Below are 144,179 nucleotides of genomic sequence, written 5' to 3' on the forward strand. Positions count from 1 at the left end.
ATCTGCAATACCTTAATTGCCTGCTGATAAAAGTTAAACACTCTTTAAAGTAACATCAAAATATAGCATCCAACAAGATAAAATTCACAATTTCTAGCCTCTACTCTAATATTGCTAATATACAAAGCAACAGATTTACCTACAACTAGGACAAAAGTCAGAAACAGACCAAGAGAAAAACAGTACTGATGGAATTAGCAGCAAAGACTTTAAAACTATTATAAATACGCTCCTGAATTTGTAACTGACTGAATTGTGTCACCACTCAAAATCCATATGTTGACATCTTAATCCCCAATGTAACTGTACTTAGAGATAGGGCCTATAAGAAGTTAATTAAGATTAAGTGAGGTCATAAGGGTGGGGCCCTGATAAAACAGGATCAGTGTCCTTACAAGAAGAGACACCAGTGCTTTCTCTGTCTCTGCCTCTCTATCTTTCTCTGTTTCTGTTTTTCTCACTCTCTCCTCTACCCATGTGAGGACACAGTGAGAAGATTGCTATCTGCAAGCCAAGAAGAGAGTTCTAACCAGGTACCAAACAGACAAGCATCTTGGACTTGCGAACTTCCAGAACCGTGAGAAATAAATTTCTGTTTAAGCCACCAGATCTGGGGTATTCTAATATGGCATCTCAAGCAGAACAATACACTTCTTCTGCTCAAGAATGTAAAAGAAAACATCATCATGATGAGGAGAAGATAAAGACTCAGAAAATTTTAAGTAAAAAATACAATAACTGAAATGAAAAATAAATTGGTTGACATTGAGAAAATACTACAGAAGTAAGCATCACTGAAGTTGAACACATAACAATAGATGCTATCAAAAATGAAGTGCAGAGAGAAAAAAAGAATGAGAAAAAGTGAGCAGAGATTCACTGACCCATGGGACAATATCAGTGATCTAACATATTGAATATATATTCAATTTACAAATGGAGTCCCAGAAGAACAGGAAAGAAAAAGCAGATAATATATTTGAAGAAATAATGACCATTGTTTTTCCAAATTTGATGAAAAGTGTGAGTCTACAGATTAAGAAACCCAACAAATCTCAAGCAGAATAAACATATAGAAATCACACTATGGTATGTAATAATCAGATTTCTGAGAACCAGAGATAAAGAGAAAATACTAAAACAAGCCAGAGGGGAATAAATAATTATACAGAGAAACCAATATTTGAATGATGGTAGACTTCTCATCAAAGAGAGTAGGACAGAATACAATGGACTGACATCCTTAAAAATTTAAGTATTTAATGCCACTGAACCACACACGTTAAAAATATAAATTAAAATGGTAACTTTTATATTATGCTCATTTTACCATAATAAAAAAGAAATATCAAAAAATTCAATCTAGAATCCTATATTCAGCAAAAATATCTTTCAAAACTGAGCATGAAATAATGCTAAAAAATCTCTGAAATGTTATCAGATGTTAACAGATTATCATGCCATATTATAACCAAAAATGTTTAAAGTTCTTCAGATAAAATAAAACTAATAATAGGAATTTGAATTTGACTTAGGACTAATGATCATCAGAATACAAAAATAATTTTTTTATTAAAAAAATCTTTTAAAAAGATGATTAGATGGCTTAAAGTAAAATTAATCATGTTGTTGCTATTGTTCAGTCACTAACTCGTGTCCAACTCTTTGTAAACCCATGGATTGCAGCACACCAGGCTACCCTGTCCTTCACTATCTCAGTTTGCTCAGATTCATGTTTATTGAATTGGTGATGCTATCAAACCATCTCATTCTCTGCCACCCCCTTCTCCTTTTGTCTTCAATCTTTCCCAGCATCAGGGTCTTTTCCAATGAGCTGGTTCTCATCAGGACTTTAGTGTTTATAAGATAATGAAGAAATAAACAGATGACAACATAGCATAAAGGAAAAGAGGTGAAAGGGAAGTTAATGATGGTGAGATCTTTATAATGTCAATGAAGAGGTATAGTGCTATCTCAAGGTGGACTGTAAAAAGTCAAAGATGCTTATTGTAAGCACAAGAGTAACCACTAAAATAATGAAATGAAGAAGTATAGCTAGTAAGTCAAGAGGAAGTACACTTGAATTAGTAAAACTACTGGATTAATTTTTTTAAAAGTAAGAAATAAAGGAGATCCAACCAGTCCATTCTGAAGGAGATCAGCCCTGGGATTTCTTTGGAAGGAATGATGCTAAAGCTGAAACTCCAGTACTTAGGCCACTTCATGAGAAGAGTTGACTCATTGGAAAAGACTGATGCTGGAAGGGATTGGGGGCAGGAGGAGAAGGGGACAACAGAGGATGAGATGGCTGGATGGCATCAGTGACTCGATGGACGTGAGTCTGAGTGAACTCTGGGATTTGGGGATGGACAGGGAGGCCTAGCATGCTGAGATTCATGGGGTCGCAAAGAGTCGGACACGACTGAGCGACTGAACTGAACTGAACGGAAGAAATAAAGAATAAAGAATTGGTAGACAAAATAGAAAACAATATCAAAGTGGTATTTAACTTAAGTAATTAAATGTTTAACAGGTAAAATATTTAATGTTTAATTAAATGTTTAACTTAAATAATTAAATGTTATGGTCAAAGCACTCCAATTAAAATGCAGAGGGAGTTCCATGGTGGTCCAGTGGCTAAGACTCTGCACTCTCAATACAGGGGGCCTAGTTTCGATATCTGGTCAGAAAACTAGATTCCATATGCCACAACTAAGAGTTTATATGCCACAACTAAAGATCCTATGTGCTGGGAGACATTGTCCAACCAAATAAATAAATAGATATTTTAAAAATAATAATAAATAAAATACAGACATCATAAGATTTGATTTAAAAAAGACCCCAAACAAAAATAAAACAAAAGCCACAACTGAATCCAGATACATGTTACCTACAAATACGCACTTGACATATAAAGACACTGATAGGAAAAATATACTATGCAAACATCAAACAAAAGAAAGTTGAAGTGGACTTAATATCAGAAATGGGATTCAGGAAAAGAAATAATATCAAGTATAAAGATGGATATTTTATAATGATAATGGTTTTGATTTATCAAGGAGACATATTGACAATAGCAATCATTTCACTATATACAGTTAACTCCTGAACAATATAGATTTGAACTGTGCAGTCCGTCTATACACAGATTTTTTTCAATAAACATAGTACCTAGATTTTCATTTTCTAGATTTCTAAATTAACTAAGGGTGGGGGAAATTTTGTGTTCAATTAGAGCTCACAACATTGTGAAATCAAAAGAACAAGGGTTTGAGTTCTAATTCTATCCAAACTGTTTCATCTTCCTGCCCTTGGTTGCATCGTTTATCAATTCCTTTGTTTTTTCTTTTTTTAAATGCTACTTATTTATTTATTTTTGGCTGTGCTGAGTTGTGGCAAGCAGGGGCTACTCTCTAGTTGCAGTGCTCGGGATCTAGAATGGGTGGGCTGAGTAGCTGTGGCTTCCAGGCTCCAGAGCACGGGCTCAGTAATTGTGGAGCATGAGCTTAGTTACTCTGTGGCATGTGGGATCTTCCCAGAGCAGAGATTGAACCTGTGTCTCCTATATTGGTAGGGTGATTTTTTCTTTTTACCATTGAACCACCAGTGAAGCCCAGTTCGTTTGTTTGTTTTTAATTTTATTTTATTTTTAAACTTTACAATATTGTATTAGTTTTGCCAAATATCGAAATGAATCCACCACAGGTATACATGTGTTCCCCATCCTGAACCCTCCTCCCTCCTCCCTCCCCATACCATCCCTCTGGGTCGTCCCAGTGCACCAGCCCCAAGCATCCAGTATCGTGCATCAAACCTGGACTGGCAACTCGTTTCATACATGATATTATACATGTTTCAATGCCATTCTCCCAAATCTTCCCACCCTCTCCCTCTCCAACAGAGTCCATAAGACTGTTCTATACATCAGTGTCTCTTTTGCTGTCTCGTACACAGGGTTATTGTTACCATCTTTCTCAATTCCATATATATGCGTTAGTATACTGTATTGGTGTTTTTCTTTCTGGCTTACTTCACTCTGTACAATAGGCTCCAGTTTCATCCACCTCATTAGACCTGATTCAAATGTATTCTTTTTAACGGCTGAGTAATACTCCATTGTGTATATGTACCACAGCTTTCTTATCCATTCATCTGCTGATGGACATCTAGGTTGCTTCCATGTCCTGGCTATTATAAAGAGAGCTGTGATGAACACTGGGGTACACGTGTCACTTTCCCTTCTGGTTTCCTCAGTGTGTATGCCCAGCAGTGGGATTGCTGGGTCATAAGGCAGTTCTATTTCCAGTTTTTTAAGGAATCTCCACACTGTTCTCCATAGTGGCTGTACTAGTTTGCATTCCCACCAATTTTTGAAGCAATGAAAGTAGTACCTGGGCTCCGCCTGTGCCGCCGCCACCTCTGCCGCTGCTTAGGGCCCGGCTCCACTCCTCCTCCTTCTCCGCCTTCTTTCCTGAGCGCTGCCCGGCCGGCCGCCATGGCGAACGTGGCCGACATGAAACTGTAGGACATCCTGGGCGTCCTGCCTGGCGCCAGCGAGAACGAGCTGAAGAAGGCATACAGAAATTTAGCCGAAGACTACCATCCTGATAAGAATCCAAATGCTGGTGACAAATTCAAAGAAATAAGTTTTGCATATGAAGTACTATCAAATCCTGAGAAGTGCAAACTATATGACAGATATGGAGAACAAGGTCTTCGGGAAGGTACCGGTGGAGGTGGTGGCATGGACGATATTTCCTCTTACATCTTTGGTAGAGGATTATTTAGCTTCATGGGTAATCAGAGCAGAAGTCGAAATGGCAGAAGAGAAGACATGATGCACCCACTCAAAGTATCTTTAGAAGACCTGTATAATGGCAGGACAACCAAACTACAACTTAGCAAGAATGTACTCTGTAGAACATGCAGTGGCCAAGGTGGGAAGTCTAGAGCTGTTCAGAAGTGTAGTGCTTGTCAGTGTCGAGGTTTACGCATCATGATCAGACAGCTGGCTCCAGGGATGGTACAGCAGATGCAGTCTGTGTGTTCTGACTGTGATGGAGAAGGAGAGGTAATTAATGAAAAGGACCGCTGTAAAAAATATGAAGGGAGGAAAGTGATGAAAGAAGTCAAGATTCTTGAGTCCACTTAGACAAAGGCATGAAACATGGACAGAGAATTACATTTACTGGGGAAGCAGACCAGTCCCCAGGAGTGGAACCAGGAGACATTGTTCTTTTGCTACAAGAAAAAGAGCATGAGGTGTTCCAGAGAGATGGGAATGATTTGCACATGACATATAAGATAGGACTTGCTGAAGCTCTTTGAGGATTTCAGTTCCCATTTAAGCACCTTGATGGACGTCAGATTGTGGTAAAATACCCCCCGGCAAAGTAATTGAACCAGGATGTGTTCGTGTAGTTCGAGGTGAAGGAATGCCACAATATCGTAATCCCTTTGAAAAAGGTGATCTTTACATAAAGTTTGATGTGCAGTTTCCTGAAAACAACTAGATCAACCCAGATAAACTTTCTGAATTAGAAGATCTTCTGCCATTTAGACCAGAAGTTCCAAATGTTATTGGAGACACTGAGGAGGTAGAGCTTCAAGAATTTGATAGCACTCGGGGCTCAGGAGGCAGCCAGGGGCATGAAGCCTATAATGATAGCTCTGATGAAGAAAGCAGTAGCCATCATGGACCAGGAGTGCAATGTGCCCGTCAGTAAACTCTGCAAACAAATTGCACAGGTGGATTTTCTTTCCACATTGGCCTGGTTTGTTTTCCGCAATCCAGCTGGAGCGTCTGGTCAACCCAGATGAACTGATGGACATCTGTTGGTCTATGTGTAACTTTTAAAATTGGTATAGTATCTACAGAGTGTATAATTTAAACTAACCACAAAGCTTTCCATCTTCATTTCGACTGTTCTATAGCAGAATAAAGCACTTGAAAGGAAACAAGACTCCCTTTCACACATGGGTTATAAGTTTCAGTCCTGATATCTGTGCTTGATTTTTATCAGTTTTGTGTAGATTTTATGTTTCATATTTTAAATTCAATTCCCACATTGTAAAGTTTGTGTACAGTTCGTCCTGAAGCTTTGTGTTTGGCTGCACCTGCATAAGCTGCTACAAATAGAATAAAGAATTTCATAGCCTGTGTCTATCATTTAGATGCATGGGAAAATGGGCTTTGCACACAATAGGTTTGGAGCTGACTGGGAACAATGGAAAAAATATCATTAGGTGAGCTGTGGTTGTAAAGTTTTGGGCGGGGTGGGGGGTATTTCTTTTTCTTTCTTTCTTTCTCCCCCGCCCCCACGTGTTTTTTTTTTTTCTTTTTTCTTTTTTTTACCATCTTGTGAAAGGCTTCTGGAACTGAACAATAAAAAGCAGTTGGTGTAAATTAAAAAAAAAAAAGTAGTACTTGGATTTTTGACTGCTTGGGGTTAGCTCCCCCAACATCCAAATTGTTCAAGGGTCAACTGTATATGTTTATTAAATCGTCATGTTGTACACCTTAAGCATATAATTTTTATTAAAAATCAATCCAGAAAAAGAAGACAGACAATATTAAATATATGCATATCTAATAACAAAGGTTTTTAAATAATTAAATAAAAATGGATAAAACTGAAAGTACAGGTAGATTATGAGTATAGTTACAGATTTTAATATTCCTCAGTAATCATACAACAGGTAGACAAACCATCTTAATTGATGTTTATAGAACATAGCACCCAACTACAGTAGAATAAACATTTTTAAGTGAACATAAAACATTCACCTAGATCATACTCTGGGCCCTAAAATAGGTCTCAATAAATTCAAGAGGCTTGAAATCATATGAAGAATATTCTTTCACTGCAACAGAAACAAACCAGAATTAATAACAGAAAGTTAGCTGGGAAATCCCCAAATATTGGGAAATTAAACCACACAGTTAAAAATACACTATGGGTCAAAAAAGAAATCACAAGGGAAATTAGAAAATATTTTGAACTGAAATAAAAATGAAAACACAACATAAAATTCATGGGATGAGGCTAAAACAATGCTTAGAGGGAAATTTATAGCATTAAATGATTATATGAGTAAAAAGTTCTTAAATCAATTATCTAAACTTCTGCCTTTTGAAGCAAGAAAAATAAAAGTAAATTAAACTTGAAGTAAATTGAAAACAAATAATAAAGATGTAAGGAAACCAAAAAGTTTAAAATGGACAAATAAAGAAAAAGCTATGAAGCCAATAGCTGGTTCTCTGAATACATCAATAAAATTGATAAGCCTGAAGTTTATTCGCCTGGAACTTCCCCAGTGTTAATGCTGAATGTTCCAGATTTCAGGATCCATTCAGGTTTGAATGAACTGGCACAGTTGGTCACTCTGCGGTACACAGATTGATCAGGAAGTAGAAAAAGAAGGTGCAAATTAACAACATCAAGAATGAGACATATTTAATCTGTGTAATTCTTTTTGGGACACTTACTTGGCCTTTTCAGAATGATCAGCAGCACCCCTGGTCTCTACCCACTAGATTCCAGCAACATCCTAAATTTGTGACAAATGATGACATCTCTAGTCATTCGTACATGTCCCCTGGATGGGCAAAATGACCCTCACTTGAGAACCACTGATCTGATCCACATGGGTCAACTGATTAGCAACAGCAGTACCAATGTAATTCAATGGGGAAAAATACACTGTTGAATAAAGTGTGCTGCAACAATCATATCCTTACAGAGAGAAATGAATCTTTCACTATATAAAAAATTGCCTTTAGATGGATTATCTACCTAAACATAAGAGCTAAAATTATGACACTATCTGTAAGAAAACACAAGAGAAAATCTTTGTGGTTTTGGGTGAGCCAAAGCTTTTTTGGATCACTTAATAATACATTGAGCATCATCAAAATAAAAGGTCTGCTTTTCAAAGAAATTGTTAAGAAAATGAAAAACAAGCCATAGTCTGAGAGAAAATACCTGCAAAAAATAACTTGTTTTGGAACATACAAAGAAATTTTTGCTGTTTTTGTTACCACTGAACCACTAGGGAAGCCTATAAAGAAAGTTTACAACTCAATAAAAGAAAAACAACCCAGTGAAATTTAGCAAAAGATTTCAACAATCACTTTACCAAAGTAAATATGTAAATGCTAAATGAAAGCCCATAAAAAGAGTCTCAACATCATTAGTCATCAGAGAAATTAAAACCAAAATGAAGTATAGGTATATAGATACTCATCAAAATGGCTACATTATTTTTAGATGAAATAAACTAAAAATATCTGACAGTGCCAAGTGTTGACAGGTTTGTAGAGCAGCTGCAACTCTCATAAAATGCTGATAGGTATACAAAATGGTACAGCCTCTTTGGGAAACATTTGACAGTTTCCTATGACATTAAATACCACTTACCATATAACCCAGCAGTTCTAGTCCTGGCTATCTTCACAAGAGAAATGAAAACATGCTCACACAATGGCTTACAGGCAAATATTTACAGCAGCATTATCATAACTGCCAAAAGGTGGAAACAGCCTTAAAGTCCACCACTGGTGAGTGAATAAACAGACTGTGGTAGATCCATACAACAGAGTACCACTCAGCAATAGAAGGAAACAAACTGCTAATACCTAGAGTAACATAGATGAATCTCAGAAACATTTTGTTGAACGTAAAAGTCGGACACAGTAGACTCCATCTGACGTAGTCTTCTACCTGCATTCTAGACTTACATGGATTCTAGATTTCTGTCATTAAGGGGACAGAAATCAGGTAAATGTTTCTAGATGCTAACAGTGGAGGAGGGAGTTGATTGCAAAGGGGTGTAAGGGAACTTCGGGGGACGATGGAACTGCTGAGGACGATGCGACTGTCAGCAACCAGGCAGCAGCACACGGTGACAAGAGGAATAACAGTCCTTGTGCTTAGAGGGGCACTCAGGTGGCAACTCCACATGGTGGCGGCAGCAGCAGCAGCCGCAACAGCTCTTCATGGAGGGCTTACACTAGGCCTGGCAGTGTGATAAGCCCTTTAGATGCACTATCCCATTCAATCTTCAAAATAAACATCTGGGATGAATTCTACAGCTTCCCATTTTTACGCATAAGGGAACTGAGCCCTGGAGAGTTTGTGACATGTCCAAAGTCACTCCACTGGTCAGCGGGTATGACTGATCCCCAAATATGAGCTGTAAATCATGGATTGTCCTGCCTCCTGCATGGAGTGCTGTTTTAACTCTTACTTCTCTGTGACTGTGTTGCACAATGATATAATACCTATATTTTTCATCCCAACATGACCTTTTGCAATATAAGCCTGTGTGGTTATGCCACATGAACGATTAAAGCATTTCAGCCTAAATCGAGAGTCCCCGAATTAACCCTTTCTTGGCCAATAAGGAAGAAACACTTGGGAGTCTTTCTGTGTGTTGCAGGCTGTATTTTCTGCAAGCAGTTACTAAGACAGAATTTGGGGTGATATCTAGAAAACAAAGGGTAAGAAAGCAGGATTGGGCGAAGGGACCAGTCAAACCATAATGTCGACCCAACAAAATCCTGGCAAACTCAGTGGGGCTCCCTGATGTGAGTGTTGCCCAGCGGACTGGCCCACATTGAGCCAGAATGGCCATGCTTTTTGTCTCCCTGCCTCATTCAGTCACTGATTTAGGGTTGTCCCAAGAAGGATGTGACCTTGGGCAAGGCTACTCTCTACAGCAGAGGCAGTCCTGAGATGCTGACTGCTCAAGTTTGCCTCTATCCTGCAGCTGGTGAGCATCCTTGGGTTTGCACCTGGGCATGTACCGCTGAGCCCATGGTCTGGTGCTGCTTTCAGAATGCTTCCCCATGGCACTGCCATGTTACTGAGTTATCCCAAGTCCTCCCAAGAGTTTTTCTTTTTCAATGCACATACTAATACTTGAAAAAATAAAATCCAGAAAGCATTGTCTTAGCAAACTTGATTGGCTGGTTTAAAACAAAAACCTGTGGCTAATTCATGTTAATGTATGGCAAAAACCACCACAATATTGTAAACTAATTAGCCTCCAATTAAAACAAATTACTTTTTAAAATCGCTTAACATAATGTTGATCTTTTGCTTGTAATTAAGTGTTTCTTTTGGAGAAGGCAATGGCACCCCCACTCCAGTACTCTTGCCTGGAAAATCCCATGGACGGAGGAGCCTGGTGGGCTGCAGTCTATGGGCTTGCTAAGAGTCGGACACGACTGAGCGACTTCACTTTTTCACTTTTCACTTTCATGCATTGGAGAAGGAAATGGCAACCCACTCCAGTGTTCTTGCCTGGAGAATCCCAGGGACAACAGAGCCTGGTGGGCTGCCGTCTGTGGGGTTGCACAGAGTCGGACACTACGGAAGCAACTTAGCAGCAGTAGCAGCATCAGCAAGTGTTTCTTTTATCAGATCAGATCAGATCAGTGGCTCAGTCGTGTCCAACTCTTTGCAACCCCATGAACCGCAGCACACCAGGCCTCCTTGTCCATCACCAACTCCCGGAGTTCACTGAGACTCACATCCATCGAGTCAGTGATGCCATCCAGCCATCTCATCCTCTGTCATCCCCTTCTCCTCTTGCCACCAATCCCTCCCAGCATCAAGTCTTTTCCAATGAGTCAACTCTTTGCATGAGGTGGCCAAAGTACTGGAGTTTCAGCTTTAGCATCATTTCTTCCAAAGAAATTCCAGGGCTGATCTCCTTCAGAATGGACTGCTTGGATCTCCTTGCAGTCCAAGGGACTCTCAAGAGTCTTCTCCAACACCACACTTCAAAAGCATCAATTCTTTGTGCTCAGCCTTCTTCACAGTCCAACTCTCACATCCATACATGACCACAGGAAAAACCATAGCCTTGACTAGACGAACCTTTGTTGGCAAAGTAATGTCTCTGCTTTTGAATATGCTATCTAGGTTGGTCATAACTTTCCTTTCAAGGAGTAAGCGTCTTTTAATTTCATGGCTGCAGTCACCATCTGCAGTGATTTGGAGCCCAGAAAAATAAAGTCTGACACTGTTTCCACTGTTTCCCCATCTATTTCCCACGAAGTGATGGGACCAGATGCCATGATCTTCGTTTTCTGAATGTTGAGCTTTAAGCCAAGTTTTTCACTCTCCACTTTCACTTTCATCAAGAGGCTTTTGAGTTCCTCTTCACTTTCTGCCATAAGGGTGGTGTCATCTGCATATCTGAGGTTATTGATATTTCTCCCGGCAATCTTGATTCCAGCTTGTGTTTCTTCCAGTCCAGCATTTCTCATGATGTACTCTGCATAGAAGTTAAATAAGCAGGGTGACAATATACATCCTTGACGAACTCCTTTTCCTATTTTGAACCAGTCTGTTGTTCCATGTCCAGTTCTCACTGTTGCTTCCTGACCTGCATACAAGTTTCTCAAGAGGCAGATCAGGTGGTCTGGTATTCCCATCTCTTTCAGAATTTTTCAGTTTATTGTGATCCACACAGTCAAAGGCTTTGGCATAGTCAATAAAGCAGAAATAGATGCTTTTCTGGAACTCTCTTGCTTTTTCCATGATCCAGCGGATGTTGGCAATTTGATCTCTGGTTCCTCTGCCTTTTCTAAAACCAGCTTGAACATCAGGAAGTTCACAGTTCACATATTGCTGAAGCCTGGCTTGGAGAATTTTGAGCATTACTTTACTAGCATGTGAGATGAGTGCAATTGTGCGGTAGTTTGAGCATTCTTTGGCATTGTCTTTCTTTGGGATTGGAATGAAAACTGACCTTTTCCAGTCCTGTGACCACTGCTGAGTTTTCCAAATTTGCTGGCATATTGAGTGCAGCACTTTCACAATATCATCTTTCAGGATTTGGAATAGCTCAACTGGAATTCCATCACCTCCACTAGCTTTGTTCATAGTGATGCTTTCTAAGGCCCACTTGACTTCACATTCCAGGATGTCTGGCTCTAGGTGAGTGATCACACCATCATGATTATCTGGGTCATGAAGATCTTTTTTGTACAGTTCTTCTGTGTATTCTTGCCATCTCTTCTTAATATCTTCTGCTTCTGTTAGGTCCATACCATTTCTGTCCTTTATTGAACCCATCTTTGCATGAAATGTTCCTTTGGTATCTCTGATTTTCTTGAAGAGATCCCTAGTCTTTCCCATTCTGTTGTTTTCCTCTATTTCTTTGCACTGATTGCTGAAGAAGGCTTTCTTATCTCTTCTTGCTATTCTTTGGAACTCTGCATTCAGATGTTTATATCTTTCCTTTTCTCCTTTGCTTTTCACTTCTCTTCTTTTCACGGCTATTTGTAAGGCCTCCCCAGACAGCCATTTTGCTTTTTTGCATTTCTATTCCATGGGGATGGTCTTGATCCCTGTCTCCTGTACAATGTCACGAACCTCATTCCATAGTTCATCAGGTACTCTATCTATCAGATCTAGTCCCTTAAATCTATTTCTCACTTCCACTGTATAATCATAAGGGATTTGATTTAGGTCATACCTGAATGGTCTAGTGGTTTTCCCTACTTTCTTCAATTTAAGTCTGAATTTGGCAATAAGGAGTTCATGGTCTGAGCCACAGTCAGCTCCTGCTCTTGTTTTTGCTGACTGTAGAGAGCTTCTCCATCTTTGGTTGCAAAGAATATAATCAAGCTGATTTCAGTGTTGACCATCTAGTGATGTCCATGTATAGAGTCTTCTCTTGTGTTGTTGGAAGAGGGTGTTTGTTATGACCAGTGCATTTTCCTGGCAAAACTCTATTAGCCTTTGCCCTGCTTCATTCCGTTTTCCAAGGCCAAATTTGCCTGTTACTCCAGGTGTTTCTTGACTTCCTACTTTTGCATTCCAGCCCCCTATAATGAAAAGGACATCTTTTTTTGGTGTTCGTTCTAAAAGGTCTTGGAGGTCTTCATAGAACCGTTCATCTTCAGCTTCTTCAGCGTTACTGGTTGGGGCACAGACTTGGATTACTGTGATATTGAATGGTTTGCCTTGGAAACAGAGATCATTCTGTCATTTTTGAGATTGCATCCAAGTACTGCATTTCGGACTCTTTTGTTGACCATGATGGCCACTCCATTTCTTCTGAGGGATTCCTGTCCACAGAAGTAGATATAATGGTCATCTGAGTTAAATTCACCCATTTCAGTCCCTTTCAGTTTGCTGATTCCTAGAATGTCGACATTCACTCTTGCCATCTCTTGTTTGACCACTTCCAATTTGCCTTGATTCATGGACCTGACATTCCAGGTTCCTATGCAATATTGCTCTTTACAGCATCGGACCTTGCTTCTATCACCAGTCACATCCACAGCTGGGTATTGTTTTTGCTTTGGCTCCATCCCTTCATTCTTTCTGGAGTTATTTCTCCACTGATCTCCAGTAGCATATTGGGCACCTACTAACCTGGGGAGTTTCTCTTTCAGTATCCTATCATTTTGCCTTTTCATACTGTTCATGGAGTTCTCAAGGCAAGAATACTGAAGTGGTTTGCCATTCCCTTCTCCAGTGGGCCACATTCTGTCAAATCTCTCCACCATGACCCACCTGTCTTGGGTTTCCCCACAGGCATGGCTTAGTTTCATTGAGTTAGACAAGGCTGTGGTCCTAGTGTGATTAGATTGACTAGTTTTCTGTGAGTATGGTTTCAGTGTGTTTGCCCTCTGATGCCCTCTTGCAACACTTACCTTCTTACTTGGGTTTCTCTTACCTTGAGCGTGGGGTATCTCTTCACGGCTGCTCCAGCAAAGCGCAGCCATTGCTCCTTACCTTGGACGAGGGGTATCTCCTCACTGCCGCCCTTCCTGACCTTCAACGTGGGATAGCTCCTCTAGGCCCTGCTGCGTCCGTGCAGCCACGGCTCCTTGGACGTGGGGTTGGTCTTCCCGGCCACCGCCCCTGGCCTCGGATGTGGGGTTGCTCCTCCTAGCTGCCGCCCTTGGCCTCCGGCTTGGGGCATGGGGTATCTCCTCCCTGCCGCCGCCCCTGACCTCGGACGCGGGGTAACTCCTCTCGTCGCAGCCCCTGACCTCAGACGCTGGGTATCTCCTCTCGGCCGCCCCCCCTGACCTCGGACGCGGGGTAGCTCCTCTCGGCCGTTCCTGCACCACTGCAGTCTGGTACTGTCGGCTGCTGCCCCTAACCTCGGACGTGGGGTAACTCCTCTTGGCCGCCACCCTTCGGGCATGGGGTCCTCCCGGCTTATGCCCCTGACCTCGGACGTGGGGTGGCTCCTCTTGCCTGCGCTTTAGCGCGCCCGTCGCAGCCGCCTGCACTATACCTTTTATCAGTATCATTCATTTATTCATTTAAAGTGGAGCAACATATATACACTGCCATATGTAAAATAGATAGCTAGTGGGAGCCTGCTGTGTAGTATAGGGAGCTCAGCTTGGTGCTCTGGGATGACTTAGATGGGTGGGATGGGGGAGGATGGAAGGAGGTCCAAGAGGAAGAGGATATATGCATACATAATAACTGATTCACTTTGTTGTACAGCAAAAACCAACACAACATTGTAAAACAGTTACACTCCAATAAAAATGTAAAATGTATGGTCACACTTACGTACTAGGCACTCTCTTGGTTATTGAAGATACGAAAACATACACAATATGCTAAGAATAAATAAATAATGGAAAAGACAAGCTTCTTATTCTTCAGGAGCCTAAAATTTACCACATGAGGACAGCAGGGAATCAAGTAACAGTAGAACAGTGTGCTGCCTGCTTTATGGAGAAAAGGTGGAGAAGATTTTCAGTATCTGAGCTGGGCCTTGAAGATGAACGACTGGAGCTGAATGGTCAGGGATGGAAAGACATCCTTGGTGAAACTGGGAACAGAAATGAAGTCAGAAGTGGGAGTAGTCCAGTGAGGACTGTGTAGCATAGGATTGGCAGGCTGAGGGGAAGGGAGCCTCAAACGCTGGTTGGGATGAACTGTGAGCTTCTTTGAACACCATGCCAACAAGGCTGGAGGAATCATACGAAAGCCCAGGACCCACCAAGGCAAATCCACTCTTGTGACTGGACAATTCAGTGTGTCTTTCTTTCCAGATGCATGGGGCTTCTTTTTTTTTGTCTTTGGTTTGAGCCTTGTCTCCATGTAGGTTTCAGGATTTTCGATTTACTTTCAAGCTCATTGTGGGCTCCCCTAATAGCTCAGCTGGTAAAAAATCCACCTGCAATGTAGGAGACCCTGGTTCAATTCCTGGGTTGGGAAGATCTTCCAGAGAAGGGGTAGGCTATCCACTCCAGTGTTCTTGGGCTTCCCCGGTGGCTCAGCTGGTAAAGAATCTGCCCACAATGCAGGAAACCTGCGTTCAGTCCCTGGGTTGGGAAGATCCCCTGGAGAAGGGAAAGGCTACCTACCTACTCCAGTATTCTGACCTGGAGTATTTTCCCAACTGTATTCTCCATGGTCTTAAAGAGTCAGATACGACTGAACGACTTTCACTTTTAACCTCATTGTATTCTTATTCGCCCATGTTATTTCTGACCATAGCTTCTAAAAACATGTTCTCCTATCCCTTTAGTCAAGCAAGTTGGGGAGATCAGGACATATTAGTAACAGCGAGACCTTGAACTGATGTCAGTACCACAACGGAAACACCATTCCCCTGCGGACGGCAAGTGAGCACACCCACACCTCGGGCACCTCCTCTGCTGTTGAAAGAAAAATAAAAGGAAAACATTGTTGTTTAGTGTTTTACATCTTTGGTTTCTTTTGAAGTTTCTGCTCCATCTTTGTGGCCACTTTCAATAGGACTAGATTCAGATACTTTATTTTCACACGATCCCCTAGAATTCAAAGAGAAATGTAACAGATTCACTTAATTGCTTGAAAACCCAACTCTGAATCACAAAGCTGATTTACATATAAAACAGGAATTAGCAAATGTTTTCTGAGCCAGTAAATGTTTTAAAGACATTCTGATGAGTCAGTGTTTAACCTTTTCTCACATAAATAGGACAAAAGATCTTTGTCATGTTTTCTCTTAAGTAAATATATTTTAAAACTGTGCCTCCATGGTGTTTCAATTTTCTTTTCAGTTGTCACTATGAAGGGACAAGGCAGCTGGAATGAAGGATAACACATTACACCCCTACTCTGAATTTCCTGCCTTTTGTTTTCTTGGATCATAGCCTTAATGTTGTTTAAATAGTGCTGTGTATATTTAATTTCCTTTTTCTCTCCACAAAAACCAAACAATTTTTAAAAAAATCACCCCATCTTTCACGGTGGGTTATAAAAGTGTTCTTGAGCTAAAATTGAACTGGTCTCTTATTTAAACATATAAATATATACTTAGGTACTTTAATCCACTGTAATTTATTTTATTGATTGAGTGCTTGGGTAGAAATGTATTTGTACACATTTTATCCATGTCATGTGCTTTGCATTTAAAGATAACGCTGCTGATAGTGACTGCTAATTGGGCAAAGAACATGTATCTTCCAAGGTACATGTACACAAAGTCTGTTCTTGCTGTTCTGCAGACTATGTTATTTGTGACTCTCCCTCTTCAACTCACATCCTCCCCAAAGAGTGAAAGATACACGGAGTTAGAAGGATATTTAGATATTATTTAGCCCAACTACCCAAATGAAGCAGGTACCCACTATGCTCTGGCCTCATCTTATAACTTTCAGAGAGAAGACATTCACCTGTATAGAAAGGTAGCCCATTTCATTGTCATTCATTTCTAAGTATTAAAAAATTATTCCTAAGTCAAAATTTTCTTTCCTCTAACTTCCTGTCATTTATAGTGCCCTTTCAGTTCAGTTCAGTTGCTCAGTCGTGTCCAACTCTTTGCGACCCCATGAATCACAGCACGCCAGGCCTCCCTGTCCATCACCAACTCCTGGAGTTTACCCAAACCCATGTCCATTGAGTCAGTGATGCCATCCAACCATCTTATCCTCTGTCGTGACCTTCTCCTCCTGCCCTCAATCTTTCCCAGCATCAGAGTCTTTTCAAATGAGTCAGTTCTTCACATCAGGTGGCCAAAGTATTGGAGTTTCAGCTTCAACATCAGTCCTTCCAATGAACACCCAGACTGATCTCCTTTAGGATGGACTGGTTGGATCTCCTTGCAGTCCAAGGGAGTCTCAAGACTCTTCTCCAACACCACAGTTCAAAAGCATCAATTCTTCAGTGCTCAGCTTTCTTTACAGTCCAACTCTCACATCCATACATGACCACTGGAAAAACCATAGCTTTGACTAGGTGGACCTTTGTTGACAAAGGTCTCTGCTTTTCAATATGCTGTCTAGGTTGGTCATAACTTTCCTTCCAAGGAGCAAGCGTCTTTTAATTTCATGGCTGCAGTCACCATCTGCAGTGACTTGGGAGCCCAAAAAAATAAAGTCTGACACTGTTTCCACTGTTTCCCCATCTATTTGCCATGAAGTGATGGGACCAGATGCCATGGTCTTCGTTTTCTGAATGTTGAGCTTTAAGCCAACTTTTTCACTCTCCTCTTTCACTTTCATCAAGAAGCTCTTTAGTGCCCCTTAGACCCAAACAAAATATGCACAGGGAAGTTTTCAGAAGACGATTCTTACATCTCCTCTTTTCTTCAGATGAAAATTTCTCATTTCCTTCAGCAGTTTCCTACTATCTTGACAACTGACTCTCAACACACATCAATTTGTCAACTTTTTTCTTTTGAGTAGTTCTCTTTTTAAATGAAGTAGAGTTGATTTACATTATTATGTTAGTACCTGAATATATATATATATTAATGATTCAATATTTTATACATCAGGAAAACTAGACAGCTATATGTAAAATCATGAACTTAGAATATTTCCTCACATCATATACAAAAATAAACCCAAATGGGCTAAAGACATAAATGTAAGACCTGAAACCATAAAACTCCTAGAAAAGAACATGGGCAGAATGCACTTTGACATAAATCATAGCAATATATTGTGTTGCCTCTGAAGGCAAAGGAAACAAAAGCAAATATAATCAAACCGGAGCTAATTAAACTTAAAAGCTTTTGCACAGCAAAGGAAACCATCAACAAAATTAAAAGGCAACCTACTGAATGGGAAAAATTATTTGCAAATGATATGACTGATAAGAGGTTAATATCCAACATATATGAACAGCTCATACAACTCAACATCAATAAAACAAACAACCCATTTAAAAAATGAACAGAAGAATTGAATAGACATTTTCCCAAAGAAGACAAATGGCCAATAGGCACATGAAAATATATGCAACATCACTAATTATTAGATAAATGCAGATCAAAGCTACAATGAGATATTATATCACCTCACATCTGTCAGAATGGCTATCAATAGAATTTTACAAACAGGGCTCTCCTGGGGGCTCAGTGGTAAAGAATCTGCCTGCCAATGCAGGAGACACAGGCTCAATCCCTGATTCAGGAAGATCCCACATGCCTTGGAGAAACTAAGGCCATGGGCTCACAACTATTGAGCCCAGGAGCCTGAACTACTGAGCCCACAGTGATGTTACTGAAGCCAGCATGCCCTAGAGCCTGTGCTTCACAAGAGAAGCCACTGCAATGAGAAGCCCAAGCACCACAGCTAGAGAGTAGATCCCACTCGCTGCACATAGAGAAAAAGTCTGCACAGCAACAGAGACCCAGCACAGCCAAAAATAAATAAATACAGAAAATTACTTTTAAAAAGTCTACAGATAATAAATGCAAGCTTATGCAGAAAAGAGAATTCTTGTACACTGTTGGTGGGAATGTACATTGGTGCAACCACTATGGAAAACAGCATGGGAGTGCCTCAAAAAAACTAAAAAATGAACTACCACATGATCCAGCAATTCCACTCCAGGGTATCTATCTGAAAAAAAAAAAAAAAATGGAAACACTGCTTTGAAAAGATACAAGCACCCCAATGTTCATAGCAGCATTATTTATCATAGCCAAGATATAGAAGCAACCTAAGTGTTCACCAACAGACAAATGGATAAAGAAAATGTGGTACATACATATACATGATAGAATATTATTCAGCCATAAAAAGAATTCAGTTCTGCCATTTGCAACAACATAGGTGAACCTAGAGAATATTCGGTCTAGAGAATGAAATAAGTAAGATGAGAAAGACAAATACTGTATGTTATCACTTATATGTTAAAACTCCTCATGTGGCCTGAGGAGTGATATGGACAGATAGAGAGGAATCTACATGTCCCCCTTTTTTCTTCCTTCCTGTAATATGGCCTTACTATTGACTTGCCAATTCTTGCCTTATACTTTCAAAGGTTTTTTTTTTCCCCCCATAAAAGTTAAGTCATATCTATTTATAGATTTAGTATTTGTTCATTTGACTTTTGGAACTAAAATGTAGGATTTTGCATTTAAATCTTATCTTGTTTTTTTTTTTTTCTTTTCTTTTCATTATACTGGAGGGTTTTTTATTTCATTTTGTTTTTGCTAATTCTGTCAACAAACATAGTTTTCTCTTCAAGCTTATTTTCAGTTGAAAACCTACCGAACATATAATCTAGATCTTTATTTAAGCTTTTGATGAAAACATTGTGTAGTATAGGTCTCAATATGGAACACGTTGACAAGCCATTAAAAACTCTTTCCCCTTCCCAAGTTTGTATCAGTTCATTAATTAACACCCTGATCCTTCAACCAGCTGTCACTGGTCTAATTTCTGCTTTGTTCAAAAGATATGAGAAACTTGTTAAATGCCTTACTCAAACTATGCTATGTCTAAGCAGCACTTTCTTGACATACAATTTAATAACCCAATCAAGAGTGGATTAGATGCCCTTCTATGGCTTCAACAGCAGACTATACTTACTAGTGCAGCCTGGAAGGTATAGTAAGTCCCCTACATATGAGCAAGTTCCATTCCAAGCATGGAATCCAATTTGTAAATCCAATTTGTTCTTAAGCCCAACAAAGTTAGACACAATTGGTTATATAATACTGTACCACAATAGGTTTATAATACTTTTCACACAAATAGTACATTAAAAAACACAAAAAAATAAAGGAAACATTTTTAATCTTACAGTACAGTACCTTGAAAAGTACGGTAGTACCAGCTACATCATCATTGCTTTTATGCTCACTTCCGGACATCCTCGGCTTGAGATGAAGACATTGTACTACTGTTCTCTGTATAGTACTGTACGATAAGGTACACAAAAGCATAACCACTGGTAAAGGATGCACGCAAGTGACAATGTAAGCCAGATACATGAACCAACTTACGTGACTGGACATGCAAACACATGCGTACATCTTTGAAAGTCCACAGCTTGAAGGTTCATACTATAATGGGGTATAAAATAGATACTGGTTAAATTAGTGAGTAAATGAAGAGTGGCATAATGGAATACAACAGAAGAATCAGTTTCCTCGTGTGTGTGTGTGCTTAGTCGCTTCAGTCATGTCAGACTCTTTGCACCCCTATGGACTGTAGCCTGCCAGGCTCCTCTGTCCGTGGGATTCTCCAGGCAAGAATACTGGAGAGGGTTGCCATGCCCTCCTCCAGGTGATCTTCCAGACACAGGGGGTCAAACCTGAGTCATGTCTCCTGCATAGGCAGGCAGGTTCTTTACCACTAGTGCCGCCTGGGAAGCCCCCTGTTCCTCACCAGTCTGACCTATTCTTGATGACAAGGGAAGTATGGAACCTACCTTTGCCCAGTAGGTGGCTAATAAATGTGGAGACCATTTCCTAGTGTGGGAAGAAAGGAAGAACATGGTGTGAATAGCAACTGGTTGCTGAGGGGCCGCAAATGATGAGCTCCATATTTTCTGTGACACAGGCAATGATGGTAACTTCTAAGAGGGTTAAATAAGGAGCTTGAGTGGAGTAGTTGAGGGGATATCCAGGGGAAGCATACCAGGATCAGTGTGAAGATGATTGGTGGATGCAAGACAGGAGCTTATTATTCAGTTTTCAACGTGTATTCATCAAGTACCTACGTGCCAGGTACTACCATTTGAGGATAGAGCAAAAAACACACCAGATATTTTTCCGCTTTACCAAAGCTAACATTTTAGTGGGAGAGACAATTAAGTCAACCAATATGCACCACGTTGATAGGTTAAGTGCTATGAATGAAGTTAGCAGGGTGATAATACTATATACAGAATAGACTATTTGGATAAGAGTGGTCAGGAAACCATCACTTAAGTAATATTTGATGTTATGTGGCAGCCTGGATGGGAAGGGAGTTCGGGGGTGAATGGATACATGTATATGTATAGCTGAGTCCCTTTGCTGTTCACCTGAAACAATCACAACATTGTTAATGGGCAATAAAATGTTTTTTAAAAAGTAACATTCAAGTTAAATCCTGGAGCTGGGGAAGGGCAGTGGTGTTCTGATAAACTGGCTCTCAAAAAGAGAAGAAAAAGAGGAAAGAAAGCTCTAACAACAACAAAAAATCCCTCTGATTTGTAGTTTTGCTGTTTTTCATAGTGTAACTACACCACCACCAGTTTCCAGATACCAGCATGACATCACTAAATGCAGAGCAGGGAAGAAAGGTACACTTTTGACTCTGGCAAGCCTGTAGAAGCCCTTTCCAGCACACCACCAGAAGAATGTTCCAATGAAAGAAGAGCATTTGAAAAAGGAACTGCAGCAGGAAGGAGTTCAGGGTGACTAGGGACAGGAAGTGGGGAGGGAGAGGAGTGTGGAAAGCCAGAGGTTGGCAAATGCCAGCTTTCCCATGTAAGGAGTTGGATCTCATTCTAAATGAAATGGAACAAGATCTGATTTACATTTTAAAAGGACTGTTCGCATTGTTATGTGGAGAATGAGTTAGAATAGGAACAAAAATAGAAGTAGGTAGCCAGTTAAGAGTTATTGAAGTTGTCCAAGCAAGAATTCGGATGAGGGCAGTGGAAATAAAAGAAGCGGATATGGTTGGGACATATTTTGGAAAGAGAAGGTAGTAGAACTTACTGGTAGATTAGATGTGACAGTTCAGAGAAGGGAACATTCAAAATAATTCCTAGGTAATCTTGACCAACTGGGAGGTTTCTATTGCCACTTATTGAGCTGTGGAAGATTGGAGGGAAAAATGGATTTCAGTTCAGGAAATTAGTTTGAGATACAGAATAGGTATCCAGGTGAAAATGTCAAGTAAGCATTTGGACATAGAGATCTGGAACTAAGGAGAAAGACTGGGGATGGAGATATAAATTTGCCTGTCACCTCATCAGATAGCAGTTGAACCATGTGACTGGTGGGGATTACATAGACAGAGTATATTAACAGAGAAAAGATCAACCCCTGAGAAACTTAACCAACTAGTGGCCAGCTAGAAAAAGAGAATTCAGCAAAGGAGATCAGATGAAGTGATCAAGAGAGAAATAGGTCATTATGCTGTCAGAGAAGTCTGGAGGAGAAAGTATTTCAAGGAGGAAGTAGTCAACTCTGTTGAAGTCTGTTGAAAGTTCATGTAACATGATGACAGTGACGTGCCCACAGGATGAAGCAACATGGAGGTCCTGGGTGGCCTTGATGAGAGATATTTCAGGGTCAGATGATGCAGAATGAATCAGGGCAACACCACCAACTCTGACATGGCAAAGCAGAATTTGGCTCAGTCTGCCCCATCCCAGAGTTAGTCACTCCTTTGAACAAGTTGGTACAGCTGTCTGGAGAAGAAAGCAAGAGGCTGACAATCAGTCTCAGTATTACCCACTAAATAGCTGCATGATTCCAATAAGCCAAGTAACCTCTCTAGACCTTCATGTTCTCATCAGTAAAATTAAATGCTCTGAAATTCTACTTATTCATTTATCATTCAGCAAATATGTATAAAGCAATGATTCTATGCCAGTCCTGAATAAGAAAAGACCAGTTCCTGCCCTTGAACAATTGTCTCTAATTTACTGACTTGTACTTTATACAATTCTTGTGTCTGTTACGTGGCTTACCTCCCCTACAAGATGGTAGGGTCCTTGAGGCTGTATTTTTCTCAACTTGGTGTCCTCCACAGGGCCTAATACAATGCTTGGCACATACTGTGCACTTAAGGTCAAGGTCATTAATATGTTATACTCTTAAAAAGAATTTTTATGATTTTCCAATTCATGTACAAATTCTTGCCATTTATTAGTTGGCCAAATTACTTAATCTCTCTGGGCGCTGATTTCTTTAACTGTAAAATGGGATAATAACAATATCTCTATCATAATAGACTATAAAAATGTGATATGTGTTCATGGTGGAAAGTTCAGAAAAATCAGAATTTATTAAAAGGTGAACTAAATTACTCATGACTTCACAACTAGATGTAACTAACGCAAGTATCTTGATGTATGCCTTCACACTCTTCTCTTGACATGGTGCAAAGATTATATCCTGAACTCAAGTGGCTCAAAGAGCCATTACGCATGATGGTGCTTGTATTGGAAATATTGTGTAGAGCTCTTTTATTAAATTAATAAAATTAATTAATTAACTAAACTTTTTTTTCCCTTCATGCAAAATAGAGTGAAATTACTTTCACTGTTTCCCAAAATGTATATATTAAAAGCTACCAGTTATTGAGTCTTTGCAGTTTGAATGTTAAGCATTTTGTATGCATTATCCTACTGACTTATACTGAGGAGGAAAATGAGAGTCAGAGAACATGGCATTACTATTGATCATCAGTATCCAATTCTACTCTCTTTCTGGACACATGTGAGTAGCTATTCTCTGCCATGCCGATATTAGTTGTGGCCATATCTACTTTGGTCAGTGAAGCACCAACAGCAGTGATGTGAGTTACTGCTGGATAGGAACACTTCATTCCTGATGCTTAACTCACCACCAGTCTTTCCTCTGTCATGGTCATCGTGGAAACCAGCGTGGATGTGGAGAGTTAATGTTGAGCCATCCTAAGCAGAACAGCTGTGCCAGAGAGTTGCCAGACCTGTGTCAGTCTTTGCTTGAGCAAGAATTAAAGCTTTCTTGTTTGAAGCCATTGAAATGCTGAGATTGTTTGTTACCACAGCATAGCTTGGCCAATCCTGACTAAGGCAGAGAGCTTAAAAAACTCCCCAAGGTCTCAGAGCTTGTAAGTAGAACGGCCAGGATTTGAGCTCAGATCTGTATGAAGCCCATGTTCAACAGTTTATGTAAGAATAGTTAGGCAAAGATTTTGTGAGAAATAGAGAGTGAGCAGCAGAGAGTGAAGCTACTATAATAGTTACTGTCATCAGCTTTCTTGTTTCACCTTGAATATGGTCATGATAGTGTCATCTTTGAAGTTGTATGGCGTTTCTCCAGATCTGCACATGTTTGGAAACAAGTAAGCAAAACAGAATAACTTTACCAGTTATGGTAAAATGTATGTTTTCAACATCATGAGAGGATCAGGAAAAGTCATGTTAAATTTGTGAAGCAAAGAGAGTTGGTGAAGCAAAGTTTGAAGACAGGAAACATTTAAATTAAATCATATTCATTAAAATCCTTTACCCAGCAAGCAGTTTCAACGATACACCCTTCACTGGAACCTCTGGGAAGCCACTCTAAGCCTCTTTGGGATACAAAGATGATAAAATTGATAAGTAGAGCAATTAATAAAAGTTTTAAAGACAGAAATTGCTGAGTACTCAGCCAAGTTGAGTGGGAAAAAGAGGGTGAAACAAGAAGGATACAAAAGCACTCATACTTTTCAGACCATACAAATTGTTAAGATGGTATAAAGCCCTATATGTTATGAAGAACTAAGATAGGGACTCCCGAACTTGCGGAGAGCGTCCTGCGCCAACTGCCAGAATCGGATTGCTGGGGCATTCCTAAAACTGTGGCAAAAACCACATGGTTAGCTTTTGTCAATTTCATCCTTCATAGTGGAAGACATTACATTTGAATATGGCTCCTAATTTATTCAAAGAAAATAAAGATAGTATCTTCTTAGTGCCTCTAACCCATCAGCACAACCCAACCAAAGTAGCCAATTCTTAAAGTCAGAACATTAATAAAAAGGAAAAGCAATCTCTTTCTTGGGTCAGTAGACAAAGAAGAAAATAGCTCCAACTGCCTATTTTCTTACTCTTCCAGCCCTGATCCCAAGACAGGATGTTATCATGGTCCTTAGGGGTGGGTGACAAATGAGGTGCTAATGGATCCTTTGGACTGAAATTCAGATGCATGTGGGTCTTTGCCAAAGCTCTCGTCCAGGGAGAACCAAAGGAACGGGATTGGGTCTTGGTGCATCATTTAAACAGAATGAATGTAGCATCAACTGCAGTAACCTGGGCTGAGACCAGGTTCTGGCATCTTCTAGGGCTCCTCATCAGCTCCTTTGATGAGAAACAGGCTTACTTTTCATGAGGCTGTGTCCACCGTGGCTATTACATCAGAATCTGAGGTTTCATCAGTGCTGGCTTGATTGCCTTATCTAATATGAGATATTTATATTTAAGATTCACCATTAAAGCATTTGTATGGTCAAATTGTACAGAGCATTATAAAGCTGTCTGCAATTCTTGGCATCCTAAACTAGCACATACTCAAATATGTGCCTAACATACTCAAATAAACCTAACATATTCAAAATAATGCTCACTCCACCTTTTCTCAATGGAACATAATCACAATGTTTCATAAGAAATTCCTCACCAAAAAAAAAAAAAAAAGAAAAGAAATTCCTCACAGTGAAAAGGTGTTTTTGCCATCTTGATGGAGTTTCCTTCTGTGCAAGTAAAAATATTTCACTCCTTCACCAGCCCTTCATGTGTGCGTGTGTGCTGAGTCGCTTCCATTGTGTCCGACTCTTTGAGGCCCCACGGAGGGGAGGCTGACCTTAGGTAACAGGCACCCCTCCTCCAGTATAACAAGACAAGGAGAAGCAAATGGGTCACTGGTTAGGCAGGTAACTCACCACTGTTCTGTCTGCAATCTGAATGGGGCCACCATTGCACACTTTCAGCCTCTTTCACTTCCACAGGGACAAATTCTCTGCCATCCAGGCTGCTGCCAAGCCCTGAATGAAAAAACTACCAAAAAGTGTGTCCTTACCCAGAGTGTCAGCATTCCTAGTTAGGCTTTTCCTGTCTGGATTTGCCATGGTAAAACATGCTTAAGAAGCATGTTTGGTTTCCTCTTCAGAAAATGCCTTCTCCATCATTGCCACTTCATGACAAGCTCTAGCTCTGCTTTGAGCCATGTGTTCAAGGGGTTTAGGTACAGACTTGCAGGATAAGTTAAAGAAAGAAAGCTGGGAATGCACTCTCCATACTTACCAAAGTTCTTTTAAGGAGAGCTATCTCTCCCAAGATATGTATTAATTACAAAGGAAAATACAAAATTTTTGAAAATTTTTGAAAAATTTTATAAAATTTTGCAGTAGAAAAATGTGGTAGACACCTCTTAACCCATTGATCAAAGTTAACAATTACCAGTAATGAGATATATTGACTTCATGTACTTCCTGATATGATGAACCCAGAAGTGTACATCATTCTTAAGATATTCATGCCAAAAATTGCCTACCACAGTCTAATCATGAGAAGGCATCAAACCAACTCAAATGAAGAGCCATTCTGCATAAACCTGGCCAATAGCCTTCAAAAGAGTTGAGGCTGTTCAAATGTCCTTCAATGGACGAACGCTTAAATAAACTAGGGGACATTGTACAATGGAGCACGCAGTAAGGCAAATGAACAAACAATTGATAAATGAAACAACTTGGATGGACCTCAAGGGAATTTTGCTGAGTGAAAAAAAGCAATTTTGAGAGGTCACATTCTATAAGAGTCTATTTATATGGCATTCTTGAAATGACAGAACTATAGATATAGAGAACAGATTCATGTTTGCTAGGGGTTAGGGGGTGGGAAAGGAAGGGAGTAAAGGCAACTCCCTCCTTGGGTACCATGAGGGATCCTTATGACAGAACTGTTTTTGATGGCCACACAAAACCACCCATGATAAAACTGAATAGAATTAAACATACATGCATATATATACACACATATATACACAAGTCCGTGTAAAACTGATGAAACCTGAATAAAGCCCATGGATTGTACAATGTCTATTTCCTGGTCATGTTTTTGTGCTCTAATTATGCAAAGTGCTACTACTGAGGGAAATCAGGTCAAGTGTTACAGGGATCTCTCTGTATTGTTAATATTTCTTACAATTGTATGTGAATCTATAGTTACCTCAAGAAGTTTTTAAAAGTATATTAAGGTTGTAAAAGTCAAGGAAAGACTTATTAGAGGTTCCAGATTAGAGGAACCTAAGGAGTCATGATAATTAAATGCAATATGGGAGCCTGGATTTGATGCTGAACCAGAGAAAGTACTAGTGTGGGATGAAGTCTGTAGTTTGGTTCATTGTACTATGCCGATGTTCATTTCTTAGCTTATGTCAACGTATGATTATTATATAAGATACAAGAGTAGGGGATGCTAGATGAAGAAAACTCTCCACTATTTTTGCAACATTTTCTCTAAGTTTAAAATAATTTCAAAATTTTTAAAAAAGTTTAAAAGGTTTGTAAAGAAAAGTTTCTTTTATCCTAATCAGAAATCTAACAGCCTTTTAAACATAAATTGGAAAGTTAGCAAACTAGAGGACAGAAAATAATAAAGGGAAAACAAAATACGCATGTAATTTCTTAATAGTCTTACAGTAAGTTTCTTCACATTTAAGACCATTTATAGCGGCTGCTAATATAATTTAAAAATCCTACAGTTTAACTATCACATCGATATTACTTTTCTATTATATGAACCTCTACAGTCCACTCTGTTACATTTGCCTGATCTGATAATCTTTGTTTTTTAGAGCAACTTTCTCCACTGATGATTGTTCTGTGAGCAAGCCATCTCCTGCTCCCCTCACTTGCCATTCGTGGTGGAGACCATAGCTGGGTGGAGACCCCAAGGCCACTTTGGTTCCAAAGAACCCATCCGGGCTGCCTCAAACATAGAGGAGTGACCCACCATGACTCAACACACTTCTCAATACAACTGGTTGGAATAAGATAGATTTCTTCACATCCATGATCTCAGTATCACACTTTCAAGGCCAAGGAACTCAGAAGACAGAACAACCCACCAGCAGTGTGCACTCTGCAGACTTATTCTCCAGGCTCAGCTTCTGCCATGTTCTTAGGCTGAACCATCCAAAGAGCCAGGTTTTGCTATGTGTAGACTTTTTTTGCCTTCCTCTAAATAAGTATTTTTCCAAGCATGGAATTCAGAGGAGAGGTCAATTTTTCTGCATGGGAATCTGCCTGGTTTCTTTTTATGGTCATTTCTATATCTAGAAGGTCCCAGGTCTAGGATGGCATGGAACATTCTGGTGACGCTCCTCTGAGCAAGTATCCCTGTATACACTTGTTATCTTGTCACTTCAAATCTCATGCAGTAGCCACTCCCAGTTCCTACAGTCCCTGGTTTTTCTGCTCAAGTGGAAAAAATACACTCCTTTAGTTTCTTCTTTGAGTTCTTATCTGTATAGCTCTGGTCCAAGGCCGGACTGGTCTGGTTTTCATCCATCTGACCACAGAGGTTACAGCAGGATGGACAGAAGTTTGGACATAGCAGTCTGGGAAAACTTCTCCTATAAACCTGACTTGATACATCTGTCCTGCTGGCAACCAGAGGCCCATCAAGCAGCCAGCTGGCTCCTCGCCTCTTCCCAGAGGCCTAATCCAATGAGGAGCTCCCTAATATGTTTCACTCTGGCGGAAGCAAGTGTCCTGCCCAAGACAGCCCAGTGGGCTGGGCGTACCAGGAGCCCCAGGGTAGCAGAAGCAGTGTCCCACCCTAGGCAGGAGCACAAGGAAGATGTAGACATCCAGCAAGGAGAGTGAGACTGGTGGACCAAGCTGTGTCCGTCCTTGCTGTTTTCTCAGCAACCGCGTCCCCAAACGCAAAAGATAAAGCCCCTGCTCTCATCTATCTGGTTCTGCTAGATGAACCAACAGAGTATAAAGCTAACTTCCTGATATTCAGACCCCAGAGTCAATGGTTATTATTATACAAGAGGTCCAGCCTAGAACTTCAGGTACTTCCTTTTTAAGCCAAAGTTGTCTGGCACAAACAACTTTAAGGAAAAATCTGCTGCTCCACCCAAACCTTGCTGGTATGAAATCCTCCCCTTCTATTGGGTTGGCCAAAAAGTTCATTTGGGATTTTCCATAACATCTTATGGAAAAAAAGCAATTGAACTTTTTGGCCAACCCAATTGAATGTTAAGGAAATCTACTGTGCTGACACTTCAAGGTGTGTGACTGGCCTGGGCTTCAACCAGGGGGAGAAGGGGAAATACTCCAGGCCAGGGTAGGAACTGGGTGCTATTTGAGGCCTCCATCGAGGTGTCTGTCACTGTGTACTGCAGCTCAGCTAGGCTCCTGCAGCGAGTGAGCAGGCTGGACTCACCCTGCTGGCAGGCAGGGAGCACTTGGTGAGGGTTGGCTGATGGTGATCACGTGGCTGGACTGAGATTCCCCCTCTAAGGGACATGTGCTCACAGCACCCTTCAGCCACAGCCTCAGGTGCAAGGCACCAGCAGGAGGGGCCAACCATTGCCCTTCTCACCCACTCCTTGACACTGTACTAGAATGTCCTTGGAAGGGCCCTGACTGCCACGGGCACTGTAGATGGGGGCAATCATCCGTGGAACTCTGTGACATTTTCTTTCTGTTTATTCTTTAAGTTTTAGTGGAATTCTGTGGTCCAGACTTGGTTTCAGACTCTGTGCTCTCAGAGTCAGCTAAAGTACAAAGGGGGGAAAAAAGAGAAAGTAGTGGGAAAAATTAGATTCTTGATTTGTGTCCAGATGGTTCTGGACGAAAATAGACTCAGAGATTCTCACTGCAAACTTGCCTCTGGTATGAAGCTCCCCTCCCCTCTTCATTTAAGGTCTTCTTGGTAGAAGAGGGAATGGGGATGGGAAAATACTGGGAACATTCATTTTTCTTTTTCCCAGCTATATATTAAAAGGCAGTACAGGTTCTAGTTGAGGACTTTTGGGAACACAAGGAGTCACCCTTTACCTGGGGCCCTAGGATGATAGGGTTTTTCACCAACTTGGAAGAGTCCGTTGGAGGTAGGCCTGCAGGATGGGCTGATGTGCCCTGCAGGTGGCGATACTGTGTGCTGGACACGAGGAAGGGCCACATGGCCCTCACCAGACTCTGCTTTCGAGGAGCTTGAGGGAAAGGAGAAAGGCAGCACACAGACCCCGGGGTCTGGGTCCCCTGCCTCAGAGAGCAGCAAGGTTTCATCCCAGCCCAGTCTCCTTCCCTTCAAGGAGATGCTCATGAGAGGGTACCCAGTCCTCTTTGAGGAACGCATGAGAGCCTTGGGGCTTCCCTGGTGACTTGGCAGTAAAGAATCTGCCTGCAACGCAGGTGCTGCAGGAGACACAGGTTCAATCCCTGGGTTGGGAAGATCCCCTGGAGAAGGAAATGGCAACTCTCTCCAGTTGCCTGGGATATCCCATGGACAGAGGAGTCTGGCGGGCTACAGTCCATAGTCTCAAAGAGTTGGACACGACTGAAGGGATTTAGCACACACGCAGGCATGGGGACCTTGAGGAGACACCTGTCAGCAACAGGAAGCCTGACAGATGGAACGGCCCCATCTCAGGACCTCCAGGGCATGAGCTTGACAACAAAACCAAGTGACCCCAGGGCCCCACCCTGACCGGACAGAGGCCATGCCCTGTGCTTCTCTCATTCCCCAAATTATTCCCAGTCATTCCTTTGAGGCTCACTGATGCTAAAGCTGAAACTCCAGTACTTCGGCCACCTCATGCAAAGAGTTGACTCATTGGAAAAGACTCTGATGCTGGCAGGGATTGGGGGCAGGAGGAGAAGGGGACGACAGAGGATGAGATGGCTGGACGGCATCACTGACTCAATGGACGTGAGTCTGAGTGAACTCCGGGAATTGGTGATGGACAGGGAGGCCTGGCGTGCTGTGATTCATGGGGTCGCAAAGAGTCGGACACGACTGAGTGACTGATCTGATCTGATCTGATCTGAGAGCCCAGTGTTCGTAAGTCACCACACAAGGCGGGTGTCCTAAAGTCCAGGACCTCCTCCAGTGGTAGTCAGTCAGATGCTGATGAATGAATAGTGGCCAAATGGAAGGTACTTTTTTAAAAATATGTTTTTCTACAATTGGGTTTCCTTCCTAATGTTCCTAATGTTAAAACTACCTTACAGGATAAGCAGAGTGCCAGTGAGTCCGGTCCGTCCTTGGATCTGGGTGCCAGGGACAGGCAAGGGAGGAGAGACAAAGGGATGTCAGATGCAGGGCCCAGGCAGATGCCAGAAGCAAGAAACAGCAGATAGTCTAAAGAAAGCATCCGTGTGAAGGTCAGGTGGCAAGGAGAGAGTCAGATCGCAGACACTGCTGCCGCCAGACTTAAGGCAGATGCTATGGGAGAAGCACAGCCCAGAATATTTCCTCAGGCGCTGAGACTCAGATGCGGGGACCTCTGTATAGTTTGCCTAGGGCCACGTCTGGGTTCAGCCCTGAGGTCTTTTTTCAGAGCTTGAGGACTTGAAATAAGATCTTTCAATTTTCCTAACCCCCTTCACCTGTCTGTTGGGATTCCCTTGTGGCTCACCTGGTAAAAAATCTGCCTGCAATGTGGGAGACCTGTGTTCAATCCCTGGGTTGGGAAGATCCCCCGGAGAAGGGAAAGGCTACCCACTGCAGTATTCTGGCCTGGAGAATTCCATGGACTATACACTCCCTCCCTAGGGCCACAAAGAGTTAGACACAACTGAGAGACTTTCACTTTCGCCTGTTAGGTATTTTCTCAGCTTCAAATCATCATTAGGGGAAATCTTATTGTATAAGCAATATGTTTGAACACAGAATAATAATATTTTACATTTTACTGTGCTTTATACTTAACAAATCACTTTCACATCTCTTCTCTTGAGTGAGTTTCAAAACTACCCTATGAGGCAGAAAGGAAATGACTGGATTCCACACACCATTAGATTTCTTGAAGGCAGGGACCATTTTGTTCTGTGTTATAACCTAAGCATGATATGTTGCCTGGTGCAGGGTAGATACTCAACTAAATATTTGTTTAATAAATGGATGAATGGATGGATGGTTGGATGGGTAGATGGATGGATGGATGGATGGATGAGAGGGTGGACAGATGGATGGATGGATGGAATCTGCCTTGATTTTCAAGCTGGATTCAATTCCCAATTCTATTTACTACCTTTTGGCTTTGTCCAAGTCTCTAAACCTTATTTTCCTAACCTGTAAAATAGCAATAATGATATCATTTCTGCTACCACAGTGTCATAGTGATTGGGAATAGAGCCAGGGCTTGAACTAGGATTTCCTGATTTTTGGTTCATTGTTTGTTTCATTATGGTGGAGGGAAGGAAAGAGGAAATTATTGTGTGTTTGTCTGTCAGGCTGTGTTTTAGAAACTTTAAAATCCCCATAGCAGCTCCATGGGGTAAGTATTATGATTATTCCCAATTTACAGGTGAAGAAACTAAGAGAAGTGAAGTGACTTCTCTGTGGAAGTTAAGTTCCACAATGGAGTTAGGATTCAAACCCAGGTCTACCTGACTTCAAAAGCCAGCTTTTCCACCACCTGCCATATTTTATTTTTAGAAAATGGTTAGACATCTCTCAGATTCCCCATCCATCCTGGAAACAAGATTGACAATGACTGCCAAAGACTCCAGTACTGCAGGGGAAGCAGCCACTTGTGCATTTGCCCCTGTTTTAACTATTGACCAATGTTTATAAACAACGTTCCAAGTTGGAATGTTTTGGCCAGAAACACGGTTGTCCACCACTACATTCTAGATCATCAAATAGCTCTCTGGTTGCCCAGTTTTTTTATTCTAGACACTCTGAAAAATAGCAGGTAATGTAATCTTCACGAGACTAGATCTATTGAACCATTTATGGCTCAAAACAAACTCAAAGTATATGAAGATTTATCGTGGAAGTCACAGAAGAGGAAAACCTGGTGGAAAATGAAAACAGAGCTTAGCCTAAATCTTTTCACAGCCTTTCTATCAGAGTAATTAGTCGCATTAACTTTTGGCCAGGAAGCAGGTATACAAAGCAATTTAGGACCCAAAACTCTGATACAGGATGTTCCAATATGGGGCACACCTGGGCTTGGGAGGAGGGGAAGGAAAGTGGGGTGGAGGAGAAAGAAGTAGCTTTAATCCTGGAGCAAATGGAAACTCTTAATGGGTGAGGCTTGAATATGTCTGTCTCCAAGATGTATTTCTTTATCAGTGAAGGCTCAGCAGCAAGTGACTAAGAGCCTAGCCTAAGTTAGTCTAAAGCAAAATGTTCATTTATAGGTCCACACAACTTACAAGTCTAGAGGCTGGCTGTCACAGACTTAATGTTTGTGTTCTCCCCAAATTCTTACGTTGAATCTCTAGCCCTCATTGTAGTGGTATTTGGAGGTAGGGCCCTTGGGGCTAATTAGGTTTAGATGAGGTCATGAGGGTGGGGTCCTAGGGATGAGAACAGTGCCTTTATAAGAGATCAGAGAGCCTTCTCTCTCTCTTCTTCTTTCTCTCTCTCTCTCTTTGCCATGTGAGGAGTCAGCAAGAAGGCAGCCATATGCAAGCCCGGAAGAGAGCTTTCACCAGAACCTGATCAAACCGGCACCCTGACCTTGGGCTTCTAGTCTTCAGAACTGTGAGAAACAAAATTTTGTTCTTTAAGCCACCTGGTTTATGGTATTTTGTTATTGCAGCCTGAGCTGGCAAAAACACGGATATGGCTTCAGTATGGCTGGCTACGGGAGTTCAGAGCTGGTCATTAGAATCTTGTTTCTCTCACCCAGTATTTGAGCTCTCCTTACTCTTTCAAGGCTTCATTCTCAGAAAAGCTTATGCCCCAGTGAAGCTACATTGCCTACCAGATTCAAGTTGGAAGGGCAGCCTAGATGGAGGCATCTCCTTCTATTCCAGAAATTCCAGCAAGATCCCATTACATCTCATTGGCTCTGATAGGGAAACATGCCTATTCCTTAACCAATCTCTGTGGCCAGAGAATATGATATGCTGACTGCCTTTGGCCTTGGCCATGTGCTTCACTCTGATTCTGTGGGCCTAGCCCCACCCAAAGAACACAAAATGAGGTGGGAGTGTGGGGGCTGAAGACACAAAGAGCACGGCAGGTTAGTGGAGCCTGGGTGGAAGCCAGGTTAGATCTCAAAATCAAACCCCCCAGGACCAAGAAAAGAGTGATTCGGCAAGGGAGCAGATGAATGCCCACAAATAAACCACCGTGATGTGTCTCCATAACCTTGCACACTGAGTTTACTATTAAGCTGTGAAATGTTTTATCCCAAATAAGTTAAATGGTAGAGTTTGTTAGGAAGAAAATTCATACCGTTTGTGTCTTAAGTTCTGAAACTCAGTTCATGGGGTTTGGTAATAGGGTTGGTTTATCAAAATCTGTCTAATTAAATCATTACAGATGTGCCTCACTTTTCACCATATGCTTATTCCTTTTAGTGTGTATTAAACTGAATTTGCGGAGAAGGTGATGGCACCCCACTCCAGTACTCTTGCCTGGAAAATCCCATGGATGGAGGAGCCTGGTAGGCTGCAGTCCATGGGGTCGCTAGGAGTCGGACACGACTGAGCGACTTCACTTTCACTCTTCACTTTCATGCACTGGAGAAGGCAATGGCAACCCACTCCAGTGTTCTTGCCTGGAGAATCCCAGAGACGGGGGAACCTGGTGGGCTGCCATCTATGGGGTCACACAGAGTCGAACACGACTTTAGCATCAAAATGAATTTGAGACCAGTGGATTGTATTTTCAAATGTGGGGACACTTAAAGGAGCATTGTGAAATGCATCTATGAAAAAAAAAAAAAAAAAAACACTCCCTTAATTTCTCTATAAATTTAGGTTGTGGCCCATTGGCCTTTTGTAAAGTGAGGCCTCAGCAGCATCGTTAAATGTGTGTGAGCATGACCGTACACACAGCCCCGACTTGAAAATCTATAGCAGTAACTGCAAAAGAATCCTAAAAAACAAAACAATAACAACAACAAAACTTTTCCCAATGATGTTTTTCCATATGAGTCTATCCTTATAAGACTAAATCTCTTTAAATTCATTTCCCCAGACTATGTTTCTCCCTGAACAATGAATTCCATAAAACAAATAGCCCTGCAGAGATATGACAGGAGAAAGACTCCAGGAGCCAATGGTCCTGGAGCCAACAAACAAAACTCTGGTTCAATATGGTTGCCATCAGATCAAGGGTCAGGCCTCCATGCATCTCCACACTACCAATTAGCATGACGTTCCAGCTAAGTTACATGGTTCTCATTGGCAGCTTCCACCCCACGGGGGAGGCCATCAGGACAGATGCCAAAGTAGGCATATATTGTGCGTGAATTGTTCTGATTTGTTGATTTGGAGATTTTATTTGAGTTGTTGATAAAAACTGATACTCAATTAGTACTAGAACTAAAATTGTGCTTATTAGGAATTTTCTCTTCAACAGGCTGGGAACTCAGAGGTTTCCTTCAGCCAGGGACACTCATGGTAATCTTTTAGAACATTCTCTTCCAGCTGAAAACATTAGGATGTATGAATACGATCATGACATAAACATCTCAAAGTAGGGCAACTAGGGCAAGGAGGACATAATTTCTGCCTTTAAATAATAAGAGACTCTTTTCCATCATAAAAGATGGGAGACAGGCAGATTGCAAAGGACTTACAAGTGCTCGTTGGTCCTATTTCACCCTCTCAGGAAGGAAGCAGAGAGCATCTTTTCTGGAAATAATAGGTAATCCTCTCCCTTGTGTGTTTCTAGGGGGCACTTGAACCTCATTCCCAGAAGCATCTCCCACAAGTGCTTTTAAGGTGCCAAAACTCTTTTCACAAATCACACTGCTCAGTTCTTCAAGTTCAAAGGCAAACATCTGGGAGATTCTAGCTTAAATCTGTGAACATGCACTTTAGAGATGCCAGAGCCTTTCCGGAGAGGTGGTATTGGTGACATCAGACATCCATTATGGGAATTATCTCACTGAATCCTCCCAGAAACTGTATGGGCAGGTGTACTATTACTAACATCCTTTTACAGAGGAGGAAACTAACATTTAAAAACAAAATAAGGGGGACTTCCCTGGTGGTCCAGTGGTTAAAAATCCACCTTCCATTGCAGGGGATGCAGGTTTGATCCTGAGTCCAGAAACTAAGACCTCACATGTTGTGGGTAATCAAGCCCACACGCCATAACTAAGACTCAACACAGCCAAATAAATAGATAAAAATGAAAAAAATCCCCCAAAACAAAATAAGGAACTGGCCTAGGTCCTGCAATCTTTTGAGAAACAAAAGGTTGGGAAGGGAATAAAAAAGTATGAGGACAGGTGAGCTTCACAGTTGTTGCCAGGGCCAAGCCCCCAAACAATTCACAGCACAGTTCTCTCTGTTTCCCAATCAGATCAGATCAGATCAGTTGCTCAGTCGTGTCCGACTCTTTGTGATCCCATGAATTGCAGCATGCCAGGCCTCCCTGTCCATCACCAACTCCCGGAGTTCACCCAGACTCACGTCTATCGAGTCAGTGATGCCATCCAGCCATCTCATCCTCTGTCGTCCCCTTCTCCTCCTGCCCCCAATCCCTCCCAGCATCAGAGTCTTTTCCAATGAGTCAACTCTTTGCATGAGGTGGCCAAAGTACTGGAGTTTCAGCTTTAGCATCATTCCTTCCAAAGAAATCCCAGGGCTGATCTCCTTCAGAATGGACTGGTTGGATCTCCTTGCAGTCCAAGGGACTCAGGAGGAGTCAAAACAGGCATGGTGTAGGGTAAGGGGGGTACCCAGCAAGTAAAACACAACCATGTACCCGTCTGAGCAAACACATTCACCATCATTTCCCCGTGGCAGATTCCAAGGTGAAAAAGGAAGGTGCTGTGTGAGTCTCCCCTCTTAGCTCCCGTCAACCATGGACACACTCCATCCCACTGACTTCTTACCCTTGGGGCCTGGAGGTTGCAAGTAGTGAGCAGTAGTAGCAGCAAACAGGAAGGAGATTCCCCTCCCCACTCCCACCCCCTCATCAACCTCACTCAGAATCAGATGCTGGCAAACAGAATGGAGCCCAGAATGAAGAATGATGGTGGTACCTGATACTCCCCCTGGGCCTCCCCTCACCACTACACTCCTCAAAGACTGCCATATGTAACATATTTAAGAACATAAACCACCCTCACATATCCCCACAGCCAAGAATTTTCCCTCAGTATCTACACTTTGCTTTGTAATTCTAAGCCAGTCCCACCGCAGCAAGCTCCAGTGTATCCAAGATGGGACAGATCAGGAAATTGCTGACTTTGCCCTGAGTACCCTGCAGGCAGCTGATCCACCTGGGAAGGTCTGATATGCTGGACTGCAGAGAGCTACCACGTCCCAGGAATCCAGATGCTCCTTATTAAGACATTTTGAGTTTGTGTTGTTAAGTTAATTTGTCTAATTATAAGGGAAGAAGGAGGTCCTGATAGCTCTCTCTGTAATTTCCCACACTTTGGGGATCAAAATTCCCTGCCATATACTGGAGACGAGCTGAAAAGTTTGACTTCTACTCAATGCAGTTCCGAATCTGGTGGGTCATTCCTTGAACGACCTTATATTAAACTTCTACTTGTGTATCTGGACTAGTGATGGCTGCTGGGCTTTCTTCAGAGGTCCCCATAGCAACACACCAGAGACAAACCAACATGATGGCAAGTGGCCAGTTTGCTGAGGGGCAGGCATGACCCGCACCATGGGAGCAGAATGCAGGGTTCAAGGCCTCAGTTGCGGCCGATGGCCAGAGAAGTGTTTGCCTTTATAGGGCAGCTCAGTCTTCTTCTGTACTCTGGGGTCCATTTTTAGATTCAGATTCAAAGAGCATCAGGTTCAGTTCAGTTCAGTTGTTCAGTTGTGTCCAACACTTTACAACCCCATGGACTACAGCATGCCAGGCCTCCCTGTCCATCACCAACTCCCAGAGTTTACTCAAACTCATGTCCATTGAGTTGGTGATGCCATCCAACCATCTCATCCTCTGTCGTCCCCTTCTCTTCCCGCCTTCAATCTTTCCCAGCATCAGGGTCTTTTCCAAAGAGTCAGTTCTTTGCATCAGGTGGCCAAAGTATTGGAATTTTAGCTTTAGCATCAGTCCTTCCAATGAATATTCTGGACTGATTTCCTTTAGGAGGAACTGGTTGGATCTTCTTGCAGTCCAAGGGACTCGCAAGAGTCTTCTCCAATACCACAGTTCACAAGCATCAATTCTTTGGTACTCTGCTTTCTTTATAGTCCAATGCTTACATCCATACATGACTACTGGAAAAACCATAGCCTTGACTAGATGGATCCTTGTTGGCAAAGTAATGTCTCTGCTTTTTAATATGCTTTCTAGGTTGGTCATAACTTTTCTTCCAAGGAGTAAGCATCTTTTAATTTCATGACTGCAGTCACCATCTGCAGTGATTTGGGAGCCCAAAAAAATAAAGTCTGATGCTGTTTCCACTGCTTCCCCATCTACTTGCCATGAATTGATGGGACAAGATGCCATGATCTTAGTTTTCTGAATGTTGAGCTATAAGCCAACATTTTCACTCTCCTCTTTCACTTTCATCAAGAGGCTCTTTAGTTCTTCTTCACTTTCTGCCATAAGGGTGGTGTCATCTGCATATCAGAGATTATTGATATTTCTCCTGGCAAACTTGATTCCAGCTTGTGCTTCTTCCAGCCCAGCATTCCTCATGATGTACTCTGCATATAAGTTAAATAAGCAGGGTGACAATATACAGCCTTGATGTACTCCTTTCCCAATTTGGAACCAGTCTGTTGTTCCATGTCTGGTTCTAACTGTTGTTTCCTGACCTGCATACAGATTTCTCAAGAGGCAGGTCAGGTGGTCTGGTATTCCCATCTCTTTCAGAATTTTCCACAGTTTGTTGTGATCCACAGAGTCAAAGGCTTTGGCATAGTCAATAAAACAGAAGTAGATGTTTTTCTGGAACTCTCTTGCTATTTTGATGATCCAATGGATGTTGGCAATTTGATCTCTGGTTCCTCTGCCTTTTCTAAATCCAGCTTGAACATCTGGAAGTTCATGGTTCATGTACTGTTGAAGCCTGGCTTGGGGAATTTTGAGCATTACTTTACTAGTGAGATGAATGCAATTGTGTGGTAGTTTGAGCATTCTTTGGCATTGCCTTTATTTGCGACTGGAATGAAAACTGACCTTTTCCAGTCCTGTGGCCACTGCTGAGTTTTCCAAATTTGCTGGCATATTGAGTGCAGCACTGTAGCAGCAGCATCTTTTAGGATTGAAATAGCTCAACTGGAATTCCATCAGCTCCACTAGCTTTATTTGTGGTGATGCTTCCTAAGGCCCACTTGACTTCACACTCCAGGATGTCTGGCTCTGGCTGCATGGCACTGAAGTGGCTGTGAGGAAATACCCCATGTCCAGGGGCAAAGGAGAAGCCCTGGCAAGACGGTAGGCGCTGGAGTGACAGCTGTGCAGCACCGGAGAAACTTTGAGGAGATACACCACGTCCAAAGGCAAAAGAGAAGCCCCAGCAAGATGGCAGAAGGGGCAAATTTGAGTTTAGAATCAAACCCCATTCCCGCCAGAGACGCTCAAACCAACCTTGTGCGCACCAGGACCCAGAAACCCCACAGAGACTGAGACAGAACTGTGTTTGAGTCTCTCCTGTGGAGGCACAGGTCAGCAGTGGACTGCCGCAGGGGCAGGGGCTCTGGGTGCAGCAGACTTGGGTGTGGCATAAGCCCTCTTGGAGGAGGTCGCCATTAACCCCACCATAGAGCATCAGGATAATTCCAATAAAATGAACCCAGCCATCCATCACACACTGTTACATTCAGGGCAGTCCTGAGCAGGGGTGGAGGCAAGTGTTTCAGGGACCCCGAGCCTGTGCAGTCTGGCCTGGCAGGGGGTGCTGGACCCTCTGCAGGCCTCCTCATGCCAAGGCCTGGGGACTTAGGGGCCAGAGTGCTGGCCAGCTTGCCCAGTGCTCCACTTGTTTGAATAGTCACTCACTCACTCATGCAACCAGTATCTGTGCTGTGCCTCTTGTTACCCAATGCTGCCCTGGGGCCAGGGCTGAAAAAGGACAAAAATCACTACCCAGTGGAGCCGGCAGCCTAAGGCAGCAAGTGAGACAACAAATAAGAATAACAAACGCTCTTGCTGTGTGCCAGCCACTGATCTCAGTGCTTTCATATTTCATTTTCACCACTCTGTGTTATTTGTTGTCTTAGTCAAGTCATGTCCAACTCTTTGCAACGCCATGGACTATAGCCCACCAGACTCCTCTCTTCATGGAATTTCCCAGGCAATAAAACGAGTGGGTTGCCATTTCCTTCTCCAGGGGATCTTCCCAACCCAGGAATTGAACCCACGTCTCCTTCATCAGGTAAACAGCCACCAGGGCAGCCTGCCCACCTATGAAGTAGGCACTATTGTTAAGTACAATTTACAGACAAGGAAAGTGAGGCACAGAGAGGTCAAGTAACCCCCTCAAGATCAGCAGCCAGGAAGTGGAGGAGTCCTGGATTTGAACAGAGCTCATACTTTCAGTGATCACACTCCACAAAATAAATGTCAGTTATACGTCACCGTAGGAAGTGATAAGTTCAGTAGGAAAGAAAAAACAGGGAAGCAGGATGGGAAGTGCTAGGGGGTATGTGTGGGAGAGAGTGGTTTGCGGTTTTAATTATAGGGGTCAGGAAAATCCTCATTATGAAGTGCCACTAGCAAAGACTTGAAGGAAGTGAGGAAGTGAGTTATACAGACATCTGGTGGTGGGGAGAACATTCTAAGGAGCAGATAACGAGTGCAAAGGCTGTGACGGGGAGTAAAAATTCTGCACCCAATTTCAGCATGGGAGGGTGAGGGCTTTCCACACCACCCAGCAATTCCCTGACACCAGCTCAGGCTCGTAAAATTCAACTCAAACCTGACACTATCTCTGCAGAGATAGCCACAGAATCCATAGGCTAAAGGTTCAGTTCTATAAGACTCCTCTCCCCCACAACCTCAGACCCCACTCATAAACCCAGCTTGTCTCCTATGCTTCTTCTGACTTATAGACAGGTGATTCCAGTGACTCCTTCATTGGGTTTGATTAAATTGCTAAAGCAACTCACAAAACTCTGAGAAACATTTTTAGTTCCTGGAGTATTGGTTTATTATAAAAGCCTGTAACTCAGGAACAGCCAGTTGGAAGAGATGCACACGGCAAGATGTAAAGAAAGGTTGCCAAGCTTCCATGCCTTCTCCTAGGGTACCATCCCCCTGAACTCCACGTGTTCACAATCAGAAGCTCTCAAGTGGGTTTTCATGGAGGCTTCATTTTATAGACTTGACGGATTAAATCCCTGGCCATTGGCAATTGATTCAACTGCCAGCTTCTCTCCCCTCTGCAGAAGTCAGGGGTAGGATCGCAGGCCCCAACCCTCCAATCATGAGATTGACTCTCCTGGTAACCAGCTGCCATCCTTAGGCGGGGTACAAAAGTCATCTCATTAACAAAACAAGAGACACCTTTATGGCTCCCATCACAGGCAATTCCAAGAGTTTTACAGATTTTGTGCCAGAAATGGGTCAAGGACCAAATATATATTTCCTGTTATAAGTCACGACGTCACAGGGAGCCTGCCTGGAGCGTGCCAGCAGCTGCAGTGGGGGGAGAAGGAAACTGAAGGAGTTGAGACAGAGGTAAAGGGTTGGGAAATCATACCACCCAGGGCTGATGAAGGCATGACGTGGACCTGGGATGTTTTCTGAGTGATGGGAGTTGTGGAAGCCATTATCAGTCAGTCAGTCAGTCATTCAGTCATGTCCAACTCTGAGATCCCATGGACTGTAGCCTGCCAGGCTCCTGTCCGTGGACTGGATTGCCAGGGGATTTTTCCAACCCAGGCATCAAACCTGGGTCTCTTGCATCTCCTGTATTGGGAGGTGGATTCTTTACCACTAGTGCCACCTGGGAAGGCCGGGAGCCATAATGCTTTCTGACATATATTTCCCGTCTGTTCCCTTCTGACCTCAGGATAGGATTACTCTTCCTTGTCCCTCTGAAGCTGTGTGTGGCCATGTGCCTTGCTCGGTCAACAGAATGGGAGCAGAGGTGATGTGGTCACTTTCAGATAGAAACTTTGAATAAGAAGTAAGCGTTCTTGGGTTAAGCCACTCAGATTTTGGTGTTGTTTGTTACCTCAGCATAATCTAGCCCAAACTGATGAGTATAGATTCCAACAGGGAAGACCTGTTCTGGCAGGATCAGTCTGGCAGCGGCTGATATTCAGAGACAGGTTGGAAGCAGAGAAAGCAGTTAAGGGAGTATTGTATCACCAGATGAGAGATGCAGATGATGGTCAATCAATCATCAGTAATATTGGAAATAACAAAAAGTGATCAGATTCCAGATACATGCAATTGAGCCATCAGAATTTGCTAGTGAATTGGATACTAGCAGAGAGAAAGAAAGTCGAAGATGACCCCAAGGTTTATGGTATAGTCAACTAGAAGGACAAAAAAAAAGCCCTCAACCCTCCAAACCAACCTCTTCGTGCAACACACACACACACGTTTCAAAAAAGAACTCTATTTTTCTTTCAGTAGGCAGATGCCTGAAATTTCACTATTAAAGAGTCATTCTTCTTGGATAAGCATTGCCCTTTCTAGGCAGTTTATTTCAATATGAAAATATCCACTAGAGAGGTTCTTTAATGTGCATTGATTTATTTTAGCAACTCAGAGACACCCTTGAAATCATCTAGTCCAAGCCTCTTATTTCATTTGAAAAAAACAGAGGTCCAAATAGGAAAATGATCTTGCCCAAGGTCATGTAGAAAATTAGAATCCAGCCGAGACCTGAAGAGAAGGACTCCTGACTCATAGCTCGTTGCTTGCTTCCCTGCCTCTTGTCCAGGCTGCGTAGAGCGCTGCTGGCTGTGCATGCGCTTTGGAGGGATGCAGGGAGGAGAGCCAGTGACTCCTTCACTATTCTGTGTGGGCCAGTCCTGAGCAGGACTCAAGAGTATCCTCCTTCAAGGTTGAGATTCTTTCCATCACATGAACCTTGACTTTACAGGTCCTGAGGCAAAGCCCATACCTGAGAAGAAAAAGTATTAAAAGGAGCTGAGAAGAATACATCCTGTTCAACTCTGCCTATGAGTGTGTCTGACAGTTAGCAAGCATGGGGCATGTTCAAGTCCCTTCTTCCCTCTGTCTTGTTCGGTGTTTTCCTGCCCTGCCAGCTTTGTGCCACTCTTCCTACAAAGCATTCTTTGCACGGCTCCCCCTGGGTCGGGCACAGCTAAAAACAGACAGCGCCAACACTCCTCTTGGTATCCTGGCACATTGTTTCCTGGCACGCTAACTAGAATCATTTGATGCTGCATTTTTATGTCAGGCTTTAAATCTGCAAAGTGCCTGACTATAATTTTTATTCGATTTTTATTATTAGTTGTACCTTTTAAAACAGCTATTTGAAACCGTTACCACTGAAACTCTTCTCTGACTTTGGCAAATCTTGGATCATGGCCATTTTTGGTGACTTCCGTCTTAGACCCAGTCCAGGGTCTAAGGAAGCCAAACCACCTTTTTAGGTAGTTAGTGAAATCTGCCATTTCCCACGTGTGGCAGAGTGGTGAGAGTCAACAAGCAGGTTTGGACCAGAATCTCTGCTTCTAAGAAGAAAGTAAAGAATAACCCAAAAAGAAAAACATGGCAAAAGAGATTCACAGCTTTAGAGGCCAAATAGCAACTCTCAGAGCCACTGGCAGTCAAGGGACAGCTTGTAATGTTTATCAGGTCCCAGTATTGAAAAAATGTGTAGAATAAACTAAAATCATGTTAACTTTTCCTTCTGAAGTTTAAATGAATATCTGTATTATACAAAAGTGCCAAAAAGTATATCAAAGCTTATAAAAATAAGGCTAAGACAGTGTTTCCAATGATTTTGCTTTCGTTGGAAAAGAAATGTCCCCATAAAAAGGCATAATTTGTGCCTCATTCTTCTGTTGAGCGATCTACAAACACTGCACTTGACGGCCTGGGTAAAATTCCCTTTCTTCCAAGCAAACCAATTTTGTCTTTCCCTGCACACATGTAAGAAGTTTGGAAAGATCACTAAAGCCACACTTGGAACAATGTGACATTGTGTGCTGCTCCCGGACACATGGCCTGTTTCATATGTTAAGTGCTTGCTAAATTCCACTAATGACAATGCCATATGTGCTGTCTTCAGTTTTTACCCCCATTTATACCTTTATTCCCCCTCAACAGACCCCAGCTGTTATTCAAGTATTTAAGTCCCATCACAATAAAGATTTCTCAATAATGAATGATCCCAAACAGTGGCCTGTTTCTTGGAATAATTTTACCAAATTCAATTTGGTACGGTGTGTACTCAGATCTGCCAATGATGCAGAAATTAAAAAAAAAAAAAAAAAAAAAGCTGAATACCTGATCTCAGAAGGCTTGCTGTTTGTAATGACAAGATTCCAGCATAACCCCTTGAACTCGATTCTGATGGGACCTCATATAGAATTCCAAATGGGAATGATGGCTTTGTCCCATAGAGATTTTAATGCCTTTTTTCATTTTGATATATGGCAAAACCAATACAATATTGTAAAGTTAAATAAAATAAAAAAATTTTTTTTAATGCCTTTTTTTTTTTTCTTATTCCCACTTTTGCCACTTTTTGCTCCAGGCCTTGACGGATCCTAGGTTCCATCACAAGGATAAGAGAACTTCAGCAACTGCCATTCCTCTGTGACAACAGAGTCATTTCCAAGGGGGTTCAGGAGGACTGCTCATCACCTCAACCACACAATCAGGCCTGACAGTATGATACTGGTATTGACACCAGGTGGCTTAAGGAAGATTTACCTGGACCAAAGTACACATCAGAGGCAGAGTTTAAACCAGCTCTTTGCTCATCCTAAGAACTTGGTAGCGAAGTAGCTCCTTAGTTCATCTCAATCTAGAGGGACGACATCACACATAAGATCTTTTCTTCTCGGGCCTCCTGGGCAAGCATTTTTCCCCTCACCACAAAATGCTTTTCTTTTTTCTTTTTTTTTTTTAAATGAACTTGCTGCTCCAAACTGGCTTGGTATCTGGCTCTGGGTCCAGAACTTGAGGCTAAATGGTGAGGTTGCAATGTGTTTCTGGATTCTGTGGTTTCAAAGTTACTCCTTCCAAACCAGGGTGGGCTCTCTGAACAACGGTCAAGTTGGCACACTCCGTGTCTCCCTACTTTGTCACCCCAGCTTCCTCTGGGTAGAAGGAAATGCGTCTGCAGCATCAAACAATGATTCCCTTCACTGAGCACTCATCCGGTGCCAGCGAACATCCCAAGTGCTTTCCCTCCATTGTCTTGTTTAAACCTCCCAGTATTCCCCTGTGCCTACCAGATCTTCCTCCCCCAGAGGGCATCTCCCTCCTCTGAGGAGTCTGATGCTCAGAGAGGTTAAGTAACCTGCCCAAAGTCACAACAGTAGTAAGTGGTTGAGGTAGCCTGGACTCCATCCTAAGATAAAGGAATTCTGAAGGTCACAGGCCCAAGCCTCATGACAGTACAGTCTTCAATCAAACATCAATCACATGCTTTATGCTATATAACACAAACACAAGCTACTTTCCCAGAAAGACAAACAAGAAAATGTCTTAGAGAACTATCTAACTCAGCTTCAACTAAGGTCTTCCCAGTCCTCCCATGACATCCTGTAAGCCCAGGACTGACTTTCTCTCTGCGGCTGGGACTTGAACTCCTGGAAACATGGCCTGACAGGCAGCAGAATGTATACCTGCTCAGTAGGGCTGCAGAAGACTGTTTGTCAGGAAAACGCCTTCCCCTCCTGCACTTCCTTCTTATTTAAAATGAGATTTTGAAAATAAAATTAACCATTGTGTAGAATAAACAGTACAACAATAGCTGTGATTAATCTGTCAGAGACAGTGTAATGTGATGCTAATAGGAAGAAATAAACTCCTGTTGAAGATCAAAGTCAGCTCTGCACATGGAGAACTTTTAAAATTAGAATGCCAATATATGAATCTCCATCCTGGAAAAAAAACAAAAAGAGCTCTGCAGGCTGGCAGAATGAGGGCGGAAAGACAGTCTGAGGACGTTCCGCTGCCCGGAGAAGCAGGAACCCTGGAGAAGAAAAGTTCCGGTCTGCAGCCCGGCCTCTTGTCCTCTAGTATCTGGCAGCCCCTCTTTCTCTAATTTTGTGGTGGTCACTCAAACCTCCCCCAGGCCTCCACGTACTGTTACAACCCATCCAGCTCAGCCAGGGCAGGTAGGAGGAGTGTGGGGCATGTCTGCGTGGAGTGTGTGTGCACGCAGGTGTGGAGGAGGGGGGATGCACCAAAGTCTGCGTTGAGCACCCACCTAACAGAGCTCCTCCTGTGCCTTAGCACCTGTAGGTGCCTTAGCACCTGTAGGACCTCCCAGGTGGCACTAGTGGTAAAGAACACGCCTGCAAATGCAGGAGACAGAAGAGACATGGGTTGATCTCTGGATTGGGAAGATCCCCTGGAGGAAGGCATGGTAACCCACTCCAGCATCCTTCCCTAGAGAATCCCATAAACAGAGGAGCCTGGAGGGCTATGGTCCACAGGGTCGCAAAGAGTCTGACACCACCGAAGTGGCTTAGCATACACGTGAGTCTTAAGTTACAAGTGAAGGAACTGGAATTGTGAACCCAGATCTTTCGGGTTCTGAAGCCCAGGCGTGTGCGTGTGTGTGTGTGCTTCTCTTTGGGAAAAGTATAAGCTAATAAAGAAACTGTGATGATGCATGTTCCACTTACATCCATGGAAAGGCAAATGAAGAACTGAGGAGCATGCAGTAAACAAGCAGTTAAACAACAATAAAAAATGGAGTGCCTACTGTATGCAGGCAGAGTGTTAGGTACTGAGGATGGCATGGCCCCTGCTACTCTTGAGAGAAGCTTGTTGGGAGAGAAAGAAGGGAGACTGACAGGTAGACAGGCCTTTATAATCCAGTGCAGATGCTGCAGAGCCCCAATCAGAGGGGGTGAGGGGGCCACAGAGAAGGACCCTACACCAGACTTGGGGAGTCAGGCTGCCTCCAAGTCATGTCTGTACTGAGGCCTAGGAGACAAGGCAGGGTCAGCTTAGTGAAGGTGACTCAGAGCAGGAAAATGTCCCAGGAAGAGGAAAGAGCATGTGCAAAGGCGCAGAGAAGCATGACCCATGGATGCCTATACAATATCTCCATGAACAAATATGAAATTATTTCAGCTCCCCCACCCCAGATCCTGGGTTCCCTCAAGTATCCCCTTCACCCAATTTACAAGTTAGCTCTGCCATGTTCTGAGCCAGCTCTGTTGCCCACTAGAATGTAGATACCCCTGAGGGAACCAATGGCTTTTAGTCCATTTCAGCTCAGGGCTGGTGACTGTCCCAGGCCATTTCCTGAGAGTAAAAATGGACGCCTAAGGGTGATTGCTGGCTCCCCAAAGGGAGGCAGGTTTTGCCAAGCTCACAGTCTGGCAAACATGAAGTCCTGCTGCTGCCAAGACTCTTGTCATAAAGGTGCTACCTGCAAGGGTGATGTGTGCTCCCACCTGTGGCATCTCAGCATCACAACAGGAACTCCCTGTCACTCCCACACTGCCACTCACTTAACAGGAATGCAACCCGGGATTGAGCGGGCTAAGGGAGCTTGACCAGGGTTATGGTGGAATTAAACTGTTAAATGAGCCAGCACACCTGAGTGGTCTACAGTTTTCTTAGCTTCTACCAGACTGACAAAAATGATTTTAAGTACTTAAGTTTTGTTTTCTTTAAGGATTTTCCAAAATACCAGTCAGTAAGGTGCAATGGATTACTCCAATACTTAGGCCACCTGAGGCGAACAGCCGACTCAGTGGAAAAGACCCTGATGCAGGGAAAAACTGAAAGCAAAAGGAGAAGAGGGCGGCCGAGGATGAGATGGTTGGATAGCATTACTGATTCAATGGACATGAACTTGGGCAAACTCCAGGAGATGGTGAGGGACAGGGGCCTTGTGTGCAGTAGTCCATGGGGTCACAAAGAGTCACTAACTTAGTGACTGAACAACAAAAAGGTACAAGGCTGAGGGCATGGATTTTGGAGCCCACAGACTAGGTGTGTGACTTCAATCTGGTTATTTAAACTCTCTGAATTTCAACTGATTCATTCAATAATATGCATTTGGTGAGGATCTACTATACTCTAGGTGTTATGAGGAGTACTAGGCTGACAGTTCCTAAGATTTTATAGTTTAGTGGGGATGGTAGACTACAGCCTATTATGTGAATGTAACAAGGATGGGCACATACACTTTCTTCTGCACTCCCAGTATTCGACTTCTCCCTGTTCTTCCAGAGGCAAGGGGTTTCACAGGAGACTTTTGGGATTGTTGCAGCCAGGATGCAAACAGAAAGAAAAAGCCGACATTCAGCTTTCCATCCAGAATAGGATTTTTGAGTCCACAGCTAGACAACGGTTTTGAAAGCCAAGCATTCTCAATCAAAAAGGAGGGGTGGGGGAGCTTTCTGAACTTCTTAAGCTCCATTAAAATATCAAAAGCAGACTTGGAGCTCTTGATCAGAGTTTCACTATAGGCCTAAGGTGGGGAGAGCTCAGTATGTGACCTGAGAAGAGACTGGCTGAGGGAAGGAGGAGGACAAAGCTTTTGCCTTCAGGCCTGCAAAGGAGAGTGGGCAGGGGAAAGACAGGCCGGACAGGTGACCACTGGCCAGGGTCCTCACTTTCCCTTCTTCTTGCTGCTACTGCTGCTAAGTCTCTTCAGTCGTGTCCGATTCTGTGCAACCCCATAGATGGCAGCCCACCAGGCTTCTCAGTCCCTGGGATTCTCCAGGCAAGAACACTGGAGTGGGTTGCCATTTCCTTCTCCAATGCATAAAAGTGAAAAGTAAAAGTGAAGTCGCTCAGTCGTGTCCAACCCTTAGCGACTCCATGGACTGCAGCTTACCAGGCTCCTCCACCCATAGGATTTTCCAGGCAAGAGTACTGGAGTGGGGTGCCATTGCCTTTTCCACCCTACCCCAAAGGGTAGGATGAGCATTACAGAAAGGCATAGGAGAGAACCAGAGAATACTGGAGCATGCGGCCTACTTCCCTGGGTTCAGGCCTCTGGGAGATGCCCCAGGTTTGTTTTGGTGCCAAAAGAGCAGAGAAATGAGAGTATGGCATTGGGGGTGGGGAGTTCTCAGCAGAGACTTTGAGATAATGCCTCTGGCTCCCTTCAGCCTGCGTGCAGTGTGCCGAGATGGCCTCTTTCCTGACATCTTTCCTGACCTCCAGACTTCTGTGTTGTACATATGCCCCTAAATGTTCCACAGTTTCCCCCCCAAAATCCTAAACTGAAGATCTCAGCTTCCTAGCCCACCCACAGGCTCCAAAATTGACACCATCTCTATAGTTGGCACAAACATTTATTTGATCAGGCAAATGGGGAAGCCAGGGGACATCCAGGAGACCCCTTTCTCTCCCTTATCCCTTCATCCAACCACTCCCACATCCTGGCAACCTTACTTCTACATTTATTTTGAACGTGTCTCCTCTCTACACTTAGTTCCTAGTAGCAGCTTAGGCCATCATTGTCATTGTTCACTTGTATGTGAACTTGATGTTTCCCTCCAAGGAGAGCAAACTGGGAGGAGAGAGTGGGAGACACTGGAGCATCAGGTTAACACTGTGTATGTAGCATAAGGTCCTGGTGCTGCACACACATCGGGTGCCCCCAAGATACCCCCAGTGCCTCAGATCTCACTATCCAGGTGCATGCTGATGGCCTTTCTTCTATAAGCACCTGGGGGCTTTCTCTGCTGCAGAAGCACGTTCAGATGAGAACAAGAGGCAGACTGCTAGTGGTGGGGGACTATTCTCCCCTCTCCCCAAATAGCCTTCAAACAACTTCAAATACAGGTTGGAGGATAAATACCCTAGCTCCTTCCCTCCTCGTGAGAGATGACATTGAGGGATGACCATTTTGCTTGAGAATGACTATACCCCCCGGGTGATCCACACCCTCCTTGACCTCACCTGGGACTCCTCCGGCTTCATTTCCTGCCACTTTGTGCCCCATTCATTCTGAACTGGCTGCAGTGTGCTGGACGTACCACACTGTTACCTTAGTTCAAGTTTTCCCTCTGTCTGCAATGAGGTGTTTCCCAACATTCTTCCCTAGCTCTTACTCATGCCTCAGCTAAGCTCACTGACATATATTTAGGCATTTGCCATGTGTAATACAGAGTGTCTCAGAAGTACCTAGGAAGGGCACTCAGTCTTTGCTTAGGGGGTCAAGGAAAGCACCCCATTAGAAGTATTATCTAAGATTCCAAGAGGTGAGTTTCAAAGGAAAAGAAAGGGGCAACATGGAACTGGGGGAGTGATGGTTTTTTGAAGCCCTGAAAAAGGAATATGGGGCCTGGAGATGCCAGCACAGCTTATTAAATGAACTGAAAAAAGTTCACAGAGGCTGGAGCTGTAGGAAAGAAAAGGAAACTGCAGGAGGGGGAGATGAAGAGGCGTGAGAGGCCGGATGACACAGGGCTTTAAGGAACAGAGAATTTATGTTACTGCAATGGATGATAATGAAGAGACTCTGAAGCTCCTAGTGGGCCAAATGCTTCATTCCCAGAGCTTCCATATCTTCCCTGGGCTGTATCTTATCAGTTTACACATCTGCTTTCCCATAGGATAGCAAGTTTCTATGAGGCAGGAAACACTTCTCCTTGACCTCTGTTTTCTTGTCCCTAACACAGATCCTGCCCCAGAACAGGACTGTAATAAGTGCACTGAGTTGGGCCACTGAGGTGACAGACAGCCACCCAGGCCAGACTCCTCCACAGGAGCATCACAAAGAAGGCGTGAGGTCCCAGCCTGTGCCTTAGCATCACGGATCCTAACCGTCAACATGGCACCACGTGGCAGGAGAGAGCAGCCGTAACGCTCTACAGACAGACTTTAGGGGGCGCTACCCCAGAGTATCTCTGCAGTGATCCCAACAGAAATGCCTGACACCCGGGCTGGTGGGGGCTGAAGACTGAAGACCTGGATGTAGACTCCAGGGCAGCAGTAGTGGTGTGGGGGCTCCTGAGGAGCACTGAGGACTCACCCTAGTGGGTGGGGAGCGGGAGAGCCTCAGAGGGGTCTGAACACAACACCCACGAGGATGAGATCTGGGTGGTCTGCGTGGTGGCCGTCAGGTCATTGAAAGCCTTTCTGGGGACAGAGCTGGACCATTCTGGGAAGTTGGAGTGTCACAGCTGTTTGCATTAGGAGAGCAGAGGGGAGACTCCAGTCCCCTAGGAGACTGGCTCAACCTGCACCTAAAGAGGTCACTGCCTGTTTCTTCGTGGCTGATTTCTGTGTCTGTCTCACACTCCTTTCCAAATCAGGCTCAACCAAGTCACAATTTTATTTTTGTGAGCCTGGAATATAATGTATATTAAATAACTATTTAATAAGGGCTTCCCTAGTGGCTCAGTGGTAAAGAATCCACCTGCCAATGCAGGAGATGTGGGTTTGATCTCTGGATTTAGAAGATCCCCTGGAGAAGGAAATGGCAACCCACTCAAGCATTCTTGCCTGGGAAATTTCATGGACAGAGGAGCCTGGGGGCTGCAGTCCATGGTGTCTCAAAAAGTCAGACGTGACTTAAACTCGACTAAATAGCAACAACAAAAGTGGGTGAAGCAACTTCTTAGCATTTAAGTTCCATACAACTAGAGGCTATTTTGTTTACTTGCTTAATCTCTGGCCCCTAAAACAGGACTGGCCCATCGTAGGTTTTCAAAAATTACTTAATATATTTAACTCTATAACTACAAGTTATTATGTCTCAAAAAGGATAGATCTTTCTCCCAAGGTCACGCCACCTTAGAGAAATGAAATCTTCCTAGTTGCAAGCTGGTGGCTTTCCTGGGCTGCGGTGCCCCCAATGGAGAAGAGCTGAACTGCTCTGAGTCCAGCTAGGCTCTCTGGTTCCAAGGATGAGATCCACAGGGTTGCTGCAGCTTGAGTTAAGAACAAAGACTTTGGGTGGACGTGCTGAGGGGGATGGGGGGATGGGGCAGAGCCCTTGCCCGTGTCAGTATATATGGTCTAAAACAAGAACACAGGAGCACCTGGGACATAGCTACACTCAATGTCAGTGACTGAGGGGCATGCGTGAGAGGTCAGAGTTGAACCAGGGGGTGGGATCTTAAAATGAGGAGGGGACACCTGCAGGAATGAGCATGGGAAAGAAAGTAAAGTCATGGACTAAGCCTTGGGAGGCAAGTTGCACTCTGAGGGCAGACAGAGAAATCAAAGAGCTAGATGGCAAGCCAGGATGTAGTCACAAGAGCCTGGAAAAGAAAATGTTAGACGCTGGAGGTCATTGGAGAAGAAGCCAAGGACTGGCATAGTCTGCTGAACCTGGCCAAAAGGAGGAAGAGGCACAGTGTTTAACAGCAAGAGCACCACAGGCTTGGGTCACATCTCTGCTCAGCCATTGATTTAGGCAGAGCAAGAAAAGTACCTCCTAGGTCTTCAGCTTCCTTATCTACAAATGGATGATGGCTACTGATCGGGCCTGGGTCCAGGCCTGAAACAAGGATGCGCTCAATAAATGCTGCCATCTTGATACTGGTGGCGGGGTGGTTATTGCAACTGTGACCTTGAAGAAGACAATATCAGTTCAGTAGGGGGAAGGGAAAGGGAAGAAGATAGGAACCAGACTGCAGGGAGTTAAGGGGAGCCAAGGAAATGGTGAATGTCAATGACTTTGCTGAGGAATTTGGTAGTAAAAGGAAGTTGAGAAATCCAGTGATTCTGCTGCAGAAGGGCCAGTTGTTTCTTTAAAAGAGAAAAGGCAAGTGAGTGCTCACAAGCAAAAGGGAAGAGACCTTGGAGATTGAGAAAGTGAAGAGACCAGAGAGGAAGAAAGGAGACATCAAAGAAGAGGTAGATATAGTCCTCCAGAGGAGATAGGGGAGCCCCCCCAGCTGCAATGATCTCTGCTCCTTTATCAGCCTCCCCACTCCACCCAGGGTCTTGAGGTCTTTTCCTCAGCCAGAGAGTGTGATATAAAGAAGACTTGCCTAGAAGTCAGGAGACCTGAGTTCTGGTCCTGCCCCTGGTTGTTTCTACTTGGTCTGCACCCTTGTTCTTCCGAAACGTGTCCTCCTCCTGCATAAACGAGGTGGCTGGAGCGATCATCTCCGTGATTCTGTAACTGTGTCATCTCACTCAGCATTATGAGATGTTTCCTCTTCTGTAGTGTTTATGCACTCTGATCAGCAGGAAGGAAAAAAAAATCTTTGAACTGAAGCTATCACTTCCTCCAGCAATTGGGACAATATTTCTGTTTCACACATACTGCGAGCAGATCCGGTGATTCCATCAGTGCTGATAGATCACTATTGAGCCTCTTGGTGTTTTAAATAGCATATGCACTTGGTCCTGGCCTTCTGGAATGAAGCAAGGGAGAGACAGGAGCTTTGTGCGAGGCTGAGTGTTGCTGTTGACAAGGCACTCGATGGCTACAGGCTTCTGCATCCTCAGAAATAACAACAATTACTGCGCACACCACAATCTGTCCTCCGAGGCAGCAAACGCATCAGCTGCTGGTTATTTTGATACCCTGGATAAAAAGCTTTCGAGAAAATCTAGTACAGAAAACATTCTTAACCTCTGCTTGTCTGCACCATTCCTTCTGCCTGCTGCCCTCTCAGCTGTTTGGATTCCTATAAATGTAGCTGGTCCAGGCTTCAAGGTCCTCGTCTCAGTGGCCAAGAGGAAGTCATTTCTGTTTGGATCCTCATGAAAGTGGAAGAAGCAAGAGAAGAGACATCTGGTTATGTGTCTGTGTGCCAAGGCCGGTCTGACCTGGAATCTGCTGGGAACCAATGCAGTGTGAATGCGCTGACAGCCGCGAATGGCTATGAGCATTGTGGGCTTCAAAAAGCATTCACTGGACACCTACTGTGTGCCAGGCCTGGTGCTAGGACCAGGAGACATGGTGATGAACACAGCCAGGAACTAATAACCAGTCCCCACAAGAACACGAGCTCTTTGATCAGGTACCATGGTCATCTCACAGACTCGCACGTAGTTGTTCAGCCGCTAAGTTGTGTCTGACTCTTTTGTGACCCCCATGGACTGTAGTCTGCCAGTCTCCTCTGTCCATGGGATTTCCCAGGCAAGAATACTAGAGTGGGTTGCCATTTCCTCCTCCAGGGGATCTTCCTGACTCAGGGATTGAACCTGAATCTCCTACTTGGCAGGCGAATTTTTTGCCACTGAGCTACTTGGGAAGCCCCTGACACATTGTAGGTGCTCAATGACCAATCTCTGGAATGTGTATTTGTTATGTACATGTTATAATTTACTCAAGATCCTTAAAATTCAGGGACATTCAGGGACGGAAAGGAGTGCTTACTAAACCAATATGTGCCATCAGAATATGATCAACAATTTGGGGAACGGGGTATCCAGGCTTGTATCCTGTTTACTTTTAAATCTCCCTCTTTACATTCTACATAAAAAAGAGCCACAAGTGCCCCAAAACCTTTTATCCTTCTGGGTGATAACCCGGACGCATACAAAAGGTCTGCATTCAACAACCAAATACTCTGTTATTCTAAAAATGTCAACTTCATCCCTGAATTCTTGGGCAGCGATTATGTAAGGCTTAGGGCTGGCGCTTTCAAACAAGTTTATACATGACATGATTGATGAATGAATTTGTCCCATTGTCTGGAAATTCCTTTGTTTAACTGACTGATACATTACCTAGTGGATCACCCTACTCTGATGCCACGTCTACAGAAAGGGGCATTCATGGTGGCTCTGGTCACTTACACTCACCTCCTAGGTGTGTGTTCCTCCACCAGTTTGTGTCTGAACAACTCAAGTGGATAAGCCTTTGCTGGGAAGTAACGAGGTCATGTCAAAGCTGAAGCTCCCTTCCAAGTCTGAGGCTTTCTTCCTACCTCAGCCTTCTCAGGTAAATGGGTAAACCTGGGTATGGGGGCAAAGACAAAGACAGAAAGAAGTGGTAACCTCAGATCAATCTGTGTCAAGTGCCAAAGCAGAGCCTCAGCTTGTTCAAGTGCCCTCCACTGGGGAAACTGGCCACCTCTGTACTTAGAGCAGGAATCCCTATGCCTCACTAAATCTGGCACCCGAGGGTGACCTTCACATTGATTGCAGTGGCATGGCTTCACCCATAAAGGGAGACTCTGCCTCTCCTTCTCTCTGTCTCTCTCCTCACATGCCTTCCTCCCTTGTGGTATCAGGTACAGAGTAGGGGTTCAGCATTCAATTTGCTCAAGGAAGAACTGAAGAAACACGTCTACAAGCTCAACACCAGAGGGGTTGGTGGAATGAATTTCCAAAGACATAAGAATCCCCCAGAACACTATTACAATTAATGATGCACATTTAGTGGAAATCTGACTTTGGGGTATTTCTGCCTTGCCAGTATGGGCCATGGGTCAGACATGCTTCCCCCGTCAAGCTCTGACTCCACAGAACCCAAGAAATCTTGGAGGGTGATCCAGGAGATCCCATCCCACGGAAAGCACAGATGGTGGAGGAAAAGAAGAATTTGGGTAAGGCTTGGGGTAGGGTGGAAGGCTGTCTTCCTAGGTCAGTCTAGAGTCACAGAACTCTTACAACATTGATGAAAGCTGCGCAGCCTCTATCCAGAAAAAATGCAGGCATCACGCACAGACAAACATGACTACAACTTCAGAAAGATCAGGGACTCCAGGAAAGAAGTTTCCTGAGTCAGGGCCTTAAGTGAAGGCTCTGATTCTAGGTCCTGATGCCTAAGTGCTCTGTACCTTTTCTCTACAGAGGACTTGCCCTTGCCCCCAAGGGTCTTCTAGGGGGATAGGGTTCTCAGGGCCACAGCCCTCCCTCGTGTCAGAGAAGCCTCTGCACCTTCATCATGCAGAGCTCCCCTGGGTGCTCTTTTTTCTTCCAGGGTGACAGGAGGCGTCCCGGGAGAAAGGGGTCTCTGGACTTGTCTCTTTTGGCTGCCAGGAGCAGGAGGAGCAGAAGCCTAGGGCAGGGAAGGTGACGTCCGACAGGGACGGACACTCCCGCCGGGCTCCAGTCGCTGGCTGCAGGCAATGCTGAAGGAAAGCGTGGGGGAGATGGAGGGTGCGTGGTCAGCCGGGCAAATCCACCCACCCCGAGCCTGTAGGCCAGTGGGCGTCGGCAACCAGTACCCCGGCCTGGTGTCTCAGAAAATCCCCAGTCAGCCGGGTTCTGCGTGCGGGGCCCCTCCAACCGCGTGCGCTTCCTTTTGACCTCTGTAGGGTTGAACCCCTCCCAGGCCGGGTCCAGTCAGCCTTCCCAGGGCAAGTTCGACCAACCTCTCTCGTCCCCAGGAGGCCCCGCTGGCGGGCACCTCCGCCTGGCCAGAGCAGGTGCGGGGCTGGGGCCCGGGAGGGTTGGAGTGGGGGAAAGGATTTGGAGTGGGTGACTCAGGGAGGAGGGGCTAAGAATTCAAGAAGCTGTGTTGAGCAGCTCGGCGCTCCGGCACAGCAGAGAGCGCTGGGAGCCGGAGGGGAGCGCAGCGGTGAGTCAGGCTGCCCCGAGCTGAGCCCGAGAGGGGTGCAGCGCGGGCACGGGCGCGGGCCGGCGTGGCTAGGCTCCCGGGGGAGGGCATGCAGGGATGGCGGTCTGGCGAGATCTCCGGGCACCACCGCCCCCGAGGTCCCGCGGGCTGAAGTGCGGCGGTGAGAGGAGCGTCCCGAGTGGGTGCGGGAGCGCGGGAGCCTCTGCTGGCGGGCGAGTCGTGGGGAGCAGCGCTCTATCAGGTCGTGGAGTTCCCGATCTCCTGATGGATGGTCCGAAGTCCGGGAGGCAACCCTGGCGCCTGCAGTCGCGGCACCGCGGTGCCAGACTAGCTCGAGGGTTAGAAGGGGGACACAGCGCAAGTGAGGGAGAGTAAAGAAGCCGGGAGAGAGGGATGCGCGGGCTGTGAGCGCTCCCGGACAGCAAGAGTGGTGGTCTGCACCGCGGAGGGCGAATGCGCGGCGAGCGCGGGCCGCGGTGTGCGCCCAGTCTCGCATGTGCTACGCTGCCCCCAGGACGCTGCTCCCAGGTATGGGGACCGGCCGGGCAGGGGGCTCTGGACCTGGTGCAACGAGTGGAGCCAGGGTCGCTGGAGGGTTGGGAGTCCTGGGTGATGGCCCCAGGGTTGATAGAGGAAGCCTGCTGATCAATCTTCATGGAAGGTCCTGCTACGTGGGTCACACGCCTCACCTCCAGCTGTCTGCTACCAGGTGTAGGAGAAGTTGGCATGAAGGGGTGGGGCGGGCAGCGCCTTACGTCCAGGCGGCAAAGACCCGGAGGAGGGAGAGACAGGACTTGGGGTCAAGGAGCGGCATCTTTGAGCAATCATAAACAAGCGGCTTCACTCTGATCACAACTCTCCTTTTGCTTTCCAAAAAAAAAAAAAAATTCTGAGATTCTCATGGAAGGTGTTTTCTGCTTGAACTTTCTCTTCTCTAGTGACTTGAGAGATTAAAAAAGAGCGTGCTTGCTAGGCTGGTTTTTCCAAGTTGTTCCAGGTTGGAAGTTGTAACAGTTTGTCGGATAATTTATGGGTGTTTCATGCATTAAAGTGTGTTACTGCAAAGCCTTTGGGTGCTATGGGTATTAAGGAAAACTTAGTGCACGTTCCCAGCTGGAAACCAAAATAGGACTCTCCTGGGTATCTCTGCCCCCTCTGTCATCTGAAGCCAATAGAAATCCTGGAGAAAAGGCACTTGATTAATTGTTCTGGCTCCATCCTCTGGGCGCAACCACTGCAGTGCCAAACCCCGCCCCCCCCCCCCCCCACCTTTCCCACACATGCATTCTTAAATTCAGAAAGGGCAGTGGCAGACCCACCAGTATCGTCTCTCCAGGGTCTTCAGACTCTTGAAGCTGTCACTTAAGTCTGCTGGAGGGGACTGTTTCTCCTTCTCAACGTGGTGCAGAAGGACAACAGCCATCAGGCCCTGCCAGCTCTTCTTGGGCAGTGTTTACTATTTTCTATCCAATGTCTGAAACTTTCCCCGTCTGAAGACCCACTGAACAAAGACTCCATTCGGTCTGGAAGGGTCTCTTTTGTGGAGAAGTCATAGGTCAGCCTGGGCAACCCAAATGTCAATCCACCGTGGTCAGTGTTCCTGGACATTGAGGTAACTGAGGACTGGGGTTGGGGGGTGAGTGAGAGTGGTCTGGGGTCTGAGGCTGGCCCTGCTGGTGTTGACTCAGAGAGGAAATGAATGTTCCTCAGACTCTGGTCCTTGAAGGGGGTTGGGATTAACAGCACATGCCACCAAAATCCTCCCCCAGGCTTTTGCCAACATTTTTGTGCAGGTGGGAAAAAGGGCAACCTTGAAGGGAAAAATGTTAGGAGGCACCACGGGAAATGGGGAACCAAGGTCACGGGAAATGGGGAACCAAGGTCTCGGGAACTGGGGACATGTATTGATAGGACTGTAGAAGTATCTCAGAGGATTTTATAGCAGCTGCTAGTGCCACACCATCCCTGGACAGCCATCTCACCCTAAAACTCCCCAGACCCACTTGAGAATTGGAAAATAGGTTCCACTCGGGGCAGCCATCCTAGTACTAGGGACTTTCCATTTCCCTAACCTTTGCTCACTTTCTCCTACTTCCCACCACAGATCTTCTCAACCTGGAGGGGCAGAAGGAGCAGGGAATGAGGCTTCACACTCTCCTCTTCCAGAGAAAAATCTGTCCAGTGTCCAGGAAGGGGGCCCCAGCTGCCGACATCAGCAGGGAGGGTAGGGCATGGCAGGGCAGGGCTGGAGCCCGAGGGAAGTTTCTCATCATTGCTGAGATTAAACTGATGAGAAAATCACACAACTTTCCTTTTAAATGAGTGCTGAGCACTTCGGCTGCACATTCATGGAGTGCCTTATTTCAGTGGCAACTGCACTGGAGCCACAGAAAAATGACACTCTGCCCTCAGCAGGCGGTAGAAGGCTTGCTGAGGACTCATATAAAGTCTGGATATCTCTGAGCAAACAACCCATGTTCCCAGAGGGTTTCTCTTTCTTTGACTGGCACTTCTGAACTTGCAAACCATCAACTAAACTGTCAGCTCCTAGGCTCAGCCAGTCCTGAGAAATCAACTCTGGGCCAGTTTCACAGAACAGCATTCTGTGGCCTCTAGCAAGTAAAGGAAGAGGAAAAGACCCTTCCCCAATTGCCAGGGACCTTGCTTCCTGACAGTGGGGAGATGGTTAACATCCAACCTCTAAATAGTAGCAAAATCGAGATGGCCCCAAGGCAGAAACGTAGCTGGAGAAGCTGAGGCTTTGTGGTCATTGACCTTTCGGCTGGTTATGCATAGGGATGGAATTGTCCTATTTAAGCCGAGATGATAGACCTTGAAGCACAAAATTTAGTCAAGACCAGAACAGTGAAATCACATAATAAAAAAAGATGTTATGCTTCATGATTTTTTCATTACTCTTCTATTCTATGGGTTACCTTACATGTTGTGGAGGAATTCCTAGAGGTTGTTTGCCTCAAGAGAAATTATACTGAAACGATCTCTTAATATTTCTCTCCTATATTTTGGGTAAACTTCTTGTGGTAGTTTTTGAGTTGTAAGACAGAAGGGAAAATAGCTTTGTGATCTTGAGCGAGTCACTAAACTTCACAGCCTTCACTTTCCCAATCTATGGGAGAAGGGTAGTATATTAACAGTGTTTCTCAGTGGGGCTGTTGGCATTTGGAGAAAATTCTTGGTTAAGGGTGACTTATTTCTGTAATGCTGGAAGTTGAGTATTCCTGCCCCACCTACCAAAATGACAGAAATGGTGACAACCCAAAATCCCCTCTCCCCCATGGAAGGCTAAGTGCTTATTAAAAGGGAAATACTGCTCCCAGTTGAGAACTCCCTTGGCAATTACCAATAAGGACCTTTCTTTCAGGCCTTATGGTCAGGCCATCTTCTACTTAATCACTGAACTGGGGCTTCAGGGATCCAGCCCTGGGCTTCATCCTCCAAGAGCCAGTGTATCAGGCTTCAGGAAACTCAGTGCCGTGGTCCTGCGGGCTCATCCTTTGCTTTTGTCAGTAGAGTGTGACTACAGATGGCCCACATGAAAAGAAAACCAGAAAGAGTTGGGGGGAAGGGACTGGTGGTATTAGAGCATGGCGGCTTCCTTCTCTGCCATATGCTATTAAAAATACCGGCAGACTGCCTGCCCCGGGTGTCCACAGCACTGGGAGGAAATCCTTCTCTCCTTTACTAAATGGATCACACTGTAGCACCAGGAGGTCACTTCTCTGAATGAGAGAGCGAGGAAGCAGAGCCCTCCCTGGCACTGACAACACTTAATACAATGTGGGCGCATGTTGATATCAAATTAATACAACCGTGCCCAAGCTGTGAGAGTAAATGGGAATCAATAATGTGACATTTAATTGAAAAAGTAGGCTAGCAATGTACACTGGAGGGATGGTACATATAACACTGGGTTTATTCTCACTTATCCTTACCTCTGCCACAAGGTCTCACTGGATGACAAAAAATGGGGTCATTCGGGTTATTCATAGTGCAAAGGGCTAAAATGAATAATTTCTTTGGAGGATTTTACTGCTTGCTACCCACTCCCAAACCCCTGGAGTAGGGAATGGCAACCCATTCCAGTGTTCTTGTCCTGGGAAATCCCATGGACAGAGGAACCTGGTGGGCTACAGTCCACGGGGTTGCAAAAGAGTTGGACACGACTTTGCAACTAAACAACAGCAACACCCCCAAGTTGCTGAAGAGGGAAAGCTACCAAAGAAGTAGAACTGGCAGGGTTCATAGTGGATTCCTAATGAGGCCAAAAAAAGAAAAAAAGGACATTAGAGATGTAAGGAGATTCCCAGATGAGACTGAGACTGGTCTGGTGATGCAATCTGTCAAGTAAGACTAGCAACAATGCTTTTTGGGTTTCCCAAGTTTGGCCAACCTCTTTCACACGTGGAAAATCTTTTTATTAGTAGTAGTATTATTAGTCAGTCAGACAGTCAGGGTTTCCCTGAAAATTCCCCACTGGGGTAAGCAGATGGAGAGGTTTGGGCACTGCCTGCGGTGGCCTCTGCAGGTGGAGAGCTCTGCAAGTGGAATGATCTGGCTCTGAAGTCAGTGAGAATAAACAGCCCAAGCTTCCCCCAGAAGCTGTTCCATACTAAGGGCAGTTAAAATCCACTGCTACGGAATAGGCTCCCAGTAACCACAAAGTATGTGCTACTTGGTACACAGATAGGCCGATTTTCCCATTTCCTTTGGCTGTCCCCTCGGTAGCCAGGTTGGTGGAATATATCATCTGTCTGAACACCACACACATTCCCAAGTGAGCCCAGGGAGGGCTGCCTGCTGGAAACCATGAGAGCTCAGCCCAGGTCCAGAGAGGGAGGTACTGTCTAAGCCCCTAGTCACTGTGGATCTGACGCGGGGTTAAAGTGACTTGCATTTCTCACTTGTCCAGTCTAGTGAAACGCCATCCCGTGTTTGGACCTGAGCAGACCTGGCTTGGGAAGGGTCCCCTGGAGAAGTGCACAGCAACCCATTCCAATATTTTTGCCTGGAGAGTCCCCATGGGCAGAGGAGCCTGGCAGGCTACAGTCCTTGGGGTCTCAAAGAGTCAGACATGACTGAGCGACTAAGCATAGCACAGCACAGACCTGGCTTGGAGGTTAGCATGCTAGGGTGCCATCCCATCCTTGTCAATAACCAGGTATCGAGGCCCCCCATGCTGTATGGGAGATGCTGAGAGAGGCAGACTCCCTTTGGACTGTTCAAAAGAAAGAGCAGTCATGCTCCTGAACGCTGCTGGACTAAGTAAGCAGGGAGGAGGGAGATGAGCGCCAGGAAAGCAGAGATGCAGGCGGGCGTCTCTTGTACCTGGTGTTCCTCTTCTGTGAAACAGAGGTAACAGTAGGACCTGCTCTGTTGGGCTGTGCACCTCAAGTGGGGTGATAATGGTGGGATGCCAGCACAGGCCTGGCACACAGCTGAGCAGGCACACAGCAAACACGAGCTCTTTTCTGTCGTTCTCTCCCTCAGTGGTACTGATCTGAGGTATGCTTTTCGCTTCAGATTGAGCAACACCATCTCTGCATTTTTTTATGCCTCTGTATGCGTAAAGCTTTGCTGCCCTGGGATAAGAAATCTTTCTGGAAGCATCAAATCTTCTCTAGGAATTTACCCACCGTCATTTTGACTTTCTGTAATTAACATTCTCATTGGGGGAGAATTTTAACCAAACATTTCATCTTCTGAACTACCTCGGCCTCATAATATCAGAGTGAAAGGAAACTCAGAGATATTCTCCTGCGATTTTCTTTCAGAGGCAAACTTCTCAGACTTGTATCTCAGAGATGTTATGTAATGCTCTCTAAATAAGGCATTTCTTGAGAATGGCCATTTGTACTGGCAGCTTTAAGAATGTTTCGGTTCCTTACCCCCACATAACAACTTCTCCCTCCAACAACTCATTTCCTTAGGATTTTATGTGTCTTATCAAGTTCACAAGAGAAGGAAGAGGAGGAAGTGAAATTTTCTATGTCAGCCGGGCATTCATGCTCTCCCACCCCAAGGGTCAGTGGCTGGGCAGCTGTTGCTAAATAGCACATAACCTGTGGTTAAAGCGGGGAACAGTCCCCACCCTGAGAAGGCAACATCAGGCCATGGATGGATCTGCCTTCTTCCAATGAGCATCTTGATTAATATGCTAACCAGGGGCCTGGGCCCTGTGGTGAGTCATAATAAATATAAATTTTGCCCAAGGAGCTTGCTCTAAAATCAAAATTTAAATGGCCTCAGAGGCTCATCAGATAATATGAGGTAAGACTTAGGCTGGTGGGGGCTGCAGAGAACTAGAGAGGGAATGCCCCATCAGAAAAGGACAGACAATCTGTTGCTTTGCAGGTCTGTAGACCCCATGTGGCCAGATCTTCCAACTTTTCCAAGAATTCAAACTTTATGCTTGAGTGTGTAGATCCTTCACTTTTCAAAACATCTATGCAGATCAACAAAACCTGCCTGCAGTTTCATCTTATTATCCAGATAGACACACTTGGAGAAATTGAGAGCAGTATCAAAATGGAAACTAGCTGAAGAAGTTCCCATCGACTCTGAGAGGCTTGAATGACCAGTGTCCTCTAGGAAGGCTTCCTAGAGGAAGGGAATGTCCTGCAGCCAGGTAGGATTGTATAAAAGCAGCCCTGGCATAAAACAGAACCAGCTTCAGACGCAATCTCTGTCTCTTATTGGCTCTATAACCACATAATGACTCTAAGCCTCAGTTTTCTCATCTGTAAAAGGGACTCATAAGGCGAATCTCAGGGGACAGTTGCGAGGGTGAGATGAAGGAGGGCTGGAAAGCCCTTACTTAGTCCAGAGCCTGGAACATTGGCGGTGCGCAGTGAGCCTGAGTTCCGTCCTAATGCTGGGCGGGTGGGGTTTAGCTAGTCCAGAGGACATGAAGGACCAGAAACATGAAGAAGGGCCATTCACTGAGCTTTGTGAACAGTGGCTTTCTGAGGACTTGGGCTTCGATTGCTTTTCCTGTCCCCAGAGAAGGACAGCATTTGTAGGCTGTTTTTCTCCCCTCCTGCCCTCTTCCTGCTTCTCCCCAAGGCCTGAGACTCCGTTCCCGCTTGCTCTGTCAGAATCCCACACTTTAAAAACCTGAGCTGGGCCAACAGCAGAAAAACAGAACTCTACTCCATAAGAAGGAAAAGTACTCCGGGAGGCTGTATAGACACGCATGGCAAATATTCAAGGAATTCTTAGGAATAAAAAAAAAAAAAATGTAAATCTGGATTTTTGCATGAGGCCATCACAGGAACATGTTTTCTCAATTAGCATGCACATTGTTTGGAGTGAAGTCACTGAGTCCGCGGCTCCTCAGGCTGACTTGTGCTGAAGCCACCTGATCAGGACCTTACTTTCCATGATCGAAATCTGATTCGATCAATCCTGTTCCTGCCCCTAGCTGCTGAAACAAAATCACCCCAAATTCTAAACCAGGGTGAAGACATATGCACTCCACTGCAAAGCAATCAAATTTCAGATCCTGGGTGTACTCACCCAAAACTGAGAAAGACAACACTACTCTTGATGATGGAGTGACAGTCTTCACAGACCCTTGCGTTATTCTTTTCCTTGGGCACTTATTGTTAGATGGTGACTGTGCATGGTCCCGTCAGAGCAGATGTGTCCTGTAAGTTCTGAAAGCAGAGAAAATAGTTTCTTTTGCGAAAGCATGCATCAATTGCTTAAAATATTACTAGTCGGTGCCTGAGATCAGCGATTATGTTTTCTGGATGGTTTCCTGGACTGACTCTTTTCCAAGCAAACGGCTTTGTCGGATATTTGTAATTTCTGAAATATTTGATTAATGATGTCCCCTCACCAGAGGGATGGTCCAGGGTACATGATTAGCAGCTTGCTTTAGAAACAGAGATACAGCCCAGCATCCAAAGGGATCAAGCAAAAAGTTGAAAAAATTTCAAACCCATTGTCATAGAATAAAGTAAGGGACCTAATAGGTTGGGACCTATTAGGGAGATGAGAAATCAATTAAGTGGTACAACTTTTTTTTTTTAAAGAAAGAAATAGAGTAAAATTTTTAAAAATCAACATGCATTGCATGGAACAAAGGGAAATATGTGTGAAAACTTTGTTTTAATTGTATATATGTTTACACAATATGTGTGCAAACTGGATCATGACGGAAAATGTATTTTTTCACTATGAGTCATGGTTAAAAAAGTTGAAAAGCTCTTGGCACAGACAACAGCATGGTTTAGAAAAGGGCATCGCTCTGAAGCCAGACAAGCTTGGGGTTAAGCCCCAGCTCTGTGATTCCTAGCTGTATGATCTTAGGGAATTTAAGTTCTCTAAGCATCAGTTTCCTCATTTGCAAGGTCAGACTAATTGCCTCCTCATAGGGCTATTGTGTAGATTAAATGACAAAGATGTATGAAGTGCTTGGTACTGGGTCTGCCATCAAGGAGACCTAAGCAAGCAAAAGCCACTGGCATCAATGGTTTCCTCCTTTCCCCCTCTGCCTACTCCTTCTTTATCTTCTTCTTTCAGACTACTCAGCCTCATTAAAATGATGACCTCCCTAAATATTTTTGTCCCTGAAATCTCTGGCCAGCCTAGCAAAGAAACAATAGCATGGTATGTTGTCTGTATCCCTACCTTTCTACCCTCTTTCTTCTATTTCATGTTGGCAGAGGCATCTTTCTGTGATTCTGTTCCCTGGACATCATCATGACAGTAGTTGTCCCAAGGGCCCAAGACATCCCCCTCCCTGTCACTGAGAACCATCAGCGGGGTATCACAGCATCACAGCCTTCCCCAGCCTTGTGACCGGGACAAATTCTTTGGTCCTAATGTGGTGGTACAGTGGCTCTGGAAGGAGCTTCTGTTCCCACAAATCACATCCTTTCCTTCTCAGTATATTTTTATAAGGACAACAGGGCTAAGATACTATTAAAATGTTGACATTGTCAAATTCTTAAGAAGTCCCTGCCCGGAGCAGGGAGCCTAACATTTTCTTGTGAGCGAGGCTCCAGGCTGCCCCAGTGCGGAGGATTTCAATTTCTCTCCTGCTATTAACAGCTTACAGGCTCCTAGTGTGGGCCTTGGAGCTGACGGCTTCAGGTGAGCCAAACCCTAATCCTGACTCCAGCCCTCAACCTGGCCCACAGTCTGTCACTGACCCCAGACCTCCCCTCTCCAGCTGAGGGTACATGGAAGAATGACCCATACCAGGGGCCACAGAGGTGACGTGGCCCAATTTTCTTGAGAGCCTGGCTAATGCAGTCCCCCGAGGACAGCTCAGCGATGACAAACCGCTGCCTCTTTGTTCAGGCGGAAGCTTCACCTTCTGCCTCTTGTGTTCCCCATGCTCCCCTGGGGCTCATTCCTGTTCTCTCTCTGTAAAATGCAACTCCCCACCCCCAACAGGGCCCCATTTTCACCACTCAGATTCAAAGAGGATTATTACTGACGTCTCCTCAAATGCTGAATTCCTGTCCAGACCAAAGATTTAATGCTCCTTTCTAGGCGGTTTTTTCTAGGCAGTTAAGACATCTTTATTTGAGGTTGCAGGGCACGGGGGCTTACAGGGAGAAAGTGGGAGTGTTATAATTTTCATCTCTGTAAGAGTCTTCTTTACCACAACTCATCCCACCATCCCCTGTAAAATTCACGCCATCAGGCCAGTTGCACGTGTTAAAGAACATTTATAGGGACTTCCCTGGCAGTCCAGTGGTTAAGACTTCGCCTTCTAATGCAGGTGCTGCATTTTCCATCCCTGGTTGGGAAGCTGAGATCCCACATGCCTCATGGCCAAAGAACCAAAAAGAGAAAACAGAAACAATATGGTAGCAAATTCAATAAAGACTGTAAAAATGGTCCACATCAAAAAATCTTAAAAAAAAAAAAAACATTTATAGCAGAAGAGAGACATTTGTCACATCATATACAGCCCCTTGCTCCTTAGCAGGTGGGTTATATTGAGTGAAGCATCAGGATCTTGACTGGATCATAAACAAAGCAGCTAAGAGGCTGTTTAAATCCATCACTGTTGCACCTGAGTTGCTGTTGTTGTTTTTTTAGGAAAAAGCAGAGGCTGACTTACATTTTCTGTGCCCAAAAGGGAGGGAAAAAGGCATATTTCCATCCTTTCTGAAACTTGCAATGACAAATGGAATCAATTGTCCCAGAACATGACACACCACCAAGAATGTTTCTTATGCATGAAATGAGTTACCTTTCTTTTCATCTGGGTTCAAGGGTACTGCATCTGTCCTTTTGCGGCAAAAGTGTGAACACTTAGAAATGTTTTCATTTTCTTTTTCGAGGAGGTCAGACACCAAAACCTGACTCCAGATTTCACACCCATGTGTCAGCATCTCCATTTCCATTTATCTTGGAAATGAAAGAAAATATTCTGGGAGTGGAACTTTTGAGTATTGTTTTGAATTTTTCTAAAAAAGAGTGGGACATGTCAGAAACTAGAGGGCTTAATAAAGCAACAAATATTATTTGTTGTAGGTTATTTTTAAATCACCTTTGTGATTAAGCATAACAAAAGTAATTTTAAGTTGGCACAGTACACAGAATATCCACATTCTACTCATTTTCACTTCTTTAATGATTATGAACCAGAATTATGACTGGAACACTCATGCTTGTGAAAATTCCAGAAACCTGTCTGAAGCTTATTTCTTTTATGGATTGGGAAAGTTGTTATGTAAGAAAGAAAAATGGTTGTCAGATATAGATTATTTATTTCTGCTCTGTCATACTGAGAGCTAGGAGAATGGGGATTTATTTCTGGGTCAGCTTCTTAGCTGTGTGACTTGGACAAATCACAGAGCCTCTCTGAGCCTCTGTTTCTTAATCCGTAAAATGAGAAGAATAAGTTTGTCCCTGGATACTGGAACGACCTTCTGCCTTTAATACAGTTGCCAGCTGGGGAGACACCTTGACTGTATGTATAAGAGGTGAGATGTGAGAACCCCGGAAAAGGACTTTGAGACTCCGGGCACCAGTGTTGGCTCTACCCTGAGTTAGGTGAGGGACCTTGACTGTCACTTGCTCTGTGTGTGCCATCCCAGCTCCCCCCTGCCCGTCTCAAATGCAGTAGCAGATGTGAAAGCACTTCACATAATCCCGGGAAGAAACAAGCTGCTCCTGCCATGGTGGGAACAGAGGCCTGTGCCAGGCAGAGCGGGTCCCTGCAAGGCGGAGGCCAAGGGCACCGTGGAAAGAGCGTCAGTGTGGAAGCAGACTCTCAAAACTGCAGGCCCAGGAGTGGGGCTGAAAACACATGTGACCAGGGCAAGTTCCTGCAGCTCTCCAGTTTTTAGTTTCCTCAGCTGTGAAATGGGGCTCGTAGCACTTACTTCTTGGTGTAAAGATTAAACAACGTGACTCCTGCTAAGTCCTTGGCTTGTCCAAAACTTGGCTTTGTAGAGGTCCTTGGCACCAATCATGGATGAGTACCCGAGGGGCTCTCTGCTTAGCTGGTGACCTGGCTGGGGACAGTCCAAGGCAGATGTGGTTGCAGGATGCTTCCAGGACATGAAGCTTCCTAATGGCCCCTCTGTCTCCTCTGCCAGCTTTTCCCTCTCCTGACCTCTAAATATAGGAGTGCCTGGAGCTCAGCCCAGGGTCCCTTCTTATCTGTATTCCTCTCTTCCTACATGGTCTATCTCAGCCTCTCCAGGCGTTAAATACATTCTACAACTTCTGGATGTCTATTTCCAACCTGGTCCTCTCCCCTGGGCTCCAGGCTCTCAGGTTCCATTGTCATGTCTACTTGGACATCTAATGGACATCTCAGACTTAGAGTTGTTGACCCCTGAACTACTCTTTCCCAAGTCTAATTTTAGTCTTCCCTATTTTAGACAATGATGTCATTATTCCCAGCTGCTCAGACCCCAAATCAGGAAATTATCCTTGATTAGACCTTCCTCATCACCTTTATTTTTTCTCATTCACTTATTCATGTTTATTAATTCAACAAACATTCTACAATGTTCTTTCTGCTAGTTTAGAGGGACACAACTGGAAACAGTGTACAGTTTCTCCCTTGGAGAAGCTTCCTCTTAAGCCTACTAGTATATTCTCTATAGTTCTTGGCCTATTTAGCCAAACAACCTGAAAGGGAAAATCTCTCAGTTTTGTCCGACTCTTTGCAACCCGATGGACTGTAGCCTGCCAGGTTCTTCTGTCCGTGAAATTCTCCAGGCCAGAATATTGTAGTGAGTAGCTGTTCCCTTCTCCAGGGAATCTTCCCAATCCAGGGATCAAACTCAGGTCTCCCACATTGCAGGCAGATTCTTTACCACCTGAGCCACCAAGGAAGCCCATCCAAACAAGCTAGTGCTTTTTAAAATTGGAGTATAGTTGCTTTATACTGCTGTGTCAGTTTCTTCTGCACAGCAAAGTGAGTCATTCATACGTAGTACACATTTGTCCCCTCTTCTTTGGATTTCCTCCCCATTCAGGTCACCACAGAGCACCAAATAGAGGTCCTGTGCTGTACAGTGGTTCTCATTAATTCTCTATTTTACACATAGTAGCTCATCACCTTTTCTATTCAATCTACCAGCAAGTCTTCTTGGTTTCAAACTAAATACTGAACCTGGGCACTTCTCACATCCCACTACTGCTTCTCAGTCCAAACTACCATCTATCAGCCAGATTACTACCGAGACTTCCTCCTGGATTCCCTGCATCCACTCTTGTTCCCTACAACCTTTTAACCTAACAGCAGAGTGCCCTTTTAAAGACGTAAATCATGTCACATTATTTCCCAGCTCTTAAGCCTCCAATTACACATAGAATAACATCCATACTCTTGCCATGGCCTTATTTCAGTGCTTCTTAACCCAGGGGACACTTGGAAACATCAAAAATGGCAAACCCATGATTGTCACATGTGGAGGGAGTAGGGGGCTGATACCAGCATCTAGCTGGCGGAGTCCAGGGATACAGCTAAACACACTGCAATGTGCAGGACAGCACCCAGCAACAGAGTCATTTGGCTCCAAATGTCAGAAAGGTGCAGTGGAGAATGCATGTATGTGATCTGGACCCTGATCCTCCCTCCAGGATCCTGTGTGGCAGCCTCACAGAACTTCTTGTTGTATCTTCAACACATCTTTCTTGATACTGTTTTGGGCCTTTGCACCTGCTGTTTCTTCTATTTGGAACACTGCTGCCCATGGATCTTCTTCACATAGTTAGCTTTTGATCATCATTTAGGTCTGCTTGGGAGTTACATCTCTTGAGCGCTATAACTTAATACATCTATCCCCACTCAACCAAACCCTGCCACAGTAGACTCTCTCCCCTTACCCTGCTCTATTTATGTCATACTGCTTACTTTTATTATTTGTTTGTTTGTTTGTTGTTGTTGTTTGTTTGTTTATTATTCGACTCCTCCACAGGAATGTGAGAATGGGGACAGGGACTTTGTTGTGTTCATCAAGGGCTTCATCATATATAGGAGCTCAAGAAGTATTTGTTGAGTGAATGAATAAATGGTTGATGCATATAGCACAGACAGCGATTACTACAGAAGGTTAGGAAAGGAGACCATCAACAGGATCCAGCTTGTGGGGGAAGGCTTCCTGGAGGGCTGTTTTGCAAGTTTGTGCAGTCCCCACCTGTTCAGCTAAGCTGACCCAAAATGGAGCAGGGCATTGGAAGTGTGACTTCCCCTGAAGTATGAATATACCTGGGAGCACCTCTTATAGATTAGAGCCAGCTGTGGATTTCAATATTCAATAGGATATAGAGCAAAGTTGGAGAGCTCAGGGGTCTTAGATGTATGCTTGAAGAGAGGAGCCAGAAAAGAGAGGCAAATCGGAGAAAGGCAGGAGCAGGAAGGAGAAATCTAGGCTCAAGTTGGTTCAGATCAGGAACAGAGGTCAGTATAGAGGGAGGAAGCGGGTGGGGGAAAGGGGAAGAGAGGTCATCTTCAGGGGAAAGTCTCTAAGTAGCTCATCCTGAAGGGCTGATTGTGTTAATAGTTTCTGGACAAGAAACTGGAAGTTCTTCTGCTATCAGTTTTCCAGGACCCAAGTGAGGCAACTGTTGAGTTGGGCCTAAGAAGCTAGAAAGGCCAGTAAAGGGTAGAATCAGATTTCACAGGCAGAGACTGTGCCCTGAATAAACATTTCACTGCCCCACGTATCATGAGATATTACATGAGATAATTATGAAAATCATGGCTCCAGGATAGTCTTAATTTCCAACATTCTGACCCATTGCCAAACATTGTTCCTATGCCTCAATTAAAAAAAAGCAATCCCCACGATGCCACCTGTGATGATGTACAATCTGTGAGCAGCACATCCAGGTGATGAGTGGGTGCCCCTTGCCCCAGGTTGGCCTCCCCATGATGCCTCGCAATAAGGATGTTAATGTCCAGTTCTTGAGAGGAGTGGGTTCAGATCGTGGATTGTTTTTCCAGGGTCTCAGGAGTCCAGAGTTTGTAGATTATGGAGCCTTTGAGGAGGGGAGTGCTTGGTTCCAGGTACACAGCTCCACTCATCCTAACAATTCCTCCAAGTGACATGTATGGTCAGGGTCTGTGCCCTCGGGGCTACCTCAGGACACTTAGTCATAACTCTGGTTCATTCTGCTGCCTGGATACTTCTGAGGGTATGACTACAGGGGATTAGCCAGCCAACACCTTATTTTATGAGTCTGTTAATGTAGGTTTAAAGTAATACACCTCAGATGTAGACAGCTTACTCCAACCTACCAAAAATATCATTAGGAACATTTACAAGGTCTAAAGAGTGATTTAATGGTGATGAAATTCAGATGCGTTGCATCGCCCTAATGTCGAATTTAGCCCTGACTCAGTCCATAGAAATACTGATTTCCCACAGACGCAGTCTCATAGCCTCCTGGGCCCCATGTGCCTCATGGAGCTAAGGTGATGAGCTTGTCTGTCACACGGCCTCAGAAGTCATAAAACACCCCTGAGCTGACCATCTCTCCCCTGCTTCTTCAGAGAGCCAGGAACACTCAACTTGACTTTTTGGTCACACAACCTTTCTGTCAACTTGTTCCTGGAGCTCCCTTCCATCATAAGGTCTCCTTGGTATACAGAGGTATGATGCTCTCAAACTTCTGCTCCATCAAAAGGTGATCTCTGACCCTTCACTCACGCTAGAGATACGTGGCTGACAAAGACTCAAACGGATGCTTATTCCAGGGGCAGATGCTCTCAGCAGCCATCAGATTCCCTTGGTCAGAAGGCAGTGAACCACACACAGACAACAGAGCAAGCAAAAGGAGAGCCCTGGCCCTTCTTTCCTGCTGATTGTGTGACTTCACATACATTACAGAAACTCTCTTTGATTCTTGGTTTTCTGAACTGTAAAATTGGAATAATAACAATATTTCCTTTGTCAGGTCTTCCCTGGTGGTTCACATGGTAGAGAATCTAGAGCCCCGGGTTCAATATCTGGGTCAGGAAGATCCCCTGTAGAAGGGAATGGCAACCTACTCCAGTATTCTTGCCTGGAGAATTCCATGGACAGAGGAGCCTGGCAGAACGGTAAAACTGGAATAATAACAATACCTCCTTTATAAAGCAGGAGCTAAATGAGAGCGTACATGTAACAGCACAGTACTTGGCACCTAAAAGCTGTTCAACAAACGGCAGCTACTCACATTACGTTATTAAAATCTTGGAAAGTAAAATTTCAGACTTCAGTCAATGACTCATGGAAATATTTTGAAGTTTAAGGTCTTTGTGAAGTGAGAAGAGAAGGGGATGGAGTTTAAAACACTGGGATATAATCCCTAGCTGAGGAAGGCAGAAGTTCAACATCGTGGTATCACTGTGGCTACTATTCAGTTGTGGAGGTAAGCCTCAGTTAAGCCATCTATCAAATAGGAGTAATAAAGTTGCGGTGATGATTAAATATAATAATGTTTGTAGGTGGTTAACATAGCACTTGAGGCTCAAAAGGTTTACCCTTCTTGTTGTCACGGCTTTTGTTATCACAGCCTGACTTTCACATGCCAGGTCCTCTCTCAACTCTTTACTCAGGTCAAGCTTATATATGACACGTACAACCTAAGCACTATTCCAGGATTTAGCCTGGAGCAGCCTTCCTCCATGTGCAAGGGTCTGTCCCTGTCTCGGGGCATTTACAGCCAGCTGAAAGTCACTCCGACAGATTTCTGGGATCTTCTCCCTGCCACCACGTGGCTTCATCATGAGGAAAGGCGATGCCATGCTATGCATGGAGGGGGGAAGCTCCTTTCCTTTCTTACAGGGCTTTGGAGGTGGTGCCACCTGGCTCTCACCATTCATCTCTGGGATAGTCACAAAAGCAAGGGGCCCGTAGCCCTTGAAATGAATTTCTGCAGCAATTAGGAAAAGGGCCCAGAGTTTTTTAAAAATAATTTTAATATATTTACCTGTTTATTTATTTATGACTGTGCTGGGTCTTTGTTGCTGCACAGGCTTTTCTCTACTTTCGGCCAGTGGGGGCTCCTGTCTAGTTGTGGTGTGCGGGCTTCTCATTGAGGTGGCTTCTTTTATTGCGGAGCATGGGCTTTAGGCATGAGGGTTTCAGTAGTTGTGGCGTGTGGGCTCAGTAGCTGCAGCTCCCAGGCTCTAGAGCACAGACTCAATAGTTGTGGTGCACGAGCTTGGTTGCTCCACAGTATGTGGGATCTTCCTGGATGAGGGATCGAATCCGTGTCTCCTGTGTTGGCAGGAGGATTATTTATTGCTGAGCCACCAGGGAAGCCCAGGGCCCAGAATTTAGCTTTTGCCATTCTTTCTTGCTAGACTGGGACAGAAAAGAAATCCTGGAGACAAGGGTCCTTTAGCTTTCTTGGACTCAAGGGGAAATAAATTTTAAGCTGCCTCATTTATGATCAAAGCTACCAAAATTTATAAAATGTCCTGAGGATGTTTCTGCCCATATGTTCCCGGGCAAACCTAGAAAAATGGAGGAACATTTTGGTCCCAACAAACTTGGTGATTAGGACTAACTCTTACTGCCAAGGTGAGGTCTGCTTAAAGCTAACTATTCAGCAGGTGTCATTGGGTTCTCTCTGCACTGTTCGGGGCTTTAGCAGGATATAAGGATGTTTCAGACTTGGACCTGCCTACAAGGGACTTAGGAACTGATTGGAAGTTCTTACTTCGTTTTAATTCCAAGAAAGCCTTCAGCCTTTGGGAAAAAGAATCACTGGGATGAATCTAATACCACAGGGCTGGCTGTCATATGGATTCTTCTATGACCCAGTGGCCTTGGACACGAAAAGGAAATGGAAACATTTTATTATGAGATTTTCTTCTCCCTTTTCTCAGGCTTCCGTTGTCTGCCCCTGTCTACCCTCCACACCATACATACACACGCACATTCACACACATAGACACACATGCACAGACACTTATAACCAACCCCCCCACCCCCACACACACACAAAAGTGGAGATATTGCTGAAGCAGCTGCCAACATTCAAAAACTGCTCTATGTTTCTGACTGAAATATCCATAAACTCCTAGCATTGAAAGAATCATGCAAAATCATGTAGTCTTTATATATAGATACACATTTTTTAAAAGAAAGGAAAAAGAGCCAGAAAGCTAGCAGGTGAAGTGCCTTGTCTAAACTCAAGGTTAGCAGGCAAGTCCAGCTCAGGTCTTAGCTCATTTCTTTTTCTCACTCTTTCATCAGCTATTTCATAAGCACCAACTTTGTGCGAGGAGCTGTGTGAGGCACCTGTGATTCCAGGTGGATGAAAACTGTACAAAGTTCCTCCCTCCTAGGGCTACAGACCAGAAAGGGAGACAGTGGCAAGAAACAGAAAGGAATGAGCAGTTTCCACTCTGAATTCTCATGTGAAAGATCCATGTGCCATCATAGAGGGGAGGGGTCCTAGGAAGGCAGGGGAGGTTCTTGGAGAAAGGCATGATTCATTTGCGATCTGAAAGGCAGGCAAGAGAAAGAGAAGGAGGGATGTCCCCAAGATGAAGGGAAGGCTTCCTACCTCATCCAGGAAGCATTTTTTGATAGTGGTGTGCTGGAGTTGGGCTCAAGCAGACTCGCACCTACTCCACTGCAAACTTCCCTTCCCAACTTCACGCTCAGTGAAGTCACGCCAGTATCTTGCTATTGGCTGTGGTGGGAGTATTTACACCCCAGAAAGCAGAAGATGCTACAAATCAAGGTCCCTTTCCTTTGGAGAACCATCTTTACCTAGATGGTTCTACATTCCACCTGCTTCCTGCTGTGGGCAGCACAAACCCTGCCCTTTAAGCCAAATGCCTGTCCCCTGCCTGCAGAGTCTCTACCAAGAGCCTGTTCCCAGAAAGGCACTGTCAACAAGTGACTTAGGCCTTGGGGCTGTTTATATCAGACCCGGGGCCATGTGGCTTCTAAGAAAGAGCCCGTTCTTGTGGTCTTCGTCACCCCCTTGCCATCTAATGATATTTATCAACCACCCACGCCTGCCCAGTGCTGTATGAGACACTTGGCAGGCAGATCTCAATCAGGCTGTGACCCCTCAGGAATTCGGAGCCTGGCTAAGGCTGCTAGGCTGACATTGTTCTTCCTTAATATAACTCAGGCTGCTGGGGGCACAAGAACCAGGGGCTGAAAGCCCAGCCGAGGGCATGAGGTTAGGAGATGGCACCGCTACTGTTTTCCCCAGTCTGCTTCTAGGTACAGGAAACGCCAAGTAAGTGCAGGTCAGAGTTCACGGAATATATGATTTGGTGATGTTTTTAAAAGTCAGTCAATTCTCCCATCCTTGTACCCTCCAATGTCCTCCCAGTTTTCTAAAGGGATTTGCCAAAAGAAAAAGTGAGTTTTGAGTTCTTAACAAAGACTGGCAGGAAGGCAGGTGGACATCACAGAGGGGATGTTTTGCAGTGGAAGTACCTTTGTTCCCAAGGCATGTGTGCACCTGTGTGTGTGTATGTGTGTGTGTATGTGTGTGTGTGTGATGTCTGCTGTGCATACAGAATATAGGGGAACAAACAATGGTTGTAAATGGTGGTGCAGGTGCAGAGGAGGAGGTTAAGCAGGGCTGTAAGATGGGGAATCTTGAAGGAAAATACTGGCCATAGGGTCTGGTTGGGAAAAGAAGCTGGACACTCTACTTGATTCCCTCTGATCATCTCCCAGCTTCTGGATGGGAGCCCGTGATGATCACACTTGGCTCATGTTGGAGAAGGCACCCTTTGTGCTGTGGAAACTCAACCATTTTTCTAGCTTAATCTCTAGTCAGGTGTAAAAGCTGGGTGACACCAACCAGCGAGTCTGGCTAGGATTCTGCCCAGAGCCAGGCATGAATATGCAAGGACCAACTTACGGGGTCCTATGAAGCCATTCAACATTATCTTCCCATAGCCCATTGTGGGCATCAGCCACTTAGTGGACTGTGAGTCTCCAGCAAGCTTCCCTTAAAAGCAAAACCCAAAGTGATCAGGGCAGCATTACTGACACCCAGTCTTGAATTTGATTATTGGATTAGCAAACTGCACACACAGGGTGGCAGGGGCTGTGCTGAGGGATTGAGGCTCCCCAAACAGGATGAAGCTGGCAGACCAGCAGGTGGACCGCCAGGGTGGCAGAGACATGGTGATGCTGGAGTGGTGGCTGTCTGTGGGTGCTCTGTATTAGAGCATGGAGGAGAGGATGAAGGAGAGAGGGTGGCTATAGGTCAAAGAAGATGTGCCAAAGGAGGTTGGCACAGGGTGAGCTGCCCACAGTGATGCAGACAAGAGGCAGGTGGATGTGAAGACAGCTCCTGGCTGCCATGCAGAGGAGCTGCATCCCCTCCCCATTCATCTTCTGCCACTGATCTGAAGGCCAGGGGTACCTAGTGACCCTTCTGGCAATGTGCAGTAATTCCAGGGTCCTGGCGCAGATCTCGTGAGTCAGTGAGGAAGTCCAGAGGGGAGTCCTATGCACCCATCAGTAGAGGGACTGCAGGCATGCAGGTTGTGTCCTGTATCACAGCAGCCCCCAACCTTTTGGGCACCAGGAAGTGGTTTCGTGGAAGACAATTTTTTCCATGGACTTAGTGAGGGTGGATGGTTTGGGGATGATTCAAGTACATTGCATTTATTGTGTACTTTATTTCTATTATTATTACATCTGCTCCACCTCAGATCATCAGGCATTAGATCCTGGAGGTTGGGGACCCCTGCTGTATCGGGCATCCAGCTGAGGTGGTGAGTGGGGGCTCATCTTCCACTAATTCACACATGATCAGGGTGCAACCTGCCCCTGGGAAGTCCCCTTGGGTCCTAGAAGAGAGGCCAGAGAGGGGATGGGAAGCCCAGAGAAGGGGAAAGTTGTGTACCAGGGGCCAGGGGAGAGACAGTCTTTGAGAGGGTGAAGACTCACATTGCCCACTTAGCATCTCCTGAAGCAGCACGGACTATCTGTTTACTCTACTGAAACCCACATGGTCTGAAGATCAAGGGGGTGTTTTCCTTATTAACATCGAAACAATTAACTAGTTTATGTTATTACATGCATTGTCTAAACATTGTTAAATAAAATGGCTTAATGCCAATAATTACCCAAACATTTCAGTGACACAGGACTCCTGCCAGTGCAGGGATGGGTCACCAGTAAGACAACAAGCACCGAGTACTTACTTTGCACCACAGGAGTCACTTGACGGGGGTCCCCTGACTGCAGTCCCCAGACTGTGGCTCTGCTTGGTGGAAGCTCTTTATCAGCCCCAGGTGAAGAGAGCTTGGATAAAGTGCAAATTATTCTCTGTGGTCAGATCCCAAAGCATGTGGGTGCCAGACACAGTGGCATTGTTTCCTTGAGTGAGTCTTATTTTCCACATGTGGGAGGAATTCCAGACTTGAGAATTCTGCATCCAGACTTCATAGATTTTTTTTTTTTTTTCCCTAATTGAGACAACACAACTAATGATAAAGAACAATACCAGCCGGGCTTCTAAGCTCTGAAAGGCTCTGGGTCAAAACTTGACCTCCATAACAATTGGACAGGCTCCAACAGCAATTACTGTCTTCTGTTGTCAAGCGGGACCACAGGCTCCACGAGACCAACTTTCCATTGGTTTGTGGAGTGTGGAGACAGAGCAGATGTGCCTGCCTGCTAGTGTGCTGTGGGATGGAGCCACTCTCTGTTCTTATTGAAATCAGATGCCCAGCCATCAGAGCTGCCCTGCAAACAGATGGTGGCTCCATGCAAGCGCCATCACGTTGGAAAAGTACAGAAGCCATGACTCCATTGCCTCACCCCTGTGCAAGACTCCATTGTTACCAACTGGGCAAGACGAAACCCCTCCTTTCTCCATCACACACTCCGAGGGGCCAGGCCTGTGTCACAATGAAGTACTTCTAGAAACTAAACTGGTATGAAAATTTGAATACCAAAGACAATTCCTTGTCAGCATGATGTCAACATGGTGTACCCAAAATGTTGACATTAGTTATCTCTGAGTAGTGGGATTGGAATAGAAAGCACAGCGGCCTATCTGGAATTGTGCATGCCTGTTCAAGAAAATTAGACTCAATCTACAAGTAATATTCCACTTGTTATAAACAATTCTTGAGGTTATGGGGAAATCTTTTCTTTTAATATGCAGTGTCATTTGGGAAAACTATGTCTTAAAAGGCTAGTTAGTTAATAAACTCTTTCAATTGCTCTAAGATTTAAAAGTTAAATCAAAATTATATTGACTCTCTTTGAGTGTGGAGAGGTTTAGTATGTGATTTAGTATGTGAGAGGTTTAGTAAGTGATGAGGTTTCTAGGTTAAAATTCTATAATCTGAATAAAACATGGTTAGAGTGAGTTGGTTGATTGGTTTTTGAGATTTATCTGTGTGTGTGTGTGTGTGTGTGTGTGGCTTTGGTTTCCTCCTCTGTACAAAACAACTCTACTCATAGACCTATTCTGAGCATTAAGTGAGATAATCCATGTAAAGTATTTCCAGCAAGGTCTTCCCTGGTGAGCCACTGGCTAAAACTCTGTTCTCCCAATGTAGGGGAACTAGATCCCACATGCCACAGCTAAAGATTCACGTGCTTCACCTTAAGACCTGGTGCAACCAAATAAATAAATAAAGTATTTTCAACAGTACCTGGCACATATGAGAGATTTGATAAAACACAGCTATCATTATATACATATATTTCATTTTCTTTTTAAGATGACACCCAGGCTCTGCAAAAACAATAGGTAGGCAATGAGCATATATCAAGTGTCTTCTTTTTTGAACTTACCTGAGATATATGAGGTCTGGGGAGGCCTTACAAATAGCTGTGAAAAGAAGAGAAGCAAAAAGCAAAGGAGAAAAGGAAAGATACAAACATCTGAATGCAGAGTTCCAAACAATAGCAAAAAGAGATAAGAAAGCCTTCTTCAGCGATCAATGCAAAGAAATAGAGGAAAACAACAGAATGGGAAAGACTAGAGATCTCTTCCAGAAAATCAGAGATACCAAAGGAACATTTCATGCAAAGATGGGTTCGATAAAGGACAGAAATGGTATGGACCTAACAGAAGCAGAAGATATTAAGAAGAGATGGCAAGAATACACAGAAGAACTACACAAAAAAGATCTTCACAACCCAGATAATCACGATGGTGTGATCACTGACCTAGAGCCAGACATCCTGGAATGTGAAGTCAAGTGGGCCTTAGAAAGCATCACTATGAACAAAGCTAGTGGAGGTGATGGAATTCCAGTTGAGCTATTCCAAATCCTGAAAGATGATGCTGTGAAAGTGCTGCACTCAATATGCCAGCAAATATGGAAAACTCAGCAGTGGCCACAGGACTGGAAAAGGTCAGTTTTCATTCCAATCCCAAAGAAAGGCAATGCCAAAGAATACTCAAACTACCACACAATTGCACTCATCTCACACGCTAGTAAAGTAATGCTCAAAATTCTCCAAGCCAGGCTTCAGCAATATGTGAACTGTGAACTTCCTGATGTTCAAGCTGGTTTTAGAAAAGGCAGAGGAACCAGAGATCAAATTGCCAACATCCGCTGGATCATGGAAAAAGCAAGAGAGTTCAAGAAAAACATCTATTTCTGCTTTATTGACTATGCCAAAGCCTTTGACTGTGTGGATCACAATAAACTGTGGAAAAGTCTTCAAGAGATGGGAATACCAGACCACCTGATCTGCCTCTTGAGAAATTTGTATGCAGGTCAGGAAGCAACAGTGAGAACTGGACATGGAACAACAGACTGGTTCCAAATAGGAAAAGGAGTTCGTCAAGGCTGTATATTGTCACCCTGTTTATTTAACTTCTATGCAGAGTACATCATGAGAAATGCTGGACTGGAAGAAACACAAGCTGGAATCAAGATTGCCGGGAGAAATATCAATCACCTTAGATATGCAGATGACACCACCCTTATGGCAGAAAGTGAAGAGGAACTCAAAAGCCTCTTGATGAAGGTGAAAGTGGAGAATGAAAAAGTTGGCTTAAAGCTTAACATTCAGAAAATGAAGTCATGGTATCCGGTCCCATCACTTCATGGGAAATAGATGGAGAAACAGTGGAAACAGTGTCAGACTTTATTTTTCTGGGCTCCCAAATCACTGCAGATGGTGACTGCAGCCATGAAATTAAAAGACGCTTACTCCTTGGAAGGAAAGTTATGACCAACCTAGATAGCATATTCAAAAGCAGAGACATTACTTTGCCAACAAAGGTTCGTCTAGTCAAGGCTATGGTTTTTCCTGTGGTCATGTATGGATGTGAGAGTTGGACTATGAAGAAGGCTGAGCGCCGAAGAATTGATGCTTTTGAAGTGTGGTGTTGGAGAAGACTCTTGAGAGTCCCTTGGAGTGCAAGGAGATCCAACCAGTCCATTCTGAAGGAGATCAGCCCTGGGATTTCTTTGGAAGGAATGATGCTAAAGCTGAAACTCCAGTACTTTGGCCACCTCATGCGAAGAGTTGACTCATTGGAAAAGACTCTGATGCTGGGAAGGATTGTGAGCAGGAGGAGAAGGGGACGACAGAGGGTGAGATGGCTGGATGGCATCACTGACTCGATGGACATGAGTCTGAGTGAACTCCGGGAGTTGGTGATGGACAGGGAGGCCTAGTGTGCTGCGATTCATGGGGTCGCAAAGAGTCGGACACGACTGAGCAACTGATCTGATCTGATCTGAGATACATGAGTGTGAAAAAAACATCTAGAGCCCAACTTGAATTTCCTAACCTTCATCATGTCTTGGAGGGCTCCCCTGGTGGCTCAGTGGGAAAGACTGATCTGCCAATGAAGGAGATCCCTGAGTCAGGAAGATCCTCTGGAGAAGGAAATGACAACCCACTTCAATATTCTTGCCTGGGAAATCCCATGGACAGAGGAACCTGGCAGGCTACTGTCCAAAGAATCGGACACAACTTAGCAACTAAACAACAACCATCTGGTCTTAGATCTCTTCCTGCTGCTGCTGCTAAGTCACTTCAGTCATGTCCAACTCTGTGCGACCCCATAGACGGCAGCCCACCAGGCTCCCCTGTCCCTGGGATTCTCCAGTTTTACTCCTATAAATAGTGCATAATTTGGTGAGGCAGAAATTTAGGACTGGAAGGACTCTTAGAGGTAATCAGTCCAGATCATTTTACAAACGCAATATTTGATTTGTGATGACTTAGCCAATGTCAGAAAGTAACAAAGACCAAACCAGACTCTAGGTTCCTGACCATTTTCTGACTATGCATCTCCTTTCAGTCTTCCAGGTGGCCTCTTGGTTTCTTTCCTGGTTGATGTGTAATGGTACTGACTCTCTACTGGTGTCCTATACTACTGATAATAGCACACAGCACAGCCCTGGGTGTATAGCAGGTATTTGATAAATGGTTTGCTCAGCCCAACTCAACAAGGGTTTGCAGCCTCTGACATGCCAGGCGCACGCTGGGCAGTATACAGAATAGGAAGCTAAATAAGACAGTCTCTGATTTCAAGAAGCTTCCAGAGACTGACTAGGGAAGGCACAGAAAGGGGACAAGGGAGTCTCAGGGCAGGAAGACTTAATTTCATCTACAGAAGAATGAAGGTCAGAAATTGAATCACATACTAAACCTCAGTGAGTTAGCTCTCCAGGCTCCTTATCTTAGACATTTTCAAATCTCAATATTTCCAAAATTTATATTTACACTTCTTGACCTCACCCGTTAACGCCAAATTTTGTTATCAACTGCCTACTCGAACTCTCATCCGATAGGGATCGCAATTTACCACGTCCATACCTAAACTCTTGATTCTGCCCTTGAAACCTGCGCCTTCCCTGGTGTTCTCCATCTCAGTGAACTACAGCCCCCTCCTGCTGGATGCTCAGACCTTGGAATCATTCTTGATTCTCCTCTTCCTCCCTCCTCCCACATCGGAGTCCGTGCGGGAATCCTGTTCACCCTGTTCTTTCAACATCCCCCTCTCACCGTGTCCTCCCACTGCCGTGCTAGTCTTGATCATCACCACCTCTTGCCAGGTTATCGCAGGAGTTGCCTCACTGATCTTCCTGCTTCTACTTGGTCTGCTTTGTGCAGGTTCAGTCAGAGTGCTCCTTTCAGAATATATCACATCAGGTCACTTTCCTGTTCAAAGCTTTGTAATGGTTCCCTCTGTCCTTAAAGTCCGGAGCCCTCACTATGATTGAGAATGTCCTGCAAGGGCTGTCTCCATTGCCTCTGACATCTCATCTTCTGCTGCTCTCCCCAGGGATCTGTCTGCCCCAGCTGCAGGGGAATGTTTACTCTTTTCAGCCAAACACGTTCCTGCCTCAGGACCTTCACACTGGCCATCCTCTCTGCCTAGAATGTTTCTCCCGCATTTCTGCATAGCTCTCTGCCACTCTTCATCAGATCTCTGTAAACATCACCTCATGGGACTTTCCTGTTACAAAGTAGCACTTCCCCAATTTGTAATTCCCAAATCCTTTACCATCTGTTTTCTCCAGCAGTTACCATCAATTGACACTTTGTTGGTTATTTGTCCTTTATTTTTCTTTAAACATCAAGTTGTTTATTTTTTTATTAAAAATTTTTAATTTGGCTGCCCTGGGTCTCATTGTGGCACATGGGCTCTTTGTCACGGTGCATGGCTTCTGTAGTTGGGGTTTGCAGGCTTAGTTGCCGCACAACATGTGGGATCTTAGTTACCAACCAGGGATCTAATCCATGTCCCCTGCATTGGAAGGTGGATTCTTAAACACTGGACCGCCAAGGAAGTCCCTATTTGTGCTTTATTTTCTGTCCATATCCCTTAAATTTAAGATCCCTTAATGCAGGGAACTTTTGCACCCTGTCCACCACTGATTCCCTATATCTTGATTCGTGCCTTGGCAGGTAGTAGGTACTCAACGTATATTTGCTAAATGAGTGAATTAACAATATGCTTTCATTCTGCGTTTCAGATTAGCTGTTTGTGTACTTATTACTCCAACTAGACCAGTCCTGTTCCTCTTTGTAATTCCTACAATTCCTAGCATGGTGCACCTGCATGGAACAGGTGCTCATCACATGGGTGTTGAATTAAATTGAACAGTTGCTAACTGCTAGCCACAAATTATGTGACTCAAATCCAGTTCATATCATCTATAAGGGGCACTGTGCCCAGATGGCTTGTTCATGTTTCTGACCGATGGTCCCAGTATTTTATTAGAACTTAGGCAGCCACTCTGGGGAGAAGGAGTAGCACAAACGGAGCTTTGTGTGCTGGGGAAACAGAGGTGCAGTCACAGTAGAGCCAGCCTCCCGAGCCAAGCTCGGAGGGAAGCAGCAGAAGCAAGTGTGACCAGAGGGCTGATTGGCTGTGAGCCATCGGGGTCAAGGGTTTGTCTGGGGGGAAGGGTGTACCATAAGTCCGCCACAGCACCATGCAGACAAACCTTGGTGAGTTGGACACACCAGGATTTTTGCTCCTGTCCCATTCTGCTACACTTCTATAGGACCTGACAACTTTGTTCCTCAATTTAGGTGCTGCATCCATTTGTTTGCAGTATGCTCAATCACTAAGTCATGTCCAGTTCTGCAGCCCCATGGACTATAGACTGCCAGGGTCCTCTGTCCGTGGGATTCATCAGGCAAGAATACTGGAGTGGGCTGCCATTTCCTCCACCAGGGGATCTTCCCAACCCAGGGATTGAACCTGAGTCTCCTGCACCTCTTGCGTTGGCAGGCAGATTCTTTACCACTGCGCCACCTGGAAACCACACATGGCTTGGGGTCTTTCTGCAGTGTCATCCTCAGGACCCGTGCCCCCAGGCCCTGGTATAGATGAGGATGAGCTATAACGAGGCCCATTCTCAATAACTCCCTCCTTTAGAAAGTCCAAGTACAAAATTCCAGGCTATATGTTGGGCTAGCACATGACACAATGTACTAGGAATCATTTTACAAATTTACCTTAACCACAAAGCAACGTGCAGAAATGGATTTAGCACTGCCTTCAACTGTATCCTCAGGCTCAAATGTTTAAATAGAAATAATTCACAGAATGTCACTTGTCTGCTTGTGTTTTCTCCCAGTGGCAATAGAATGTTACTCAACTCCCCAGTTCACCATCAATTATTTTGAAACTCCTCTGTCTTTTAATAAAAAACCCTTTGGGATCTGGAAGACTTGTTTCAAAAGTTAATTAGAAAAGGGAAAACAATTCTACATTTGAAAGCTATATTAAAGTTAGATAAAAGAAGCTTTTAATAAGGTAAAGAAACTTAATAGGTATTTTTGCTTTTACCTTTTTGTAGACTGCTGCCCATAAGTGATCCTTATAATTGGAAACTATGTAAGGAAACCCACCAAAATCAAAGCAAGTGCAGATTTACAGGAAAACAAACAGCAGCTGTCCCATATCTTCTAGGGCTCTGGAGCCATCAGTCTGCTGAGAATTTATCAAGCCCAGTTGAGCAGTTCAGGGCAAAAGACATTTAAGAAAATAAAAGTACAAGCCCACTGGGAATATTAAGAAAAGACTCATCCAAATTTTTAAAGCATGTCCATCCAAGGCTTAAGCCATTATAGTAGGCCAAAACTGGACTCTGTAAACCAGAGATGCAGAGAGGCCGCTTATAAGAGTTCCTCAAGGGCAGCATAAAAATTATTCTGGTCTTCCCTTCACACAGCATGGTTTAGAAGGACAGGACTTCTTTTCTCTTCTCTCTCAAGATTCCCCAAATCATAATTTTATGGCTCCATTATACTGTTTTTGAAGCATTGATCAATTCAAGAAACCATTTTCTTTGGATAATTTATTCTCAAATTTCTAAGTGTATTGATTCAAATTTATGTTACCAAATCCTCAGTCAAAAAAAAAAAATGTTTCCATGATCAAATAAGTTTGACCTCAAAAAAGTGAATCCTTCTAGAGATTCCCAGTGTATACTGGCATATAGAAAGCTCTGATTAAAAAAAAACTGTTTCTAACCCAACAATCCCCAAATGCATCTGACCATGGAACCCTTGTTTTACCAAATCTCTTTTGACACCCAAGGGGTAGGAAACACTGGTTTAGACATTTCTGTGATTTCAAGGTCCACTTCCTATTGAGATCATTCATTCATTTACTACATGGACATTAATTTGTTGGCTTCTATGGACCAGGCTCTGTCTAGACATCAAGATAGACACAAGAAGAAAGTGTCAAGGTCCCTGTACTCTTAGTAACTGTCAGTGTAACAGGAGCAGTAAACACGTGGACAAATATCAACAATTTCAAGTGAACCCTGTCATTGCTAACAGTCTGCATGACACAATTTAGAACCTGTTATTCACTAAATATTTCCTGTGAACTGGTCTCATCTCCTCCCCTATACTGTTTATATAAAGCTTGTGCTTTATGCTTGTCTAGTATTCTCTCTGATACTGAGCATGGAATTGGACATATAGTAGGTCATCTAGAGAAAATTAGTTGATAAATTCAGGACTAAACTAGATGATCCCTGAGTCCTTTTTAGTTTTGCAGAGTTTCTAAGAGTTTTTCTCAAATGTTGGTACAATTTTATGCCTGCAAAATTATGGTGAACCACAAAAGCATTAAATAATTCATTAGCTCTAGTTATCCAGGGGCTATTTTAATGCTATTGAAGTAACAAAATTAATGTGTGCTGCCCTCCAAATGGGCAAGCCATAGCAAACCAAAGCAATTTTCTCTGCTTATAGATACAGCTTAAGTGTTAAAACTTAGTGATTTGACCTTGTTATCGGAGAACAGCCAAGTCTCTGATTTTCCATATGGGAATCCTGAGACTCAAGAGAACATTTAGCTGTTCATTATAGAATTTAATACAGATTAGGTTAGCCACAATTGGTAACACTTGGGGAGCTGTTAATTTATTGCTAGCAATTTCACTATATACTCCCTTAATAAATTTCAGATTTGAACTTGGCATTGTCATCTAGATTTTATGCATGTTTATTTGATTTACGTATGCTGAGTGGTTCCTAATCATATGATCAGTAAGCAGACAGCATCTCAGATGCTTTATATATTTGAGAAGTGTTCAGAAGCAGAGAAACTTCATTTCAAAAGTGAACAAGGAAGTGAATGTAGGGGGTTAAGTTACTTTGGGTTCTATTATGATATGGCAGGGTTTCTCAGCCTCAACACTATTCACATTTTGGCCCAGATGATTCTTGACTGTGGTAGGTGGCCCTACACACCGTAGGATATTTAGCAGCATTCACGGCCTTTTACCTCTGAGGTGCAAGTAGCCTCTCCCCACCCCATTATGACACCAAGAATGTCTCCAGATGTTGTCTAATATCCCCTGGGGTGGGGCTGGGGGTCAAAATCACCCTTCCTTGAGAGCCATTTACTATAAGAGTCCCTGGTGATTAAAGTCAGTTCTAGACTTTTTTTTCTTTCTTCATTTTGTGGATTATCTGTTTGTCTGTGCACAGAGCATGGAAATCAAGGCCTACTGTGCTTTGGAACTAAATAATTCCTTTTTTCTAGCCTGTGTGGTCTGGGACAAATTACCTAACTTCTGAGTCTCCATTCCCTTGTCTGTCTGGGACGTGTAAGTGAACCACACGCTAGCAAGCCCCTAGAATTACTCCTGGAGAGGGTCAGGCATGTTTCAAATGTCAGTGGTTCCCTCCTCCTCCACTTCCTCCCACTCCTCCTACCCTCCTTCTCCCCACACCCTTCCCCAAAGCCTGGGGTGAACACAACCAAAAGATATGTGCTACAAATAGCTTGGTTGTTTGTTCCCAATATTTTCCTTCCATAGAACAGATAATCAGGAGCTGCCATTATATCCAAACCTTATGTGAGCTTTTGGGGAACAGAATCACCTAAGTCAACAATAGATGAAGGAGAATCCAAGTCTCATCACATCTTCCAAGTATAGAAAGCTTGTCCATAGGCCCTGGAACCACTTGTCAGTTACTCATTCTCTGTTCAAAGCAATGAAACTGTGACTTGAGTAAAGAGAGGCTGCTCACAGACTAAGCACATCCCCCACCTGCAGCCACCCAAAGCCAAGAGTAAACCTGCTGGCTTAGTGACGTTAGCTGCTCCACCGCAGAGTGCAGAAGCCCAGGCTGGGCTCCTTGAGGGGAACACTAAGAGAGAGACAGAAACTGGTATCACCTGAAACCTGACAAGTTTCCAGAAAGAATATATGGAAAGGTCTATGGACCTTATTTTTATTATAAAGGCATTACAGTGATATTACAATTCATTTGGGAAATAGACGATAAGGGAAAGAGATCACCCTAAGTTCTAACACTGAATACAACTTTTTATTTTAAATATTTACTTCCTGGCCTGGCCCCTGTGCACATGTGAGTTCCCTTGGCTGCAAAGATTTCATACATAGTCTTCCTAACTTGTTTCTGCCACCACCACACCCCACCCCTCATCCCACACTACAGTATAAGCATTCCTCCAGGTTCTTACTGTCTCTGCAGATTTCATATTTAATGACTCACAGAGGTTCTAGAAAAAGATTTCCACCAAGTAACTAATGACCTATCCCATTATTGAGGACACTTGGCTTTTGATTGTGCAATTATAAATAATTTAGGGGGGAAAGTCATAAGTATAGATTTTTCCTCAGAATTATTTTTGTGGGATAAAGTCTCAAAAGTGGGATTAATAGGTGAACTCAATGGACATTTCCAGAGTTTTACGTATACAACTGTCAAATTGTTTTAAAATACATTATTCTGATTATAAAAAATTCTTCATGGCTCACTGAAAACTATTTAGAAAATAGTGATGGTTTGGTCGCTAAGTCATGTCTGACTCTTGCAACCCCACAGGCTGTAGCTCCTCTGTCCATGGATTTCCTAAGCGAGAATACTGGAGCAGGTTGCCATTCCCTTCTCGAGGGATCTTTCTGACTCAGGGACCAAACTGGCATCTTGAAACTGCATCTCCTGCATTGCAAGTGGATTCTTTACAACTGAGCCACCAGGGAAACCCACCCACAAAGTGTAAATAATAAAGGGCTCCCGTGTTGGCTCAGTGGTAAAGAATCTGCCTGCCAATGCAGGAAATGCAAATTCAGTCCCTAGGTCAACTAAGACAGATGAGTAATTCTAGTCAGCATAGCAAGGGGTCTTGTGAACGTGCAAAGAAATGGCTACCATGAGCTCAATAGGACACCTGCAGCTACCTCCACATCATCCACTTTCTGTTTAAGACCATCTATCTGCCCTTCAGCAGGTCTGTGTTCTAAAGTCAATGTACAAGCCAAGTTTACCTTCAAAAGCCCCTTAGGAAGGCCCTGTGCTGAAGAATAACAATGCCTCTCAGTAAGTTTAACCAGCTGGATTTTCCTTCAATGTGGGAACAGACTGCTCTTTCTTGGGTGGAGCACCGGATGTTGTTGGCTTCAAAGGGGCCATATTGTTTAAAACATACTAAATCCACACAGGCTCACAGAAGGAGAGGTTGATGTAAAAGGACACTGATGGAAGAATTGTGTCTCTACCTCCTGTGCTAGCTTGGCAGGACTACAAGAAGAATCACCCTCACTATTTACGTCGTTACTCTCTTTTCCTTCTATCATGCCCTCCTTCTTACTCTTCCTTTTCTCTCTCCCTCCTTTTATTTGTTCTAATTATTGATAATTTACACAAGATTAATACTCTTCCAGAATGAGAAACTTCTCCAGGGGATCTTCCAGCCCAGGGACTGAACCTAGGTCTCGTGAATTGCAAATAGATTCTTTACCATCTGAGCTACCAAGGAAGCCCCAGAATGAGAGACTGTTATATTTTAAATGTTTTTTATTTTATTTTCTCTTTGGCTGCATCAGGTCTTAGTTTCAGGACACGGGCTCTTTGCTGCGGGATGCAGGCTTCTCTCATTGTGGTACTTGGGCTCCAAAGTTGCTCTGACACATATGGGATCTTAGTTCCCAGACCAGGGATCAAACCTGTGTCCCCTGTTTTGGAAGGCAGACTCTCAGCCATGGACCACCAGGGAAGTCCCGAGAGGCTATTATCTTTATTCAGCCTGAATTGAATATGGCTCATGACAGGGAATTCTACCACAGCAGTAGTAGTTCCCCTTTGCTTGGTATCATTGGCAACCTCGTGTCAAGGTAGGAACCACTTCTCTTCCAATTCTGTGCATTCCCCCCAGTTGTGTCTCCTGGAACAATGGAGAGCAGCTCTTCTCCCCTCCCTGTGAAAGTGTTCCTAAATTTGTGACACCCCTAATTCATCCCATCATTTTTATTATGGGATGATTTCCAGATGTCCTGCCTTCCTGGTTTGCCTTTATCATTTGCCACACTGGGAACAGAAGCATGGTGGATCTTGGGCAGAGCCTGTGGTTGCCCTCAGCTCCTTCACTGACTGGCTGGGCTGCAGTAACCAGAAAATGGCAGTGGCACAAGTCTAGTGGTGGGAGCATACCCCCAAGACAACATCTCTGCAGCTCCAGCCCCAGAAGCCTGCATCCCAGATTTATGCATGGCACCTGGTGAAGCAGTGATGCAAGCTCAATGTGAATTCCAAGTGCATCATCATTTACCTGTGTTAGGATTTGGTTAGGGAGTTTATCAGTGAGGATTTGATTAAACAAAGTTTATGCTCTGACTGACTCCAGCTGGATCTCTCATCAAGGGGAAGCCCCAGTTCCCCTGCTGTTGTCCTTTTGTCCTTTCCACTCACAATTTCTCTTCCAAGGCATTTTCTCTGCATCTGATAATGCTGAGGTCACGATCACATTTATTTTGAGGGGTCAGTCTGGCACACCCAGCACAGCGGCTCTGTGATGAGGAACTTTTGTGTTCAAGGCATGGTGTACCCTGGGATATGGCCTTACCCTAACCTGTGAAATGAAATCATCGTGTCATGCTGCCAAGGCAATGCTGTCATTGGGTTTGGGCTCAGATTTGGAATTTTTCCAGCAGAAATTGTATTCTCATAGACTGTTAATTGAAACATCATCAGGATTATCTTGTACGGTCACCAGAAGCCAATTCAGTGAAATCTGGGTTCTTGAGGGAAGGAGCTGCTAATTATAAGTGGCTCTGGTTACCTTTGCTTGGACTGTTTCTCCAGGGAAATCCAGGAATCACATCTCGTCAGCACAGGATGAAGAGCATGTCTGTTTATGATTTGTGCGAGTACTTCTTTGCCCTCACTGGAGCTGGGGCCAAGGCCATCTTCAAAGTCTTCTCTCAGTCTGTGTGTCTTTCTCTCATTTCTTTCTCCCTCCGGTTCCCCTCTCCTTGCTACTGCTCCTTTGCCCTCTGGGTCCCCCCACCTCTTTCCACTTTGGCCACTGCCCCCCACCCCTAACCTGGGTCATTTTCCTGCCCTCTCTCTCTCTGCTCACTTTTTCTGCTCTTGCACTTCCTCCCACTCTCCTCCTCTTTCAAGTGCTTCTTACTATATTTCCATCGTGCTCATTCCATGTCTTCAGTTTCCCTCTATGATGACATCAGATTTCCTAAGGGCAGGGCGAACCCCAGCTCACTGAGTTTGTCCCAGTGCCTGCAGGTGTTGGGCTGGTCTGATTCCATCTGTTCAGAACTCATTCATTCGTGCCACAAACACTCTTCAAGCTCCAAGCTGATGGGAAACGAGAGGGGCGTTTCTCCCTCTGTCCCTGACCTGGCCCCGGCCCCAGGCTGGCCCCTAATTGGAAGCAGCAGATTGAGCACCAGAGCCAGAGCCATCGTCAATGCCAGCATTACTCAGATGCCCCATGGCGCCCAGTGGGGATGGGGCCAAGCCACATAATTCATGGCCAGTGTGTGTGCTTCTGGTGTGTCTGCCAAAATGTCAGCCTGTAGGTGACAGCTATTGCTCACTGGTGAAAAGCCTTCTTGTGATTTGCACTCTTTCTGCTCACACTATTTTGAGAAGTTAGAAGACAGCAAGCCCGTCTCCTTCAATGGAAGTTTCTGAAGGCTGTAGACTGGTGGGCCAAAGAAATTGCCAGATTTTCACTCCAGAACTTAAAATGAAAACCATTAATCTGCTGCAACATAGCAGCCTGACTCCTAGTGGCAAGCCATTTACTCAATTCAGTATAATTCAATGTGGCAAATCAGAAGGAAATGCTTCTTTTTTGTCTAGGTGTCCTGTCTGTTTTTCATAGCATGAGATTCTCATTCTTCTTGGAAAAGACCATTTAATTGGCTAACAATGAAAACAACCAAGTCTTCTTTAAAAAAAAAAATCACTGATGGTGACTCACCCTCTTCTTTGCCTTTGATTCCCTCCTATTATATACATGAAGTGCTCCCTGCTGAGAGCATGAAGCCTGGATAATTGAACCCGGATTGAGTAATTTACACGGTTCTGGGAAGTAAAGTCAACAATCCACAAACTGAATCCACTTCTGGATGCTCATCCACCGAGGACCCTTGACATCCGATCGCTCTGACTTTCTGTTCAGTGTTTACTGCTTTCGCCCATCCCTCAAACCAAAGTCATAGCTCGGTAATTTCTTGTTTTAGAAAGTGACAAACAGAACAGGCAGAGAAAACACTGTATATTTTGGAATAAAAATGAAATCATTAGGGTAAGTTTCTATTCTTGGTGACTGGAATTTTACTCTGGTTCTGATTAAGCACAACAAAGATATTGTATGTGATGTTTTCCTGTAAATGTATGAGATAGTTTTCTATTGCATGTCCATGAATGGAAATATTAACAGACTCCACTTGGCTCCATCAGGCTCTGGCTTGGTCTTCACACCCAAAAAGCCAACCAAGAGAGAATCACATCCTAGCCCAGAGTGAGTAGTTTCGTTCTTGTTGTGGTTTTTTGGCTTTTTTCACAGTTTCACAATTAAGAGGAAGTCTTATCCACAAAATATGACAGTACATGGAATAGACACATTCCCTTGTCTATAAATTGCTCAGTAAGTAACAACTGAGCATACTAAACATCTGTCTTCTATGCCTACATTGCTGTCAGAATAATGGGTCCATCCAGACTCTACTTCTTGGTGGTTAGAGTATTTAAGTGAGGAGGGTATTTCAGTGTCTGTGGACTCCTTCAAGGTAGTAAATAAGGAGAGTTTCATGACAGAGAAGTGGCAAAGTCAAGGCATTCCATAAATCAGGAGATCCCCATTCAATTTTTAAGTGATTAGGTAAACTCAAGAACAGAGGATATGCAGGATCCCACCTATACATTATCCATATCACAGAAACAGAAACCCACTGTCAGTACAAAGCCCAGAGGACAAAGCTGTTGCTCCTCTAAACCATCAGATTAGTGAGTGTCTGGAGAAGGGTTATGAGCAGTGACCACAGAGCAGGAGCCCTGTGCTCTTGTCCTTCCTGCCACCCACTAAGCACTTGCACTTCCCCACTTCAAGTGGAAGTTTCCTTATCTGGAAACTGGGGATAATATTGATCTCCGAAGATTGTTAATAAGTACTTTAAAAGGTAATCTCTAGAAAGCCGTTAGTAGAATGTGTGGCAAATAATGCACAATAAATGTTACTTATTATTAGTGGTAGTAGTTGTATTCACTTTTAGCCCAAGGTTTATGCTGCTGCTGCTGCTGCTAAGTTGCTTCAGTTGTATCTGACTCTGTGCGACCCCACAGACGGCAGCCCACCAGGCTCCCCCGTCCCTGGGATTCTCCAGGCAAGAACACTGGAGTAGGTTGCCATTTCCTTCTCCTAACAGTAGTGCACCGATCCTCAAACATTTCACAGGCAAAGGGAAGAACCGGCCTCATTTTGGAAGACAAGTCACGTAATTCCTTCTTTACCTTTGGAAGTGTACATGTGTTTATTTACAATGTCCTTGATAGTTGCAGATACTCCTATTTTGAGAGAATTTTATCAAGGTCTAAACTACTGTTATCAACATTATTAGAAATACAAAGTTAACAATAATAACAAAACTCAGGAGAGGAAAAAAAAAAAAAAAACAGCTTCCAGAATGAGTGCTGGGAAATAGTCTGATGGAATACGTAGATGGAAAGCAGGAATATATATTTCTAGACACAGCTCTGTTCACCACTCAGTTGGGAGTTATATGGAACATAAATAGCTCATTTAACTACTTGCAAGGGACTAAATGACCCCCAGCTTGGCCCTCTCCTGGCTCAGCAAGAGGAAGCCTTGAGAAACATTGGTCAGACTTCCCTGCCTGACTCCGGAAAGTTATTTAATCCGTTAGTGATGGTGGTAATGGTGACGGTGGTATTGATAGTGGGGGTGATAATGGTGACAGTAAAATGGTGGCAGTGGTGACGCTGGTGGTGGTGATGGGTGAATGATAGGCTGGCGGTGGTGAGGAAGTATTGAGGGAATGATGGTAGTGGTGATCTTAGTGGCGACGGTGGTGGAAGTGACAGTCATGGAGGTGGAGGTGATGGTTGGAAATGATGCTGCTGTGCTCTATGGATCTGAATAAGAGACCTGACTTGTATAAATGCTGTGATCTATTTGAAAGGTGGGCAGAGAGCCACGGGACACTTAAGTACTAGGCCTTCATGAGCACAAATGCACAGAGCATTTGGTGCTGGGTTCAGCCTGTAACTACAATGTATGTGTTTCAAGACGCTTCCTTTCTTGGGAACAATGCAAGCAATACAAAGATGCTTAAGCAGACTGCTGTTCTGTTGTTGTTGTTTAGTCGATAAGTCATGTCTGACTCTTTATACCCCATGGACTGTAGCCCGCCAGTCTCCTCTGTCCATAGGATTTCCCAGGCAAGAGTACTGGAGTGGGTTGCTGTTTCCTTCTTCAGGGGCTCTTCCTGGCCCAGGGATGGAACTCCCGTCTCCTTCATTGGCAGGTGGATTCTTTACCACTGAGCCACCAGGGAAGCACATATACTGTTCTACTGGCTGTAAATTTTGGGAAGTTTTGCTTATTGAAAGCTTTTTGTTTGTTTTATTTTATTTTATTTATTTTTGCTTTTTATCATTAAAAATGTTTCAATCTTTATTTTGGGAATAGGGAAATCAGGTCTGTGGAGAGAAAGAAAAGTAGAAATAATTAAAAAGAAAGTTGAGGCTGCAATCCTGGACACAGATGGGTGGATACTGCAGGTAAGGAGGAGAGCCCTTTGTACACAAAGTGGACCATATCTGGCTCAGGCAGAGCTTAGAGGTCACCACAGCCACGCATAGCTGCACTGGAGGGGTAGGTGCCCCAGGATAGACGGTGAGGACCAGAGCCAGGCTTAATGGCTGTGGCCCAGAGGGAGCTGGGGCTGCCAGTCAAGCACCTGCCTGGGGACAAAGGGTGACACTCTAGCCCGGACATGGTGGCATGAGTCCCTGGAAGGCCTTGGAGGTGCAGCTCCCTTTCACAGACAGAGGCGTGGTGCCAGGAACTCAGCTGATTCACAAAGAAAGGAGTGAAATGCTAACAAATGGTTTTCATTATCATTGTGCGGCCTCCACCCTCATTCTGTATGTGTGTGCTCTGCTTTTTTCTTTCTTTTCATCTTTTCCTGGGTTGTAACTAAACAATGAGGTGATTGCCATCCCAGTGGATTGCACAAGGGAACTGATGGCTGGACTGGAGCATAGCTTTCTCCAAAGAAATTCTGGACAAGAAAAATAAGCAAGCCAGAAATAAGGAGTTTGTTTTGCCTGACACCTGTGTGTTTTAGTGTTGGTAATGAAGGTGGAATGAGGCTTTGCTCAGAGCTAAGACAGTTGGTTCTTTAGCAGTGCACCTGTCAGCCCAGCCACGGGGCATTCTCCTTCCTAAATAAAACACCACATTGTCAACATGACAGGGGGGGCTCACCCAGTAATCCAGGAATATAAATTGGGACCTCTTGTTATTAATCAATATAATATTTTAAAAAATGATTTACTTTGAATAGTCTGGTGCAGCTGTGGGAAGAATTTTCAATTCTGTTGCATAAACATTCTTTAAGGGCTTCCCTGGTGGCTCAGATGGTAAAGAATCTGCCTGCAGTGCAGGAGACGTGGGGTTCGATCCCTGGGTCGGGAAGATCCCCTGGAGAAGGGAATGGCTACTCAGCCAAGTATTCTTGCCTGGAAAATCGCATGGACAGAGGAGCCTGGCAGGCTACAGTCCACGGAGTCACAGAGAGTCAGACACAACTGAGCGACTAACACACACACACACACACACACACACAAGGGCCTACTCTGAGACAGCCCCATGAAGAGAAAAACACCTAAGATCTCAAGAAGTTAATGATCCAGCAGATGCCAAAATCTGTCCCCAGTCCCTGGATGCCGCTGCTGCTGCTGCTAAGTTGCTTCAGTTGTGTCTGATTCTGTGCGACCCCACAGACGGCAGCCCATCAGGCTCCCCCGTCCCTGGGATTCTCAAGGCAAGAACACTGGAGTGGGTTGCCATTTCCTTCTCCAATGCATGAAAGTGAAAAGCGAAAGTGAAGTCGCTCAGTTGTGTCCAACTCTTAGCGACCCAATGGACTACAGCCCACCAGGCTCCTCCGTCCATGGGATTTTCCAGGCAAGAGTACTGGAGTGGGGTGCCATTGCCTTCTCCGAGTCCCTGGATAAGTGAGCATGAATTTGACTATGAAGATACCTTTGTGTTGATATTCTTCTTGTGATCTACTTTTCCTGTAAGGCAGCAATCACCATCGGCAAAGATGCTATGAACTCTACGGGGCCTGGCAAGTTTTAGTCATAGCTGGAGTAGCTTCCTTCCTCTGACTTGGTAAGGCTGAAGAAGATGGATTATTTCAAAAACAAATATCTTAGTTCATTACTCAGCGTCTTTGTCAGCAAATGATTGCAGATAATCATCCTGCAGCTGCAGACCATGCTCCCGCACTTGCTCAGACGGGGCCACTGAGCATGTGCCTGGCCAGCCATTCCAAAAAGATTGGGATATAAACAACGACTGTAACGTAAACAGGATTTCTTTCTGCCAGAGACAGCCGGACAAGGGCATGGGATGGACGGGGGGCATCACTTTCTGTTCTGCACCCAGCCTGCCAGTAACCCACTGCCAGATTATAGCTGAATGTCTTTAATGGTATTAATAAGAAGAGCTAGCATTTATGCAGCACCAGCTAGGTGCCAGGCCCTGGGCTAAATGCTTATTTCTTTTAAGCCTCTCAACAACTCAATTCTGACCTTTGAGAGGAGACACTGAGGCAAAGAGAGGTTAAGTCGCTTGCTAAAGGTCATACAGCTGATAAGTGGTGAGGCTAAAATATAAGCAGCCAGGCCTCAGGGCCTTGGTTAATTTGGCCATCAAGGGACATGCAGAGTCACTCTCTTTACAGCTCTAATAGCTTATAATTCTGTAAAATAATAATTGAGATTCTAAAATAAATAGTCTAAACTTGCCTCTTGAGTGACTGAGTGCCTGGTCTCTGTGTGTGTGTGTGTGTGTGTGTGTGTGTGCACGCGCGTGCACAGTGATAGACCAGGGAAGACTGTCCGCCTTCATCTTTGGAATTCCTAATTACCCACAGTGCTCTGGGCCCTGGAGACGGTGCGCTCTGTGGGTCCTTTGTTAGCTCTGGAGTAAATTTCCTCAGCGCGGGGTTTTGCTTTTGTTCATGATGTCATGGTCAAATAAGGCCTAAAAGAAGAAACACTAGAAGACTGAGAATGTTGCGAAATATAATTGTATGAGAATTAAGTGACTTTAGGGAGACAGCAGGTTTTCATCTCCCCTGATCTTTCCTCCTGAGGAAATGAAAGAGCTTGATGAAACTCCTTAAAGAGAGCTTTAATGCCTGTCAGCCCCTTATTACAGTTAGCTGGGAATTCCCTGGTGGCTTAATGGTAAAGAATCCTACCAGTGCAGGAGACACGGGTTTGATCCGTGGGTCGGGAAAATCCCTCGGAGAAAGAAATGGCAACCCACTCCAGTATTCTTGCCTGGAAAATTTCAAGGACAGAGGAGCCTGTAGGCTACAGCCCATGGGGTCGCAAAGAGTTGAACACAGCTGAGCGACTAAACAACAGTTAACCAGCCCATTGACATTCTGACAGTCTCCATCAGGCGTATATGATCTGTATAATAAGTGCCCAGTTGGGGCTGGGATTGTTAAAGACATACACAGGAAGTAGCTAAAATAGCGCAAAGCCTCCTGGCAAACACATACATGCAAATAAATTTTTCATTTCCAGCTCTTATCTTAGCCTCGGGTTACCTAGGATTCGCATGTGCTGCATGCCTGGGCAAAGCTGGGCTGCGTTATCTCTTTCATGCCTTGAGTCAGATTTTCTGAGTGTGAAGTCAGCAGACAAGCCAGGAAATGTCAGCACAGAAGAGCGAGGGAGCTGTCACTCGCTCCCTCGAGGGGTATGGAGTGGGATGGCATCTGATGTGCCCTTGGGACTCGGTATCCCCAGAATGTGCTGGCTGCCTGTGATCCATGTTTTCTTGGAAGCAGGGTGTTCGGGGTGCAACAGTTTTTGCAGTGAAATTGAAGTCCAGCTGCTCAATAGAAATAGCCAGATGCTGCTGCTGCTGCTGCTGCTAAGTCACTTCAATCGTGTCCGACTCTGTGCGAACCCATAGATGGCAACCCACCAGGCTCCCCCGTCCCTGGGATTCTCCAGGCAAGAACAGTGGAGTGGGTTGCCATTTCCTTCTCCAATGCATGAAAGTGAAAAGTGAAAGTGAAGTCGCTTAGTCGTGTCCGACTCTTAGTGACCCCATGGACTGCAGCCCACCAGGCTCCTCCGTCCATGGATTTTCAACCAGATGGCTCAATGGCAAAGAATCCTCCTGCCAATGCACAAGATGCCGGAGATGCAAGTTCAATTTCTGGGTTGGAAAGATCCCCTGGAGAAAGAAATGGCAACCCACTCCAGTACTCTTGCCTGGGAAATCCCATAAACAGAGGGGCCTGGCAAGCTACAGTCCATGGAGTCACAAAAGAGTCAGACATGACTTAGCGACTAAACAACAGCAACATCTCATGGACTCTTTAATGAGTAAGGGTGGCCTTCTACAGGGATTTTTACATTCAAGTCCCACAGCTTGTCCGTTATCCCTTTTTCATGGAAGGATGAATTGCCTGCCTTTTTTAAAGCCCTAGAACACTGTGTCTGTTTAGTCAGGATTTTTCCCAGGTCTTTTTCAGGGCTGTGGATGTTTAGCTGGTCTTAATTTCTGAAGTTACATCTGAACTGCATTATAAACTTATGTATTGTAACATTGCTTGACCTGTTGCTTGGAAAACGTACCACACACTGAGAGGAAAAGGCCAGCTCAAGAAGAGCTGAGGATAGTTAATCTGATAAAGCAAATGGAATAAAGAGCTTGGATCCCAGTTGGCTCTCATTGGCAGCGTTTTGTTTTCATTCATGTATTCCATCCCAGGTGTTCATCTCGATCTACAGTAGGCTGGGGGCCTTGGTAGGCACTGATATTATTAGATGTAAACCTTGATTCCAACCAACCCTAGAGTTCCCCCTTTTCCCCAAAACTTCTGTCTGCTCTTAGTCCCAAGTATGCAAACAATAGCCAGGAAAAGCCCAGCACAGAACTGAAATGGATCTTTTTCTTGTGGTTTAAGAATCAGCCAGTTGGAACTAAGGAGATATTTTCTTAGGGTTGCAGAAAAGTATGAAAAACTATTGGATTGTTTTTGGCGCTCAAATGTAGATCATAGATATATCATTAGTATTACTAAGCTGATGGGATACACTACAAGGAGTGTTATTTAGTAGCACATTCTTGCAAAAATGTATTGGCTTCAGCTCTGTTATGGAAAGCTGCTGTGTGCTTAGATGTCTTACCTTCTACCACATTCGTGTCATTGTGATTACCCATGTTATGAAAACCTCTCTATGGCACTGACATTGCATAGTTTGTGAATCCACAACTTATAGATCCAGTCGGGCAAGTACCATGACAACCGTGTCCCACCACACACCCCAGAAGGCTACACACATTTGTAGCAAATGCTAATTGATTTTGAACCTCAGGGTCAGCACCATGATGATTTCTTCCTTGAGCTGCCTCTCTGGGCAACTGCTAGGAAGAGTTTGTAATTTATCTGCGAATCTCCAAAAGAGCCATAGGAGAGCCATTTCTTTTAGAGAAATGTGGCAAGACACTTCAGAATTGTCAGCATTGAAACTTTCAGTCAAAAAAAAGAATAGCGGTTTTGCTGAACCTGAATATCTTCCTAAGTCCTGTTGCCAGATGCTCTATTTTCCTATTGGTTGTGCCAAAACCACTAAATAGTTAAAACATGTCAAATCATCTCGAAACGGCCAAAACTGAATTTTTTTCCCCAAAGAAAGAGTTCCCAGTCAGCAAACCTCACAGTCATATTCCATACTAAAAAATGTCTGATTAGGCTAAAAATTATAAAAAGAGACTTTCAATGTAAAAGATTTCAGATTTTCTTTGTGTATAGGCTCAGAGTGAGAACTAACAGAGAGAGGGAAGAATTAAGGGGAACAGTTACAGCAATGAAAACCACAGCGACAGCACCAACACTCATTATTACACCCTCACCAACATGTTCTTGCTGCCCAACCTCCCTAGTGAGTTTTCCCAGCTCACGGAACTCCAGCAGGTGGAATTCAGGAGGGAGGGGGCTGAAGCTCACGCCATCTACTCTTGCATTTTGATGTGATGTAAGCTGGTCATAGGACTAGCCGTTGGGTCCCAGCACCTGTGAGGGATGAGTGGTCTAAGAAGTCTTTTTGTCAAGCATCCTCCAATTTTTGGTCTTAAAAATGTCAGCAAATAGTCCTTGGGCTTGATAATAAGTTAATCATAGCTCCAACACCAAAGACCATTTTAAGTGGCATGCAAGGAGTTAAAAAAAAAACTTTCAAAATTCACAAATGTCAATTATACCTAGATAATTCTGAGGATGGAGTGTGGGAAGGGAAGACAGGGACATCGTCCCCTCAAGAGTCTGTGAGCTGTATGCTCACACATTCTTGTTGCCTATGGTGTGACCATACCTGTACTTTATATTTTGTGAGATATGTTCATTTCTTGATCATTTTTCTTTATTGCTAGTTCATCAAAGCCAATGTCAAGTTTTCCATTCATCCTGTGCAGCCATGACTCTCAGCCCTGACTTTTCCTTGGGGTCACCTTGGAAGCTTTACAAAATATAGTTTGTATTTCAAAACTGACCAAAATATCATTGAGACCTTATGAGAGTGAAAGGGAGGCTGAGACAAGTGTCAACAGAGAGGGCCATACAAACATGCTCAACTTCAGGGGGTCTTCAGAAGAACCTTTAGCTCCAGCTGACTCAAGGCTGATTGATCTTGGGTTTCGAGGCATGATCTAGACATAATGTTAATTGTGATATGGAAAGTTATGGTCAAGCAGGCAGCCTGCAGAAGTACTCTGACTCTTGAGTCGTCATTCTCTCTCAGCCCTGGTTCCCTCACTCCAGGGGGAGATTGCATTTGGAGGGGGGTCCTGAGTGGAACCCTCCAAAACAGTGCTTCTCAAACTTAGGTATGCATCAGTATCAGCAGTAGGGATTAAAATTCAGATTTGCTGGGTTTCACTAAACATGGCTAGGCCTATGGTAGAGCCTAAGCATATACATTTCTAAGAAATTCTGAGATATTGCTAGTATTATGGTAGACCTCACTTTGAGAAACACTGCTTTAAAGTCTGAGACCCAGCATTATCCTGGTCTAGAAGGAATACCGGATTACAGCAGTATTCCTTCATGCCCTGAAGAAGGAATAGAATGTGGTCCTGAGATGAGCTGGCATTTATTTCCATGCATTTATAAAAGTGAAAAAGCTCTCTGATTAAGTGATTACTGCATGAGAAAAGACAAGGTTTTAAAAATAGATATGCATTTGGGGCTGTTTGTTCCTAATATCATTGCATTAGAAATTGGTAATATTTAAATCAGATTTAATTTTAGAGCCCCAACCTTCACTAGCATGAGACTAAAAACAATGACAATAATATCTATGGCAATCACTTAGTATTTCAGTATTCTGGGCAGGAAATTGTTGTCTCCAGTAGCAAACTACCTGTACCTACACTGAACAAGAGAATACCAGAGGAGATGCAAGACAGGCTCTCAAAGATAGCAACCAGACATCTAGATGTGGTTGGCAGAGGACCTGGCATGCAAAGGGGGCTATTGTGGTTGATCTACAGCCCATCCCCCAAGAAGGCAGTTCTGCCTAGGAGTTGTGGAATGTTTGATTTAGACTGACCATCCCTCCCCTTCAAATCAGCTAGATTGGAGGCCACCCTGGTATATAGTGGAATATATAGAATGTTTTCAGAGAGAGTCACTGTTACTTCCCTGATTGTTCCCTAGATTAAAGTAGGGGCTTTTGTGTCACATTGGAAGGTATAGTCAGCAGGTAGGCCACAGCAGTGAGTTCTGCAAGCTCACAAGTTTCTGCTATTGCTGTATAAGACCACCACATACTCTTCTCACCCTCCCCAACACCCCCTCCTAAGCCATGTGGGGCTTCTGGGGCTCTGTGATAGCTTTCCTTCCCTTCTTCCCTGATGAACTCCTATTCATCCTTAAGAACCCTGCTCAGATGTTACTTCCTCTACGACCTGGCCAGATAAAACAAATTCTTCCCTCTGCTCTTTCCCACATCATGTCAGAATTATCTATCATACTTAGCACATTGTGCTCTAAATGCTGCTCATGTATTTGCTTTCCTCACCTCTAGCTTCTTTGCTCTTGTATGTTGTGCTTATGTCTCATTCTTCTCTGTGTCCCTAGTACCTAGCACAGTGGCTGGTGCAGTGCCTGCAAGTTTAGAGTTTAATCAATGAAATAAATGAATCCCAGTGTTTGTACAGAAAGGAAAGCATTCCTTAGATGCGCAGTATGGATGCAGGCTGGAAATATTAGTGCCCATAGAATCATGGCAATCAGAGCTGGAAGGGACCTTAGCTAGCATCCCTATTGGTTCCTCATCTGTGGAGAAAGATCAGAGATGCCTAAAGATACTTGGCGACTTGGGCCAGGACAAAGTTCTGTAGTTTCCAGTCTGGTGATCAGTCAGATTTGGCCAAACACCCAGTTGAAGGGTTTGTGGACCAGGTTGATCAGATCCTGTTCCGGTGAGTGATGGAACCAGATCCCAGAATGCCCACCTCCTACCTGGAGGACCTGCTGTCCTCCCCCTCCTGTGCCCAGTTCAACTGTGATTCAGGCCTTTGCTACAAAATCTAACTTTTTTTAGTGTTTGAGTAAGTGTTCATCTCTAGGTCTGAACCCCAGTTGAGGTTTGGAAGCTATTTCTGGTACTTCTGAAGAAAAAGGATATTTTAAGTAGAGTGGGTAAGAAAGAGAAAAGATAACATCCCAGTCCTTAATTTCACAATTTGCAGCCACAGGAAAATCACTCCAGGCCCTTTCCACCACCTTGTCATCCAGCTCCTCTGCATGATCAGCGATTTGGGGGCCATGGTGGCTTCACTGACCTTTGCTTCGATAGTACAAGCTGAGAGTGGGTGTTGCAGGGAGACTGAGGAGGGGGTCCACACTGGGAAAAGGCATGCTGGGAAATGGGGGTTGAGGGGTTGGAAAGATAATCTAGATAGGAAAGATAAAGGTATCATTTGGAACTCCCCACCTACAATAACATTCTACAGTAGACATTAATATTTCACTCGCTCATTTGTAAAACTATCTCATGTCACCCTCCAGCTTAAAGCCTTCTGCTCCCTTCCCATTGCCTATAGGGTAAAACCGTAGTTGTCACTACACTCCTGCACACAGAGTTGCTCACTACATTCTTCTCTCTCTCCAATTCATTTCTTAGGTCTCTTTCCTACATGCTTAGCATCTTTGACTTGTTTCTACCCCCCAGGACCTTTGCACTTACTGTTCCTTCTGCCTGAAATGCCATCTCCCCAATTCCTTCTCATCTTTCAGATCTCAGCTTGAAGATCATTTCTTCAGAGATGGAAGACCATTTCCACTAAGCATCCTGTCTTCAGTGGCCCCTCACTACACCCTGCCATCACCCTCTATCATCCTATCCTGCTTACCTGCAGGGCATGTGGAGAATATAAGACGTTATGTTGATTTATATGAGACTGTAAACCCCATGGAGTATAGACCTTGTTGATCTTACTCACTGCTGGGTCCCTAGCACCTAGGACAGTATTTGGTACATGGTAGAAATATATGCTCAGGAAATATTGTTAAATGAATGAATGAAGTGCCTACGTATCAGATCAGTTGCTCAGTCGTGTCCGACTCTTTGAAACCCCATGAATCGCAGCACACCAGGCCTCCCTGTCCATCACCAACTCCCAGAGTTCACTGAGACTCACGTCCATTGAGTCACTGATGCCATCCAGCCATCTCATCCTCTGTCGTCCCCTTCTCCTCTTGCCCCCAATCCCTCCCAGCATCAGAGTCTTTTCCAATGAGTCAACTCTTTGCATGAGGTGGCCAAAGTACTGGAGTTTCAGCTTTAGCATCATTCCTTCCAAAGAAATCCCAGGGCTGATCTCCTTCAGAATGGACTGCTTGGATCTCCTTGCAGTCCAAGGGACTCTCAAGACTCTTCTCCAACACCACAGTTCAAAAGCATCAATTCTTCGGCACTCAGCCTTCTTCACAGTCCAACTCTCACATCCATACATGACCACAGGAAAAACCATAGCCTTGACTAGACGAACCTTTGTTGGCAAAGTAATGTCTCTGCTTTTGAATATACTATCTAGGTTGGTGATAACTTTCCTTCCAAGGAGTAAGCGTCTTTTAATTTCATGGCTGCAGTCACTGTCTGCAGTGATTTTGGAGCCCAGAAAAATAAAGTCTGACACTGTTTCCACTGTTTCCCCATCTATTTCCCATGAAGTGAGGGGACAGAATGCCATGATCTTCGTTTTCTGAATGCTGAGCTTTAAGCCAACTTTTTCACTCTCCACTTTCACTTTCATCAAGAGGCTTTTGAGTTCCTCTTCACTTTCTGCCATAAGGGTGGTGTCATCTGCATATCTGAGGTGATTGATATTTCTCCCGGCAATCTTGATTCCAGCTTGTGTTTCTTCCAGTCCAGTGTTTCTCATGATGTACTCTGCATATAAGTTAAATAAACAGGGTGACAATATACAGCCTTAACGAACTCCTTTTCCTATTTGGAACCAGTCTGTTCCATGTCCAGTTCTAACTGTTGCTTCCTGACCTGCATACAAATTTCTCAAGAGGCAGATCAGGTGGTCTGGTATTCCCATCTCTTTCAGAATTTTCCACAGTTTATTGTGATCCACACAGTCAAAGGCTTTGGCATAGTCAATAAAGCAGAAATAGATGTTTTTCTGGAACTCTCTTGCTTTTTCCATGATCCAGCGGATGTTGGCAATTTGATCTCTGGTTCCTCTGCCTTTTCTAAAACCAGCTTGAATAACTGGAAGTTCACGGTTCACATATTGCTGAAGCCTGGCTTGGAGAATTTTGAGCATTACTTTACTAGTGTGTGAGATGAGTGCAATTGTGCAGTAGTTTGAGCATTCTTTGGCATTGCCTTTCTTTGGGACTGGAATGAAAACTGACCTTTTCCAGTCCTGTGGCCACTGCTGAGTTTTCCAAATTTGCTGGCATACTGAGTGCAGCACTTTCACAGCATCATCTTTCAGGATTTGGAATAGCTCAACTGGAATTCCATCGCCTCCACTAGCTTTGTTCGTAGTGATGCTTTTTAAGGCCCACTTGACTTCACATTCCAGGATGTCTGGCTCTAGGTCAGTGATCACACCATCGTGATTATCTGGGTCATGAAGATCTTTTTTGTACAGTTCTTCTGTGTATTCTTGCCACCTCTTCTTAATATCTTCTGCTTCTGTTAGGTCCATACCATTTCTGTCCTTTATCGAGCCCATCTTTGCATGAAATGTTCCTTTGGTATCTCTGATTTTCTTGAAGAGATCCCTAAGGGAATAGAAACCTACCATTGCTTCTAAGAACTACAACCTAAAACTGAATAGAACTTTTTCTCTCATTGTACAAGCTCCCTAGCTCCTGATTCCTAAAATGTGTCTTTGCTAAACTTTGATCTCTGAGATTGTCATCCTAGTTCTGTAAGAGCTCTGTTATCTGTCAAGTGGTTGTCTTGCTTTCCACCATGACTTGGTCTGGAGTTTCATCAAGGCACCAGCTTGTTCTTCGTTGTCAGGACTTTATCTTCTGAATAATTTACCTTAGATATACTGGTCCAGAGTTGGGTATGCTATATCTGTGTGTATGATGTACAGAAGGATTCCATTTTGATGCTGGATTAGGGACCTGTTAAGCCAGACTCTGATGTGGGACTAGAAGCACCTACACAGGGCATAAGATCAACCATAGACTGTGTCCAGGGAGAAACCAAGAGTTCTGGCACCAGACTGAGAGGTGGGTGCCGCCCCAAATCTGGGCAAGGTCAGGCCCCTGGCAATTTTGGTAGCTGAGCTCTGGCTTCTTTGGCTCTGATGCTGGCAGAGTCCCAGCACTCAGGAAAATGAGGTTTATCCTCTTGCTTGGGGCACAGCTACCCATCTGCTAGACAATGTACTGAAGCAACCATCTAATGCCAGCTCTCTCCTCCCACAGAGTCCTGGCCTGGGGTCGTGCAGTCCAAGGGGCTGGATGGCATGCTGGACCCAAGCTCAGCTCAGCGTCTGGGCCCAATAACGGCTTTTCCAAGGGAACAGCTTTCTGTCCTGGCCACACTAAGGTAAGCACCTGCAGGGCATCTGGCTCACCAAGATTCCTAGTTCTAGAGATGCCAGGCTAGCTGGAAACAAGCCTGCGGCTGAGGATGGGACTTTGGTGCTAGCTGTCAATCAGAAGGGGCCCGGGTGGCTCCTAGTGACGCCCTACATGTGGCCCTCCTAGCCTGTCTGGAGAGAATGTCACTCTTGCTTTCAGGCTGGTCCCACAGTTTTCAGGGACATGATTAGAGACTGAGCCACCCTGTCTAAAGGATCAGAACACAGGACCTCCAATAGACAAACAGCACCAGTCAGACCCTCCACACAGCTCGTGATCTGTCTGAACAAGTGATCTTAGGAGACTGAAGGTCCCTGATCACTCTTCATGCCCTTGCCTGCGGAGTGGAGGGCAGGGAGAGCTCCAAGTCTGGAAACAAGGGTGATCTCCACTTCCACGAGGCTTCTGCCTGCAGTCAAGATATTTACTCTTACTGTGTCTCAGTTTCCTTCTCCATAAAATTGGAAGAATAAAACCCACCTGCCAGATTTGTTGTGCTGGGTAATGAGACAATTATGCCCAATAAATCGATAAGATGTAATTATGATCTCTCCTCATTCATTTTGAGATGTCTCTAAGAATTCAGGCAAGTAGATTCTGTTTCCATTCTGCCCTGAAGTAGACGATAAACCCACAGGTGCCCACACCTGCTAGTGGTTTCTGACTGCATTCTTCTGTCATGGACATTGTAAGTGCTTTTGGATCAAGCCTGCATGATGCTGAGAAAACCTGATAAACCAGATAAAATAATTAAGTATCTAATTACTCCCTGGATCTGGATTTATGGCTTCAGGAAGGTAAAACTTATAGCCTGCTGAACGGAATTTTCATTTTGATGTTGGAGGCTGAATAAATGCAGCCCAGGATCCATCAGTTATAGTGTGTGTGCAGCCTCAGCCCTCTCGCCTCCAGAACAGCTGAGGCAGAGCAATGCTAAGTGCCCGCCTACAGAGCCTGCCGCTCACCAGCTGCATAACCCCAGGTCACCGTGCCTCTCCGAGGTCCATTTCTCTCCTCTCTAAGATTCAAGGATTGGACAGGATGTTGTTGTTAGGTCACTAAGTTGTGTCCAACTCTTTGTAACCCCATGAACTGTAGCATGCAAGGCTTCCCTGTCCTTCACTATCTCCAGGAGTTTGCTTAAACTCATGTCCATTGAATCATTGATATCATTCAACCATCTCATCCGCTGCCACCCCCTTCTCCTCCTCCCCTCAATCTTCCCCAGCATCAGAGTCTTTTCCAATGAGTCAGCTCTTTGTATCAGGTGGCCAAAGTATTGGAGTTTTAGCTTCATCAACAGTCCTTCCAATAAATATTCAGGGTCGATTTCCTTTAGGATCGACTGGTTTGATCTCTGTGTCCAAGGGACTCTCAAGATTCTTCTCCAGCACCACAATTCATAAGCATCAATTATTCAGCACTCAGCTTTCTTTATGGTCCAGTTCTCACCTCTGTACGTGATTACTGGTAAAACCATAGATTTAACTATATGGACCTCTGTCAGCAAACTGATACCTCTGCTTTTTAATATGCTGTTTAGGTTTGTCATGGCTTTTCTTCTAAGAAAAACTGCAGGAAATGCAAGTTTTCAGGCCCCACATCAAACCTACTGAATCAGAGACTCTGGGGATGGGCCATCCAGTCTGTAGTTTAATAAACCTAAAATCAATGCAGATTCTAATGCATTGAACCTCTGGACTTGATCAGCTCCCACATGCCTTCCAGTTCATGCTTCCCCATAATAAATTCAGCCTGGGAGACGCTAGCAGAGGAGCTGGATTTTATACTGTCAGTGCCTTTCTCTGCGGCAGCCTCAGGGATTTCTCCCTGGGAAGCTGAGGGGCCCTAGAATTCCTCTCTCACTCCACGCAGGCCCCAACAACCAACTGTGTCCCAGTCTTTAGAGCTGAAGACAGCAGTCAGTTTACATTTGGAGTGGAGGCCAAGTGTAAAACACGAAATGACTCCTGACCCACACTCTAATGTGGCGAATGAGATGGAGAAGGAGGCTGGATTTTCTCAGCCACAAGGATTTCCTCTCCAGCTAGCATTTCGTGACCCTGGTTCACCAATGTAATCGCTAGTCTAAGAATCACTAACAGCTCCCTCTCAGCACTCCTCCAGCCAAGGCAAGGATTCTCTCACTCCCTCTACAAGGCATGTCCAAAGGCATGCTCAGCAGGCCTTCCAGCGCCGTTGGCCGTCCTGGCCACAGAGATGGACCAGTTACTTAGCTCTGCCCAGCAGCTTCACCACCTATTCAGGTGAGAACATCTATGTGATTGCAATCACGTGGTGCAGGAAATTTCTCTTATTACTGGAGTATGTGAATGACTGGAAAACCACAGAATGTACCTCCAGCCCAGAAGAGGGCAAGAAAGCTGGGTGGGCCTTGAATAGATGGAAGAAGGCCCCCGGCGGGTCCCTCCACTCTTTGTCATTTATCTTCCATTCTCGTGGGAGCAGGACAAACACAGACATTCACACATTAAACAGAACATGTTCCATCCTGCAAGCCCCTAATTGCATCTTCCCCAGGTAATCATTCTACTCACAGGTCTCTGCTTAGTGAAACCCCAGTGAGGGCTGTCACCACTTCAGAAGTAAGGCTTCAAAGTTTGTTTTTAAAAGTAAATAAATAAACCCCTCCCTGGTTCACATCAACCAAGGAGAGAATATTCTTTTGTGAACTGTGCCTTGTACTTTAAATCACTAGAATAAAATACATACTAATTTTTTCTTTTCTTTCTTATCTACTCATTATTCTTTAAACAAAAGATTTTTTTAAAGAAGATTATAGGGGCATAATATTATGAGTAAGTCAATTTAGAAAAAAAAAATCCTTTTGCTCTAAGGCCTAAAGGAGAGATATATTTGCAACATTTTAAAATCTTAATGAAATAATAAAGCAATCTCTTCATGATGCAAACCTCCATTGTGTTCAAATACCCCCAGTGAGTACAGGTTAGGGGCTTCCCAGGTGGCCAAATGGTCAAGAATCTGCCTTCCAATGCAGGAGGTGCAGGTTGGATCCCTGGGTGGGGAAGATCCCCTATAGAAGGAAATGACCAACCCACTCCAGTATTCTTGCCTGGGAAATCTTATGGACAGAGGAGCCCGGCAGGATACAGTCCATGGTGTTGCAAAAGAGTTGGACATGACTTACCAGATAAACAACAACCACAACCACGGGTTACCTTGACAGTGTATTGAGGAGCAGCATTAGACTTTAAGAACTCTGTGTAGTCAGTTGAGTAGAACCAGCAGAGTTTTAGGCAGAGCAGAAAACTTTATGATTGCTTACACTCAGAGTGTCAAAGTTGGAAGATACCATAAACAGATGGAGAAATGAAGGGACACAGAAGGAAGAGACTTGTTCACACATTCAGACTCTTAGAGGTGGAGCTCCTTGTGAGGGTTAGGTCACCTGCACGGGAAAAGATGGATGGGATGCGCGTCTGCCTCTAGGGACTTTGCCCTTTAAAGGGGAGGATAAGAGTAGAATATAATGCTGTAAGAGAATTTTAAGGAAATGCTTCTCCTTTATGGAGAAGGAAGAGAGTTGGTCTCTCTGAAAACAGGAAAAGCTCCCCAATGGACGTGGCATTTAAGTTGACTCTTGCGGCCAACAGGAAGGACTCTGACCAGCAGAGGCGGGGAGCAGGAAAGGCACTGGTTGGTGGGGGATGGGTAAAGGGGAGAATGCCTGGCACAGAAGAGCCTGAACTGAGGGCAGCGGCGGGGAAGCACAGAGCCGGCACAGCCTGTGAGGAGATCTGTTTGCCAGGAATGCAAAATATGTGGAGGGAGTAGATGGAAGGCAGGGTCTATCTGCCAGGCTGAGCGGTCCTAGTGGCTCCCTAGACAACTGCTCACCTCTGGATGTCCTGAGCATGGTGATGTGATCAGAGTAGTGCTTTAGCAAGTTAAATGGAGCAACCAGGGATGGTAGGCAACCAGGACATAAGTTGGGAGACTGTTGCATGACCTGAACCAGAAACACAGAGGTGAGGACAAAAAGCACAGTTTCAAAAGATGACACTAAAACAGACAACAAGGGCTGGATGAAAGGCAGAGAGGAAAAAGCAGAGTCCAGTGAGGAGCTGAGGCCGGGAGCTGGCAAATGAAGCAAATGGTGGTTCCAGTAATAGAAAACAGAGATGCAGAGAAACATGTTTAGGAGGATGGGGAGAGAGGCTCACAAGAGATAGTAGCTGTGAAACTACTTTCACAAATCATCAAGTGGCCCAAAATGGGGCAGCTGCTTTTGAGTAAGGGAGAAGGCAATGGCACACCACTCTTGCCTGGAAAATCCCATGGATGGAGGAGCCTGGTAGGCTGCAGTCCATGGGGTCGCTAAGAGTCAGACACAACTGAGCGACTTCACTTTCCCTTTTCACTTTCATGCATTGGAGGAGGAAATGGCAACCCACTCCAGTGTTCTTGCCTGGAGAATCCCAGGGACGGTGGAGCCTGGTGGGCTGCCGTCTATGGGGTCGCACAGAGTCGTTCACAACTGAAGCAACTTAGCAGCAGCTTTTGAGTAAAGAGGAGAAAGGAGAGGATGGTGGTCCTAGTGGGGATGTTGAAAATGAAGATTCTTGTTTTGGACGGCTTGGTTTTAAAACATCGATACCCGTGGGGAGTTGCTTATCACGAAACTGGGAGTTCAGAACTGGCTTTCAAAGGAGAAATTGGACCGAAGATCCTGGCATGGGCATCAGCTGCACAGACATTTCAGTTGACTCTGTAGAAGAGGATGAGCTCAGCAAAGGGGAGACTGTAGAATGAGGTGAGAGCCTCTGGTAATGGGAAATAGGGAGAGGTATGTCCCTTATTAGTTGGTGATGGACAGGGAGGCCTGGCGTGCTGCAATTCATGGGGTCGCAAAGAGTTGGACATGACTGAGCGACTGAACTCAACTGAACTGAACTGATGTCCCTTATTATCATCAAATAAATTTGATGACTACATTGTAGTCTTTTCATTTCCCTATCCAAACTCTTAAGTATTACTAATATGGATATGAAGGGATGAATTTCCATTTCATTTCTTCTCCCTCCATCTACCTGATAAGAGATAACATTTCTGAGAAGCAGAAAGAAATGAAACAAGAAAGGGAGCAAAAGCCAAAGACTTGAATTAGCAGCCAACTGACTAATCAGCTGGACATTTATCTGGAAGACCATTAGCCTGCAGAACCAGTGACGGTCAAAAAGCCAGATGTGTCACTACCTCCTCTGCATGGCTGGCTGGAGAACTGGAGCAAACACAAACATTTTTTGAAGTAACCAAAGAGAAAAGAATTTGGTGGTTTTATTCTTGGTATCTTACCAAAGAGCTGTCTAGCAGCTGAAGAGAAGCACATTACCGAGAAGAAGAATGCACTGTTTTAAAACAGATTAGGAATGCACCATGTGGTCATATGCACAGCATCCAAAAGAAACCAGGCGTCGTGGTGGAAAGAAGGCAGATGGTGAGCTACTGCGGACATCCCCATTCACTCTCTCACTCATTCTCCTTGTAGAGTTTGAGGACCTTCTACATGCCAGGCACTGCACATGGCCCCAGTAAACTCAGATGGCACCACTTCCAAAGTGCTCTGAGGGAAACAGACAAGTAAACCATGATTCACAAAACAAGGAGGGGTAGTAGGGTTAGGCCCAAACCATTAGAGCAAAAAGGGGTAGAAAAAACCATATTTTTGTTTGTTTATTTTTTCATGAACAAGTATCAACTTTTATTCAATTAAATTAACTGACGAGAGAACCAGTAAGATGTTATGACCAAGTCCAAGGAGAATTCAAAGAATAGACATGTAAATGTAAACACTAAAGAATATTGAAATGAATTTGCTGAAATGCTACAAAATTGGACAGCAGCCAGAGACAATCATGAACAGACAATAATCGCCCCCCCCAACCCCGGACAATCACATACATTTATATCATTTTTCTAAGACTTACACAGTTGAATATTAGCTTAACAATAGTCGATTACAGAGAACAGATGGGGAGCCCTCAGCAGGAACACCCTGTGATTGTATTTTTCTCATTTTTGATGCCTCTCATGACGTTTCCATCAAAAAAAGTAAATCTATTAAATCTCATCCACTAGCCATGCAGGTGGATGAGACAGGCTCTGTCCTCCAGGACCTTGTATACAACTGGTGGGGAGATAGTCTCAAATCATTAGGCTTGAAAAGAAGCCTGACTGAAATAAAACTATGTGCTATGAAAAGACGTGGATGGAGTGTGCTTCAAGAATGAATTAGCAGCAATATAACTGAAGAAAATAAATCCTTGATCACAGGACATTGGAATGACTCAGATGTATAAGCACCTATTTAATCCTAACAACAGCCCTGTTGTTAGTGTTTGTGGTGGTTTAGTTGCTAAGTCATGTCCAACTCTTTGCAACCCCATGGACTGTAGCCCATCAGGCTCCTCTGTCCATGGAATTTTTTCAGGCAAGAATACTGGAGTGGGTTGCCATTTCCTTCTCCTGGGGATCTTCTTGACCCAGAGATCAAACCCATGGACTCATGCCTCCTGCCCTGCAGGTGGATTCTTTACTGCTGAGCCACCAGAAAAGCCCTGAAATAGTGTTTATTGCCTGCTTTTCATCATTGAGGAAATCAGAGCTCAGAAAGATTAAGTAGCTTTCTGCTAACAAGTAGCAGGACTAGGAATCCAAACGAGTTTTCCTAACCCTAGATCCAGTGCAGAGTTCTTTTCATTACACTGATTTAGTAGAAAAGAACACACACACACTTCTGAACTTGAGAATGGGGAGAGATGGCTATTGGTTGGGTGATCTGAGAAAGTCTCAAGGAAGCAATGGTACCCGTGCCAGGCTGGTAGAGTGGGCAGAGAGCAGAATGACCTGGGGGAGAGATATGGGAAGGGAGTGCATTGGCAGTTTAACACCCTGTCTAGGGGGTGCCTCTAACCCTACCAGGAAGATCTGGGGAAGCTTCCCAGAGGAAGTGACATCTGATACACATCTGCAAGTGTGTGTAGGAGCTCACCAAAAGTGTGCTCAAGAACAGAGCTAGTTTCACAGCAGGTTGCCCTGGGGGTGGTCACTGGTAGGCAAGTCAGTGCAGTTGGGTGCAGAGTCCCATCTGGCAGGAGCTCAAAGGGGCCTGCACTGCTAGCAGGGACAGATGATTTACACTATTTGGTCTATTCTTACTTAAGATTAAATGATTTTTGAAAAGACACACTTAAGAATGAAAGAGAAAGTGGAGGAGGAAGGAAGGGGGGGAAGGGTAGACTGGCTTAGTAGGGGGTCAGGTTTAGATTCTATTTCTGGTTCAGTTTTTGTAACTGTTGGCCTATTAATTCATTTCTGTGGATCACTTTCCTTGCATATGAAAGGGAGATAGATGATAAATCCTAATCTAAATCACAAGCTAACAAGAAACTTGAAGTGAATGCATTTGAAAAGCTGAGAAACATCACTCATGAAAAGAGAAAACATTATCAATATCATGCTTACAAGCATGCACCGGTGGCTGAATAGCTAGACTGGCTCAGACGTCCCAGAGCTATATACTTTTTTTTTTTTGCCAGGCATGGATTGGCATGTTTGTGGATTTTCAATCATCAAATCTCAGAGCTGACCTGGTGCTCCTACCTGCAGAGGGTGGGTTCAAGGCTGAGGCTTCAAGACAAATCCCCAGCAGCCCTTCCCACTGCCTTCACAGGGGTTCAAACCATTGGGCAGGGCACAGCGCTGGGAGAGGTGTCAGACTCACCCTCCCCAAGCCATTCTGCTGCACACACACCACCTGCCCATGGTGACTGCCTCACTGGGAGGTGGAGAACTCAAAGGATTCTTTAAGCAGTGCTACCAAGTTCATACCACACCACTGGGCAGAATTTCTGGGACTCTGTGCGTCCCTTCCTAGAAAAGCCCACCCCTTCTGGATGAGGTGCCCAGATGGCCAGGTTGTCTGAGCCAGCCCTGTTTAAATCTGTCATCCTAGTGTAACAGTCGTAGCATCGCCTTTCACTCTCAGAAGGGCCCCAGTTTGAAATTCCAGGGTCACCTTACCCTTAGCCACCAGGGGAAGCCTCCTTGTCATCCTCTGGGAAGGTCAACTCCGAGGGACCCAGAAACCACACTCAATCAGCACTCAGCGCCTGGTGGAATAATCCTCCTTTCTGTTTCATTCCAGGTGCATAGCGTAATGTCCATGTTGTTCTACACTCTGATCACAGCTCTTTTGATCGGCATACAGGCAGCACCGCACACCGAGAGCAATGTCCCAGCTGGACACGCCATCCCTCAAGCCCACTGGATTAAACTTCAGCATTCCCTTGACACAGTCCTCCGCAGAGCCCACAGCGCCCCGGCTGGGCCGATAGCTGCCAGGGTGGCAGGGCAGACCCACAACATCACTGTGGACCCCAAACTTTTTAAAAAGCGGCGACTGCGTTCACCTCGCGTGCTGTTCAGCACCCAACCCCCACCCGTGGCCGCAGACACTCAGGATCTGGACTTCGAGGCGGGCGGGGCCTCCTCCTTCAACAGGACTCACAGGAGCAAGCGGTCGTCATCCCACCCCGTCTTTCACCGGGGGGAGTTCTCGGTGTGCGACAGCATCAGCGTGTGGGTGGGGGACAAGACAACGGCCACGGACATCAAGGGCAAGGAGGTGATGGTGCTGGGAGAGGTGAACATCAACAACAGTGTATTCAAACAGTACTTTTTTGAGACCAAGTGCCGGGACCCCAACCCCGTGGACAGCGGGTGCCGAGGCATCGACGCGAAGCACTGGAATTCGTATTGCACCACGACCCACACCTTCGTCAAGGCGCTGACCATGGACGGCAAGCAGGCCGCCTGGCGGTTCATCCGGATCGACACGGCCTGCGTGTGTGTGCTCAGCAGGAAGACTGGGCAGAGAGCCTGACCTGCCGCAGCCCCCAACCCTTCCCGGCTCCCCTCTACACTCTCCTGCGCCCCTCCCTACCTCAACCTGTAAATTATTTTAAATTATAAGGACTGCATGATAATTTATAGTTTATACAGTTTTAAAAAATCATTATTTATTAAATTTTTGGAAGCAGCTTGTGTGCTGGCCCTCCAGTCATTCTGCCCAGGCTGACCATCCACAAGTCTTGGTTCGGAGGCTGCAGGGAGGAGGGTCCACAGTACCCCCTGGCTTTCTCTCAGTGTGAGTGTGCTCAGTCATGTCTGACTCTTTGTGACCCCATGGACTGTAGCCCACCAGGCTCCTCTGTCCATGGGATTTCCCAGGCAAGAATACTGCAGTGAGTTGCTATGCCCTCCTCGAGGGGATCTTCCCAATCCAGGGATTGAAACCCCATCTCATGTACCTCCTCCTTTGCAGGCAGATCTTTACCACTGCGCCACCTGGAGTATCTTACTCTTTCTCGCAGACACACTTGTAACCCTCACCCACCCGTCACTCCCAGCCAGCCGTGCCACTTCGGGGAAAGCTAACTGGATTCAGATATTAGCCTAAACTGGGCATGATTAGGAAGGGACGTCTGTCAGATTGCAACTTTGTTCTGCATTCCAGAGCCAAAGATACCTAATCCTTGGATTACCAGCCCAGATTCTTGAGCCTTGATTGCTTCACTGGGGGAAATTCATGGAGCCTCATTAGAAGGCAGATCCCTGCCGGGCACAGAGCTACCTCCCACCTCAGAGGGGCCCAGGCGGGGTCCTGGAAGGATGGATGGATAGGAGGAGACTTGCACTAGATGGATAGGAGGAGACTTGCACCAAAGACTAATGAGGCAGGCTCTTTTTGTGAGAGGATGATCTGCTTTTTTTTTTTTTTTTTTGCTGAAAAGCTCTCTCAAAGAGTTGTAACAAAATAATCTCAGGAGGCCTGTCAAGGTAGATCTGATTACATGTTAAGATTGCCTTAGTTCTAATAGCTGGCCCTCAATTTATCCCCCGGTGGCTTCCTGCAGAAAGACTCCATTCCCCCAGAAAACATGATGACCTCTAACACTCCTGCCACCCATTCATGGCCCCACAGCAACTTCCAGTGGCCCCAACATCAGTCCAGAATCACAGGAGCCAGAGACCAGACCAAAAATAATTTTTTTTTTTTTAAAAGAACTTTTTAATTCCTACCTCGGTGACTTCCACAAGTGACCAAAGGTGGATGGGGTCATGGGACCTGCGGAGAAGATGACAAAGATGAGTGAGAACCAATACAAACAGTGGGGTAAGGGGCAGAGGAGGGATGAGGACTCTGCCCCTCCCTGACAGAGAATACTAGACAAGAGAAAGACAGGGGGTCAGGGGGTCTGATGATGGGGAGCACAGCAGAGGAGGAAGGTGTGTCATCTTTACCAGCATCAGGATCCCTGGGCCTCTAAGAAATCCAACACCCTGGGTAGTTTCCTGGGTGGTTTTGGCTTTTTGGATTGTGTGTGTGTGTGTGTTTAAGCTGGGGGTGTTCTCATCCACACTGGCTGTATCAGGAGAGTCCTAGAGATGGTTGGAGGTGACAGGGACTCCAGGTACAGCCTGGAGCAGGGCTCTGTCCATCCTCAAGGTACAACTCTCCCCTGCAACATTTTTGTCTGTTTTGTGTTTTGTTTTTTCCCCAAAGGCACAGAATTTTTTCACTTAGAGCACTTACATAGGGATGAAAATTTTGCTTTCCTACCCTTACTCTTCCCCCCAGGGTAAAAGGCTGATCTAGTTTTTGTAACAGGCCCAAACGGCCCCTCTGATTAAAAAAAAAAAAATAGAAAAGTAAATGGTGGTATCCATTCATCTGTAACTCTCCCTGTTCCCCTGCCTGCCCGCCATCCTCAACCCAATCCAAACAGGGCAAATTAGAAACATAGTGAGCTTTGGCATGAGAGACATTTGATTAGGGTGAAAGCATAATGAAATGGGCCCTATTTTTCCTATCAAAGCTACTGCAATTGGAATAAAGATTTATGTACAAGAAACACCAACCAGAACATTCTGTGCTGAGATACTTGCTCAGATAAAGGCTGCAGGGAGGCAGCCCTCCCGCTGACCTGTGACTGTGGCTTTGTCCTGGGCTCCAAAGCCAGTGGCCTTGGCCTTCCCGGCCCTTCCTACAAACAGTTCTGGGGGGAGCCCTTCCTCTGAGGGCCAGACAGGCCTCTTGGGTCCTGAACGTGGGGAGAGAGGGGGGCATTCAGGAAGCATCCACAGGGAAGCAAGTCTATGTTTGTGAGCAGCTGCACCTTGTGGAGAGTCTGGAGAGCCACCACCAGCCCTGTAGGACCCTGGGGGTGACTGGGACCCCACTGCCTGCATGGAGGGAAGGCAGTGTCCAACTGCTGAGGAAACCAAGGCTGGCAGCTGGGTACGAGAAGGCGCCCCCTCTCCACTAACAGTACGGCCTCCCCCAAAGGCAACATTTGCTCTAGGCTGAGTTCTGGAGTCCCAGCGTGGGAGCCAAACTTTTCACACAATGAGAGGGGATGTGAGTTTGGCTGAAAAGACTCAGAAAGGTCCAAAAGCAACCCAGAGCCTGGTGGCTTCTAGAGTTTGTATCCATCCCTCAAGAGCCACACAGCAGGGAGCTCTGGCTTCCAGACCAGAAGCTGCCCCCCAGGGGCTTGCTTGGTCACCAGAGCCCCAGACACTTGAATATGTTGAAAAAACAGTTCAAAACTGACCATTATATCCTGCCCAAGCACAACACCTGCAAATTCCGCAAACTTCCACTTTACTTGCCTCACTGAGGTCTTCTTAACGGGGGTCCACAAAAGCCCAGATCCCTCTTCCCTCCAGCACGCCTGCCCCCAAATGAGTGCAGACCGTGGCTTGTCCACAGGCTGACATGGCCCAGCCCTCCTGCTGAGGCTCGTGCTCCCCTCGGCTTGAGGCAAGATTCCCAGTTCTGGGGGACAAGAGCCACATTTTGACATGTGGATTCTAGTTTACATTTCAAGTCTGTCCCCGTGACTTCCCTCTCCCTCAAGCACAGCACCAGCCTCCCCTGGACCTGCGTTCCCTCCTAACAGAAAACTTATAATGGGGACACAGCTGTTGAGCAGACCTGAGCAGAAGCGTGGGCGATCGAGACCACAGGATCCCCCTCAGTGGTAAGCTCAGTCTTGCCGGGGTCCAGCCCCAGCTGATCCAGGGTATTCGAAGGAGAGATGGCATCGGCGACCTATTTATTTAAATATTCATCAAAGATATAAAGAGTAATAGAATGAGGATAGCTCAGTGAGGAAATTCAGTGGAGAAAAGAGGCTGAAAAATTCAGCCAGAAGGTGAGAGAAAGAATGACATGGGGAGACCAAGTTTCGGTGAACAAGGCCCGCACTTTATTTTCCAAAGTAGTTTTTATACCTTAAGTTATGCATAGAGGATAATGGGGGAAGGGGTAGAGTCATGCAGTAAGCCAGGCTTTCTTCCTGCAAACTTATCATATGCAAAAGTTTAGGTGATTTGCATCATCTTCTGGCCCGGAGGCCTCTTAACATCTTAAGACCCTTTCTTCAGAAAACTTATTTTTCTCTAAAGGTGATTAGTCAGGTGCCACCCTGCAAAAGCATGAAAGTTGCATTCCTATAGGGCAAAGGTGTGGTGGGCTACAACAAGAAAAAGAATTAACTCAAGGGTCCAAGGTTACAAACATTAAAGCTACTACCTACACCAATTATATTAATCAATACACTGCCAGGGACGCAGCAGGTAAGGGATATGGAAACTTAGCAGCAAACATTGGCCCAACAAGGGAAAAACCCTTCACCAATACAATTTCTAATCAATCTTTTAACTGCTCAAAGGAATCTGTGTTTAGACAGTTTAGAACATCTCCTGCCTCTCACAGTTGGGAGGCTCTGAACAATCACATGTGGCCGGAAAAACCTATTCAGGCAGGCTAGAGGACTTCCAAAGGAGTTTGTAGGTTGAAACACTGTCACACCCAGGAACTTTATTAACTGGAGCTGTAAGTTAACTCTTCTTTTAGAGAGAGGTAGTGGGGGACAGCCCCCCATAAAGTAAGAGGTGTAGGTGAGAGCACAAAGCAGAAAGTAGGCAGACTCTGGTTTTGGGGGTAGATGCTCGAGAATTTCCAGGGGGACTCCTGAGGCTCGATCCCGCCTTTGCGTATGCCGAGCCTCCTTCCTCATGACCTTTGCCATGGGCGGAGCTCCTGCTCCCGGCATCTGCCCCTTTTTTATTTCTTAAAACAGCCAGATTCAGCTCAGGTGCGAGCTTCTGAATGTTCTGCCGAAGAATCCTGACAATACAAGGAAGAATGATTATGAGAAGCAAAATTAAAGCACCAACAGATTAGACAGAATGTTTTTTCCTGAAATGAAGTTAGAGAAAGTGTGAAAAAAGTCATTAGCTGCTCCAGCGGTGGTAAAATCCAGTCGAGAGTGTTCCAGGGTCTGTATTTGATTATGACGTTTCCCTAAGTCCAGGCCAATGTCAGAGCTGTTCCAAACACCTGAGATATGATTTTTTATTTTTTCCCATTCATAATCTGTCTCGTTTACCTTTAAAGATGTCACACATATCCACCGGTAATCAGCGTGGCAAGACAGAGCCATTTTCACTTTTAAAGCCTGTAACTCAGTCCCAATATGCATTATTGCCTCTTCCAAGGCATCTACCCTCATCTCCAACTTTCTGTCTATAGTTTCCTGTGTTGCTAGAGTTAGAGAAACATTTTTAGACATGGTATCAACATATTGGGCAGTATGCACTTGTTGAATCAATGATATTGCTGCCACAGTAACAGAAGTAATTGCTGCTATTAAAGCTGATATTCCTAAAATAAGTAAGCCCACAAATCGCCGTTGTTGCATTAAATCTTGTAGTTGTTGTAGTACAGCAAGACCAATAATTATCATATCAACAAGTGGTTACATCATAAGATAAGGTGGACGTTGTAACACTACAAAGGAGCAAACATTATATTGAGGGTTTAAACAAGATGAGAGCATGCATTGTTCATTAGTCACTACATTGGGTCCACCAGTGAAAGTCATATGTACATTAAGTTTTCCAGAATCGTTGGTAAAGAGAAAAACATAAGGAGAGGGTAGACAAGCCAAAACAGAATAAGTAGAATTATTTTCTGGTTGGAGTTCGCGCTGCAGCAGCTCCGTCGGTCTAGCCAGGATCTCGATGTTTATCTTGCCTCCCCTTGCGGCGGGCTTCTTTTGTGATTGAAGCAATGGGGGAACCGGATGTCTGGGGGACTGCAACACGGCGAATCAGCCTGTCCCGGATCTAAATTGGAGAATCTGCATCCTATGGAAAAATACAAGCACATCCTCGACTGCTAGTTAATAATGGGTCAGGACCCTTCCATTGTCCTGAGAGGAGGTCCTTCCATTTGACTAATGGTTTTGCATTCAGTTGCTCTGGGCACCAATGGCGAAGCATTGCGGTAGTTCCGGCTGAATCAATATTTAAAATATTTATTACGAAAAGTGCGTGTTGCAAGATTTGATGGGGAGAACTATATTTAAACTCCCCTTCTTTTAATTTTTGAATTTGGATTTTTAATACTTGATGTGCTCTTTCCACAATGGCTTGTCCCTGTGGGTTATAAGGGATGCCTGTATTATGTTTGATTTGAAACTTTATACAAAATTCCGGAAAAGACTTAGACGTGTAAGCAGGAGCATTGTCAGTTTTCAAAGCTTTTGGCAGGCCCAAATATGAAAAACAAGTAAAGAGATGTTGTATTACATCTTTAACCGCCTCTCCGGTACGAGCAGTTGCAATAATAACATGAGAAAAGGTATCTACAGTTACATGAACAAAGGACAGTTTTCCAAATGAAGAGACATGAGTTACATCCATCTGCCAGAGTGCATTAGGTTTGAGACCGCGAGGGTTAACTCCCATAGGTAGACTATTATAAACAGTGGGGCAATGTAAGCAAGAACGCACAATCTCTCGAGCAGTCTCTCTGGGAATTTGGAATTGATATCTTAAGGCAGTAGCATATTGATGAAGCGAGTGAGAGGCTCTGGCCTCCTCAATCACAGTAGCCACTGTGTTTCTGGTTAACAAGTCAGCCAAATCATTAAAGGCATTTAAAGGGCCGGGCAATCCGGAATAAGCCCGAATGTGTCCAGTGAAAAATATTTTATTTCTTTTCCAAATATGTTGCTGTAATTTACTTAACAAATAAAATACGGTAGTCTTATTTTCAGGCAAAACCAGGCAGTTTCAATGTGTGGAAACAGCTTGACTACATATTGAGAATCAGAATAAAGGTTAAATTCCTCATCTGCGAACATAGCAAAAGCCTCTATGACTGCTGTTATTTCAGCTCTTTGAGCTGAAGTTTCCTGTGTTTCTAAAACCTTTTGGTGATTTTTAGTAACTATGGAGGCTTTACCATTTGCCAACCTGTCAGTAAAGGCTATCTGAGCATTTGGAATAGGAGACTGTTTACATCTGACAGGAAAAATAACTGGATGTCTGGATATAAAATTCAGCAAAATATGTGAAGGTAAATGATGCAAAAATTTGATCAAAAGAGTTTCCTATAGCAATCTGCCAATCCTCATCAAACATTAAAAGAGCATCAAGTTGTTCCTTATTATATGGAATTACAATTTCTGATGGCTCTTTACCAAATAATTCAATGCTCCACTTTTTCCCTTTAATATCAAAGTAGCTATCAATCCTGGATAAGAAGCTGCTACTTTTTTAGTTTGAGCAGGAAGATGGACCCACTCTAGGGGCCCGTTTTGCCATAAAACCAATTTTTTGTCTGGCCACCCCAATTACACCTATGGGGGTTTTATGGAAAAGGAATTGTCAAGCAGTTGTCAACTTAATTTTTTTAATTTTTAAAATTTACATTTTAACAACATAAATTTAGAGATATGTTAATTTAGGTCTAATGTTTAGTTTAGGTCTCTGTATAAATTTAAATAATAAATGGATAACCTCTTTATCTCATTTTGGTATACAGATATACCTAAATGCAAAATGTGTTTATAAATGTATTTATATATGGCAACAAGTATAAACTTATTGACATAATCAATATACTTGAATTAATCTTTATAATTAATACATTAATTAATATATATTACAGCAATACAGCATGTACACAGCTAATACCAACCAACACAAACCAATGTACTGTAATAATACATGTCACTCATATATAATATAATTATACAGTATGTAGAACATATATCATCACAGCACATCAATCCATACCAATAAGTATCAGCCACACACACATTATATTACTGCAATATATATTTAATTATACAGTATATATATAATATGCATATATAGTATACATATTAATTTATATACAAATTAAGTATAGATCTAGAAATAGAATTAGATATACCTTTATTATATTTTATTTATACCCATACCTAATTAGGCAAACTGTAATTAGGCAAATATATTTATATTATGTATTTATAACAATATATAAAGTATTGTTAATTGTACCACCTGTTGATAACTGAGAAATTGAGAAAACCCTTTTCTGAGTATCTCCTATTTGAGACAGCACGTCCCTCCCCCATAGGGTAAAGGGGAGCGTAGGAACTACATAGGGTTGGAAAGTTCCACAGGTATCCTCAAACTGCCAATCTAACATTTTTGAACTTTTAACTACTGTGGGGGCTTGAGGGCAAATGAAACAAAATTTGACCCCTGAAATCTATCAGGGCAACTTGCCAATCATCACTATTTTGTAAAAGACTTGCAGTTGATCCTTATTGAATGGAATTACTATATTTGCTACTTCTTTTCTAAAAAGTTCCACACTTCTTTTTTCCTCCTTTTAAAATTAATTGTGCCACCAAGCTGGGATAAGATAAAACTATTTTTCTTGGGGTCACTGGTAGATGGAACCAATGGGCCTTTTTGTCACAAGCACCCTGTAGGTGTATGTTTTATGGCAAGAATAATTTAATCTCATCTGTTGGTAATATTAATCCTAATTAACTGATCATTTAAAGTTTCATCTACTTTAACAAGAGCCGACTCTGTCTCATTAGTTAACTTTCTCTTAGAACTGGAATTAGGGTCGCTTTTTAAGCAATCAAAAAAAGGCTTTAAATCTGCAGTAGTCAGTTTTAAACGTGGGCGTATCCAATTAATGTCCCCTAATAATTTTTGGAAATCATTTAGAGTTAGTAAACAATCTCTCCGCAGCTTCAAAGGGGCATCATCAGTTTTCAAAACTTTTGGCAGACCTAAATATGCGAAGCAATTAAAGAGGTGTTGCACAACATCTTGATAAGCTTCTCCAGTTATCGTTTTGTAACCGAAATCTGGTCTATAGCTTTTTAGATGACAAGCAACCATCTAATCTTTGCTTGAATACTTCCAGCAATGGGGAACTCACTATTCTTCAAGGTTTTAAACTCTCCCTCACCTTTTTCTCTACAGCATTCCCACCCCGCATACCACTTTCTCTAATCCCACCAACTCATTTTCAGGAGTATGTGTTGGCCAGGAGCTGGGTCAGTCTTTCCCGGAAATGTTAAGAGACATCTGTTCCTGTGTCTAATGGCCCTGACATTTTATTTCCTTGAATTAAAAAAAAAACTTAAAGGTCTAGAAGCTGTAATGTCCTGTACCCAAAAGGCTAGATCACTAGATCTAAACGCTCTGTGGCTCTTAGCTTGAGAAGTCAAGTTTTTTCCTGTCTGATAAGGTAAAAGCAAAAACTGTGTTATTCTTTGACCTTTATTAATTTGCACAGTTTTGGTAGGCGGCGAGATCAAAACTTTGATTTCTCCAATATAATCAGAATCTACTACATCATACACCACCGAAATTTCTTGAAAAGAAAGTGAGCTACGCCCTAGCACAAGTCCTACAATGCCCTCAGGTGGGGGGCCAGCCACTCCCATTGGAATCGGAGCAACCAGCACATCAGGGGTTAATACTGTTGCTAAATCCCCTTACCGTCCTGCTTGGTCATAAGAGAAACACTTTTTATTGTAGAATCCTTTTCTATTACGATTATTTTTCTTTCCTTTTTTCTTTTTCACTTTTTTCTTTTTATTTTTCTCTTTTTTTTTTTTGGCTTGGGTGAGGCCCCCTGAGGGGTTTTTCTGCAAGGAGCGGGCTCCGTATATTTTGTATTCTTTAAAAGCCCCTTTGTTTAAAAGAATTTTTTTTTTAATCTTTTTCAGCCTTAGGCAATGCTCTGGGAGGCTTTGGATGTAAACTGGGGGATTCCTAGGCCCTGGGATGTGCAAGCGGAGGTGGGGTAGTCGCCTTAAATCAGAAATTGTTGGATAAATTTTTAAAGGTTTGTGTAGAGGGGGAGGGGGCTCACCAGGGTGCCCGGCCACCGCGTCCTGTAAGCCCTCTCCTTCCTCCGGAGGTAGAGCACAGTCTCCCTTCTTTTCTTCGTCAATGGCAGAAAATATGATCTGCGCAGAAGGTGGAGACCCACTACCATCCACCGCTATAGCCTCTCCCATAGGCTATGGAACAGCCTCATGACGGGGGTCCAGAACATTTTTAATCATATTTATAGGATAAGTTTTTAGTTGCTTTTTTACCTTCACCCAAGTTTCTAAATTAACAGTACCCTCTTCTGGAAACCAAAGACACTATTCTTGTACAAATGAAAAAAATGACTGAATGTTAGATTTTTTAACTTTGATTCCTCTCTTACTTAATAACTGCAAAATTACTCCTATAAAGAGCTGTCTTTCATTTGATTCAGTGTTACCCATGTCAGAAAATTAAGTATAGTAGAAGATATAGTTTTAGTTTTCAAAGATCAGGTTTTCCTTCAGCCTTTTAACTCTATGGAGAATGGAATTGATATGGAATTCATATCTTAAGGCAGTAGCATATTGATGATGAAGCGAGTGAGAGGCTCTGGCCTCCTCAATCACAGTAGCCACTGTGTTTCTGGTTAACAAGTCAGCCAAATCATTAAAGGCATTTAAAGGGCCGGGCAATCCGGAATAAGCCCGAATGTGTCCAGTGAAAAATATTTTATTTCTTTTCCAAATATGTTGCTGTAATTTACTTAACAAATAAAATACGGTAGTCTTATTTTCAGGCAAAACCAGGCAGTTTCAATGTGTGGAAACAGCTTGACTACATATTGAGAATCAGAATAAAGGTTAAATTCCTCATCTGCAAACACAGCAAAAGCCTCTATGACTGCTGTTATTTCAGCTCTTTGAGCTGAAGTTTCCTGTGTTTCTAAAACCTTTTGGTGATTTTTAGTAACTATGGAGGCTTTACCATTTGCCAACCTGTCAGTAAAGGCTATCTGAGCATTTGGAATAGGAGACTGTTTACATCTGACAGGAAAAATAACTGGATGTCTGGATATAAAATTCAGCAAAACATGTGAAGGTAAATGATGCAAAAATTTGATCAAAAGAGTTTCCTATAGCAATCTGCCAATCCTCATCAAACATTAAAAGAGCATCAAGTTGTTCCTTATTATATGGAATTACAATTTCTGATGGCTCTTTACCAAATAATTCAATGCTCCACTTTTTCCCTTTAATATCAAAGTAGCTATCAATCCTGGATAAGAAGCTGCTACTTTTTTAGTTTGAGCAGGAAGATGGACCCACTCTAGGGGCCCGTTTTGCCATAAAACCAATTTTTTGTCTGGCCACCCCAATTACACCTATGGGGGTTTTATGGAAAAGGAATTGTCAAGCAGTTGTCAACTTAATTTTTTTAATTTTTAAAATTTACATTTTAACAACATAAATTTAGAGATATGTTAATTTAGGTCTAATGTTTAGTTTAGGTCTCTGTATAAATTTAAATAATAAATGGATAACCTCCTTATCTCATTTTGGTATACAGATATACCTAAATGCAAAATGTGTTTATAAATGTATTTATATATGGCAACAAGTATAAACTTATTGACATAATCAATATACTTGAATTAATCTTTATAATTAATACATTAATTAATATATATTACAGCAATACAGCATGTATACAGCTAATACCAACCAACACAAACCAATGTACTGTAATAATACATGTCACTCATATATAATATAATTATACAGTATGTAGAACATATATCATCACAGCACATCAATCCATACCAATAAGTATCAGCCACACACACATATTACTGCAATATATATTTAATTATACAGTATATGTATAATATGCATATATAGTATACATATTAATTTGTATACAAATTAAGTATAGATCTAGAAATAGAATTAGATATACCTTTATTATATTTTATTTATACCCATACCTAATTAGGCAAACTGTAATTAGGCAAATATATTTATATTATGTATTTATAACAATATATAAAGTATTGTTAATTGTACCACCTGTTGATAACTAAGAAATTGAGAAAACCCTTTTCTGAGTATCTCCTATTTGAGACAGCACGTCCCTCCCCCATAGGGTAAAGGGGAGCGTAGGAACTACATAGGGTTGGAAAGTTCCACAGGTATCCTCAAACTGCCAATCTAACATTTTTGAACTTTTAACTACTGTGGGGGCTCGAGGGCAAATGAAACAAAATTTGACCCCTGAAATCTATCAGGGCAACTTGCCAATCATCACTATTTTGTAAAAGACTTGCAGTTGATCCTTATTGAATGGAATTACTATTATTTGCTACTTCTTTTCTAAAAAGTTCCACACTTCTTTTTTCCTCCTTTTAAAGTTAATTGTGCCACCAAGCTGGGATAAGATAAAACTATTTTTCTTGGGGTCACTGGTAGATGGAACCAATGGGCCTTTTTGTCACAAGCACCCTGTATGTGTATGTTTTATGGCAAGAATAATTTAATCTCATCTGTTGGTAATATTAATCCTAATTAACTGATCATTTAAAGTTTCATCTACTTTAACAAGAGCCGACTCTGTCTCATTAGTTAACTTTCTCTTAGAACTGGAATTAGGGTCGCTTTTTAAGCAATCAAAAAAAGGCTTTAAATCTGCAGTAGTCAGTTTTAAACGTGGGCATATCCAATTAATGTCCCCTAATAATTTTTGGAAATCATTTAGAGTTAGTAAACAATCTCTCCGCAGCTTCAAAGGGGCATCATCAGTCTTCAAAACTTTTGGCAGACCTAAATATGCGAAGCAATTAAAGAGGTGTTGCACAACATCTTGATAAGCTTCTCCAGTTATCGTTTTGTAACCGAAATCTGGTCTATAGCTTTTTAGATGACAAGCAACCATCTAATCTTTGCTTGAATACTTCCAGCAATGGGGAACTCACTATTCTTCAAGGTTTTAAACTCTCCCTCACCTTTTTCTCTACAGCATTCCCACCCCGCATACCACTTTCTCTAATCCCACCAACTCATTTTCAGGAGTATGTGTTGGCCAGGAGCTGGGTCAGTCTTTCCCGGAAATGTTAAGAGACATCTGTTCCTGTGTCTAATGGCCCTGACATTTTATTTCCTTGAATTAAAAAAAAAAAACTTAAAGGTCTAGAAGCTGTAATGTCCTGTACCCAAAAGGCTAGATCACTAGATCTAAACGCTCTGTGGCTCTTAGCTTGAGAAGTCAAGTTTTTTCCTGTCTGATAAGGTAAAAGCAAAAACTGTGTTATTCTTTGACCTTTATTAATTTGCACAGTTTTGGTAGGCGGCGAGATCAAAACTTTGATTTCTCCAATATAATCAGAATCTACTACATCATACACCACCGAAATTTCTTGAAAAGAAAGCGAGCTACGCCCTAGCACAAGTCCTACAATGCCCTCAGGTGGGGGGCCAGCCACTCCCATTGGAATCGGAGCAACCAGCACGTCAGGGGTTAACACTGTTGCTAAATCCCCTTACCGTTCTGCTTGGTCATAAGAGAAACACTTTTTATTTGTAGAATCCTTTTCTATTACGATATTTTTCTTTCCTTTTTTCTTTTTCACTTTTTTCTTTTTATTTTTCTCCTTTTTTTTTTTTTTTTTTTTGGCTTGGGTGAGGCCCCCCTGAGGGGTTTTTCTGCAAGGAGCGGGCTCCGTATATTTTGTATTCTTTAAAAGCCCCTTTGTTTAAAAGAATTTTTTTTTTAAATCTTTTTCAGCCTTAGGCAATGCTCTGGGAGGCTTTGGATGTAAACTGGGGGATTCCTAGGCCCTGGGATGTGCAAGCGGAGGTGGGGTAGTCGCCTTAAATCAGAAATTGTTGGATAAATTTTTAAAGGTTTGTGTAGAGGGGGAGGGGGCTCACCAGGGTGCCCGGCCACCGCGTCCTGTAAGCCCTCTCCTTCCTCCGGAGGTAGAGCACAGTCTCCCTTCTTTTCTTCGTCAATGGCAGAAAATATGATCTGCGCAGAAGGTGGAGACCCACTACCATCCACCGCTATAGCCTCTCCCATAGGCTATGCAACAGCCTCATGACAGGGGTCCAGAACATTTTTAATCATATTTATAGGATAAGTTTTTAGTTGCTTTTTTACCTTCACCCAAGTTTCTAAATTAACAGTACCCTCTTCTGGAAACCAAAGACACTATTCTTGTACAAATGAAAAAAATGACTGAATGTTAGATTTTTTAACTTTGATTCCTCTCTTACTTAATAACTGCAAAATTACTCCTATAAAGAGCTGTCTTTCATTTGATTCAGTGTTACCCATGTCAGAAAATTAAGTATAGTAGAAGATATAGTTTTAGTTTTCAAAGATCAGGTTTTCCTTCAACCTTTTAACTCTAGAAACTGGGTTTTCTCTCTAACCCTTTAACACTTTCAATACTTCCCACTCCTCTCGCCCTGTCTATCCTACAGGGGGGTCTGCGGCACGCTGAGTGGGGTCCTAGCCATCCCAAAAACTCAACACAGGGGGAACAATAGGGCTGATGACCCTAATTGTTCTGAGGGGGGAGCAATAGGGCTGATGACCCTAACTGCTCCGAGGGGGAACAACAGGGCTGATGACCCAGATTGTTCCGGGGGTGGGGGTGGGGGGGCAATAGGGCTGATGACCCTAATTGCTCTGAGGGACCTACCTTCAAAAAGCCTGTCCAGGCGCCACTTTCCGGGGCCAGCCCCAGCTGATCCAGGGTATTCGAAGGAGAGATGGCATCGGCAACCTATTTATTTACATATTCATCAAAGATATAAAGAGTAATAGAATGAGGATAGCTCAGTGAGGAAATTCAGCCGAGAAAAGAGGCTGAAAAATTCAGCCAGAAGGTGAGAGAAAGAACGACATGGGGAGACCAAGTTTCGGTGAACAAGGCCCGCACTTTATTTTCCAAAGTAGTTTTTATACCTTAAGTTATGCATAGAGGATAATGGGGGAAGAGGTAGAGTCATGCAGTAAGCCAGGCTTTCTTCCTGCAAACTTATCATATGCAAAAGTTTAGGTGATTTGCATCATCTTCTGGCCCGGAGGCCTCTTAACATCTTAAGACCCTTTCTTCAGGAAACTTATTTTTCTCTAAAGGTGATTAGTCAGGTGCCACCCTGCAAAAGCATGAAAGTTGCATTCCTATAGGGCAAAGGTGTGGTGGGCTACAACAAGAAAAAGAATTAACTCAAGGGTCCAAGGTTACAAACATTAAAGCTACTACCTACACCAATTATATTAATCAATACACTGCCAGGGACGCAGCAGGTAAGGGATATGGAAACTTAGCAGCAAACATTGGCCCAACAAGGGAAAAACCCTTCACCAATACAATTTCTTATCAATCTTTTAACTGCTCAAAGGAATCTGTGTTTAGACAGTTTAGAACATCTCCTGCCTCTGACAGTTGGGAGGCTCTGAACAATCACATGTGGCCGGAAAAACCTATTCAGGCAGGCTAGAGGACTTCCAAAGGAGTTTGAAGGTTGAAACACTGTCACACCCAGGAACTTTATTAACTGGAGCTGTAAGTTAACTCTTTTTTTAGAGAGAGGTAGTGGGGGACAGCCCCCCGTAAAGTCAGAGGTGTAGGTGAGAGCACAAAGCAGAAAGTAGGCAGACTCTGGTTTTGGGGGTAGATGCTCGAGAATTTCCAGGGGGACTCCTGAGGCTCGATCCCGCCTTTGCGTATGCCGAGCCTCCTTCCTCATGACCTTTGCCATGGGCGGAGCTCCTGCTACCGGCACAGTCTTTCTTTCACAAGCCTGACTGGAGCTATGGGAGCCCCAGTGCCCTGGTGCTGAGGAAGCAGCAGCATGATGGTTGGAACACTGGGCTTGGTGTCAGCAGAGCTAGCTTTTAGGCCCAGCTCCCCCATTCCTATCTGTTCAACTTTGGCAAGCTCCTCTTTGACCTCAGTTCCTGCAGCTGTGAAATGAAAATAATCATTCCTATATCCCAGAGTTGTGAGAGTGAAGCCAAACCAAGTATTTGAAAGTAAACAGTCATGTTCTATATAAGTGCAAGGCAAAGTAATTTGTTCTAAACTTAGTAACTTCTGTGTTAATTGTAGGAGAGTGACAATAATGCTGGTCCTCAGTAGATATCTGTTTGCTGTCAGATACATAGATTGGGTAAAGGGAATCTGGCTAGTGGACATCGTGGAATACAGGTGCGGCACAGCCAGGCCCCAAAGGGCAAGAGAAAAAACAGCAGTTCTTCAGCTCAGATTCTTCTTGAATCTGGGCTCAGGAAGGCCACCTAGATTCTAGAGATTCTAGTGTCATGGTTAAGAGCACGGGCTTTGAAATCAGACAAGCAAGTTAATTCTGCATAGGCTATGTGACTGCAGGCAGGTTGTTTCACTTCTCTAAGTTTCAACTTTTCATCTGTGAAATGGCCATAACAATACTTCTCTGGTGGCTCAGCGGTTAAGAATCTACCTGCAATGCAGGACACATGCGTTAGATCCCTGGGTCTGGAAGATCCCGTGGAGGAGGAAACGGCAACCCACTCCAGTATTCTTGCCGGAAAAATCCCATGGACAGAGGAGCCTGTCGGGCTACTGTCCATATGGTTGCAAAGAATTGGACACAACTGAGCATGTGTGTGTATATGTGTGTGTATGCGTGTGTGTGCCTAGTGTATAATAAATTTTAGTGTTGAAAAGTAGAATTGGTAGGGAAACTCTAAAAGTTTGTTAGAATGGAGTGGACAGCTTTCAACAAGGCAAAGGAGGTTCATGAACGGACAGCTCTGCAGGATGTATCACAGGCCCCTTTCATGACAAGCAATGCTGATAGTGATCATCAGCATTTACTAAGAGCTTGTTCTATATGAGCACAGCATTTAGTAGTTCATGTCAATCAGCTCCGAACAAGTTTACGGGCTCTAAAACCAAGACCACCTTAAGAAGAACACGGAAGGCTGTGCTTTCTGTTTTATGCATCCCTGCCAGAGAACTTCTCCCTGGCTATCTGGGATGTGTTTACTTCCCCATCCCTTGGCAAGTTTATAAACCACTGGCTTTGAGAGTTTCCACGTGTCAAGCACGTGGGCTCTGTTTTATTCCAATTCACTTGGGTCTGCAACTGGAAAGCTCTGACCTTCTCAAAGTTCACCTGGGTTTGTGGAAATGACTCAGAGACGTTGGGTCCAAGATGAAGTTGGGAAGGTCCTCCTGCAGCAGTCTCCTGAGGAGAATCCCTCCAACCCAGGGCTATTTCTTAAAATGAAGGAAGTGCTCCATCTGTGTCCCCTCAGCACCTGGCCCAACCCTGCATGTGGCAGGCACTCCACCAGTGTCTTAAGATAATTAAGACAGAAGTTAATGCCCATCTTTTTCTCCAACACCATCATCACCACCACCATCTCCACCCTCTCTGTCTGCACTGTATCAGCAGGAAATGGGTTAATGGTCTGAACTGAAGGTCATTCCAGAAGCCACTGCCTGGGAAACATCCAAGCAGCTTTCCGAGGTTGGTGTCTAATGAAGAGCACGATCAGACCACCACAGTCAAACCCTGGCCTCACCACTAGCTGGGCTGAGTGATATAAGACAAGTTACCTTTATTCTCTGCACTTCAGTTTTCTTATATGGAAAATATGGATGATGACAATAGCACCTACTTTGTTGAGTTAAAAAGCACTTTGTCCAGTGCTTGGCACATAGTAAATTATTATGTATAAACCATATGTAAAGATATACACATCTATATATTCCTAAATGCCCACTTAATGACACAATATTCATATACATGGGGGGCTTCCCATATAGCGCTAGTGGTAAAGAATCCATCTACCAATGCAGGAGATGTAAGAGTCCAGGCTTTGATCCCTGGGTTGGGAAGATCCCCAGGAGTAGGAAATGGCAACTTGCTCCAATATTCTTGCCTGGAAAATTCCATGGACAAAGGAGCCTGATGGGCGACAGTCCATGGGGCTGCAAAGCGTCAGACGTGAAGGAGCACACACAGATACACTCACAAAGAGAGTCCTTGCGAGCTATGAAGCAGCCAGGAAGTGTACATTCTACGCTTATACGCACCCACACACTGACTTAAAATCAAAGAACAACAGACAAATCACTGCAGTGATGCCACAGTGATAAGATTCTGAATGATGGCCACAGTGATAAGAGGCAATTAGGTGGAAATAGTAAACCCAGGAAGACTTCCTGAAGGAAACAGCTTCTGAAGTGTGTTTAGAAAAAGAAGTTGAGTGAAATTATTGTCTGTGCTGGGACTTCTTCCAGATTTACAAACAAGGTAAAACCCAGATACGAGGTTGCCCAGCTCTTGATGACACAGAGAGAACAGCTGCCCCTGTGCTCTCACCTCGGTCTGAATGATTGGGTCAGCCAATAAATTCTTTTGGGTTTTCCATCTCATCTTACAGAAAAACTCGAACTTATTGGCCAACCTGGTACAAACTGGCAAAGGAACCAGCTTCACCTGTAAACACAGACCATGAGAAAACTCAGATAATAACAGTGTGAAATCCTACTGGTGAATGCAAGTTCCCCGCATACTGTCCACTCAATCTTTGTATTCAATCAAATGCCAATGGGCTAGTCAAATAGCTTCTGAATATGGGACTTCCTCCAGCCTTATCAGCTGGTTTCCTTGACGCTCAAAGTAAATAGGAAGAAGAGGGGCCCTCAGAGTGGGCACTGTGCTGCCCTGGCTCCAGGGATGGACGTGGGTGGGAGGCCAGCTTCAACGCCCTGGCTGACACTGCGAGCCACAGCTAGGCGCAGTCTCTGGCCTGGCGGCCTCTCCCCCTTTATCTCGCTCTCACCATTCCTTTCACTTTGAAAGGAATAATGAAAGTGCAACTTGCCCACTGTCTCGAGATTGCATATGATAATTGGAAACATGTGTCCGAGCTGGCATCCCTTCAAAGGACTTTGGAACTCGGACTTGGGCCGTCTTCTGATTGCAATAGCAATCCCCCAAGCTGGCTTTCCAGCCTTCACATTCCTTCAGCTGCACCTTAGCGTTAACTCTTGCCAGGAGAAGGCTGCTGCAAGCCGAGCTCATTCCAAAGGCTCTACAGAGGCTGGCAACAATTCACAGGTATGCAATGAGGCTCCAGATTTGGCATCTAGGCAGGAACTTTTCAACAATAATAGCAAGAACCAGCAGCCCCATTCTCCTCTTTGCAGAAATGGCACACTGATGAGTCAACACCCCAGTGGGAGCCTGGGTCTTCTGGACACTGCCTGGACTCTCAAGCGATATGATGCTGCTTCCTTTCTGATTTACCAGCGTGATTTTTGCTACAAAATATACCAAAATGTCTTAATCTTATCAGAAAACTCCTGACAGAGAAACAGAATCTCTGTATCTCCAATCTCTGTGGTAACTCTCCATTTAATCACCCATGATGTATAACTCAGAGAAGGCAATGGCACCCCACTCCAGTACTCTTGCCTGGAAAATCCCATGGATGGAGGAGGCTGGTCGGCTGCAGTCCATGGGGTCTGGAAGAGTTGGACACGACTCAGCGACTTCACTTTCACTTTTTGGTTTCATGCACTGGAGAAGGAAATGGCAACCCATTCCAGTGTTCTTGCCTGGAGAATCCCAGGGACGGGGGAGCCTGGTGGGAGGCCATCTATGGGGTTGCACAGAGTTGGACACGACTGAAGCGACTTAGCAGCAGCAGCAGCAGCAACAGCTGTCTAACTGCCAGGAGAGGCTGAGGGGACTTAATCGGATGAGCAGAGACCAACTGCACAACAATGAAAAGCAGGTGCCAGGCTGGGCCCTAAGCAGGCAGAAGATAAATGAGGCTCCTTGGCCTCCAGGACTCTATGTCTGCATTGTAGGCTAGACACAGAATTTTGATCTTTCTTTCAACTTTTTGTCCAAATATATCAACAGCCACACACCCATAGCACATCAAATACCCCCTGGTATTGGCAGCAATCACCCTGCCCCCTCACCTTGGCCTCCACTTGCTTGTTCCTGACTTCCTCTCACTTGTATCTCATCCTCACTGAGTTCTAAACCCTTGACCTTGTGCCCCTGACCCTGATCCTGACCTGAGCTTTTCAGGGAAGTGTTTCTCAAACTGTAATGTTCACCTGAGTCACCTGGGGATCTGATGCAACATGTAGTGGGTAGGAGGCTGAGATCCTGAATTTCTAACAAGTCCCTAGATGTTGTCCATAAGGCTACTCTGGGGACCACACGCTTGAGTAGCAAGGTCATAGACCACACATGGCCTCCCCTTGGTCTAGACCTCAGCTCCCCCTTGGGAACTCTCACCAGACACATCTTTAGTTCTCAGAGTCCAAACTGGCTTTGGGTACAACAGTGCTGGTTCTGCTCCAGTCCCTGGGAATTCAACCTCTGCCTTATGCTCCTGAGTTGCTGTCCCACAAGGTCAGTGCTGCTATCTTCCCTTGAGAAGGGAGAAGTCAGAAAGGGCAGACCCAATTTACATCATGCTGGGAAGAATGCAATGGGAGCTACAACCAAGTCTTGAGGAGGCAGAAACTTATTGCAAAGAGAAACCCGGGGCAGAGGCAGGGCTGCAAGTGTCAGACCTTGAAGGCATATTTGGTATTGAGACAGACAGAAAGAAAGGCACCAGCCACACAACACCAGGCTCATCCTAGTTGTAAAAAAGTTAGTGACAAGCAAACACCATAGCTTCCTCTCCTCTCTGACCTGTAGTTTCCTTGTCTTGATAACAGAGGGATGAAAAATCATTTTCATCAGCCTTAGACACTGTGAACTGTCCTAAAACTTCCCAGAGGGGTTGTTTTTTACTGCACTGAGGACAGTTTACATAACACTTTATATAACTATTGGCAACAGCTGCAAAAAAAAAAAAGTCACAATTAAATGTGTAAAACAAGTAGCCTTTTTCCATATCAGAGTTTGTCACCCATCAGCTTCAAGTAGATGAATTTCATAGCCAAACCACATCAGGAGTCATTGAAGCACTTGAAAATCTCAAACTAGATCCCTTGGTAGCCATATGTAGAGTTTCCACCTCTGGCTCTCATCCTTAAAGGGTGATATACAGTTTATTTATGGTTTGTTATATTTGAAGAATGTCATTTAAAAATAACAACCAGTTCAATTTCTTCTCTATTTAGTCAGGTCCCTTCTGTGTCTACAACAGTTACTGCTGCCATTATAATCTCTCTTCTATCCATTAAGTAAAAATATCACTATTTTGAGCAAAATATCATGGACACACACAAAAGAGTGTGGCTTTTAGTTGTCCTAAGAGACACTTTGCTGGAAGCAATTGTGAAGATTTCAAGCTACTTAAAGTTTATCAGAACAGATGGCCACCTAGTTCTCTCTGAATTAATATTTGATGGAAGCAATAAAACCAAATGAATTTTGTATTCATATATCAGAAATCATATACTTATATAACTCAATGAGGTTCTTTGGCTGGCATCATTCAGTGCCAGAGATTTGTAGCTCTAGGCAATAAATATAAATTTATCTGGAAAATATTTTGTTTCAGAGATTGTTTGAGCTGTGGTTATTGCTGTTGGGTTTAAAAAAAATTTTTTTTTCTACACAGAACTAGAGCCAGAAGATGAAAATGTGGGCAATATTTCCTCTAAATCAGTCTTGCTCACTTATCCTGGCAGCCTCTGGATTCAGTACAGACAAGGATTACAGCTGGGAAAGCTATCTGTTTGCTGCTTATTCTTTTCTTCTGGATTTACCTTTCACTTGGGGCATTTTCCTGATTTTTCAGCATGTGTTCTGGGAAGCCCTCCCTATGTGCCTCCTGTTAAACAAGACTCTCATCCACTGAGAAATCACACAGGCTTAAGATTCATGGCTGGGGAAAGTGATGATAGGGGCAGAGTTCTATGAGCAAGAGGGCCCAACATACATCAAAGGGTTTGGATGACTTGTGGGAACAGAATTTGAAACTCTACTCATTCAGAGATTTATTCTACATAGACTTTAATCATGGCTTTATTGGGTTGTGGTTTGTGTGTATTGGGTGAGTCATAGAGGCTTTTAGGAGGAAAAAAGGCTTTTCCATTTTCTTATTCATTATAAAAGGCTTTGTCCTATGTAAAGCAATAAATATGCAATGAAAATGGGATACCCAGATCCCAGTGGAATGAGGGGAGAGTGTCAAAAAAAGAAGGGCAACGTTTAAATCAGAGTCCTGACTGTGCCACTGAATGAAGAGGGCTCTCAGCCTGGTGACATGTGCAGACCATCTGGGTGATGGAGTGGATCTAAGTACTGCTTTCTTTTAACAAAGACACTGTGCACAGCTCAAGCGGCAAATAATGATAAGTCCAGGGGAACACACTGAACATCTCTGCTCTTGACACACCCATACAAGCTACATGCTTATCTTTGCCCCTTATTAACCATAAAAAACCACACAACAACAATAACCCTGCTCCAATAGTCCACATTGGTCCAAACTCCTAATCCACCAAAATTCTTTTATTTATTTTTTTTTAAGAATTTATATTTTGGTAGGGAACAGGCAAGCATAGCAGGGTGGTTAGAGTAGGCTATGGAAGTAGAATTCCTGGTTCAAATCCTGGTTTTCCCACTGACTGGCTGTATTAGCCAATTCAGGCTGCTATAACAAAATAACCATAAATGGACTTTAACAACAGAAATGTATTTTCTCACAGTTCTGTAGGCCAGGAAGTCCAAGATCAAAGTTCCAGCCAAGGGCTCTCTTACTGGCTTATAGATGATTGCCTTCTCACTGTGTCCTCACATGGTGGGAAAGACAGAAAGACAGTGAGGAAGAGCTCTCATAAGGACACTAATCCTGTTGGGTAAGGGCCCCACCCTTATGACCTCATTTAATTTTAATTGCTTCCTTGAAGACCCCATTTCTGAATACAGTCACATTGCGGGTTAGGGCTTGAACATCTAAATTTTGATTGTTGTTGGCAGTGGTTTGGTTGCTAAGTCATATCCTACTCTTTGGACCCCATGGATTGTAGCCCACCAGGCTCTTCTGTCCGTGGAATTCCCCAGGCAAGAACACTGGAGTTGGTTGCCATTTCCTTCTCCGGGGATCTTCCCAACCCAGGGATTGAACCCAGGTTTCCTGCATTGCAGGCAGATTCTTTGCTGACTGAACCTCCAGGGTAGCCCTGTGGGCATACCATTCAGTCTGTAGCATTAGGTATTTGGCTTTGAGCACATTGTTTAAGCTATTTATCTGCTTTTAAAATAGACAATTATATATAATTGATAATTTTATCTACCTCACGCCTTTGCAATAAGCATTATCATCTCTGTAGAGCACTTAGCATACTCAGTTGTCAAAAGCTAGTTTCACTCATATAGAAGCGAATTCCTGGACTCCATTCCATTAGAATGACCAAAAAGGATCAGAGATTTGAGACTCTTAGAGAAGAAACAGGAACCTATAAACCAGTTCTGACCTTGAGAAGGAGAGGCAGAAAAGGAGACAAGAAAGTCAAGTGCTAAGACAAGAGGATTCTCATTCCACTGTTGGACAGCCTAGATGTTAGAAAGTTTCTCCTCATATTGAACTAAAAATATTTCCCCAACATTTATACCCATTCACCCAAGTATTATCCCTAGGAAGTGTTCTCTGGAACAACACATAGAATTGGCACATGGTCTTTTCCATATGACAAGTCTTTGAAAATAGCTATTATGTCCCCCATCTAAGTCTTTTATTTCCCAGGCTAAACATTCCCAGGTCCTTCAATCAACTCTGTATGAAAGGGTTTTCAGCCCCTTTACCATCCTGGCCAGCCCTCTCTGGACACACTCTAATTTATCCATGTTCCTCTTCAAATGTGGTGTCCAGAAGGAAACACAATACTCCAGATGTGGACTGACCAGCACTAATTACAATGGGACTATTAACTCCTTTGATCCACATGGCATATGTCTATTAATGGCGTCTAAAATTACACAACCTTTTTCAGTTGCCACATCATTCTAAATTTTCCTTTTGAGTTTATGGTAAATTATAACTGCTTGGGTTTTTTTGTTTTGTTTTGTTTTGTTGTTTTCTTACTGTTATTAAACCAGGACTTCTCCATCTCCCATTTTTGCCAGTGATTATTTAGCTTAAACACAGACATGTGGTTTACTGAATGGTGAGACTTTAAGTCTTTGTGGGCAGGAGCTGTGTCTAACTCATTATGGAATTTCAGAGCCTATCACAGTGTCTGGCTCAGGGATGTGTTAGCTATACCTTCTGCCAGCTGCTTCCCACTATGATGACAGCCTAAGGAATAAAGGCACCAAGAACGCACCAGGCATAAGCTTGATCTTTACTTCTAATTATGCATTGGCTCCCAAATCCGTATAATGTCTCCCACTCCAGCAACCTGAATAGGAGCACCTCTGATCTTTGTAGAACGTTTATGAACTTACTGAAACAAGCACATCTAATGATAAGCAGAGCAGGGAAGAAAAAGAAAAGAACATGAGAGCAAACTGGAAAGGGGTGAATAAAAACAGCAATTGCTCAGTCTAGTTCCATTTATAATTGCATTATTCCTCTCACTAAGAGCCCCACCCCTTCCATTTTGTGAGAGGAGGGGGAAGCCTTGAGCTCCCCCTAGAGGTTAGAGCATAAGACTAGTAAGAGATGCTCGATAACTCGGACTGATCACTGATCATTTGTGTTCTTTATGAATCTTAATTTCATAATGCACCATACTGATCCTCTTATCTATAAGGAAGGGTAAGGCCAATCTGGAGCTTTTAAAGAAACACCAACAAATGAGACCTTAGTCCAAAGAAGTAATTGCAAACTCTCTTGGTCTGAGCCCTGATTCCCTCACCTGGTTTATTTGCTGGCTCCTGTTAGCTTTGGATCCCAGGCAGACTTCCACAGACTTGCAAGTTAAGCAAATCCACATGCTTGCATTTGCTTAACTTGGACCTTAACTTTCTTATTCATAAAGTTGTTCACCTAAGCCAACAGCTGCATAGAAGCTGGGAATACAGTGGGGAAAAACATCAGATATGGAAAAAAACACAAAACTACATTATGGTCTAGTGAAGAAGCAAGATAGCCCACATATAAATGAAATTGCATTCATGATGACAGTTACAAATAGAAGTATGTGGGACCATAAGCACCCCCACAGAGGGATTTGATCTTGCTGGGGAGAAGAAAGTCATGTGTGAGGTGAGGGATGAGTGGGATCAACCAGGTGAGGGTAAAAGTGAGGAAACTTCCAGGCAGAGACAATGGCCTTATGAGAAAGGTCTGGTGGAGGAGAGCCCAGAAATCCTGGTAGTTGAAAAGAGGCCAGTGTGGCTAGAATAGAGCCCAGGAGACAGGAGGAAGGTGAGGCAATGGAAGAGAGTCTCTTGGCTTGTCACCAAGACCTGCCTCCAGATTAAGTCCAGTCTACAGCCAGTTTTCTTTAAACTTGCTTGTCAGATAACTCTTAGTCCACCTTTCCCCATCCTGTCTGCAAGGCTTTCATAAGCTACACTGTCAATGCCTTGAGGAAATCAAAATACATCATGTGCAATGACTCTGATTGGGTCTATCACGGATCTTCAAGATAGAATTTCAAGCGTAATAGATGGTTTTTGTTTGATTTTCTTGTTTAACATGGAGGTTTTGAACCTACAGAAAAGCATAAGGAAGCAAGAAGAAGAAACTATGGGTGCTAGAGAAGATTCGATGTGGATGAAAAACTAAAGTCCTTCATGAGGAAACACTAGCTGCCTCCCTGACATCTTTCTCTACATAAGTTTCACCATTCCCTAAGGGTCACATCGTTCAGCAATGCTTTTCATTTGCTCAGTGTTTTTCCTTACCGGTAAGAAATCAACTGGTGACCATGCAATTTTAAGCCCATTTTCCTTTCACTCCAGTACTATTTAACACTGGCTACAAATCTGTAACCAAGTGGTAACAGCCTCTACTTTTATTGTTCTTTAATTTAATCATCATTCTTTCAACAAACATATATTACCTTTTTACTCTGTGCTAGACACTGAAAGCAAAAAAATATGAATAAGACAAGAGTATTTGCTCACAGTCAAGTGGAAAAACCAGGCATGATCCAATTATTGAGTAAGTAATGGAATAGATATGAATATGATAAATGATTATGTGAGGTGAGACAAAGCTCTTAGCTCTGCCTATAGAGGCAAGCTGCAGGCAGGGGGCAGGAGCAGGGGCCAGGCTTTTACAGGAGGAGCATTGAGCTGAGGCTTGGAGAACAATACAAGGACAAATGGAAATTCCAAGCAGAGAAAAACAGCATTTGCAAAGGCACAGAGGTAAAGGAAAGAATGGAATAGTGTGTAACCATAAGAAAGTGGTTTGGACAGAGTCCATGATGTCCACAGGAGCCAGGGGAGATACGACTGGAAAAGCAGGTAGGAGTCATTCATGATGAGCTTTGAATGTTGCTCTTCAGAATTTAGATGTTGTTGCACAGGCAATGGTAAGCCTGTAAAGCTTCAATTTTCACTTTTAGAAAGATCACTGGGACAGTTACATGGAGGATAATTTGTAATCATGAAGAGCCCAAGAAAATTTTAACACATCTGACATCAATGACTAGTTGGTCCATATACATTTGGTGATTTACAGATGATGTTACCTTGATTTCTTTAACAGAAAAATCTAAACCTTAATTACAATCACAAGATCTCTGGAAAGACAGATGGAGTGAGCTCCATTCCTCCCAAAATGTTTTCTATAGAACACTAGTCCAAAGGGGTGTTAATAGGTGTTAAGTAGAGGGGAAAATGTCTGCCAATTATATTTAGGTTACTACCCATAGGAAGTAGAGTTACCTTATAGGTAACCCAAATGAGATAAAGCAAAGAAAGTATTTCTGTGTTTCTTCAAGAAATATCAAAGAAAATAAATAACAGGCAGCCACAGACACAATCACTTGCTTCTCTTTTTGTGATGTTTCCCTTGGACTTGTGCTAAAATGGGCTGACAGTGGTTCTCCCTGAGCACTCAGCTACTCGTAAGAGGACGAATGCAGCTTCAGCCTCAGCCAGGCAGCAGGGAGAAGTGAATTTGTAATTCAAGAGCTGGACTGTGATGCTCTGGAACCTTCCCTTGGAAAAGGAGTCAGGTGAGGCAGGTGGTACCAGCCAGGCTGATCAAGATAAGGAGGAGGTTCAATGAGCCAGCCTAAATCATAAAAAGGCATGGCCAGAGTCAAAAATGAGCAGAGATCCAGGATATGAGTATGAAACCATGACCACAGAAGAATGCTTGAGTATCAGGATAAAGAATCTGAGTCTGACAGCAAGCTTAGGCTTGAGAAGATCCAACGAGAGATCAGGTTCCAAGAAAATACAGAGACAGTGTAGGAGGCTGGGATCAAGAAATGAATGAAACAGAAAGCTCTAGGCCTTTCTCCATGCACGGAGATGGGTAGCTCAGAGCATCTTATGAGATATGGTTATGTGGTTTACCTTATGTTTACCTTATCCATTCAACACAAGAGAAGGAATGCTGCAGGGCATACTCAGCACTCAGTACTCAGTACTCAGAGAGAACTACCGGCAACCACTGGCCACATGTGATCTGCAGAGCCAATGGACAGGAATCGGGCCACCACTGGGTGGAAAGCCTGGGCTGTCTCTGCACTGCCTCCAAGGCTGACTGATGCTCATTTTTGCTGGCTCTCTCCTCCCCTGACCCATGCATGTGGGCAGGGTCTGGGCAGAGGTGTCCTGGAGCCCAGTGACAGGCAGAGCCTTCCACATGCTCACATGCAGGGTTTTATCCACAGAAACTCTATGCACTCCATGTCAGGGAGGCTGTGCAAAGAATCCTCAGCTCAGGGATATTCCTTGTCCTGCTCAAAGATAGTGACGAAAGTAACAGGGCTTAATGTCTGAAGAGGATTTCACAAGAATAGACTTGCAAGTACTCCAGCTTCAGGTGTGGGTGACACTGACTGCCTGAGGTCCTCGGTCTAACATTTGTGACAGGACAATCTCAGGTCTGGCTGGGAAGAGGGCTCTTCAGGCCCTCTCTCTTCTGTAAAGGTGGTCTCCCTTCCAACTTAACAAACACTAACCAGGGACTGTGTGTGTGTGTGTGTGTGTGTGTGTAAGATTCTGGGAGCACTAGGAGAAATCAGGTAAGATCCTGTGGTCACAGCACTGCCAGCCCTCAGCCCTCAGGCTTGCAGGCTCTGGCTGTCTTGGAGGAGTCTAGAGCCTCTCCTAGAGGGCACTGGCTCCAAGCCAATCCATTGGCAAATATTAGTGCCATTGTCTTATTCATCCTGGGTTCCTACCAGCACAGTGCCTTTCTCTTATCCCTTTGCATCCTCAGAAACCTCATTCCTTTGTACTCTTCCCTGCTGGCCTAAGCTGAAGTCTGACACTCCCTGAGGCACCATCTCCACCCCCAACCCTCTCCGGGTTTCTCCTTCTCCCATTCCCCCTGCATCCCAGGTGAAGATGGGAACAGACAGGGAGTGGCCTCAGGCTCCCATCATTGCTCCCATTTCCTATGAGTCTCTCCCCATTTAGGCCTTGGCCATGATGCTTGCTCCTTCTCATGATCATGGGACGAATATAAGCAGCCTTAAGATACAGCTCAGAGTCACTGTTCATTCTGCCAGTTTTAGCTTCTGGTTTTCTCAGATCTGTCCTCTCTCTCCCTGCAGCCACTGCCCTGTTGTAGGCCATAATCATCTCTTGCCTGGAATACTGCAGTCGATCCCTCACTCACGTATCTGTGTCCAGTCTTGTGGCCTTCATACCTGCCCTCCTCTCCCTCCCAGCCTATACTATTTTTTTCATGTAGATTTCATTTTTAATTTTTAAAATGAATTTATTTTTAATTGGAGGATAATTGCTTTCAATATTGCATTCATCTCTGCCATACATCAACATAAATCAACCATAGGTATACATATATCCCCGCCCTCGTGAAACCCCCTCCCACCCCATCTCACCATGCATCAAAATCCCACCAGCTGTCTGTTTTACATATGGTAATGTATATGTTCCAATGCTCCTGTCTCAGTTTGCCCCACCCTCTCCTTTCCCCACGGTGCCCACAAGTCTGTTCTCTATGTCTGCGTCTCCACTGCTGCCCTGCAAATAGGTTCAGCCTATACTATGTAAAACAAATACTACTCTAATACGTCCCAAGTGGTTGTGACCGCAGAGATGTAGCTGAGATTTACTGAGGGCTTACATGGTGCCAGACCCTGGGCTAAGTGCTTACCATGTTACTACTACTGTCCCCACTTAACAGAAGAGATATCCACAGTCGAGAGAGGCTAAGTCAAGATCACATAGCCAGTAAGTGTCTTAGACGGAGTTCAAAGATCTAACCGTCCTACTCCAGAGCCTAAGCAGCTAACTGTTTGCCACTGAAGAAGACATCATTAATACTCACAAAAATTCCCAGTTCTTTGCTCCCCCCAATTCTCTGCTCACCCCTTTTAAAGTTAAGAGAGGTCACCTAACTTGCTTCAATGTGAAGTGAGTGGAAGTGATTGGGCTCATGTTCTGGTGGAAACATTTAAGTACCAGTGTGCAATTATCTGTGCTCTCCTCCCATGCCACAGTGAACTCCAAAGCTTTCTGTTGAGATAGTGAAATCGTAAAAGGACAGAACCCTTGTCTGCCTAGATCCTGAGTGGCCAGGTAGAGTTGCATGCATGGATGCTAAGTTGCTTCAGTGAGTCCCCCATCAACCTTCAGGGTTGAAGGATAAACAAGAAATAAGCCTTTGTTTTATGGAAACTTTCAGCCACTGAGATTTGGTGATACATAGAAACACACACACAATATAACTTAGCCTGTCCTGATAGATAACGATATACTGCCATGCTTCAGTTACAAAACCAGGCTCTTGTCTTCTTGGAAAAGCCTTCTTATATTCCAGGTTTGTTCATTGCATTTACTAGCTATGCAAACTCAACCAAATTATTTATCACTCTGAGCCTTGGTTTCTTCATTTATGAGAGTGTTGATGTAGAGTTTAAGTTAAATTTTATTCAACACACCCCTACAGACAGTAAGTACCATCCACCATGCTGGGTGTTAGTTGATATGGAAAGCCTTTTCTACAACTGGCTCTGGGTCTGTCTTAACCAGCTGCCTAAGACTGTCCTCCAGAGCTCACAGCTGGAAAGAAACCCAGGGTCAAGCCCTGGCTGTGCCATTCACAAGAATGTCTATGATTACACAGGGTGAAACCACAGGCAAGATATTACTTAATCTCT

The 144,179-nt window shown here is 44.2% G+C and overlaps 1 protein-coding gene across 1 annotated transcript; it reads left to right on the plus strand.

The window, feature by feature from the left end:
- Window positions 1–56,583: 56,583 nt before the first annotated feature.
- NGF (nerve growth factor) lies at window positions 56,584–114,780 on the plus strand. The gene is made up of 3 exons (XM_027535940.1): window positions 56,584–56,616; window positions 105,539–105,662; window positions 113,886–114,780. The coding sequence occupies exon 3, from the start codon at window positions 113,898–113,900 to the stop codon at window positions 114,621–114,623; it is 726 nt and encodes a 241-aa protein (XP_027391741.1). The 5' UTR covers window positions 56,584–56,616; window positions 105,539–105,662; window positions 113,886–113,897; the 3' UTR covers window positions 114,624–114,780.
- Window positions 114,781–144,179: the final 29,399 nt, after the last annotated feature.

Source organism: Bos indicus x Bos taurus, chromosome 3 (genome assembly GCF_003369695.1).
Source record: "Bos indicus x Bos taurus breed Angus x Brahman F1 hybrid chromosome 3, Bos_hybrid_MaternalHap_v2.0, whole genome shotgun sequence".
NCBI classification, from domain to species: domain Eukaryota; kingdom Metazoa; phylum Chordata; class Mammalia; order Artiodactyla; family Bovidae; genus Bos; species Bos indicus x Bos taurus.

Bases quoted from the DNA above. Each gene is read 5' to 3' on its own strand.
- NGF (XM_027535940.1), top strand. From the start codon at position 113,898: ATGTCCATGTTGTTCTACACTCTGATCACAGCTCTTTTGATCGGCATA.